Source organism: Mus caroli, unplaced genomic scaffold (assembly GCF_978045245.1).
Source record: "Mus caroli unplaced genomic scaffold, Mus_caroli_1 scaffold_5, whole genome shotgun sequence".
Taxonomy (NCBI): domain Eukaryota; kingdom Metazoa; phylum Chordata; class Mammalia; order Rodentia; family Muridae; genus Mus; species Mus caroli.
In genome coordinates, this window is record NW_028227260.1 from 130889661 (window position 1) to 131033839 (window position 144179).

Consider the following 144179-nt stretch of genomic DNA (forward strand, 5'->3'; position numbering starts at 1 on the left):
CTGTGTTCCTTAGGTCCAGCTCTTCATGAACAGATGCCTGCTTTAGCAGATAGTGTTTCTGCTAGTTATATGCTGTTATCTCTTGTTTTTGCCAAACTCCTGTATCACTTAGGTCACATACAGGAAAATATAACCAATCTTAATCACCTTTTCATGTGTGTCTGCTGTGCTTTATACTGAACACTATGTACTGTACTGCACAACACAAACTCTGAGGTGCTCTGGCCAGAATGTCGATTTATACTGACTTCTGCATCTACTTGACAACTATGCTTTTGTGAATGACACCCATATTTGTGCAGTTCTAACAAGCTATACATGTAGCCTATGTCTGGGTGGCTACCCCTTCTATTTCAAGTAGTCTTGGCTCGATTCCCAAGATACACACTGCCTACCTGCCTATGGGAAAAGTGTGACCTAGGTACAAAAATAGAGTAATATTCAAGGAATCAGTTAAAGGAAGGTTTCCAGTATAAAAGGGATCAATTTTGAAAAGTGAGACTATGTGCATTCATCTGTTGAATATTAATTAAGAAGTATAGACATTAGATTATGATAGGGTATAATCCTAGAAGAGGCTGGTCAGTGGGGCATACTCTTAAAATGCTGATCAAATGAATAGGTTCTGCATTCTGGAATCTTCAGGTTTTCACCAGCTAGTTAGTATTTTATGTTCATCATAATTTGAGAAACTTTCAGACTATTACAAAGATACAAGCATTTTCTTCTTATGGCCCTCTTGAGGTGGCAACTGACTGAACTACTAATGTACAGAAATTGGAATGCTTCTCCTAAATGCTGAGACTGGATGCTTAAGATTAGCTTCCATAACACACAACCCTGTTATCTATACATGTAGATGTCTGATACTGGACCACTGGAGACCTGTGCCTAAGTACAAACGTTCCTAGGGGAGGCCATTCATTAAATACTTCTTGTTTTTTTTCAATTTTTATTAGATATTTTCTTCATTTACATTTCAAATGCTATCTCCTATACCCTCCCCCTGCCCTGCTCCCCTACCCACCCACTCCCACTTCTTGGCCCTGGCTTTCCCCTGTACTGAGGCATATAATCTTCGCAAGACCAACGGGCCTCTCTTCCCATTGATGGCCGACTAGGCCATTTTCTGCTACATATGCAGCTAGAGACACAAGCTCTGGGGGTACTGGTTAGTTCATATCGTTCTTCCATCTGTAGGGTTGCAGACCCCTTTAGCTCCTTCGGTATTTTCTCTAGCTCCTCCATTGGGGGCCCTGTGTTCATTAAATACTTCTGTTCTTTTTTATCTCTTTTTTTTTATTAGAGATTTTCTTCATTTACATTTCAAATGCTATCCTGAAAGTCCCTCTGCCCTGCTCCCCAACCCACCCACTCCTGCTTCCTGGCCCTGGCATTCCCCTGTACTGGAGCATAGAATCTTTGCAAGACCAAGGGCCTCTCCTCCCATTAATGGCCAACTAGTCCATCCTCTGCTACATATGCAGCTAGAGACACAGCTCTGGGGGGGTACTGGTTAGTTCATGTTGTTAATACTTCCCGTTCTTTAGACTGTAATTTTTCTCTTACATTTCAGCTGTCAACAGCTATCTGAAGCCTAGGATCTTATCAGTAAGGGTCTAATAGGGAAGATTCCAGATGTACCTGAGAATGTGGGCCTGGCAAATGGCTACCACGGGGCTAGAGGGCTACAAGCTATTAGGGATGAGTAAGACAGGCCTCAGATGGATGTTGTGGAAAAAAGTAGAAAGTTCCTAAGAAAAACTTGGTTGCTATTTGGCTTTATGTGTCAACTTCATCCCTACGTCTCTATTTCAACAATAGTTGAGAATATCAGCCATGAATTATTACCTATAATCCAACAACATAAAATGAATTCAGAAGAAGCCTCAAACCTCTAATAAATGTTTATATGCCAAATCAGTTTGTGTTGGGTTTGTCATTCACAGAAACACATCCAAGGGCTTAAAAGGTGGCTTGTAAAATGCCAAAGTGAGGATGACATTAGAAATAGTTAAAATAGGACGCAAAAGGTAAAAGAATATGGTAATAGTTTATACCAGAAAGGACCTAATTTCCTCTTTGGCACTTGACATTGTCCTAGACAGGTTAACAATACCAGCCTTTACTACAAACTTTCTTCACCCCAGGCTTCTATCAGCTCAACTATGGGATGGTGAAAAATGCAGAGGCCTTTTGTATTAGATTTTCTGAGACCTTCAGAGATTTGGCAGAATAAAATATTGCCAGATTACATTTGTTTTCTTAATGAACAAAAATGAGAATCATTTTGTTCCTGTGCCATTTGTTGGAGATGAATAGTTCAACATCGTAGAAAACATTTTAATGGGAAAAATCCATGTATTTTATTGTCATGAAAACATTCATTTATGCCCATCCTGATGAAAATGAACCAAACAAACTGGTTTCATGTTATACTGAAAGAGTGTGATAAAAAATGGATAACTGGCAATATATTATCTACCTATTGCCCTTCTGTTGTCTTCTTTTTATTTAATAATATGGCGACAGTAGTGCCGTTTCCTGGAAGTGACTTCAAAGTCCCACCTGTAGGCCTTTCTTTATTGAGTACACATAATCTGCCACTCGTATTGTTCCTCTAATAGAGCCTGGAGCCATCTAGTAATTTCCCTTTTGATCTCACAGTCTATGTGTTGTTTACTGCCCGCATCTCTGTCTTCAAGGATCTGACAATCTGTGAGAAGGCCAGTGTTCTGTGTTTAGTTATTCTGTCATGCTAGTTTAGTCTTTATGGAATTATCTTTTGGCAAACTACTTAAGGGATTTTGAAATAAACTTACTGTGTACATGGAATATAACACTGGGCCAAATCACAAACTTAAATTTTATATTAGAGTTATTGATGTCAAGTTTTGTATACTAGAACATGAGTAGTAACTTTTGACTGAATGTGTGAATATGGATTCATAAAAGAAGACATAACCAAGGAATTTGCAAACTTTATTGAAAGAATAAAAAAAGAAACATAAAAAGTAGCATACTAAAATGAGCTATATAATGAACACTTCTAAACACAAACAGGCATACAACACTGTAACTTGAAAAAGTCCAAACATCTGCAGTTGAGGGAATGAATTACCACATTTGGGAACAAAATATTATGTGAACAGTTTTTACTTGTAAAATATTTTGGTTCTTACTTAAGTTTTTAATTGTGGCACAGGGCAAAGAAATTCTTACATTGCCATCCTCTGCCCAAGACAAATGCTTCCTCTTCCTACAGTCCAGATCATTGTTAGCTGGAGCTATAAGTTATCCTTTTAAAATTACACAAAGGAATAACCTAGCTCACCCTGTTCAAGCAAAAGAAGTCACACCGAGGGAGAATCAAATCATTCAAGGCCATGGAATTTGGACTAGTTTACACAATATAGTGAGACCTCACTTTCTTAAAAATGGACCTCATTTTAATTAGTGTAATTTGGGAGCAAATGGCTCATTTTATAATCGAAGTAACAGCTATGATAATAATAAGAAACTTATTTTGAGAAGGTTATCCCCAGCATCTAACGAAATGATGGTCATATCATCCAATCAACTGCTAGACACAAAAGACACGGCAAGACAACAATTTGGTTTCCATCATTAACAGAGAGCATCTGTATACAGAAATAAAGCTTTGCAACCATGCAGTTCTATGACAGAGTCTTAAGGTTGTACATGTGTGGGAGAAAAAGCTCACTTAATTCTTCTAGGTCTTGCTACAGAGGTATTTTTTTTTTTAAAGTAACACAATGTAAAAGAGGGCTAGTGAGGATTTTTGTAGTATCTATACAGAGCGGCAACTTATTTCAGACCAAAGCACTTTTCATCTTTTAGGTACAGTATGATTGAGGAAGGGTTCTCTATACACATAAATTTTCTTTGGGATAATCTAGATTTTTAATTCCAGTGGGTAATTCACTTATAGGCAAGGCAGAGGGGCTAGAAATGCTAAGTTCGTCAAAGTTAAATCCCAATTTATCTTTTAGCTTGAGTCACATGCACACGTTATAGTTAATTCTCTCCTTTGTTTGAATGATTAAAATACAGTCACTATGTTTAAGCTTCAGCATGGGACCAAGTGGTGGTGGGCATGCACATGTTATAAATTCACTGGCTATCTTTTGTGATGCTTCAAGGCTTATCCCTACTAATTTATGGTTGATAGCTCTGGACTTAAAATCTTATCACTGGCTAGCCAGGCTGTTAGAGCATTTGCATAGCACACAAAGCCCTGGGCTGTATTCCCAGCACCATACACAAAATTTCATCTTTCTATTGTCCTTATGAAGATGCATTCTTATGACTTAGAGATTCACAAGGAAACGTCCACGTAAGGATGCTGGTTAAGTAGTGAAATTATGGGGTTAGTAAGGCTGAAGCGGGCATTCTTAACTATAAAATGAATATATGCTTCCATCTTCTATTGGCTAAAAACAGCTGCTCAGATTGTCAGGGCATTTGTTGTATAGCCATACAACAAACTCAGGAGCTGAGGGGAAAATATAAGTAATTTTTAGCCAACTGGCCCTGAGCTACGGGATACATGTAAGGCTTGGGTTGTTTGTGGCTTTGGTCTGTTTTCCATCTTTCTCTCTTTCTTCCCCCTTTTCCCCTTTGCAGTCCTGGGGATGGAACCCAGGGCCTCGTTCATCCAGGCAAGAGCTGTACTAATGAGCTATGGCTGCAGATCTAGTTATATGCCTCCAAGAGAGTTCGCAGTGTATGAAAAGCAACATTTCACAACTACCCTTAGCCTAGGATGGGGTCCTTAGTGTGAAAGACATCTGTCTCAAGATGGGAAGGATTCAAAGTGCCAGTGATGATCTGTTCCTTAGCCTTTCAAACTCCCAACTTTGCTAAGCCTCAGTGCCTTGGAGAACAACAAGCAAGAAGGGTCCTTGGCTATCTGCAAATGTGGAGTGAGAACTGGCAGAGTAGGCTAAATTGACATCATTTTCCAGGGTCCATCTTCTATAAGATTTGGGCTGCTTCACTTCTGTTTAGTTAAAACATTAACAATTTTTCACTTAAATCCACATTAATTGATTGATATAAGTTTAAACTACGAAGGAGGAGATCTGTTTTAGTTAGACTTGAGAGTAACTAGCTTGTAATGTACAGAGTACTTTCTCTTCTTTCTATAATGGGAAAAAAAAGAAAATCTCTACTGGGAACCTTTCCATTATGTGGTATAAGCATTTGTGTGTGTGTGTGTGTGTGTGTGTGTGTGTGTGTGCGCGCGCGCGCGCGCGCGTGTTTTTACAGTGGGAGTTAATTCAAAAAGCAAATAATTTTTGCTAGTAGCCTTACGAAAAGAAGTGCTTTGTATTCTCACTCAGTGCTGTTAGGGGGATCTGGCATGTGTTAGCAGTCTGAGCTTCTGGTGGGCTGTAGCCAGCTAGCAAGCCCCCTCAACAGTACTGCTACACTATGCTTCCACTAATTCTTAGAGCCTCAAAGAGCACTCTCATTAACGCTCCTCTATTACCACAGACTTCTTACATTGTCAAAAGCTCCAAGGATTGCTTTCATGGACTATGTACATAAGTGCAAAAAAAAAAAAAAAAAAAAAAAAGGTGGGTCTCACACATTCGCACCCTAACTGGGACAGTCGGGGAACTGCAGCATATGTCTCTTAAACACTGTTTAGGGGCTCTTCTATAGTATCTTTATGTGTGGCTTCACAACCATGGGTTAATCTCAACATGTTTACTTATGCTTTAATCCTCACATATAGTTTTTGTGAATAAAGCCAGAAAATATAATCTTTTTATAACTACAGATACTACACGAATAGGTAGTTTTGAATAAAGTTGTGAAAAAAGGCCAGGCAATATCAATGTTGAGCTTGTTCTACTGTAGAATAACCCTATCAACCCAACCAATTCTTTAAACTATAAAGCCCAATTCTAGAATCCATGTGTTATAAACTTCTTTTTCGAATCAAACGTTAACATGAGGACACAAATTCAGCTTTCATATGGAACACAGGGCTTCAAAAACATCATCCGTTTTCTGAGTTTTGAGCTGTATCTTCAATATGTTTGCACTGTCATGAACCACATATAGCTTACACATAAAAATTTTACATGCATAAATGTCTAAAGGTAGCCATGTTGTAGTTTTGTTGCCAAGGCAACAACTAAATATATTTAGCTGACATCTATCATTTGTGTACAACGCTAAATTTGTTCTTGAACTGTGGATTGTAGAGGGTAGTTCTGGACTGTATCTATGCTGAATTATGCTATGGTGTCAGTTTAGAGCCTACAGAGATGGTCTGAATGTAAGTGGTAAAAACTTAAACCTTCTCAAACTCTCCTTCAAAATTAAACTCATTGGATACTTAGATATAAAAATGTAGTACAATTAAAACTTTTAAAAACTAACAATAAGAAAAACGAAAACATGGCACCAAAACATGGTAACTTGGTACTCAGAGCCTGTATTTGTAATCACATTTACAGTTTGATTAGACTATCTGCTAAACTTTCAAAAAAAAAAAAAAAGCTAAACTCTCTTATCTGCTATTTTATTCTACTATCTCTAACAGGCTCCGGTAAAATTAGGCCACTATCTTATTAAATCTACAAATCAAAACTTGGAATCAAATCCATCAAATGAATAAAACCAAATCAGACACCCCCCCCCAATTTTACTCATTTCCATTTCAGTGAAATGTACAAGAGCTTTCTTTTATTTTTAAAGGTGGAGCGAGAACTTTGTTAGTAATCTTTCTGCATGCCACAGCCTATCCCACAGACTGCCAGATCTTCCACAACCTTGGCTGCATTTTGCCTAGGGGCCTCCTTACCAACACTCACCAAAGACAAGGAAGAGAATCACTTGGCATTCCGAGGAGCTCATGAGCACCTCAGCTGCCTCTTTCCCTTCCTACAATGTACTGTAGCTGCTATTCCTTCTCCAAACAGCACTGTCTCACTGCTTATGCTGTTAAAGTGAACCCAAGCACAAAATACTAAGTTCATTTGGTTCCTGCTGAGAGTTGAGAGCAGGAGAGTTGAGGGTCCCATGAGTGGACACAGCCAAGTGGCATAGGACAACACTTATGGCAAGATCACAGTGTTTTAGAATGCTCAGAGATGAACGGTAGAGCAAGACTGATGGAATAGCAGAGCAGACTGCTTTCATGAATAGATGAAAACTGAAGATTTATCTAGAAAAGTCAAATGAAAAGCAATAGCTAGGTGTGGATTCATGCTCCAATTTCAAAAGTAAACACTGTATTTAAATAGCAGTTGTACGAATCCATTCAATTTCATTCAAGTTCCTATTCATTGCGGTCTCATGGTTTTTTTTTTTTTTTTAAACTGAAACTAAGCTCTTCTTAAATGACAAATTTAGATTGCTTATTTGTAGGTTTGACACATTTTATCCAAGTTTCAGTGTTCTTGCAAATTTTGGCAAAAGGCTGAGATGGACAAAGCCAATAATTTTTGAGAAATAAAAATAGAGGCCATGGCAAAACACAAAGACTAAAAAATGCTAACTAGAAATCACATCTGATTAGAATTTGGTTTATTTACAAATAATTGGGTAAATTTTTGTTTAGAGTCACTGATTAGTTGTGACTGGTCTTGTTAACTCAATTTATAGTCAAATGACTTGTCTTTTCTTCAATAAGATCATTAGTCATTGCACAACTAGAGTGCCATCTTAAAGTTTCATTTCCCTCAAAACTCCATCAAATTTGATCAAAATGTTCGAGTTTTGAGCTTGCTTTCTTAAGCTTCACGTACATTGCAACTTTTAAAATGCTAACACTTATATTAAACTCATCGCACCAAAAAGACAACTACCCTGAATGTTCCCCACTGAATCTCCTCCTAAATATAAGTCAACATTAATATCTTCCAGTGCTTAGAGCAACAAGAGAACAACTCTACTCTAAGTTTATCATCTACATATATCTTGATCAAAACTTTAAGAAGTTAAACCAGATAGTATGTTGCACCAAACTGTCAAACTACAAAAAGTTCATTTTGCACAAAATATCTCCATATCCATTAATAACTACATCTAGACTAGCTCAGGTAGATTCTTCCTGGAATTGCGATGTTAGAAAACAGAAATATAGTGGTTCAAAGAGCCCACAGGTAAAAGGACAGACAACTCTCAATCTCTTAACTTCAGGCAATAGTTAACAAAGGGCAGAGGTCCAATATAAAGACAAGAGTATTTAGCAATCACTGGTAACCAGGATTCACCTGGATAATTAAGATCAATGGGATACCATCCACCAGAGGTAGTTTTGCTTTTTTAAAATGCTGAGCCGATCTGATCTGCTTTGAGTAGGAGTCTCAAATGTTCCAAAGAAAGATGTAAAAAGGGAGAGCAATTGGTTCCCACAATGGCTAGGCAGCCAGCCTGAGGCAAGTCACACAGTCTGGCTCTCTGTTTTACCAACTGTAGAAAAGACAATAAAGTCTTTGCCAATGTCACTGATTGGCAAATCAATCCAACTACCTGTCTTATGATATCCTGAACAGTTTCTCTTTCCTCCCGATTTTCACGAAGAAAAACAACTGTTATATGAACAAAAATTTGATTTTATGCTTTCCGGTGGGAGAATATATATTGAGTATAAAATATTCAATTTACTTAGGCTTTTGGAAAATACATTTCCTCCCTCTTATAACAATAGTAGTGCTAAGTAGAAGAAGTACACTATATGTCACAGAAATAGATGGATTACTGTATTTGTAGCTTATTTCCTAAGTATTAGTTAAGAAGAATTCATATCACACCTCCATAGGGCTATTGCTATTCTCTATTAACCAACGGATGTTAAAACTAATTTTGAAACACACACAAAGGCAAGTAAGTTCAGATGTGACAAAAATAGGTTTGGTTCTGAGACAAAACTGAACAAATCATCACACCCCCCGGCCCCCCAGCCAACCCTCTGATGTTATTGGCAGAGAAACCCTTGTCTATACAGTAGCACAAATGCTTGCTACTTCACTGCTGCCTTTACAAAAACTGGAAACTCAGCTAAACTAAACTAGACCGAAAGATAACTTCGGAAACCTTTTCTAGTTCTTTTGCACATTCCCAGTCATTTTAAATGTCTCCCTGCCCCCATTCCTGCCATTTCTCTAAACCTGTACTCAGCCTCCTTCTGTGATCAATAGAAAAGATGGTCCATTTGGGGAGGTAAGGCCTCATTTGGAAACAATTTTCTTTCACCTGGCCTGACTTTTGCCAGACTGCATCTTACTTATTATTCAAAGAATAGTCAAAAGAGCACGAGCCATTTGCATTTGGAAAACAGCATTTGTGCAAAAGGTTACAATGCAAAGGTTTTACACACTTTCTTCCAGTCCATAAAAACTGTCTCCACGCCCACATCTCTCTGCTTGATTTTCAACCTGTGATTAGCATACCTTTAAAGTAGTAGGTACCAGTTTCTGAGCTGAAGATGACAAATGGCTCAAATTTAGACACTCAAGCTGAGAGATAGGATTCCTGTAACACAATAAATGTAATGGCTACTCTCCATAATTTTTATACATGCTAAGAAATTTATTGGAATGTGAACAATTGATTCTCAAATTATTTAAGAAGAATGGTTTGAGGTTAACATTTGAACTTTCCTATCACATGTAGGGAAGTTTTTTCTCTTTTAAAAATTTAGTATATTATTGACTATGCAAGGTCAGATCTACAGGTAAAATTCTATATATGAACAGATTTTGTGCACATTCAGAAGTGAGGCCTTTAAAATGTACGCCTCCAGAAACTTACAGAAATGTTTTAAAGAGGGCATATTACCATGAACCTGTCACATTTTTCAGTCACATATAGTTCTGTTCACCACTTATGACGCTTTAATTGAAATCAAATATCACATATAAACAAGAGAACACTATAGCATGAAAGAGCTAAGCAGAACCCAATTTAATACAATATACCAATGGAGGAAAATGGTGTGGGAAATATCAGTTACATTCTACATCAATCCTATAGACTATCTTGTAAACAAAACAGTAAGGTAACACTTCCAAAACAGAATTTATCCACCAAGAGTATACAGTAAGAGTATACAGTAAGAGTATACAGTAAGCCTGCCTACAGTACACTGTGGAAATTCATTTACCATAAACCATTACTGGAAAGCAGTCACAACATCTTACGGTTATATTCAATATGGTAATTCATATCAGATGGAAAATTCATGTAATATGGATCTGATAATTCATATATATGACAAACTTGTATGGTTGTATTCTGTATGCTAATTCATATACAATGAATCCGTATAAGGTAACACATACTGGTTAATTTTCTATTTGCTTTAACATCCCCACAGATTTTTAAAATTTGAACTTGTCAACAGGTATATGCACTTGAGTATATTGACTGCACCATGCTTATTGTCGTGTTGGTACAAGAAGACATACGAGAATACATATAGAAAGGCCACACGGAGTTTCTTGTTGAGAGATTCGGATACTCTGTAACTCTGCTGCTCAATATTTCAACTGAAATAGAAAACAAAACAAGAGAGTCAGTAAGAAATACTGAAGGGCTATTGACCTGACACAAGTTTTTATTCCACTTCTATACATGAACTAATAAGCCAAGATATTCTTCACTCTGAATTTCAGACCCTCTGTGAGAGTGGGCTAATTAAATCATTAAACAGACACACTGCTGGGATAGTCTATGGGAGGTTCCAATGGTGGGCCATTTTTAAGGTATTATCTATATAATGCCAAAATTTTTGCTCATCACCCAAATATTGGTTCATCTCATTCAAAAGAAATGTGCCTTCAAAATGTACTTAACACCAAACAGTTTGAAAAGGTCCAATAGTAAGCAGGGTTACACTTTTATCAGACGATCTTACACCTTTGTAGAAATATCCTGAGTAAGTCATCCACTATTATACAAAGTGACAGGTTTGATCTTCGAAGAAAATCTCCACAACTGTCACATATGAATATGATTATTCTCTGCCAAACACCTCATTTACCAAAGGAATCAAGTAGAAAAAAAAATCATTCTTCCCAAACCTATTTTATGTAAAGCAATTACGTTCAATTTTCTTTGCCTTGATGTGTAGTTCCCTTTGAGAACTTAGCAAGCACTGGACAAACCTCCATTGTCATGCTTTCCCAAGTTGCTACTATTCCAAATAACACCTGCAAAATTATTCTAACTTCTAGCTCCTTCAGTTTTTCCACCTTGTTGGAAAACATTCCTTATGATTGGGGGAATCTGCTTATCTAGGGTGCAATAGTTGTGGGCTTTGTCTGAAACAGTATCAGGGACCTATTGATGGGAGATGGATAACTAGGGCAGCGGCAAGCCGATCAGCTGCCTCCTCTAACCAAATGCCAGACTGCAGGTGGGAGCCATTCAAGCTTACTTCACTGAGAACGCAGTTCCAAATGGTGCATGTATTTGTTAGCTGTCTAGGGTTCTTACGTATATTCAACAGTGTTCCCCGTGAATAACCCCTTGGATTTACGTGTGTGCTACTAATGGTCCCTGATCTAGGCAAAGTAGAGGTCAGGGATTAAGAGTGGGAAAAGAGGAAAAATAATTATTAGATCATTAAATTATTTTGTATTTCATTCAAACTTCAAACTAGCTGGAGCAATTCTACTTGCTGTACATGCAATGCAGTGCCTTGCAACATACAGAAAGAGCCCACCTTTGCATGCTGACTCAGGGAGAAACATAGTACTCACTGTCTTTAAAATAATCTCATCAGCCAAATTCTAACAAAATTATTTTGTTTTGCTTCAACAAAAAATAAAACTTAAGCTTAAAGAATTGAGCTGGGTGTCCTTGCGCATGCCTTTGACCCCAGTGTTGGGAAGGCAGAGGCAGCCACATCTCTGAGGTTTTATGGCATCCTGGTCTACAGAGTGAGTTCTAGGACTGCCAGCGCTACACAGAGAAACCCTGTCTTGAAAAGAACAAAATGAAATCTAAAAGAATTAAAATTCAAATGTGATTTGTATTTTTGGCAAAAAAAAAAAAAAAACCAAAAACCAAAAACCAAAAAACTTGCCCCTTTGAAAATAAAAAAAAAAATTATTGAGTATATAAAGTCATTAGAAAAATACAGCAACAGCTGTTATCTCCACATCAAAAAATTTATCTCTTCTGCCTCATAATTCAATTTGGAAACTTTTGAATGCACAAACTCAAATTATAAGCCATGTCTTTAAGTGAAAATGTTTACCCAAACCTTAGCAAATACAACTGTGTAAAATAAAAGATATCACCTACGAATAACATTCACTAATACTTAAAAAACTTCCTGTTCTATTGGTAACTTCTACATCTATGAAAACCCCATGCTCTTACTCAGCTCATCTACTGACATTGGAGTATCTACAGTCATGAAAAGGATCATAGATTACAGTGGTGTCTCAGGAGAATCCTGTTTATTTTGTTCATTGCTTGAGCTTCGTGCATCAGTAGCAACAATCAGCTTCACGGAACACTTGAAGTTTACTTTTTCCACTGTGTCCCCTGTGCAGAGCACAGGTTGGAGTGTGGTTTAGTCATGGAACGACTGCTGTGTGCGCCGTGGTTATCATGCTTGAAAGTTAAGCAGCTGACCAGGGGCAAGCCATGACTTTAATGAGGCAGAACCAGCAGCAGCACAGCTCGCTACCAGTAGCTACTAATTACCTCACAACAGCCAGTTTCTCTAAATATGGGGCTCTGCCTGTGACTCTGCCTGAAAATACTACGCCAAATGAAACTCAAACCAACACAAGCACATCCAATGTCTCCATGAGAAGGGATTTCTGATGTAATCACTGGGTGAAAATAAGGATGTGCATTCCTTTGAAAGAAATGTGTTTTGAAAGAAATGCATGCTTTTTTTCCCCCACAGTGGAACTGCAAGTAAAGGCGATATGTTTACTAAATCAAAGTTCAAATACAATAACCCAAAATGAGGAGGGGGTAGTAAAATATGTTTCCCTCTTGATCAGGATGAGAAAGCATTTCTGACATATCCAGTACAGCATATACATTTGAGGACTGGTGTGGGAGCAACAATTTGATATGGAATAACATGAGTAACATCTGCTTACCAATTAACAATGAGTAAACATGCTGCCAATTAACTCTGAGATGAATAGGAAACCACATACAGTACCCAAATTATATATATAAAAAAATAAAAATTCCACACCTAACAACTTATTAAGAAACACATAGCTGGGCGTGGTGGCTCACGCCTTTAATCCCAGCACTTGGGAGGCTGAGGCAGGCAGATTTCTGAGTTTGAGGCCAGCCTGGTCTACAGAGTGAGTTCCAGGACAGCCAGGGCTGTACAGAGAAACCCTGTCTCAAAACAAACAAACAAACAAACAAACAAACAGAAACACATAAGCATATGGACCAATATATCTCACCACTCCAAAAGGCATATACTGTGCCTTCTCAACACCTGTGGCTATCTAGGTCTGAACAGTTGAAATAAATGGCCAAACCTGGTTGCCTGTAGTTGTTGGAACGTAGGGAACGTTGCTGGCAGGTGGTGTTGCTGTAGACACGGTGGAAGGTGTAGCACCGTGCATCATGGGCACTTGCAGTAGGAAATCATGGAAGCGACACATGGAAGGGTGAAGCATTTACATAATCATGACAGAGACGATGGAATGGGGTGTAGTAGATATTCCAGCAACAAGCCATGTGACATCATCATGATGGGTATACACCAGGGTGCAGCATGCAACCAGAGTCAGTGCAAAGCAGCATGGCACGGAATGGAGGAAAATTTCAAAAAGAGAAAAGGGGAAAGCCAATTATAGTCACCGTTAATGAAACAGAGCCACTCTTAACAGTTCGAGCAAAATAACATTGTACTGGATTCAAAGGGCTGAACTTTCAGGAATGAATGAAGGTGTATATATATATATATACACCTTCATTCATATATATACGTATACCTTCATAACAGCATATATATATATATATATATATATATATATATATATATATATTTGCTGTTATCAGGGCTATCTATTAAAGCTAGTTAAAGCAGACAAGTCACTGGGTTGCACAGTGAAAATGAATTACGGAATTGTTGACTGGTGTTTGGGTTCACTGACAAGTTCTGTAACTCAATTTTCTTGTACAAATGCCAGCTTTCTGTGTACTTACCTGGTCTGCATCTAAAAGAACAGTGGTTCTGTTGATAAGTATGTGGTAGAAGAGCAGGTGTGATGAAAGAAAGCAATAGAATATGCATTCAGTTTTGTAAGTTCCTTGGAAATTTTAACTATTTTCAAATATATAAATGCTTTGCAGTAAATCTTGTCTTTGCAGCAAATATTAGACCTACAATGACTAGTGGCTGCAAAATGTCTTTCTGGGTGTTTTTCTTTGCTTTTCTAATTTCATTTACAAAGCCTTTGGATATTTTTCAAATTTCCAGCTTCTTTTGGTGTGTGAACGTGAAGCATACACCTGTGATGACTTGTGGTGTCTACCTCAGTCAAATTCGGAGTTGCTGACAGTGTGCTGACAAAGTGAATTCCCAAAATTTGGGGAACAAAGTGAATGTTCTCTCAATAGTAAGAGAAACTCTTTAGGTGTCCCCTTTACCCATCTCTGGTTACTTATTTCCTACAGCCATCTTTCCTTGTCTTGTATGCTAGTTCTCAAACCACTCATGTTTTTCTCGTTGGATGTACAGCAACTGTGCCGAAAGCTGCAGTGCCAAAGCGTGCAATTGCATTCAGAAGCAGAGCTTTGAAAGGGAAAGGACAAAGAAGCAGCCCCAAGAGACAGGTCACAAAATGTGAAAATAGACACAGTTCTCAAAACTGCAGAAGTCAGGTCTTCCCCTTACATGCACAGAACGTTAGTATCAAGGTGATGTTACTTCCTCTGGGGAACAGCTAATCCTTCAATAACAGGCCTCAACTCTTTGCCAGGGTTTACAGCTTGCTGTGTTTGTGTTACTTCTATGTGGTCATTAGTTTGAACTTTCCTTATTTCGATGACCCCATAATCTTTAGTGCACCAGTGAGATGGAAATCAAGCTGATGTGAATTTTCTAAAATGAGAGGAACTGGGTTCTTAGGAGATGCTAAGATGTGCTATGAATCCTACTTTAAAAAATTAATTTTTCATGATCTATTCCTGGTTCCTAGGAACTATGACCTCCCCAACGGCTTTCTCATTTTCTTTTCTATTAGCAAACTACAAAATGGCTTAGGGGAGGCTACAAACTGTGGGGGTGGCTTACTACAGAATTCCTGTGTAACTGATTTTTCACTTGATGCTAGCCAAAAGGCTGAGAGGATGTGACTGGTAGTTTCAAATGGCACAATGAACCCCAAATCACTTTTGAAATGGTTTGGTTGTGCCAAATTTCTGGGCAGATGATGCTTCATCCTTGAATGCTACAGAATGTGTCACAGAACACTGCAGGATGTTCTAGCTTTGCTCAAGTCGGCCATCCTCAACATCTGTGGAACGAATGCACTGCATTATAAGGATAACTTTGGGAGGAGATTGTTTTATTGTAGTTTATAAATTATACATTAGAAATTTATTTTTAAAATAATAGACAGAAGGCCAAGAAAAATCATCTAGTATCAGTATGGAATATTTTAAAAATATTTTACTTGCTATTTTTAGGAAAGAAGTGAAATGGCAGGATTAGAATTTGGCTACAGTGGCAGCCTGCTAAGCCCTGAGAAATGGGTCTACTTTGATTGCACATGTTAAAGCTTAAGTCCTCAAACACGTCCACGCACTCGCATCATTTTGTCACCCGTGTTTTCATAGTCCGAGCAGAAAGATGGTTTTAGGTTACAGAAAGTGAGATTTTTTTTTTTTTGTACAAAACCTACCAAAAGTTGAAGTAGGAGTCATGCACAGTATTTGCCCTGCACACCATGCAGAAAAGCGTGGAAAGTAAAGAAAAGAGAGATTCATCGTTAAGGCCTTAGAGAGAGAAGTAGATTTTAACTCAAAAGGTAATTTTTTGCAATATCATTTCAACAGCACATGTAAACCAGGAATCGCCCATGCTTATAATTACAGGTTATGTTTAAGACCGCAGACCCAGGTAATATAAGTAATTCGGAGGTGAAAAAAGAACTTCGCTTTTTCTTTAAAGGAATAAAACCTCACTTAAATATTTATTTTAGGCAAATATACTGTCAAAACTTTATTCATAAAAGGAGACTATTTGTTTACTACACACATCCCCTTAAAGGTATGCTCCAGGATCCAAGTCTGTTGCCTTTGTTGTTGTTGTTGCTGCTGTTGTTAGAGAATTGCTCTAGAGTGGGGAAGAGGGAATGTATAGAGCCCACCTCCAGCAGGAAAACAGGACATCAAGTGAGGGATGGGGTTGCCATATCACAGTCACACCTCTGACCCATAATTGTTTCTGTCTGAAAAACCTGCAGGAATGGAAATGGAGAGGAGCCTGAGGAAAAGGTCAAGCGACAGGCCCAAAGTGGGATCCAGCTCAAGGGGAGGTCTTAAGGCCTGACACTATTACTGAGGCTATGGATCGCTCACAAAAAGGGACCTAGCATGACTGCCCTCAGAAAGGCCCAACAAGCAGCTGAAAGAGTCAGATGCAGATATTTGCACCCAACCAATGGACAGAAGCAGCTGACCCCTGTTGTTGAATTAGGGGAGGCTGGAAAAAGCTGAGGAGAAGGGCAATCCTGTAGGAGGACCAGCAGTCTCAATTAATCTGGATCCCTGAAATCTCTGAAACACTGGACCACCAAACAGGCAACATACACCAGCTGATATGAGGCCTCCAACACACATACAGTAGAGGACTTCTGGTCTGCATTCATTCAGAGATGATGCACCTAACCCTGAAGCAACTGGAGGCCCCAGGGAGTTTAGAGGTCAGGTGGGGTGGGGGGTGGGTGCATCCATGTGGAGACCAGGTAGGGTGGGGAGGAGGTGTGGGATGTGGAGCAGTCAGACGGTGGATGGGGGGGAATGGAATATGGAGTGTAAAAAATAAATTAAAAATAAAATTAAATTTAAAAAAAGTAGTTATTGTGCCAAATATAGTGCAAAAGAGAAATTATATTCATCATATAATAAAATGCATTAAGACTATTTCTAAAAAAAAAAATGTGTCCCACACCTCATTGAAACTGAGGAGTAGTCTATTTGACAACTGGCTTTCCGTTAAGGGGGAGTCTCAGCTAAATTAGCTTTAAGGTTTGCTATTAATTCAGGGGAGAGGATTCGGGAGATTTCTTGTACATTTATATACTTTAGTTTTGAGACAGTGAATTTGAGGATGGCCTCACATCTGCTATTTAGCTAGTCCAAGCTGGACCTATACTTAAAAAATTGAGTCAGCTTCTTGAGTGTTGGGATTATGAGCATGTACCACCTTGCCCAATTAAAGCTAGGTTTTATATGTGTCAAATTTGGCAAAACAAATTTCTAACTTCTACATACAGTCACTCTAAACTTGAAAAGAAATCCTGGAATGAACAGTGTAAATTTTTCCACACTCAACCATTCCTGGCCGGGCCTTCTGGGCCACCAAACTTATTCTATAGTTATGAGAAAAACTGAAAAGTAGCCCAAATGAAGTGATGTGATGTAGGTAGAAATTGCTGTGACTGTTACAGAGAGGAAAAGCTACTTCAAAGCATATGTGTTTTCTCTTTTACTTTGTGGCATTATATATTTTTCTTTAGATTTGGGAGAAAAATCTACACCATTAGACATGAATTTCTAAGTGATAGAAATATGTCAAAGAACTCCATTTTTCATCTCCAGAAACTATTATATAAATGTATTGTGTCTGCCTTGTAAATGGTGACCCGATGAGTAACTGTAGTCAATAACTAAACAGTTATTTTTAATGGCTCCCTTCAAAATTAGCTGACTGATCAATTCATTTTTTCCCTATGTCTAAGTATACAATGCTATGTATCAGGCATGTTTATATAATCTACAAGCCTTAAAAGCAAATGGTTTTAAAGCAAATGGTACCTTTATTTATTACAGCTTTTTTTAAAGAGAAAAATCCCACAACTTTCTGTAGTAGTAGAGATTAAATCCAAGACTTTGAGCATGCTAGACAAGTTCTCCATTACTCCACCATCCCCCATTCCTTACTTTCATTTAATAGTAGTTTGCAAGAGTCAGAGGCTGAAACTACCTGTTTTATATATAGACCATAAATTTACTATAAACATGAGGGTTTAAAAATTACTGACTGTTATATCATAGTTATATGGACTACAAAATTTACAATATTGAAGGTGGAAAATTCTTTTGACAGATAATTACTATCTGTGAAATAATCACTGAGAGTCAAGACATTAGCTGACTAGACCAAGTGAATCAACCTTCAGAAGCCCAAAGTAAAAAGCAACGCCAAAAAAGTAAACTATTAACATCTTTCTTCCACTGATTTCAAGCCATTCATCTCCAAAATCATGTTACTCTAGATAATATCAAATCAAATGCTTTACTTTACTTATAGTCAAAATGCATGGTGATAGTCCCCCAACAAAGCCCCTTGGAAGGGGCTTTACGGTATACCCACTCAAACTGTTCAATCCAATATTCACCCAGCTCTGTTCTCACCTGTTGGGATAAAAGCCTGCTGTGGAATCTGCATGTTAGCCAGAGCCTGTTGGCAGTGGAAAACACTGGGGTTAAAGACTGGAGTGGCACCATTGGCCTTGTCAAGGGCTGACCTCTTTGGTATCAGTTGAAGTGCACCATGCGGCAGGGCCTATGGAGAAGGGATAAATTCATTGCTAGTATCAGGGAAGAATTAAAAATGTGCTCAGACCAAGAAAGTGATACAGCCTGGGAAGCCATCGCAAAGGTAGCCATTGACCAAGACTTCCCAGGAGTAGTGGACACTCAGCAGGGCAAACAACAGATTGGCTGTTTCAGAGCAAAATGTGTTAGTACAAAACAGAAATATAAAGAGAAAGGGCCTTTTAAGGTCTCCAATCCATAACCCTTGAGGCAGGGTAGGGCTGTAATCTTTAACAGCAAATTGTCATACATAATTAACTTCTTGGGTATGACGGCCAGAACTGACAGTAGGAGAGGGAAGAGGATTTCTGCCCATCAAAGGGCCAACATGTAGTGAAACACCTGAGGATTTCTAATGCTGACCTCACACTGGATCACACAGCACCACACAATTTTTTTCCTACTTGCTACTTTTTAGTGTTATCAATCGAAACTAACCTTTCTCTATAAATGATTGCTAGGCTAACTCAAAAGGAGAGGCCTTTTTCCCTACTCACATCAAAATCTCCCTGAAGCTATGGCAGCCTTTTGCCTTGATCTTTCACTCTGCCTACACTATGCCACCAGACTGGAAAGGTAGCTCTGACCTTTATCTTTTAAGTCCTGTGATCTCAAAGGAATTAAACTATGAGTGGCGAAGTGCCAGTAAAAGTGACTAATAGAATGCAGGGGCAACTGCCATTTGTGAATATTCAGGATAGTCAGATTGTAAAACACTCGAAATCATTTACTTTTAAAATCATATATTTTTACCATTTTCTAAGATTGTGAGAAAGAGAATAGTGGGTTAACATCATTAATAAAGCTTTTACATAGTTATCATTAGAAAGTCTTAGCAAATAATTAGAATAAATTGGTCCTATCTTTTCTAATGTATAACTTTGGCTATTTGTGTTAAGGTATACTTATGAGTATACAGAATATTAGACAAAGTAGGTTTACATGAGTCATCTACGCCCCCACCCCAAACAGAAAGCCATAGTCCTAACCTGCTCTTACCATTGCGTTGGCAGCAGAATGGTTCATCTGGTGATGAGCTGCCCTGAGTTTGGCCTGCAAGTGGGGAGGAGGATGAAAGTACTTGCATTTCTCCCGGGAGCATCGGCCTTTAATGTAATCCATGCAGATTGTCACAGAATTATCAGTGACTTCAATCATGGAAACATCCGTAGGGTGAGCATAGCGGCACTCGCTCTCCCCACGGGTACAATTTCCACGCTGAAATTCACGGCAAACCTTAAGAAGGGAAAAAAAAAAAAAAACAAAAACAAAACCACATACATTTCCCAATGATGACTGGAAGGTGACTGGCTTTTATTTACCTTCCTAGAACATAGGAGAGTCACATATACATCTTGTCACTTATGTAGCAAGTATCTATGAAAGGTGAACAGTAATATAAAGCAATATTCACCTTAAGATAAAGAACACAGTTTCTACTTTGGGGGAGGGGATCACGTTTTCTACAAAGATAAGAGTGTCTATTTGCCTTACACAAACATAGGACTTAAAGTATTACTGAAAAATGTATTTGAATCCTGAAGTTAACCTATCCATCCTAAGTATAATTATTTCTTTAAGGCCTGGGGTGTTTCTTTGTCACACAGCAATGCACTGGTAGTTTTACACAGCCAACATGGAAAGCACATTAAATCACATGTATATTCAGATTCCATTATAATACATGAGCAGGCATTCAATTGGCTGCCTATGGAGCTGACTTTCTAAGCAATCAACCAGTTATTTATTTTAGTGCACAAAGAATAGAATTAAGGGAAAATCTAAAGGATGTCAATAAATTAAAGGCAGTTTGAAAATTTCTTGAAATTCTTCATGTTTCATGTGCTATTTCTTATGTAGTACATCATTTTTTAACATGGAGAAAATGGATAGACATACAATTCCTTTACAGCCTACATTCATAAAGCTTTACAGTCTACATTCATAAAGCTTTACAGTCTCTAATGTTAGAATGTTAGGTTCATCTTTTTTTTTTTTTCAGTTTATCACTCTAGCTAAGAGTGTCTATTTTAGAAAGTAAAGATTTATGAGCAATCCCAGTAATTCCAGTCTATAACGCTCCAGCATAGGCATAGAGACCATTTTCACTCAGACTTCATTTTTGAACCCTCCTGAAGCATTGTTTGACCTACTGCACAACAAAATTCATTCACTTCAGAACAAGGTTTAATTGAGGTTTAAAAATGGTTAACATTTTTCCTCAGACTCCCTAGGCTCAAAAGGTACTTGGATGCACTTACCTAAAACAAGCAAACTAATTCAACAAAGTAGCTTCTGAAAATGGTTCATCATGCATCTACTTTAACATTCATTTTGCAAGCATTTATATATGTCTTAACAAATACCTCCAGTCTATCTGTACGAATTGGCTTTGGACCAGGAACTCCTGGCAGTGCAAGAGGAGGGTTTCCAGAAATCAGAACCGGACCATTTGGTAAAAGCTCAGCAGGAACCAGGCCCATGCCAGGATGAGTCATGTAAGGATTGAAAGCCATGGCAGGATTAGCTGCAAGTGATGAATTCATAGGAAAAGACGCCTGTGTTCAGAAGAGAGAAAATGAGGTATTATAGCTAAACAGATCTTTCTTATCATTTATTATACTAGGCATTCTTGAAGGAATATAAGCAATACTATAATTGACTGCTATTTCTTTGTTCTTTTATTTTTGAGATTATATAATTATCACTTTATTATATTTATTATGTAATTATACTATTTTTTATATTTATATCATTATATAATTTCTCTAAATCCCTCCCATATGCCCCCTTTTACTTTTATTAAAATATATGGCATCTTTATTTTTATTAATTGTTGTTACCTGAAAAAATATGAAATTATACAATATATATTCCAAATACAATTACTACTGTTTCTTGATTTTTTTTTTTTTTTTTTTTTTGGCTTTTACTAGTTCCTATACAGGTGCTTTTAAAACAACAACTCTCTATAGGCATGAACTTTACTGGTCAGCTGATTTTCAAAAAAGCCCTAATATAACCAATGAATGACAAGACACACACACACACACACACACACACACACACACACACACACACACACATACACTTTCTTGGTTGCCTTACCTTTGCCATGCCTTGAAGTAGGATTTTGGTGTACTCCTGAAAACCCCTTTTCTCATACCTCCTCCTCCCTCTTCACAGCTGTAATTGGATCTAAGGGCTCTAAGGCTGCCTGTCCTGCCAGATGTCCCAATCATCCAATAGTGCCCCACCCTTCTTTCTTTCCTTAGCCCACTGATATTTATGGAAGACTTGGAAGATAAAAGGGTAATTTAGGAAAAGTGAATGCTTTAACAGTTTACTATCTACCTAAAATGATGATATTGCTGTCATTTTATTTTACTATTTTCTTTTTAACTGTAGGACCTTTTTCATAAATGGATGTGACTTGCCCAGCCTTGTCTTTATCTAGGGGCCATATGACAAAAGGCCCTAGAAATGCTACAAGGATTTCTGTTAGGGAGAAAGAGATAAGATAGCAGAATTAGATGGTCCATAATTTAGAGCATAATTAGTAAAGAAAAGCCTTAGAAACGCAGTGGTATTTACTGCTTTGGGTATGTCTCTACTTAAAATTCCTGGATTCAAAAAGATTGGTATGTCTATTGCCTTTAGTCTCAGGAATGGCACATTTTACCACTTTACAGCATTGTTTTCCAGTTCCTGCCACATGTGTGCATCTTTACAATGCGGTCATCATTTCGTTGATAGTTCTCTCTGCCCTAGAGTACTGGCTACTTGCTGAGTGACTTGTAGATACAACTGAAGACACATTTCAAAATAAATTTTGATTTTAATCAATGATTACTATATATTACATATACATTTCTAATAGCAATTTAATATGTTAATAACTGGTGCTGGCTCACTGTGTTTTGACTACGTGCATGTGTTCTTTCTTTCATTCTTTTTATTTCTTTCACTGAAGACATCAAGTTGCACCCACACTTGCCAAATTGCAGTCAGAGATTTCCTCTAACTATGCAGAAAACAGGAATGTGTGGAGTCTGGCAGGGGCAATAAGTTCAATCCCTACCTTATCCTCCATGCTTACTTCAAATTTCCACTAGCACAGCTGCTGGAAGAAACCCTGAAAGGCAAGTTGGCTGACTTGGAAGTGCTCCTGCTTCAGCAGCCCTCCTTAGGCATATTTAGTAAACAAACTGACTACTCTGTTAACAAGAACAGAAAGAATACAGCTCAAACGAACAGGATGCATTAGGGTAAGGGAAAGGCATTTTAAGATGAAGGGACCACACTAGATGCCAAGGAAGATGATGGAGCAGTCTGGGGAGGGGCTCACAGGTTTGAGGACAGATAGCCCTGGGCTGACTAAGCCCAGCTAAGTCATGTGATGGAGCAGTTCTCAGGATCTTGTCAAAGTTCTCACCATCTTCAGGAATTAGGCCTGACAAGTCAGATCTTACTAACTCAGTGATTCATCCTCATGTCAAAATCATCAAGAATCTTTGAAAGTAAAATCTCCTCATATGAACCACACAGTAGGCCTGTTCCCATGTATTTGATTTCTCTCGGACTTTTGAGGTCCTTCTCACTGAAGTCACTTCCAATTCTAAATACATTTTAAAATTAAAAAAATTAAAAATTACAACTAGGACCTATTGAACAAATGCTGAGGGGTGGATGGATTATTTCCAGACTAAAAAAATAACTTCTGTAATTAATTTTCAATTAAAAGCCAAGCTCAATGTTCATACAAGGCACGCTTTCTTTTATGGTTCTAACCTCTCTAGTTTATACTATCTTTTTAAAAACAAACAAACAAACAAACAAACAAACTTCTTTCTTTTTTTTAAAACCATTTAAATCTACTTAGGGTCTGTTATTTCTTCTAATAGCACAAGAAAATCTGTAAATAATCAGCCTATTATAAAGGTAAAACGATTCCTGGAGATGTTTAGTTCTTTTTAAAGATTTAACCACAAACTCTACCAGACTGTCATTAGATTTTAAAATTAGTCTTGTAGTTTTTCTGAGCATTTCCTCTTTGAGTATAAATGCCAGTCGATAACACTTGATTGCGAAGCGAGTTCTTCCAATTGCAGCCCTGGAGCAGAGCAGGAACTCCTGAGCTGCTTATTTCTTTTCAAATAAGCATTTCTATTTTCTCAACACCACCTCTGGCCCAAGCTAACTACGCCATTTTATGAATCTGAACCTTCAATGGCTTAGCTCTGACTAACAGTCATGGGTTAAGTCAAGTAGCCTACAAGCTTGTGCATTCAGTTACAGTAAGGGAAGCAACTTAATCCTGCCTCTATGTATATAACATCCTTCATGCCAATTGAACTAACATGACCCCATCTGTAAGTTATTGCCTATTTTAAAGAAGAAGGTAAGAGGGTTTGTGTGTCTGTATGCTGGGGACAGAACCCATGGCCTTATATTATACAGACTAAACATACTTTACCACTCAACAACATCCCATAACAGGAAAAGGTTCTTTTTTTGTTGTTTTTGTTGTTTGTTTGTTTTTGTTTGTTTGTTTGTTTTGAGACAGGGTTTCTCTGTATAGCCCTGACTGTCCTGGAAATCACTTTATAGACCAGGCTGGCCTCAAACTCAGAAATCCGCCTGCTTCTGCCTCCCAAGAGCTGGGATTAAAGGCTTACGCCACCACCGCCCAGTGAAAAGGTTCGTAATACAGGGAATCTGATTTCTCTATATAGTTTAGAGCAATCTAGACATCTCAGTTGCCTCTGACAGTCAAAGATGGACTTACTCACTTTCTAATATTTGAAACTATGAAAAGATGTTTTATCTTAGAACCAGAGGTGTTGATTTTTTTATCCTTCTAAGTCTGGCAAAGGGGGAAGAATAGTGAAGGTAGTAGAGTTTAAGAAACAAGATTGCTGGACAACTATTGGTCCTCAGCGTTTAGCAGGGATTTCTCCTATCATACACATTTCTAAGACTCTTGGGGCATTTGCACAGAGCCTAGACACTCCTGTGCACTTAAGAAATGCCTCCTAAAAGTTGGATGAACCTCTTCAGAAAAATGGCTCCTAATCTTTTTCTACTGGAATTCTCTGGGTCAGCTAAAAGCTGTAGGAACTGCATACAAAAAAACAAAAAAAACTCATGTATACACAAAAATGTTACCTGGGATATTAGGAAGTTCAAGGGCCCATGACATCTGCCCCTGAAGCAGGTTTCTGGCTCCTCATAGGCCCAGAGATGATATGAAGTTAGAGAGCACCAACACAAAATTCAAAGCTTACATTAGACATTATGAGATTGTTTTGGGATTTTTTAAAAACTAGATTTTTTTTTTTGTTTATTTGTTTGTTTTTTTCGGGACAGGGTTTCTCTGTATAGCCCTGGATGGCCGGGAACTCAGTCTGTACACTAGGCTGGCCTCGAACTCAGAAATCCGCCTGCCTCTGCCTCCCGAGTGCTGAGATTAAAGGTATGCGCCACCATTCCCGGCTAAAAACTAGAGTGTATAGTTTCTTAAAGATGAACTTTGTGAGTGACAATGTCTTGTTGAAATGGCAAAAGGTTGAACAAGACCGGGCATGGTGACGAATGCCTTTAATCCCGGCACCCAGGAGGCAGAGGCAGGCGGATTTCTGAGTTCGAGGCCAGCCTGGTCTACAGAGTGAGTTCCAGGACAGCCAGGGCTATACAGAGAAACCCTTTCTCAAAAAAAAAAAAAAAGGTTGAACAAGCATAGGAGAATAAGAATCCAAATTAAGATGCCTCAGGAAACATAACCTGCCATTATTTATGTGCAATCTCCTTTTTACATTTTAAATGTTTAAAAATATTAAAAGAATAATATTTAGTTACACAGGGAAATTGCTCCTTTTATAAAAAATTATGGACATTTAACTTCTCTCAAATATAAGAATTCACACACACACACACACCTACCCATATATGTTTATAGTTGCTACTTAGTGATTAACTATGGGACAACAATAGTCTTCCAAGGTAAAAATCTTAAAAGCCTAGCAAATACTCTTCTTCAAGGACTCGGAAGCATCTTCTGAATAGTAAAACAATTTAATAAAGATTCTAACTCCTTAGCCAGTTACCTCTTGAAGGCCTTGGTTGATTTCATATCTTAGCTACTGTGAACAGTGGCCAATAACCCTGGAAGGCCAGGTGTCTCTTTCATATAATGATTTGAGTAACTGGAGTAGCTCACATCTTGAGAGTCCGAAGGTTCTCAACACAGGGCTCCACTAACGGGATGAAAATGCTAATTCCACTGATTGGCATTCCACATTCTATGCATCTATAAAATTATTGCAGTATACCTCATAAATATGTGGGTAAATATGTTTCCATTTAAAAATTAAGAAAAAAGCAAAAGTTATCCCTTAAGTACATGTGTCTAGTTTATAAACATTTTAGGGACACTAATACATTGCGTAAAATGAATTATCCATCAAGTAGCATAAATAAATGAAAATTAAATGTTATGCCAAATCCATTGTCTCTCTAACAAAAACGACCTACTTATTCTCAGTAACATCGGTTACAATTATTGATGAACACAAAAGAGTTGAAGTGATGTAAATGATAGCATGACCTAGCGGCCACAGAATAGCTATGGCCTTCCATCTCTGAGCTTCGATCTAGAGGTAGAAGACTACGCATTTGCTTTTACTAAGGGTAAACATTTGTTAGCAATTTGTGGAGTTGATTTTAATACCAGAAAAACAGTGCCCTTAAATTCTACAAGCACTCTTATAATACCATCCTTGTATTGTTCATTTGAAGACACTGAGGTAGTATAAAAGATGTAAGCCTTTTTCATCTTTATTGGGCTTATTACCGTCAGAAAATTATGAACAGCAATGAAATGCACAGTTTTAGTTTCTTTTTTTAATTTTTTTACATATAAAACTATTTTTTTATTACATCTTTTCCTCAATTACATTTCCAATGCTATCCCAAAAGTCCCCCATACCCTCCCCCCTACTTCCCTATCTGACCTTATTTACTGTTCACATAGAGCACAACTGAATAGCCTGTGTTTCCATAGTTTTTAACTTGGTCACCTACTGAGTGATGTTCTTAAGGGACAGAAGTAGTCAAAAGGCATGCTGCAGAAGACCCATATACTCTCCAGACCAGTTAGATGGTACCTCAACAAGTATGAGCTATCTTTATAAACAAATGAAAAATGATAGTAGTGTTTATCTACTCATAATTGTTAAAAATAAGCCACCTTTGGGCTCGAGAGAGCTGAGGGAAAAAGTTGAAGGTTTAAAAGGAAACAACTGTCCTCAACTCCCCCTGGTCTTTTTGTTGACATTAAAATTATAGATGCCTTAGTGAAAAAAGAAACATTAAAGCTAGTCAGGTAGGCAAATGATAAGTAGACTACAGTGACTATAAGGGGCAAATCACAGTTCAGATTGACCATTCTTTGGTGGAAGGAGAAGGTGCACTAGAGGCCTAGGAATTACAACAGAGTACCCAAACGCAGATCAGCATAGGAAAGGAGCAAATGACCGCTTCTGTAGGCAGGCCGCCTGACACCTCCCAAGCAAGGCAATTTGGATTATTCTGAGGAATAAGCAAGAATGGACCTAACAATCAATTGTTGGTGATCACCATATGATAATAATGGCATTCAATGAAACTTAGTATTCCAGTTGGTAAAAGAAAAGGAAAACTATTTTAAGGATACAGTTTTCGGGGTGAATTGTGGTGGCTTTATAGGTATATGCTTATCACTAGGGATACCAAATTGTGTGTATTGTATGCATACATGGTTTTTGTATGTGAATGATATCTGAATAAAATATTTTTAAAAATCAAATTGTTACCTTGTTTTTTAACAGAGTACAAAACAAAATGCAAATTGTTTGCTAGGGGATGGGAAGAGCCAAGATGAGCAAGGATCCCACAAGTATTTATAAAGAGCACTAAGAGTTCCTATCGCATCATCAAGTTTGGGACAAAGTAAAACAACAAAAGCAAAGACAAAGTCTTGCATGCTTATTAGGAAGATAGTGCTACAGGAGAAAAAAAAACTAGCCCAATGTGACAAATGTGGAGGATCTTGTTAGAACAAGAACTATCCATTCAATGGCTAACAGCTGAGGTACAACAGCAAACATTAATAGATACAGATTTCATATCACTAAAACTCTTCATTGTGAAGCTGAGATTATTTTTTAATTTTCACTTTGTTTGAGAGTTTTCTGGTCTGTTTACTTCTACTATGTTCTACAGTGTTCTTTTACCTCTTGACAATGTAAACTGAGTCTGAACATCAGAAACACTGGCTTTTTAAATAAGTCGGGAAAATGCGAACAAGCAAGCCACATTGCTTGTTCTACCTGCTAAATTTTCTTAAGAAAGCCACCTAAAAGCTTTCAAAGGTACATCTTTACAGTAGCAAATGTCAGTGCATACCTGTTACATACAGCGAACAAACCTGCCTACCATAGCAAGCATCCCAGCTAAATTGTCTAGGTGTGGTTTTTACTCATTGTTCAGTGTAACTGAACAGAGTCTGCTCTCTAGCTCTCAGTCTTTGTAGGCTGACATTCCCTTTATCTAGGGGCTTATAATAAGCAAGCTATAGTCAGTTTTCCAAAGGCAGATGCACTCTTCTGGTATCCTAGAAACAAATCAAAGTATGCTTTGTGGAAAGACCTGAAGTTCAAGCTAGTGATACAAACGCTTATTAATGTGTGATCACACAAACACAGGATTGGAAATTTTTAAACAAATTTCTTCTAAGGACAAGCATCAAACTATTAGTAAAGGGGTGATTAAAAGAGATAAAAAGAACTGATTATAGGAGAAATCGGTACCAGAAATTAAGCAAAATTTTACATTCCCGCTGCAATATCAAGATCAGGATTCATATTAAAGAGATTTCTTCCAGATGAGACTAGTATTTCACTTAAAATTGCACACATTAGCTGAATTACAACAGTTCTACAAAGCAACTTCCTAGACCATAGAGGAGCATATGAACCGTTGCAGGATTAGACTTTTGTGTCCATACTAGTGGTAGAAATTAATCCATATTAACTTATTATATCACAGTAGCTATCAGTAAATGAGGTAGAAAAACAATTTCTAATTGTTCCCTGGGGGGTCTTCTATGTATTATTTATCTACTGTAACATGCCATAAAATAAATTGTACTCTCATGAGTCATATTGGTTCTCTTCTTAAGCTTGAGATCTGAAATTACACCCACCAAAGAAAAAAAGGAAATATATATACATATATATAGCCTATTATCAAACTCATGGAGGAGCGAATTAGAAAGCACAATTGAAGAATGTTTAAAACTTAACAAATGTCTTACTCATTTCTTTGAAAACATTTCTCTAAATTGGCCCAGCATGAGCCTCTCTAATCCCTTCTCCACACAGTGAGAGTGGAGACACAGAGGATGTCACAGGCTGAAAAGAAAGAGCATAGTTTTTCTCACCCCTACTTTACCCTATGCCCGAGTCTCTGATTCCCTGAAATGGCATCTGACTCGCACCCTGAGGCTGTGTCTTGACCTTTGAAGAGATCCCTGCTCTGCCTTTATAGGATATATCCTGCTCAAGTGTCAGTAAGACCTTGCTCTATTCCTTGCTTATTCCCATAAGAGCCTGAGGATGGTAATGGTCTTGGTCTAGTCAAACATTGGCCAACATCTCCCTACCCTCACCTAAAGCTTCTAGCAAACATCAACTTATTCTCTGTTCCTATGAGTTCAACATTTTTGAGATTGTACATACAAGTGAAACCATGCAGCACTCGCCATTCTCAATCTGACCTCTTCCACATGGCATAATATCTTTTAGCTTAATCCATGTTGTATCATTTTATAAATGAGGAATATATGTGTTATATGTACAAACCTTTAAACCATCACATTTATACATTAAACGAATACATCTTATCATCATACCACAATAAAGTGGAAAAATTGTTCAAAATTCCTTTGGTTTAATGGACAGAAGCAGCTGACCTTGTTGTTGCTGAATTAGGGAAGGCTGAAAGATGCTGAGGAGAAGGGTGATTCTGTAGGAGGACCAGCAGTCTCAATTAATCTGAACCCCCAAGATCTCTCAAACACCGGACCACCAAGCAGGGAGCATAAACCAGCTGATATGAGGTCCCCAACACACCTACAGTAGAGGACTTCTGGGTCTGTGTTCATTCAGAGATGATGCACCTAACCCTCAAGAGACTGGAGACCCCAGGGAGTTTAGAGGTCAGGTGGGGTGGGGGATGGGGCATCCCCGTGGAGACAGGGTGGGGTCTGGAGGATGTGTGGGATGTGGAACAGACAGAAGGTGTATGGGGAGGGGCAGGGAATGGAATATGTACTGGAAAAAATAATTAAAAATACTTGGCTCATGTAAAGTATTACTGAAGGCCAAATGAGCTCCAAGGAGCTCGTTGGTTTCATAAAGATTAATTGATCAACTTAATTACCAGCACTGAGTTAGAAGGCAAATATATTTGGCCAACTAATAGTGTAGAACATGAACTCTATCTTCCATCAGTCTGTCTAGATATTCTGAAAAGGTATCATGAACAAAACCATCAAGTACTCAATAGCCTCCTGTGGTAACTTACAAGAGATGACATCTGAGCATTCTGCAGCATGAGTTGCATGTGCTGGGCGAACATGGCTGCGGCAGTCTTCTGTTGAATCAGATTGTTTCTCCCATTAACTTCTAGCTGTGACTTTAAGTGGGGTGGAGGGTGGAGGTACTTGCAGTTCTCACGAGTGCACCGACCCTAGTAGCAAAAATTTAGATAAATTTTTGTTTAATAATTCTGGTATGGTTAAAGAAATTATAGAAACTTTCTGTGCTCTTAAGAACCAACAGTCACAAGCACTAGCCACGAAGTCCCCCATTTTCTTTTCCTAACAGCCCTGTAAAATTGACATTCTTACCACCTTTATCTCCCAGCTGAAGAAATTGAGACTAGGAGACATCACGTGACTTGCCCATGGGGACATAACAGCAAAAATCTAGTTGGCCTTAGTTCAGAATGTTCTCAGTTGCTCTGTTTTGCTCTACTTTGATTATGCACCATATTATATTTAGAACATAGAAATATTAGGGAAGGTATGCCATAAAATGTAAGTAGAAATCACAAAGTTAAATAAAAATCTTTTAACAAGAGATGTAAGGATGTAAAATCATCTGTTTAAGACTGGGATCTGGATCCACATGGACAAGTAATTAAAAAATATTTCCGGGAGGATCTTTAAGAATCACATTAAAGTTTATTAATCCTGGATTCTATTACCTGGGACATTCTAGGTCCCAAAGCATTCTTTTTCCTCCACGCTTTATACTAAGGGGGCTTTGATGATCTGAGAATAAATCTGTATGTCTGCTTGCTCATTAGGTTCCAGCAGCAATGTCCTTAGGTCATGTGGATACTAAAGTTTCTCATCATTTTTTAATTCATAGTTTAATCAGTTTCCAGAGAGGATAATATTTAAACTCTATTGAACCATGCATGGTGACTCATGTCTGTAATGCCAGTATTGTGGAGACAGGCAGGAGGAATGCCATGAGTTCAAGGCTGACTTAGGCTACAGAGTGGGGCCTGTTTAAAAAAAAAAAAAGCCCAACCCCACATGCCTTTGATATCCTGTAACCGGTGACTCAGCTGCTGATTATGTGGTAGCAAAGAGTGTCAGTGGACAAGTTGTTTATTGCACTGCCTCAATATGACCTACCACTGCCTTCAACTAGGAACCTTGCACGAAGCAACTAAAGGCTATCCTGTTTGGATTACTAAAGCCACCATAATCCTTTTAAGATAAGCACAACTGCAAGTAAAACCTTTTCCCATCGATGCTGGATTCTTTACCCAGCATGAAGTTATTGGAAGAGGAAGAGGAAGAAGGAAAAAAATACAACCTTTTTCTTTGGCCTCAGAATGCAAGTTGCTACGTTATCTGAATTCCCAGGGGAAAATGAGTCAGTTGATCACGAGTTTTCATTCAACACATCCTAAGCATGGTGCTTATTTGCAATACTCAAATGATACACACATTCACTTATTTATATTTCATTATCTTTCTATGAAGTAATTCCTACAATTTTACTGAGAAACATGATGTGTACTTCAACGTTTGCCGAGCTACATATAATGCAAATTTGAATGTACTGTTGCTGCTTTTTTGAAAAGCCTTCATTAATTTTATAATATATGTATAATATATATTAATTCTATAATATATATAGTTTACTTGCATGATAATTGCATATATTTATGAGGTAGTGTATAACCTAAAACCTAGTGTGAAAAACTGAAAGTACACTTATCATTTGCCGTTCTGTTTCTTCCCCTGGTATATTTATTTTTAATCAAATTAAAATAATTATCAAATCTAATAATAGCCTCACTTCAAATATATCTTTAAATCTTGTTATTAAATTCTGGAAAAAGAAGAAATTATACATATTAAGAATTGGAAATGTTTTTAAGCTGATTCTCCTGAATTCATACAAATAGCTTATAAAAAGCTATATAATTTCAACACATATAAGCACTGTAAGAAAAACTTCCCCCACACTAAAATCACAATCTCAGGGATTTCTTCCCATGAAAACCATAAACATCATTTTACATAAACAATCTCTCTTAAGCGCTAAGACAGGCATGGGAATTACAATATGTAGACCTTTTATCCTCCAGCAACATTACTAAGGTTAAGGTTATTTGGCTCGAATATCCAGTTTATAGGTGGAACAACAATATGAACTAACCAGTACCCCCCAGAGCTCATGTCTCTAGCTGCACATGTAGCAGAAGATGGCCTAGTCGGCCATCAGTGGAAAGAGAGGTCCATTGGTCATGCAAACTTTATATGCCCCAGTACTGGGGAACGCCAGGGCCAAAAAGTGGGAGTGGGTGGGTAGGGGAGTGGGGGGGGAGGCTCTGGGGGACTTTTGGGATAGCATTGGAAATGTAAATGAGGAAAATACCTAATACAAATATTTTAAAAAAAGAAGATACATAGCATTTGGTGACTTCCACCACGGCATGGTAGCTTATGCTTCTATGTCAGCCTTCCTGCTACTCCTTCTGGACCCCAACAGCAAAGATTTCTCCAAGGCCTAGGCCTAAATCTTGTTCTCTTTTACCATCTCATTTCTCCGGAGAAAGGGAATTATTCCAAAGTTGCAGGGAGCCCTGGAATTGTCCAGATCTTAAATCTCTGTCTATCTCTGGCCTCTGGTCTGAATTTCAGGCTTTTTTTTTTTTTTAAATCAGCAGCTGCAGCTGCATTTGGGGCTCTTGCCCTCTAACCAGGTGGGAATACCTTACTCCTGACGTTTGCCTATCTTTCGGCTTGCTGCAGACACACATTCTGGGACATTGCGTCAAGTCTATGGTTTGGGGCAGTTATGTAGCAGCAGTGAGGAAAAGAACTCAGGCAGCTGCTGAGCAGGATTGCCTTGGGCTACAAAGCCTAGATAACTTAAGACAATTGCTGTTAGGTAGCTATGGAATAGTATTTGTAATCCTTCTGCAAAAGAGAAAAAGACACAAAAATACATCTATTATATTCAGAATTCTAAACAATAGAGTGCCTTTACCCCATTAATTAATTAATTAATTAATTTCAATAGAGTGTTTTTTAAAGTGAAAGAAAAGAAACTGATTGGGATTTTAGCATTTACTAAAAATTACAGAATGTTCACATCATTTACACTTACTGTATTAGAAGAAAGGGAAAAGAACAAAGGGACGAAAGAAGCACAATATATCTGGCATATTTCCTGCCAGCCCAGAGAGAAAAAAAGGAATATGTCTTTATGATTTCTTTCTTACTGTCCATTACAAATAGTAACTTTGCTTAAACTTCTTTTTTCAAAAACTAATGAGTTTTTACAAAGCAAAAACAGTACACAGAAATAGAAAAAAAATGGGAAACTAACAGTGTAAAGATTACATCAAGTTGGGCTATAAAACCAAAGCATGATATGAGGCATCATGAAATTAAAAAGAAAAAAGTTATTCGTCTTACTTATGAGATTTTACTTGATTTATAAAGCATCCTTTTTTGAATGACAGAATCCATAATTTAATTCTATAGCAATGCAGATGCATAGCAATACCACCTTACTGGAGACTGCTATTTGTGACACAGAAAGCTTATAAAATACAAAAATCTACATTTTTTATCAAAACAATAGATGAGGAGATCATGTAATTTAATATTCTTGTTAACTGTGAAATACACTGCTACAAAGGAACACTAAGGCTCTCACGTAATTTTTAAAACTCACTTTAGAACTCAAGGCAATGTATCTATATGCAGAACATTTGATGATAATAAACTTCTAGATATGATGCATTTTTTTCAAGAACTCCAAATTCAGTTACAGGCTTTAATATTTTAATTGATATGATGAGGGATATAACTGTAGTTTTTGACATTTGGTAAACCTTGTTTTTCATTCATAGTGGTAAAATGGCTTTGGTAAAACATATATGGATAGAATGAGCTGTGGAGGGGACTGTCCTAAAGACTGCTGCTGTCCTTTGAAAAACAATGACTACAGATTAGAAAGGTTACCACGAACGTCCCTGGGACTACTAAGCAGTGTGAGTGGGCCACAAGACACCCTTTCACAACGAATCTACCATAACCCAGTACCAATCTTAACTCTGAAAAGGCAGCCCCTCATTTTCCACCGCCAACTCAAGGATGTGTCAAGCCGTCTACATTGTTATCTAGACCAAGAGTGTCAGAATTGCCATGTATTACGTAATTATTAGACCAGGTACTGAAGGACTTCATAAATGTTGGGTGACAACATCCTTTGGTCTAAGAGACTATCCTAAAAACAGCAGCTAGGGCTGGCCAAGCCATGTAAATCAATTTTCCTCACCCCTTAACCATGCACAGAGACTTAAAAAGAAAAAATAAAAGAATTAGAGAATGAGCTCATTAAGGCTTGCCTCAATTTCCCTCCTCGTCCTACTTACCTTAAAACCATATGACCCTCACCTGGTCATCATTGTGTTATTAAGTTAAGCAGCTAGCTCATGATTCTAGAAGGAAAATAGTTTTAGCTGAAATAAGTCCTCCCACTCTGCTGCGTCTTCCAGTTCCCTCTTTTCCCACCCACTGTCTGGGAAAATGAGACCAAAAAGCAGCAGGGCGAGGGAGCAGTTGATGACATCTGCGAACCACAGCTGCATCAAAAAGTTGATAACAGATAAAGGAGAAACTTGCAGAGCATTTATAAAACCTCCAAAATTCAATCTATTGCCTTTCCCGTACCTTTTGGCTTTTCACAAGTGAATAGCAAGTCTTTAGCGGAGAAAGAAAAGTAGCATTGTAATGATTCAAATCCTACCTAAGTCTTGGAAGTTAGGAGAGAGTCTGTCAGCTAACAGAATACTATGCACTTGATGGGGGAAAAAAAAAACTATGAAAAGTACTTTTCATGTTCATGAGAGAGCCCTGCCATCTATCAAAATAAGAAAAGGACCCTAGGAAGCTGATAAAACTACCTTCTGTCAGTTACTGTATCTTTAACAAAAACAGCTGTTTGCATAATAACTTGCCTCTTCATATATGTTTGGAGTTAAGGGGAGGGGAGTGGTAGATGAAAATAACCTCTCTTAAATACAAATTTACCCGAGTTACCTTTTCTTTTCTTTTTTCCTTTTTTTAAAATTAGGTATTTATTTCATTTACATTTCCAATGCAATACCCAAAGTCCCCCACACGCTCCCCCCCACTCCTCCAACCACCCACTCCCACACAAAGACACAGCCTTATTGATCTGCACTATCAGCAGCTAAAATGTAAATGTTAAACACACCACACAGACGATTTGTTCAAGAAGAAAAAGAGTTACTCCATTTTAATGATCCTGGGGTAAATGAAGGAAAAAGTCCTGACCTGTGCTCTCCCATTAGAACATATGTGTGCTCCTAGACAAGGCTTCTCTGTTGATGTACAAGTGAGTAAAGCATTTAGACCTGCCAGGTACCAGGCTGTCTAGTTCCTGCAGTATCACAGACCTACTGAAATCTAGGAAAGAGCTGAAAGAGCAAAAGGTGAGCGCATCCACCCATAGTACGTTACCCAGCTATTAGCAGTTACCAGCAAATCTCTACTTTCTTTCACTCAGAGTTCTGTCTTTCAGCTAATAGGGATAATCTACATAATTTTCTCCTCCAAATAGTGTATCATCAACCAGTATTGATGTATTGTACCACGAGTATCCTCAGCATGTTGCTTATCACCACCTTTATCATAAATTTGACATGCTGGTACCCTAATTCACAAGTAGCTTAGTAGGCACAAGAGCCAATTTTCTCATTCTCAGTACCCAAAATGGAATCTGTTCAAATGACTCCGTGTCTGGAAAGACTGTTCCGGAGGCCTTCTCTCCATCCCCGACCCCTTATCTTACCTTTGTGTCTCCAAGTGTATATATTCAGCTCTGCCCTAACACCTATTGGTAAATAACATCAATAAATTGTTTGCATGCCTATCTCGTCTGCCAGACTTTGAGTCTCTCAGAGAACACCTCTCTCTTTCTCATCTTTGAATCCCCCCAGGGATGTATCTGTGCCTGGTGGATAGTGGCCACACAAGTTTGCTAACCTTTGCGGGGATACTTTTCTAGAGGGCTGCATTTAAAACTTCTCCGTGCTCCCCTGTCTATTGCCTTTTGTGAGACCCCTCTTCTTTCTCCAAGTAAGAGAACAATAGTCAACTGGGTTAAATTAACTATTATTTCATTTAAGTCTAGAAAATAGTCTGTAAGTTTTCTGCTACGATTATGAACCCCAAGGAATATATGACCACCCTTCTAGTAATTTCGTATAACTGAACCAGAAGTGACATGAATCCGTAAGGCACACAGACATGACCCCCTAGTTCTAATGCAAAGAGTCTCAAGATCCCCAGAATATAGACTCCCACTGTAGGACAGGAACGATAAAAAACCCAGCCACTGATCCATATCTAATCAGCACCTGGGCCCTCCTAAGGGGAGCTCTGTATTTCTTGGGTCTGTGGTCTGTTTACGACAGACAAAGTGCTTCTCTCGCTGCCCCACCCTTACCCAGAATTTCTCTAAGCATGCTGTAGGTCAAATTCCCCTAAGCTACAAAGGTGAAATACGCAGCTGTAGGAAAATCACAGCAGGCGGAACCTTCTTGTAGCTCTACTGTACCTATCAATTCTTAAGAAATATATTCCACCCAAGCTCAATTTAGTTCCAGTTAAAAACAGATCTTACTTTTCAAGAATCACAGGCTTGAATTTCTTCATGGAGAAGTTTGAAAGAGTAAATAACAGTAAAAGGCTGGCTTGTCCACAGGCAAAGCAAGCTGACCTCACCCGTATCCAGAAGCTACTCCTGCTGCTCCGCTCGCTCCCCACCAACTAAACATCCGGATTTTTCAATCGAATACCTTCAATCATTTTAGATAGAATAGTTACTGGATACGTTGTCAATAACCAACTCCTTGTAAATGAATCATCTCTATTTTAAAAATAACCAGAACCAAACTAAACTCTCAAGATAAAGACACACATTGGTGCCAAGTTATCAAATTCAGAAGTACTTCTGATGGTAAGTATTCATAGAAGCTGGCTTTCAGCGTCTTGTGGCAGTTAACATAAAATACCAATACATAAAACTTAGTGGATTACCTCCCCCCCAAAAAATGCCACCCGATCAAACTGCTACTTACTACATAGACTTCGTTACAAAACAATAGAGTGTCCGTCTCTGCCCAGCAGTAGAATCTACTGTACTACTGCTCCTTTACTTTGTCTGGACACTCCTTTCAGCATCTAACACAGCAATTAGGAAGCCAAGACAAAAAGAACAGCAGCTGCCTGTACCTTTTATTGCTCCACTAAGGCTTATGCTTTGAATCCTACCTAGGGATGCTAAATTTAACAAATAGAACTAAAAGACTCCGAATTTACTTCGATTTTTTAGATAAGCCATCTAAGTATCCGTATGCTACATTCAAAATTTTATCTGGTAACTTTCTCCGCAACTGTTCTCTGCTGTGAACTGAGCTAAATAAAGTCAATCCCTCTCAAACCCATTTTACTCCCTTTACCAAAGGGCCTGAGAAGCTCTGTCTTACGGGACCCATCGGCCCGGGATCAGCACACTACTCACCCAGAAGGAATGCTAAGCTCCAACTTACCTGACTAGCTGCAAGGATCTGAAGGAAGTGGACTGCTGGAGAAGACAATTTGTTCATTCCGTAGCTCCTCCCACCATAAGCATCACACCAATCACTTATCTTGCCAGCCTCTCCACCTTCTAAGGCACAGAGGCAAGACTACCCTTACTTTTTTTTTTTTTTTTTTTTTTTTTTTTGTATGTTTAAGTGACTGTGCTGCCTGTTGGAGCTCCCTCTTTCGGTTAAGTTGAGAAGGAGCATGGGATGTGAGGGCCGATTTATTTATTTATTTTGTGGAGCTGGACTCAGGCCCCAGCAGAGTGCTCTATCTTCAAGCTACACTCCCAGCTGGACTCCAAACATATACAACAAATTTTTGGGCACACAAAATACTGCATGAAAATGAGGCTTTTATATCTTTTAAGGCTTTATAGTCTGTGAGCTAGGGAGAGATTAAACAGGGAGGCCAACTTTCTTTTTTTTCTTCCTTTCTTTTCTTTCTCTCTCTCTTTCTCTCTCTCTCTCTCTCTCTCTTTCTTTCTTTCTTTCTTCCTTCCTTCCTTCCTTCCTCTCTCCCTCTCTCTCTCTCTCTCTCTCTCTCTCTCTTTTTTGTTTTGTTTTGTTTTTCGAGACAAGGTTTCTCTGTATAGCCCTGGCTGTCCTGAAACTCACTCTGTAGACCAGGCTGGCCTCAAACTCATAAATTTGCCTGCCTCTGCCTCCCGAGTGCTGGGATTAGAGGTGTGCACCACCACTGCGTGGCACACCAACTTTCTTTCTTAATCCTGTCTGTGGACTACTCATCCACTAATGTCCAGGGAAATGAGAGATTAATGCACATCTCTATATATACTCACATAAAATTTATCCAAGTACATACTCAAAACACAAAATTGGAATAATGTTTTCTGTCAATGCTTGTTTATTCATATTTAAACAAAGGACAGGGCTGGAGAGATGGCTCAGCAGTTAAGAGCACTGGCTGCTCTTCCAGAGAACCCAGGTTAAATCCCCAGCAACCACGTGGTGGCTCACAATTGTCTGTAACTCCAGTTCTAAGGGATCTGATACCCTCACAGAGACACACAAGCAAGCAGAATAGTAATGTTAAAAATTAAAAGTAATAATTTAAAAAATGAGGTTGGAAGGATGGCTCAGTGGTTAAGAGCCCTGGTTGCTCTTCTAGAGGACACAGGTTCAATTCCTGGGGCCCATAAGGTGAACAACCATTTGTAATCCAGTCTTGGGATCTGGCACCCTTTTCTAGCCTCCACAGACACTGAATGCATTTGATGCACAAACATACATACAACCAAAGCACCCGTGCACATAAAATAAAAATACAATGAAAACAAAGTAAAAGTGAAGGCCATGGCTAATTCTAATGGACAAAATAATAAATTCCAGATAGTGGTTATAATAGGCTCACACTGCTGAATATAAATACATATCATAGAAGTGGCAATCAATTTAGGAATTGTTTGTTAGTCCCAGTCCCGAATTTATTTTTATTCATTAGTAATACAGAGTCTTTGAGTAGAATTTAAAAAGATTCAGATTTAGTAGGTTCCACATGAATGAAATGATACTATTCCGGGGAACTTTATATATCAATGGACATATAACAGAAACATTAAATGATGAAAGTGGAAAGACCCTAGAAAATCATTTAGTTTAGCATTTGTTAGGAGGTGTACTACAGACCATTGTTCCAAAGCTGGACTATCAAAAACAAGGAGTCTTAATCTAAGTAGTTGGAAGAAATGGCATAATATATAGCTTTCTCAAAGAGTGAAAATATACAAGAGTCCCATATGTCTTTCAGCAAAGGAATCTGCTCACTCAGTCTTGTTTCATTAATGAAAAACTACCCCATTACATCAAATGCCCACTAGTATCTCTCTATTGATGGACTGGTGAAAAGACCAATCAAATTCTTCTTCCTCATGCTACAGAAAAACAAACTGAAGAGCAAACAAGAACTCATGGCACGGTGTAGGCCAGGATTGTTTTGTTGTTGTTGTTGTTGTTTCAGTTTTATGTTCATTTTCATTTCCGTCCTAAATCAAAACAGTAATTTTCTATTGCAATATTTTTTGTTGTTGTTTTGTTTTTGCCTAGACGGGGTCTCCTCAAAGTTAACAAGATGGGAGTGTTTTCCTTTGATTGCTAGGAAACAGCATCCCACCAGCATCGTCCCAGGCCCAGGACTTTCCTAGGTTTATCAGGAATTCTGCAGAGCCTGCTGTGGCTTTCTTTTGTGTGAAGGCTTCCTCAGGCCAGAACTGCGAGTCACCTCTGTCAAACTGGCTTTTCTACACTGGGACTTCTTTCCCCTGGAACCAAGCCAGTTACTCCAGGTTTTCCATGACTTAAGGGTCTCAAGTGAGTTTTAACTGTACTAAAACTCAGGAAGTAGGAAGGTATTTGGCAATTCTCTCGATTCCTATGGGGTTTAGTTATGTGCTATGCTTAAACACTGGGGTTTCCATTTAGCAAAATTAAATTTCCTGCCTCAATGTGAAATACAAGTTTCAAACAAGGATTTCATTTAGATAAATATCTTCCAAACATGTAAGAAGACCATAAGATGAGAAAAAAGCTAATTATTGTTCAGCTTTTTAAAAGTTAGTTTTGCGAGACTCGGTGTCAGTAAGTTTGATCATTATGTCACAAAATACAGCCACCTATCTGTCCATGCACACAAAAGTTGTATAATGAGCACTATGATGACTTACTACTGCATTTTAAAATTAGGGACATAAAGATAAAAATCAGGAGCTCTCGTGCTAAAGATAAACCTCCCTTCAGATGCTAAGTCTGTAAGCGTGAGGTCATGTTACAAAGCTCAGAAGGAGACAAATGTATTCACATGACAAGTAGCATTCTCTTCCAATTCGTGACAAAAAATGTAATTTCCAAACAGAAAGTCTTACTTGGTGACACGGGCCACCTCTAAAATCTTTGGCAACATGAACTAAGTCACACTTTCTTTGTCATTTCATACATATTTATCTATAGTCTAAATCCGTTATTTAAGATTTATTTTAAAATGTAACCTCTAGAGTCAAGACAGTTTAGAGTGTCATACAATTTCAAAATAAAACTCCAAACCCCAAGTGTACTATATTTAAATAAACTGTTATTTTCAGCAAAATGTGTCTGAAATTCGTCTAAAACTTAGGTCAGTTATCTTTTATGTTCTGTAGACAAGGAAAGAACTGATTCTGTCTTGCCTTAACACCCACTAACTTTCCACAATTTCTTACGAACTCAGAGATCCATGTTTCAGAGATATAAAGTGAATCAACAAACTGCCATGAGTGAGGCCACTGCCATGACTTTTTGAAGAAGTGTGTTTCAAAATGATCCTCTTCAAGCCTGGTTCAGTAAATACAGCAATCTCATTAAATTCACCTTCTGCTTTCGGTGAGCTTTTAATATTTGTCAGTGATGAAACTGTTCCTGAAGCAGAGCATCTACAAACAATGTAACTAGAACATGGACTAGTCTAAGTAAAATAAAGAGATTCAGGAAGGTTTTATGTTTTAAAATAAATCAACCCTTCAGCCATAAACGAAATGCCTCATGCTCTTACAGAGAAGAAGTTGAAACACCATCATTGCCAAAAGATATGTATCTCCAAATCCCAAACAAGGGGAAAACATAAGCAAAGCCAAGAGCAGAGAGAATTAATTAGCTGTATTTAAAATTTATCAGTTTTACTCCCACAGTAACTTAAAAAGCTGGAAGACTTAGAGAAGGACTGGTATACTTGTAAAGACATGGTACTTTTTACAATGTGAAAACTTTTTATTCAGCACAGAACGGTGTCATGGTGCTACAGTGCAATCTAATCTGTACTTTATTGAGTGGAGTCCTCAAGTTGGGATAGAACAATAAAAATAAAACAAATCTACCCTAGGTATATTGTGTCTTCCTTGTCAACCAGGATAAAGTTTAGAAAATGGGATTTTTGAAAAAAAATTAAATGAGTTCATCTGTTTATACTGTCTCTATAAGGCAAGTCAAATTCCAGTCTAGAAAATATTTCATAAAACCAATAAAGTAAAATAAATCAGGTAGTGTAAGAACATCAATATGCAGGTCTCACTCATGGACTTTTCTACTAAAGGTAATTGGAGCTTTTTTTTTTTTTAATCTTATTCCATGTCATGTTTTGCAGTGAGTTTTTACATACTAGATTCCATAAGGATAAGAGAGGGCTAAAGTATTCACACTGCTCATAAGGATGCTGGAGGGAAGATATACAGTTTTTGCTTAGGTTACTTGCCATGTGACTATTGTTAACATAGGTTTAGGTTTTCTACTAATCCCATCACAACAAAGTCATTTGAAGAACTTATAGGATGGTTTGAAGTGGTTTAATTTTGGGGAGTCAGTGTCTTACCATATAGTCCAGCCTGGCTTCAACTGAAACTCCTGACCTTCCTGCCTCAGCTTGGGAGTATTGGGATTACAGATGTGTGTGCCCCACCTAGTTGGTTTGCATTTCTTCACCGTGTATCCATCTTAATACCGTTGTCTGCCTTCATTGTGTGTTTACCACACTCTGGTTAAAGTGTTATAAACACATCGTTTCATTGACTCTTCCTAGTGGAGAGAATTGAAATATAAAAGGAAGGACGTGCCCAGGCTGACAGAGATAACAAAGGTGTGGACTTCAACCCAGGTGCTTTATCCTAGCTACAGGTCACATTTTAAGGACCAAGGCACCTTACTGCCTTCAAATACTTTGTCCGTACATTTGTTGCTTATAAAATTTTGTATCTGTATTTGGCATGTTTCACAATACTGACAATAGAGCTTTGGAAGTACAGAAACTCACTACCCTTTCTAAAGCATTATAACAGACACATGTCTAAGATCATTTTACTTCATTTCACTTTCACATATTTATTCAGCAATATGCTAATTGCCTATACAATATTCCATGAGAAGTTTCTATATGATCCACAAAATAAAGTTCTGTGATCAAAGAATTTTAAGAGATGTCAGGTTATAAAACACTGGGAAGAACAAGGCACAGTTGTAAAGATTCTGCAGCACTGAAGAGTTATTTTGAATTGTTACATTTCTTTCTCTAAACTAAAGCCTTTCAAATATTCATGTTTATCAGAATCACTAGTTGTGTTTCTTGAAAACAGAAGACCAAGCCTACTCTTTGATTGTCTTCTTCAGCAGGTGTAGGACACAGCAAGAGAACATACACCAAGTGCCCAGATAAAGATAGTCTGCCACCATACTTTTGTGCACCTCTGCTCTCAGGGAATACTGTTCTATTTATCAAACAGATTTAGCTCTTTACCACGCATCTTTTCCTGTTGCTGATAATTCTATTTCTAAAAGGCCACAGTGAAGAGTTGCCCATTTTTCCTCCATGACTCTGACATCAGTAATGGTGCTAGCAGTGATGTACACAAAAGCCAACGTAGATCACTAAAGCGAAAGATGAGGCTTTTCAAAGTTACTAGGAAATGAATTCATTTTCTGATTACAAAAATAGGGCTATTAGTTATAATGGCAAGTAAGTACATGAGAGCTCTGGTTCCATGGTGAGCATATTTGCTCTCCAACCTTTGCCAGAGTGTTTTTCTGAGTGTTTGCTAAGGACTCAAATGGAAGTGAAAAAAAAACCCTCCCCCCAGTTTGCCTTAAATTCATACCTTCACTGGCTGCAGAAGCCCTAGTCATTTGAAAACATTACTCCTCCTCTTCATTCCCTCAGAAACACATATCTGGAAAATATGAGGTAAAAGCATTTTCTTGCTTTTACCTCAAAACAAACAACCCAGTGCTGACTACAGTGTCTCAATATGGATACTCTAAAGCTGAAGATCAGCAGATTCCTAACTTTCAAAGCAAGCGCTGGATACAAAGTTCATCTGTAACCTTGGCGGCATAAAGATCCTGAGAGCTCCCTGGCTGGCCAGTCTAGCTGAAACTGCTAACTTCTGGCTCAAGAAAAGACCCTGTCTCCAGGCGATAAGGCAGAGAGAGCTAGAGAAAGACATCCAAAGTCCTCCTCTGGTCTCTGCATGTGAATACATGGGCTTATTTATATGCATGCAATGCGCACGCGCGCACACACACACACACACCCCATCCCCTCTCCTACATAGTGCTGGTAAAGCCCTAAGAGCCTTAAATATGCTATGGCTGTTGTACATTCTCAGTCACCCTCTTTCACATAATGAAGAAAATACCAACACCCATTCGACAAGTTGCACGTATTTTTCTTTTGCCAAGTTGCACTGACTGCATTTCTTCTTCACTTTTCCTTTAGACTGAAAAATACGTCTACTGAATGTATGCAACACATTATGATGTGACTTGTGTATAAATGAGATTGTATCACTGGATACCGCTTTTTAAACTGAGATCTCTAGTTCTCAATACTGGAATGTTCCCAGAATGGTAGCATGTCTAAATGAAGTTGTCTAGGAACTTAACAAACTGTAAAAAAAGGCAACTGAGACACAAAATCAGATTCTCCCCATGCTGATCTGCTCTGTTTCCACTCAGACATGTGTCTACAGATTTTGAAAAGGACCAAGAACACAGGTATTTTTCCAATAGGATCATTACATTAGTCCTGAAGAGTAAACTTGATGCAGTAGGGATGACAGGATGTTCTTTTAAAATTGGATAAGTATATCAAATATCCAAAATCTAGAGTAAAGTTCATGACTGGGCCCCAAATGTAAGAGCTTTCAGGTAATCGTAAGGAAGTAGGAAAACATACTGAATTGCCTTGCTTTCTCCCTGATCAAGGAAACCATTTAATACTACACTTATCATGGAAGGTCAGCCTCATCTCCAAGTTACAGAGCCTCAGGAGAGGTAGAACGAACACTAGGACTTGAAGCCCATTGAGGACTTGGGAATATAGCAGAGATAGCAAGGGCGACCAGGATGGATAGCTGAGGAGGAAGAACGAGTTTTATGGGGAGACTTGGGATTTCCCTGACGTATCTCTCAAAACACGGAATAGATGTCACATGCCATCAAAACAAGGCAAACAAAATTTGAAGAAAAGAGCCTTGATTCTTTTGACAGGTCAGTTGTCCATTAGCACATTCAAATCACAGTTATGGAAGTCATTGTCAAAGCTGACTTTAGCTGAATGCTACTAAATACTTCAAATACTTCACTTATTTTCTTCTTTGTCAAAACATTTAAAAAAATTTCCAGGAACTTGACTCTGTCTGTCTGTCTGTCTGCCTGCCTGTTCTTCTGTGGTTATTTGTATGTTTTGTGATGGGGTCTCATGTAGCCCAGGCTGGACAGGAACTGATTATATAGCCACAGAAGACTCTGAGATTTTGATGCTTCTCTTTCCAACCACCAAATTCAGGGACCACAGACCCTAGCCACCATGCTCATCTTATCTTTCCTGTTTTTGAAAGAAAGCAGAGTCAGCGGCCTAAACTGGCTCCTATCTGGGTTACTGAGGATTTCATAGGGCTCAGAATATTCTCCTTTGAATACCGGACATTGCTATCCAGGAACGGTCATAAACATGGGGAGAGTGCAAGAGAGTTTACTGACTTAAAAAATTCAAAGCTCTAATTCATATGCCTGCCCAGATACCCTCCATAAAATTATATTTTCAGACTATACTCAGTATTTTTCTATTTGTTTTCAAAGCAGAGTCTTTCTACTAAATTGTAGTTATTAAGGATTTTTTAAAGTGTTTGCATGGCTTCCCTGCATTACAAATTTTCATTGCCTTTATGGTCAGACTCTAAGAAATAAGAATGATCTCATTATCATTAATCCTAATTTTAATAACACCTTGATTGGTGAGCTACCTTGCGCTAAACATTTTAATACAAAGGTATGTTTAAATTTTGCTAGATTATCACACAAGTTTTTTAAAAAAATAATAGTTAACGGTAGCCAGACACAAAAACACTGAAGGTACCAATATAAGGTAAAAGTACACAAAATTCAACATTTATAGAATATCCAACAACATTTGAGTAAAGAACAGGTCTATGATTCTGAGGAATAGAATTCCATTCGCACAAATCTGTAGTTTATTAGCCTTCAAATCTAGGCTAAATGCCATTGAGTAAAGAAAGTTGGTGATAATTTTATAAAAGTTTCATCCATAAGATGTTTGTTTCACTGAACAAGTGCTTTTAGTTTAAAGGCACTATTACGTTCTAGTCACAAAAAGTTATAATAGTAAGATAGCATCTATTACAAAACAAATAAAATAACAGAGAATGGGAGCTCCTTATTAAAGCTTCATTTAAACTTTGTTTTTGACATGGGCTATCAATAGGTACCTTAGGCTGGCCTCAAACTCGTGATCCTTCTTTCTCAAGCTCTCAGTGCTAGGACTGCAAGTGTGTGCCACTACAGCCAGTCTAAAATATGTGGTGTGTGTGTGTGCGCATGTGTGTGTGGTACATGTGTGCACAGGTTTGGAGGGATGCACACATGCATGCAAGTATGTAGAGGGCAGAAGTTGATGCTAAGCGTCCTTCTGTATCATGTGTTTTGTTTTGTTGGTTTTTTTTTTTTAAGGATCCTCACTGAATTTGGAATCCACTAGAGATCACCCATTCTCCACCTGTAGTCCTGGGATTACAAGCATGCACACTTGGCTTTTTATGTGGGAGTTGAGTATCCCAACTAGGGTCTTCATGCTTACAGAGTAAGCACCTTGACAATTCAACCATTCATCTATTTCCCACTCTAATTTTCTTTAATTAAACATTATTTCCTTATTTTTGTGTGTATGGGAGTTTTGTCTGCATGTATGTCTGTGCAACACATTTGTACCTGGTGCTCTACAGAGGACAGATGAGGCTGTCAGATCCCCTGGAACTGGAATTACAAATGCTTGTGGATGCCAGAAATTGAACCCAAGTCTTGTGCAAGACTAGCTAGTAGTCTTATTTACAGAGAAATACTACTAGAGCCTCAGCCTAAAAACTTGCCTAAACGGTTATCACTGAAAACTATGTTAAAATATTAGTGTGATAATCCAATGATATTCAATTAAGTCTTTACTTTTAAAAGATTCAGTAACTGCAAATTCATCCAAGCAATCTAATTTCAAGTTGAATATGTGATTTATGGGGCTACAACAGATTGACAAATATGTACACAAATGGTTTCACCCTTGATGGCATTCTCTTACCACTGCCATGACCTGATTCAAACACACACACACACACACACACACACACACGTCATTTAAAAAGTACCCTAGATTTCTCACAGCTACACAATAAATCCTAGAGTCCTAATTCTGTACTGTCTCCATGTGTGTTGAAGACAGAACTCAGAGCCTTATGCATGCTAGGCAAGCACTCTACCACAGTCACATTCTCTATGTGGCTCACTGAGTTTTAAGACCACTCCCCTCCAATGTAAGCTCCATGCTCCAGCCTGTCCAAACTTAACACTCAGACACACCTGTATCCCCTTTCTGACTTTGCTTAGCTTATCCCTTCTGCCAGAATATCTGTCTATCCCTTCTTCAAAGAATGCATCAAACACCGCTTCTTCCATGTCTGTGTCTTTAACCTCTACAGCTGGACATAATCCCAGTCCTTTCCTTCCTGTGGACTCTTAACTGTGAGATAATAAATGGCGTATGTCACATGACAGAGCTGCCTTATACTAAGACATCAAGTAGGAGTTACATCTTCCATAATTTTGTGTACTGAGCCCAATCAGTGTCTAATTAAGATGTTTCAATAAATGTTTGTTAAACAAATCATGTCTTTGGGAATTGAATTCATATAGAACTTCTAATGGATATAAGAGGACTTTCAGCATTAAATAACCCCTGACATTTATACAAGTTCTGGTAACAAACCACAAATAGTCCTCCAAAGTACCTGCCTGCAGCTCCAGCCCTTTGAAGGGGCTTCCATATAAGGTACCTTCTTGGCTATTAAAAATGAAAAAAACAAGAAGTTGAAAAAACTGCAAACTATGCTATCTGAGAAGCTAGAAAAATGTAAGTTTATGTAAGTGATGAGCATAAACATTCACAAAAAAACCCAACTTCTGCCATTAGGTATTTTGAAATCTTTGAGGCAAGAACACAGTGTTCCTGAAGATGTTAGGAATCCTCAAGTTGGAATGTCAGTGTTCCTATAGTACACAAACAGGCCCAAGGACAAAAGTGAGGACAATATGACAATGTATCTTAAAACAATCTCATCTCTGGGTAAAAGGTTAGGGATAGTACAGTGCTGCCCACACAATGTATTTCAGGGCATAAAACAAAGCTAGATACAGAGTGTGAAGTCCTCTGTTATTTCCAGCACTTGGAAAGGGCAGGAGGGCTTAGACTTAGAGGCCACTCAGGGCAATTCGAGGGTGGGGAGGTGAGAGTGTGTGCGTGGGTGGGTGGGGAAACACCCTCATAGAAGTAGGGAAGGGGGATGGGATACGGGGCTTCAAGGGGGGAGATCGGGAAAGAGGATAATATTTGAAATGTAAATAAAGAAATTATCCAATAAAAAGAAAAGAAAAAGAAAACATGGGCTACAAAAACAGCTCACCAGTAGAGCTGGTAGCTAGCAGACATTCAGCCTTTCAATTCCATTCCCAGCAATGCAAAAAGGCAGCAATACACTCTGTACATGTTTGTATGTACAAGAGTTAGAATATCGCGACTATGTAGTTTGTCAGCAAATTGTGGCTGGCACACAAGATATATCTCGGTTAGGAGAATGTGCTGGATTTAACACAGTTATATTACTATGAGCTCTACACTTTGAAACTTGGGATGATTTTCAGAGTTTGGAAACCACACTCACTGTCTATGCTTAACCAGAAGATTATGGGCAGGTGCAAAGGTTAATTTTTATACCAACTTTTAGTGTGTTGACAATCAATTTCAGCAGGAAAAAATATTCACTTATGATAGAAAACACAGTTGAAGACATATATACATTTAATAAAGTCATAGCTGGAAAACTATTTCTAATGATGTATCCTATAGCCATATGTTCTTTAACCAAGGAACAGATTACTCATGAGAGTAAATAGTACTGCACAGATGTATCATAAAATATGTAAATGATTTAGTCTATTTCTAGTGACCACGTGGTTAATTGCTGATAGGGGAGATCATTTAGAAACTCAAACACTGACCAAAATGCAATATTTACTGACTTTTTAAAGAGAGCAACATCAAGAGAACACAAAGCAGAACTTAAATATATGTATAATTACATCTGCCAGGAAACTTGACCCTGGGTAAAGTAACTGTCAGTGTAGGGATAAAAACACTGAAACACGCCAGGCATGCTGGCCACTCCTTTAATCTCAGCACTCAGGAGGCAGAGACAGTGCATTTCTGTGAGTTCCAGAACAGCCAGGGATACATAGAAAGAAGCTGTCTAAAATTAATTAACTAGCTAATCAAATAAATTAATAATAATAAAAACCCAAACAATGCCATAACATCAAAGAGGATTACAAATCCAGATTATATATCACTAATTGCTAAAACAAATTTTAAAAATCCAAACAGAAACAAAAATTATTTCTATATTGCCCTAACAGGGAAGAGTTTCTTCATAACCAAGGAGCTGACATATAACACAGCATTTAATTTCAGATTTTCAAGTGTCTCCTATCACATGGGAATGGTATAATCAAAATTGCAATTTAGCAAATACATTCTTGGCCGTATCCTGAGTTATATATCACCAGGTGCCCAATTACAATTTGGCTGCAAGGTGGGAGAGAAATGGCTTTGAACTATGGTCCTATAAAACAACATTTTTAGTAAAGTCAACTAGAGTTCCAAGGTTTTTTTTTTTTTTTAATTCATTCTGAGGCTAAAGAGCTACTCTAATATTTCCAGGTGATTGGTGACAGATATCACCAGCTAGCCAGTGCACTTTACTAGTAAGTACACGGCAACATTAGAGAGTATTATGAAAAATCAGCCACCACTCTGGTTAACTAACCCAACACTGCAGGGGTTGGGGAAAAGAATGGACAGAAACAACTCAGTATTTTGGTGCTTGGGAATTGAGAAAACTATCATCATAATGATTAACAATAACCTAAGAGTGTTAAGCATTATTGCTGATATCAGTAATCTTAGCACTTGGGAGACTGAGTCAGAATTGTCAAGAATTAGAGGCTAGTCTTGGCTGCTTCTAAGATCCTGTCTTAACACATAACCCCAGAAAAGGAACTAAGAACTAAGCTTGAACCATAAAATTGACTTTAAATACCCCTTTGATATTTTCTCCATTTTTCTTCTCAGTTGTAATAAAGACTCAAATCATCAAGCTCTTCCGATAACTTTGTAGGGATCTTGGGAAATTAACTTTCTCTTCCTACTTCTTCAGTTTCCTCATATAGAAACGGTAAAGATTTTTAATTGAATAGTCTTTCAGCAGCCAAAATTCCTCATTTCCTAGTTTTGTTTTAAATTCTATGGACACAAAACTTCCTTAAACTAATTATCTGAATTGCTGAGCCTTTGGAGACCAGTTGGAGAAATTGAAGTCAAGTCCTTTCTGTAGGAGCTTTGCTTGGTGCTCATTCTCTGGTTTGGATGATTCTGTCATGAGTGGGCTATAGGCTTCTAACACTTAGGGAATCTGCTGGAGAGTATACAGGGAATGTGTCTATTATTTTTGCAACTTCTCTCTAAATCTAAATTTATTTCAAACAAAGAGTTCAAAGAATCTGAGGATGTTTAGGTGCTAATCAAGAGTCCAGTTTTCATTCAAATGAGATTTTTAAAAATATCCCTCAAAAGACTATATAAATGAAGGCGCATTCCTTTTAAGGGCAATATCCAAGATATTTTTAAGGAAAACTTTATGTTTCATGACTCTCAGAAAGACAGGCTTGATAGTACAAGCAACCCTCTCTGCTGGAGTTCATAAATGGCACTATCTCTTGTGTAATCCTTGGGGCTCTGGTCAGAGTCTGGTGTCTGGCAAGCTGTACCTAAGCAAATGTGCAGGAGCAAATATACAGTCAAAATAGTCTTTATTGTGTGGGGCTGGAGGTCAGACTCAGGGCCTTGACTATGCTGGGCAAATAACCACTGTGCTACAGTCTCAGCTCCCAAAGACTTAAGGTCATTTTAAGCTACTGAGGACTGCTGTGATTAGTGGCTCTAAAATATAGAACATATGAATCCTAGAGCCAATTATTACCTATAAGCATATTGATATTTATATATGATATGTTTTATTTTTCATAGTATCATTGTGCTTAAAGTTGGATGACATTATTTAGAGGTCTTGTATGTACATTACTCTCCCAGTTCCTGTCATTTAAGATTATATATGGATTAGCGTATTTATCCTCTGACTATGACTGCTGTGGCTTAACTAGCATGTAGTTGTTACCAAACTACCCAAAGTATGGATTAGGACAGGTAGATATGACTGCTGTCAATGTGCTATAATGCAATACTTGTTGCATTTATGTATTTGCAGTAGAGCAGGTAGATGATCAAGAATAGAGTGGGAGGTTCAAGATATGCCTGATATTTTTGATGCAGAGTAAGCAGGTGGCTATGAAAACAATCACAAACATATAGTCTTTTGTTAAATCTACAGGGAGTTCATTCAAAATGCCAATCTAAATCAATGCCAGCACATAATACCAAGGAGTCAGTATAGGATGAGTTAATTAATGCCACAGGAAGTTTGAACTAAATGTACTAAGAAGACAAGGCAACTGAGTAAAAAACAGCTGCATAGTAACAAGACAGAAGACTTTTCTGTGTAGCTGAGAATTCATTTACAGGCATCACAAGCTAGATTCTCATTTGAAAATGGTGCAGTGTTCATGTAGTTATTGGTGCAGCCCTTCAGCACAATGCACAACCAATCCATTCTGATCATTCTTCCTATTTTCATGACCTCCCCTCATTACGAGGGGACAATAGGACAGTGTCTATTGTGCCTATAATGTAGGCAAAGAACCATCATCTCTTTGAGCAGCTAGTACTAATGGAACACACTCACACACATGCACACAACACGCATGCATACACATATTCACACTTATGCATGTGTGACTCCAAAAAAAAAAAAAAAAAAACCCAAAGCCTACAAATCAAAGGATTGCTTATTTAACCACTGGGGGGAAAAACAGTACACAGATAAATTCAACGGTGCTTCAATTATACAAATTCAAGAGGAACAACGAATGTGTCAGCAATAATTAAGGCACGTTCTCTGTGTGTTGTGAATATGATAGGAATACAATCAGCATAGGTCAATTACCCTGATCTCAGGATAGCTTTCATGCATATTTTGGATAAGAAGCAATACAAAAAAAAAAAAAAGGAAAGAAATACAAAGCTTTTATGCAGACATGGGACTCTGATGAATGCGCTATCTCAATGGCAAATTAAATAATTATATAAAAGGCTTTGTATATTTGAAATATTTAATTTTCATGAAAAGAAATTAAAACTGTAGGAATTATGTAAATCATTTTATTTAGTCTTACTGATCATCAAGAAATTAACACAATGCCTGAATTTAAGAGCAATGGATCCAAAAGAGAATACAGCATATGAAAATAATTAAGTGATTTACTTATTGTCCTCAAAGTGTTTACTTTATAGTAAGCATTCTTTTGCCTTTAATAGAAACACTGACATGAAGTCTATAGAAAATTTTAGAGGTGTGTATCTCCCTCACTCTATGATGCCTAGAAAGACAGATTCTTTAGACCATGATGAATTCCCTATCACAGAGTAAACCACAGAACACTGATGTATGTAAATTGTAGAACTAAAATCACCCTCACCACAATGGATTTGGGCACATGAGCTTGCAGCATTAAGTAATAAATTCTACCTAAATGGAACTCTTTTGAATAGCTCCTAAAACCAACACTCCATTCTTTGTAAGAAGTTAACCTCATACTTGACTCACTTTGTACCTATACTTTTGTTTCTTGTTTGTGTTGTCTCTTTGGAATCTCTGCAGACATTGTGAAAGCCAAGTAGTGAAGGGATTATGCACTTATTAAAGACTAAGTAACTCAAGGTTTGAGAGACAAAGAAGCTGGAAGATGAGATTAGTAGGACTGGCACTATATTCCAGATCTCCAGAAGAAGGTGAAAAAGGACCTAGTACAATGCCTGGACTTGCATGTGCCCTGGGTGAAAGATGCCATGACTTAACTAGCTCAACAATCCAGTCCTGTCCTAAACTGAAACTAATACACAGAAAACAACTGTAGAAACAGCATGAAGTGAACAATGAAGAAACGTCTTTTCTGAGAGAGGACCTCACTATGCTGCTCACGCTGGCCTGAAACTTGCTATGTAGACTTGAACTCAACATAGAATCACCTGCTTCTGCCCACTGAGTTCTGGGGGGAAAAAGGTGTGTGCCACCAGGCTTAGCCAAAAAAATAACCTTTTTAGTTATTAGATCTGCTTAAAATAAAAGCAGTTCAGAGTTTTTCAATGTTAGTACTACCCTTTGTTTTACCATAATGGGATTCCATAACTGGAATAGTCCATAATAAAAACTAGCAACCAAGAAATTAGCAAAAATACATACTTTTAACTTGAATATCCCTAATTTTAAAAACTAAAAAGCACCAAAATCCAATGTTCTGAACACAAATATAATGTTATTATTGGAAAACACCATACATAACCTCATTCTGCATCAAACAATAGATGAACAACACCGCATGAAAATGACCTATGGGCCCTGTATAATAGATTATATATAAAGTATAAATGAATTCCCTGTTTGAAATTGGGTTCCATCCCAAGATTATCTCATCATGTACATGAAAAGAACCCCAAATATGAAGATGAAAATGGCCCCAAATCTGAAGAACTCTGAAGTGTGAAGCACTTCTGGTCCCAATCATAAGAGCCATGCATAGCAAGCCATTTGAAAATGTATTCTGAGGATAGCAGCATACAAAAGAACGCACCTGTAGTAGCCAATGCAGCAGCAAGCAATGACAATGTTAGTGGGGTAAGTTGATCATTATGACAGTCACATAATATCACAGAATTTCTAAAAATTCTTGCTAAACCTATTTCATTGGCCTGTAATTTCAAAATTCATTTCAAATTCATGAGAGCAAATCTTTTGATAAAACAAGAATCCATTCACATGTTTTGCTTCTCTGGTGTAATTTGGATATTCTTTTCCTTACATTAAATAAAACATGAAAACATTGAATAAAACATGAAAATGAATACATTCGCATGGTACACGATCATTTATGTCCTCCTGTATATAGCACCTGCCCTCATATTTTGCTATACTTAAGCTTGACAAATGTGGCAGTAAGACTTTCTTAATACTTACAAATTAGAACTTTTCAGTTGTGTGTTCAAGGAGAGACATTAGTGAAGTTAGTTTTATAACAACATGCCTAATCTTCATGAACAGTGAGGTTTTAATTTACATGCTCCGTCTGACTGGGTGACTGCTCTTATATGGCATTTATATCTTACTAATATGCAGAATAAGATATATATATATATATATATATATACTTATATATATATGTATATATACATATATGTATAATTAATTCCTAAAAGGGTTTTTTTCTCTGTTGCATGAGAATTTTGATCACTGCACTCAAAACCATAATTCTATGAGCTGGAGAGATGGCTCAGTAATGAAGAACACTTGTTGCTCTTATAGAGGATTTAGGTTTGATTTCAAGAACCTACATGGTGGTTCACAACCACCAATAACTCCAGTTCTGGGGCATCTGATGCCTGCTTCTGACCTCCAGTGGGTAACAAGCATACGCATGTTAGACATATACACAAGCAGGCAAAACATTCATAGTTATCACAAAATGAATAATTCTAATAAATTTTTAAAGTCTAAATTCTAGATAGAAATTAAAATCCTATGAGATGGTAAATTGGCTAGCTTGGTCGTAAGTGCCTGGAAGCCCAGTACTCAGAAGGCAAAGGCATAAGGGTTACTACAAACTCAAGGCTAGCCTGGTCTACATAGTAAGTTACAGACCAGACGGAGATACATAGAGAGAACTTGTTTAAACTTCAGCAAGTTTACAATATCTCAGTCCTACAAAAATTCATGAGTTTTCATTTTACAAGTATATCTATCTTGATAAGTTGACTTTAGTATAATGAGCCTTCAACTGGCTTAGTTCAGCACACACAAAAGGGTATGCCTTGTCTTAAACCAAATAATAATTTTATAATGCTATTATTACTTTTACTCTTTTCTAGCACATCTTCTTTTCAAATGTCTAGAAATCAACACATTGAAGCAATTATGTGCATTCACACGACACTCACCTTTAGTGAATCAAAACAGGCCACCACTCGGCCATTTTCCACATGGCAAACTCTTGGCGGATGGGCAAACCTGCACTCTGCATCAGCTCGAGAGCAAGTTCCTCTCTGAAATTCTCTACAGACTTCTAAAGTCAGCCATTTGGTATCACGGATTAGAGCTACATTGACAGGTGTCATACTGAGAGCAAATTGGCAATCAAGTGCACCCTCTTCAGAGAATAATAGGACTGCAGATGGTTCAAGGAATCTAAAGAAATCAGAACCAAATGAGAAGTGAGAGCAGGTTGTTTGGTGAGTATTGGTTAGTTCTTAGGTTCTCACTAAAGTCAAGCCTGATCTGGTCAAACACTAAAAGCCACATAGGAAGTCAACATTATATCAGAATAACCAAAAAATCAAATTAGAGACCAAGTCCTAAGAAGGCAACTAGAAAGGTTAAGATATTGCATGCTATATTTTGTTCCTTTGCTGAATTTGCTTCAAATAACTGGCAGGCGTTCAAAAGAATCCTATTTTGTCTAGTTGATGGTTTCAATTATTCTTACAAAAAGCATATGTTGCTGGCTGCCCTTCAATTTATGGATGGTCTCCGATTGAGGAGAGAAAAGTCTATCTCCCCAACTCTTTGCTGTGAAGATTAAGTTTGGGAGGATGTTACAACCTAAAAATATAGTTTTTGCAAAATCAAGGGGAGGAAAAAATGACTAAGAAAACTGAGAACGACAGAAATAAACGAGCCAGTTGCTGACAGTGAACTACAAGCAAGGCAGGTTTTGTAGGTTTGGTAGGGGTGGGAAGCGTATGTGGGGAGAGGGCTTGGAAAGAGAGCTCTAGAGTAGAATCCAAGCAGCAGAGTTTTCAGAAAAGGCACTTTTCAGAACCTGCAAGAAAAAAATAAATGAAATTAGCTAAACCACTACAATCCTTCCTTTCACACTCTAGATTCTGAAAGAGATGTAACTACTCTATGTAAAACAGGAAGGAGCTACACAGACACTGCAACTTAGTACAGTCAGCTATAATCAATAAAAGGGCACTTCCCAATGTAGTACAAAACTGGGTAACATCCCAGTCTCTTAAAAATGATCAGTGATTTTTGATACATGCAGGGTATCCTGCATTTTGGTGTCCATTATGCAGAAAATATGACAGCCCCTTACACATTCGATTTACTTGTGTGTGTCTGGTTTTTGGAGGCACCAAGAATCCGTCGTTAAACTAATCTTATCATGGCCAATTGCAGCCTCTATTATTTGTCCTCAAACCAGAACACAGGAATGCATGTACGCATGGAAAACATATATGAAACACTTATGACACAACCCACTGGAGACTCACTTCCTAGGAAGTGAAATGAGGGGTGGAAGTAGAAAATGTGCTTTCAATTTAAGAAAATTCCTTGAGCAGTTAGGACTCCTGTTCCTGGGTGTATTTCCCGGGCTATTTATTAGTTTTTATGAAAGGAAGATTTCAACACACACACACAGGTAGGTGAGACAGAAAATGCTGTTGAAGCAATATGTTAGGTATTATGCAGCCTGAAGATTTGCAATTAGCCCAGTGTCAACCAGCGACAGTGGCAAGCAACTCAGCCGAAAAGATACATGCAAAGTTAATTTGCCAGTGATATGCCATGTGCGCAACCGGAAGTAACAGCGAAACAGAAGTCAGCTCGAAGCGGTCAATAAAGCAACTACCTTGTTAACAGCATCCAAGGGGAACTTCACACTCTTGGATATCCTTCACTTATTCTCTTTTACACAATCAACCCCTTATTGTTTGTCTTTTCCATAGTCCAGAGGAGTTTCAACATCACTGGACTGTTGAGTTACCATTGGGAATTTAAATGCCTCATCAATACAATTAAGCTTATCTAGTCAATGGCAAACCATGGTTTTTCCCCTCTGACTTCCTTCAGAGAAAGTTTTCTAAAATGTGTTGTAAATGACTTCGTTTTCTTACAGCTTACTGAACTAAGTTGTCATTTGGCTAAAGATCTGGGATTCACTGATGTCTTAGGAAGTATTACATTTTTCTCTCAGGAACAAACTAGTCTTAATTTTACAACTGCCATAGTGAATTTTCAAGTCCCCCTCTGGAAAACTTAATAGCTAACTGGGAATGTGGAATTACAATTAATTATGCAACAATGGGTCTAGGGGGGCACAGTGTGGGCTTTCAACAGAAGCTCCAGGACTACTCTCACTGCTCTGGGGTCCTCTTCACATCGTGTTACACGTACACCATGTTCTCAAGGTTTAAAGCTGTCAGGCAAATGGAAGAAATATGGTACAGTGGTTATGACAAACTTATGATTAGTTCCACAACATGTTAGTGTTATAGAACCTAGCAATTGAATGCTTCCCGTATATTATTACAAAAAAGTTTGAAATCTGGCAATGTTTACAGAAATATTATTTACAAATTCTGGAACTCTATGTCAACCATGCTGGCTCTAAAATCACAAAGATCTGCCTGCCCGTGCCTCCAAAATGCTGGGATAGGACTGTGTTACCACACCTGACAAATTGTGCGCTTATAAATGAATAAATTGGACAGTATGTGAAATATTGCCTAATAAGGCCATAGCTTATTTTTTCTTTAATTTTTTAAGTGTAAAGAGGCACAGTAACTGCAGCAACAACAAAAATATATAAAGGAAAAAACAAGCAACTCTCCCGAGTAATGGGGTCAGCTGCTCCAAGTTTTATTATATTCACCTTGGACATTACATCTCAGCACTGTTGGTTAACTAAGGAAATTTCCAAGAGCAAATCCAGCTCACATATTCTAAGTGGCTTAGTATATTATGGAAAGTACACTGTACGAGTGTGCTCTGGAGTGTGTGAGTTTACATTCACCTTTAATCTTGCAACTAAATCACATATGTAAAAGAAAAACAACCACCAAAAATGAAGAATATTTATAAGGGTCAAGGATTTGCTCTGAACATAAACAGCAAAGATCTGGAGAAAGACTTTTCTACAAAGGCCTATCATATAGAAACACAGATATGAATTATAATTTTTAATTTTGAACTTACACAAAAAATGCAACAGGAACTGGCCTCTAGGTATGCATTCTATGTAACATCAGGAGCGAGTGGGAGAACAGGGATTTTTTTTTTCCTATGACCTTGGATGGGACCCTGGCCAATTCCTTGATACGGTTCTAGCCAATACATGTCTTCCTTCCTTCAGGGTAAAAACATTTGGGGAGCTGGCTCAGAAGAAATGAGGTACAACAACCATAGGACCTGGTGAGAGTTTGATGCTCTCTCGTGCGGCTGGACTTGAAAGACTATGCACCGAAGACCGGCTTTGCTCACGTTCTTAAGATCACCTAGCTTGGGTGGCAGGCAGACTTTAGCCTTACTGCTTTATATTCGAGCAACAGGAAGACTTGGGCCTTTTCTGATTTAGAGTCCTCCACTGCAGAGCATGAAATTAGTGTGTTTGTTTGTTCTTTTCTGTAGTACAGTTTCCACATGCTAGGACTGCACTGATCTTTGGAGCTCTCGAAAAGACTGCAGTTTTTAGTTGTTGGATTTGTTTGGAAGTGCTGAGAATGGAACCCTAGGACTTTCTCATGTTATCTCAAAATCCTCTAAACCATGAGTGAGAACTGAAACATTCTGATGAAAGAAATGAAAGTCGTAAGGTTAAAACCTCTTGCTTGACATTACTAAGCTGTGAGTGGTAAAGCCATGACTTAAGGCAGTATCTTCCTTCTGCACACATCTCCACAGAAGACGTTTATCTCCCCTGGGAATCTCAAGAGAGGAAAGCTAGTCATTCTGTGGTATGGCTATGCTTCATTCACAGCATTCCATTCTTGCCTGGTGTGTATCATCCCTTTCATAATATCCCCAAATTGTGCTGACCCAACATGTACCAGTGTCTGCGATGTGCCAGGCACAGTCGACGATACTGATAAGATCTCTGGCTTTGTGGAATTTCTTATGTTCATTTAGATAAAGAACTAATTTAAGATCCAGAGAACTGGAAAGATTATATTAGAGAGTTGGCGAAGGGCTGGGAGTAGACATTAAGTGTTGTGAATTCAACACAAGTTTCTAATTCACCATGAATGGAACACAAGGTACTATGATTTAATTAATGCGCTTAAATCCACACTTAAACACTTGTACAGAAGTGAGTCATGAAGAGAAATACTGAGGAATTGTTCACACTAAGATTTATTGCTGCCTAGATTCCTCCTGGAGAGGATTCTATTGCTCTCATCTTACAGATGGGAAAATGGAGGCAAGGAAGGTGACTTGCACAACTTCACATAGCTAAGTAGTTTATAGAGCTGAGGTCCAAGCCAGGCAGTCTGACTCCATAGCCAGCCCTTTAAACCATATCAAAGCACTCGGTCATTCGTATGGCAAAGATCACATTTTTTAAGTTATTCTAGCTGTCTGCATGATATAGCATTGCTCTGTCCAACTCCCCGATAGTAACGAATATGGCTTTTCTGTTTTGTGCCTCTTATTTTGTCATCAGAATCTCAAGTACTGTTGTGCTTCAAGGACTCCTAGTTTGAAGGAGACTAAGGTGGCACAGTAATTTAACATTAGTCTATCATCTGTATCTTGCTAGGAAGGAACTTCATCACTACCTTGTGAGAATCAGAGTTCTGCCTACCTCTTTAGGTTTTGAAGCACTAGAACAATGAATTTGAGTATTTTCTCACAACTATAAACTTCAAAATAATGCTCATCTATAAGACCATGAGATAAAATATAAGGAGAGTATAAAAAAAAAAGATAAGGAGTGTATAAAAACTTACTGCACATACAATAAACTCACCAGGAAGTTCATCTTTGGAAACAAATACAGTTTTTAAAAGGATTCCTTTTATTTTTCATAAAAAATTCTCTCTCCCTCGTCCCTCGCACCCTACCCCCCAAGTAGGAAGAAGTACGTCCTGCTGATCTGATAGAAACAGGAAGGTATTCCAAAGGAGTCCAAGCTCATTGCCGACAGGTATTGTCTCATTTGCCCACATGCTTCTAACCTATTCTTTTACTACACTCCGTCTCTCCAAGTCAGTACACAGAGGAGAAGCATGACCAAAGCCTAGTATTTTCAATGCCCACAAAGATGCAATGGCTGAGGAAGCACTCCTTAAATTACTTTTACAGGGCTCCAGAAAGAACAATGAATACAATGTTTGACTTCTTTCCATTTTAAGCTTCCCTTAACATCTGTATTACCTCTGAATTTCTTGTGGCCATTTATTTTGCCTTTACAAATCTCCAACACACCTGCCATACCCTGCTTGAATTGGCAGGCTGACAAGATTGAAAAAAAAAAAAAAGCCTTCACAGTTTCAAATTTGCTTCAAGTCCTTTGTTTTGGTTAATGGCTTAATAGTGCACCCTTTAGGGTGTATGGGAAATGCCTAGCACGGCAGATGGAGACCTCGATTTCACAAGTATCCTAGAGAACACTCAAGTCTTCTGTTCAGAGAAAGGAGACCATAAAAGGAAATACTTCACCCATGTGAAGAACATTTTCAAAGATTTTTTTCAACCTCTGTTGACATTTTCCACAGTAGCCTTAGGTTACATAAATCACATACCCCTTTCCCCCTAAAGAGCTGTTAAGTCTAGTTACTGTTTCACAAACCCATTAAACGGCCTACCTCAGTTTATATCTATAGTCATGGAAGAAAAAAAAATAGTTGCAATAATTTCTTTTGATCATTACAGTTATAAGAGGTGACCCTCATTTTGTCACATTGGCTTATCTTTTTATGAAATTTTTATATTTTAAAAGATTTATTCATTCATTAGTGTCTGCACACATGCATGTATATGTGCTATAACCCACATGTGGATGTCAGAAGACAAGTTTTGATAGCTGATCACTATCAGAGTATCAAACTTACATGGCAAGTGGTTTAAAACCACTGAGTTATCTCACTAATACTTAATTTTAAAAATAATTTTCCCTGGCATTTTTCCTATAAGCCCTGCATTCAAAATAATAATAAAAACTATTAAATAATGTTTATTTTTCCCTTAAAGATTTATAAACAGCCTAAGTACTTAGTTACTTCTGTTTTGTTTTGGAGTACTAAGGCCTAAACTCAGGTCCTCTAAGATGCTGTTATGTGTGCTACCATGAACCACATTATCTCTGCTCAAAACTGTGAGTGTCCTAAGAGTGATAATGTGTCGGCAAGATAAACTGAGGCAGCATATAGTGATTCAGCAGCATAAAGAGATCCATCACTACACTTAGGAAGCATCCAGTAAGGCCCTCCCTACCAGAATACATCACAGTCTTACAGCAAATGAAGGTAGTCTCTCAGTCTCAATAGTTAGCATCCCTTCTTTATTGGTAGCAGTTATAAAACAAACAAACAAAAAAACCAGCCAAACAACGGAAAACATACTGTGGCTAAAATTATTGGTAGAGTCGCTTATTTTAAAAATGTACCCTCATTTCAAAGGCCAGAGCTGAACTTTGTAGCAGGCTATGGAATGGAGAATGCTATGGAAATGAATTCTGTGGAAATGTCTATACAAGAGCGCTGACCCTTGTGTCTGAAGTTACTACTTCAAGAGGCTTCATATCACACACCTGATGAGAAGATGTGCCTACAAATCAGTCGTTTAGGATTCATGTTGAGGGCAACAATGGCTGCTGTAGGAAAGCATGGAGCGTGAAGCACAGGGAGCACACATTGAACGCATTATTAAGTTCTCTATCTCGCTGTCTTCATCCAAGCTTAAGGCTGTCTTCCTCCCAAGGCTCCGAAAATAGGAAATTGATATGTTTTTCCTATCCCAGAGTGATTTATACTAGATTGGCAAAACCAATTCTTCATCGAAAATTTCTTCATGGAGAAATTTAGAACTTTAAATATTCTGACTTTTAAACACTTTAATTAAATGTTACATAATTAGTCAAGGAACTTGCGAATGCTAAACAAAGCTGCGTGACTACAATACACTCACAAGAAAATCGGTCAGCCTAGATAGGCCAAGTTGCTGTCTAACTCCCAAGGTCAATCGGAACAAGCCCCAAAGGGAAGATTTAAAGACCTCCACAGCACAGGAAAGCTAATAAGTAAAATAGGGTTCAAGATTTGATCTTTATTATGGGGGTGGGGGTCTGCATGTGAATGCAGTGGCCTCAGAAGCCAGAAGAGGGAGTCCGAGGCCAGAAGCGGGAGGCGGATCCCCTGGAGCTCTCTTTCAAGGGCAGGATAGGGGAAAATCCTCATCCTCCATATAAGTATGTGTTCTTAATGGCTAAACCACCTCCACTGTCCCCCAAAGGGTTGGAAAGCAACCTCTGAACTCTGTAATTTAAATTGTCTTTCAAGGAAAAACAGTTTTCTAGGTCTGGGTATGTGTCTCAGTGATAGAGTACTTTGCCAGGCATGTGTAAGGACCTGGGCTCATCTCCAGGATTATAAGATAAGGAAAGGCAGGAGGAGAAAAGAGAAAACGAATAGGTAAACAACAACAAAACGGTTCTATGAACTTTATTATTTTCAGCTCCCATTTGCCTCAGTAATTTGGGAAAGAACTTTTGTGCCTATATTTGTAAGGCATGATAATTAAACTCAGACTTCTGGTTTAAACAGGGGATGTGGGAAATGAAGTACATGTCAAATATTCAAAATACTCCTAAGAACTGTAAATGGGCACCCAGTAGCTATCAGGGCCACGGAGAGATAAAGTAGCCTATTAATCACTACAACCTTGAACAGAGACTCAAAAAGGTTCAGGCTGAGATACCTGAAGCTTTGGATGTACAAATGAGGAACTGACAGCTTAATTTCATCATGCCTTGGCAGTTTGTGTTCCAAATAGGTGGGTGAACTCGATGGTCTTGGTTTATTTGGTTTCTTTCACTAACAAATGTGATCTGTGTTGGAGCTTAATGCCTGTCTGTGGAGCAATTTCCACCTAGTGCTGACAACAAAAACAACGACGACGACAACAACAACAACATCATCATCAACAACAACAACAACAAAATGGATCCACAGCAGCTTTGAATTACCACAGGAAAGGCAAACCCTTCCTTCTAAGTTATAAGCACGTACTGACACAATCGGTAGGTCTATGTCTTCCACTAATGTCAGTGCAATTTCACTGACCCCTTCTTACATTTCATACTATACTCACCCCAAATCTGAAAATCCGGCATATTTCATATTTCCACTGTATTCTTACTTGTAAGATTCACTTTTTCCTACTACATTCTGGTCAGGATCATAAAACGTTTCTATACTAATTTTTCATCAAGTAGGATACTGGAAATTGTATTGAATAAAAACTTCAAAAGTGAGTTTAGATTTCTCAAAATGGTCAATAAAACCTGAGGATTATTTTGCCTAGCATTCTACCACACATTTAAAAACTGGTATCTTAAAGAGTTCTCATTTGTAGTTAATAATAATAGTTAACACTGAGGAAATGGCTCAGTGGGTAAAGTGCCTGCCTTGTAACATGAGGGCCATATTTATGACCCTTACCCACACAAAGTTGAAGATGTAGATGTGTAGCCCCAGTACTGGAGGGAAATGGGTCTGAGACAGAGGGGTCTCTAGAGTTAGTCGGCCAGTCAGCAGAGCCGACTAGTCAGCTCCAGATTCAGTAAGAGTCTGTGTTATAAAAATATGGTAAGAAGTGATCAGGAAAGATACCAGTTCTCAAGCTCCACCTCCACATGCATGTATACATGCACATATCCACACAAACAATGCACTGCAAGTACACAGTATGCCATAAAACAAGAATAGTTCACATTTATAAACCTCTTATCTTGTGCCAGACAGGATGCTATCATTAATGTATAGTCACTAGCTTGATCAATTATCTCCAATACTTTCTAAGAGGTGTACTGTTGAGAAATAATGTTAAAGTTTAATTTAAAACCACAATCTCTCAGAAACTTAATTTCTAGACTTTGCACTAAATCGTTTCATTGAATTTTCCAACATTTAAATTTCTCAGAAACCACGAGATTGTCAGGAACACCCAAAATAACCTCCAAGTTTTCAATTGTCTTCTCAGCTCCTGTAATCACAGTATGAAAGCATATTAGTCACTGGAATCCAGAGGGTTCTAAGTGCTTGTAGTTTGGAGGGCCTATCTTCTCATGCATAGCTAGCGAATATGTTTGAAAATGCGTCACACAATGGGCTTTAAAATCACAATCAAGAGAACATGTGGTCTAGAAATCTGGTACCCAGCTGGAGGAGCAGAAGCATAATAGCCTTTGGGCCTAGTAAATCTCTTTCTCAGGAACAAAATTTATTGACCTCAAAATAGCTATCCAAACCAAACTGAACACTTTGAACCAAACTTTAGGAATTATGAAAAAAACTATAAAGTTATAATATTACAACAAGGTTGTCAGTACCTTCAAACACTCAACTCGTTTTGTTGCTAACCACTTAACTTTCTATATTAAAACCTGGAATATGTAGATCATTCAGAGAGAGAAAAATAAGAAAAAAAATATTCTGACACTTGTTGAGAAAATCTAAGTCAGAATCTTTGAAGAAAGCAGGTATTTGAAATCAAAGCTCAAGGTGCTGCTGGAAGGACAGATCAGTGGTCAAGAGTATACTGGCTTCTTTCCAGAGGACCCAGCACCTATGTGGCAACTCAAAATCATCTATAAGGCCAGTCCCAGGGGATCCAGTGACATCTCTGGACTCCACAGGCATCACACACACACATGTGGTGCACAGACATGCTTGTAGACAAAACACCCATACACATTAAATGAATAAAAAAATGTAAAATACTTACAAAGAAAATAAAGCTCAAAAGAAATGTTGAAATTGAACCAATTAGAGAGTCTGTACACCAAGTGTCAATGAGTAAGAACAGGCATATAGATTACAAAGTATCTTAAAAATTTATGTATATAAAAGATATGAATGTGGGAAAAAGCATTTGTATGGAGAAACCAGTCTGACAGTGAGAGTAGTTAAAAAGTATTTAAACATGAATAAAATGCCAAAAAATATTTTAAAAAAACACAAATAAACTTCCATAAATAAAATCAAAATAAGTGGTGAGGACAAAAGGTGTGAAGAGGGTCTTAAATAAAATACTGAATTAAATGGAGTATTTATATTTATGTGGAGGTGAGAGAAATATCTAATGAAGCAGATAAAAACTCATGTATAAAGCTACCATGCTTCATGCTTTTAATGATTTTACAATAGTCTATATAGGGGATATAGGGTGATAAGGAAATTAAGGTTAACATTACATAGCATCTACATTACTAAGTACTAAATGAGCTAAGTGATTAAATTTGAGAGCTATGCAATATATACATGAACAAAAATGCCTAGATTCTATTTAATGGAACAGTATAGTCCCAGAAAAGGTCAAAAAGGGCCGAGCATGATAACACATAGTTTTATTCTAGCACTCTGGAAGTAGAGGCAGGTTGATTCTGTGAGTTCAAGGTGATCTTGGTCTACATAAGTGTCTTCCAGGTCAGCTAAGGTTATATAGTGAGACCTTGTTTCAAATAAAAGAAAAGAAAAGAAAAGAAAAGAAAAGAAAAGAAAAGAAAAAGAAAAAAGAAAACAACAAAGGTTCATGGTAAACACAAACTTCAATTTACATTAAGAAAACTTTGGATTGAGTCCCCTAAAGTCCTAATGTGGATGTTATTATTATATATACTACCAAATATTTGTAGCATTAAAAATAATAAAAAATAATAAAACAATTTCCGGAGGGAATCACTATCCCTGATTTCAAACTTAACTCCGGAGCAATTATGATAAAAAAAAATGCAACAGGGACAGACAAGTTAATCAACAGAATAGAATTGAAGACCCAGAAATAAAACCACACACTTACAGACACTAGATCTTTGACAAAAAAAGACAAAAATATACAATGAAAAAGAGAAAGCATCTTCAATAAACGGTGCTGGTTAAAAAAAAAGAAATCAATATCAAAATCAAAAAGGTATCAGAATACACTTGCAAATGAACACACATATCTCTGTGTGATGCTGGTCCTAAAAAAAAAATTACACCAACTGCGTTCCTATCTCTTCTGATCTCTAATAATGAGTTTTATTAATTTTTTCTAAGTCTAGAAAAAATGTTATAAGCAACATAGCAGCATCACTTAATAGTGGGCTGGAACATGACTTTCTGTTATGAGTTTTAAAAAAACATCAGCAAGACCCTTATTTGTAGTGTTAGATGGACTAGTGAAAATGAACTTCCATTCAAATGTATAATCTCTTCTTTAATATACTCAAATCTGATCATGAAGAGTTTTAATAATTACATAAATGTTATTTTTAAATCCTCAATAAAACACAAATTCCATATGAAAATCATTAATCTTTAGTTGACTATTCACATGTGTGAGTGTGTGTGAGTGTGTGTGTGTTTCTGCGTGTGTGTTATCCTGTTTGTTAATAGTCAAATAAGACTCATTTGGTAGGAATGAGGACTTGAATAATAATAATAATAATTCTAGTATTTAAGCAATCCTCAAAGACCAGTTCTAGTTTATAGACTGAAGAGCTCATTAAGTCATTTGGACGAGATGACTAGTAGCCAACCACTGAATTCACCTTAAGAGTAGTTAGTAATAATTAATTTTTCATTTTAGTCTCTAAACAAACATTTAGAAAGGACTAACTCAGCAACACATGCTGCATGTACAAACCTTGAAAAAACACAGTCCCTCATTCATCCCATTTTTTCAATATTTTAAACACATTTTAAGATAAAACCTTAGTGAGTAAAAGCCATAAGTCTAAGAGCTCCAAAGCCATAATTTTAAGAACTTCAACTTTTCTTTCTAAAAAGAATATGTTTAAACCTAAAAGCTTGCTAATGATTAGGCACAACCACACTATTTTAGGAACCAGCTCATTATTTGACCCACACATTGAATCACTGTCTCCTAAGCTGCAGTTCTGTCTCTGCATTAAACATCCCTGGGATTTCCTTGTGCATCCTCCCTCAAAGGAATGCTTCCAAAGCCTTCCTTGCTAGAATGCTTCCAAAGCCTTCCTTGCTAGAATGCTTTCCACCTGCTACACCTTCTTCCCCAAATGCTCCTGCATACACTACAATGTGGCTTCAAACTGCTCAGATTCAGTAACTGCAGCTAAGAGTGACACTAATTTCATTTCCATTTTGCTAAGGTTAGAAATGTATATAGAATATACAATTACTATAACATCTTCCAGCACAGTACCTGGCACGATTAAATTATTCAGAAATACTAAGTCAAATGGTTCCTAAATAATAAAGATTATATATATATATATATATATACATATACATACATATACATACATATATATACACATATATACATATATGTATGCATATATATATATATATCCTGTTGATTACATGGCAAAATAAGGTCTAATAATTCCAGTTGTGTTTAGGTAAGTGGCTATTCATAACAACTAGTTTCCTGTATCCGTTTTCTATATACTAAGTACTACATACACGTTTATATTTTAAGGGCAGCTAGAATTACAGAATATACTTCCTAAGCAAGGAAGAAATTTCACTAATTCCTCTAAAGTCAGATTTCACAAGTCTTGCAAGCAAAAGAAATGAAAACATGCACAAAACACTGTCCAAATAGACCTCTCCACTGAGTTCATTGTATCATAATTGTTGCTCTATTTCCATGACCCCTTCAGAGCAGGATCTAGTCTCTTGCCAGACACTTAGGAAATTCTCAATCCACCTTTTCACCCTGTTCATAAGTGAGGAGACAAAGTCCCCCAAAAGGGAAGAAAGTCCGTTATTGTGTGTTACATATAACAAACTTTAGAATAATATGGCTTGGATTTAAACATAGGTCAATGTATTTTGATAAGAATCTTAGCAGAAAGAAAAACATATGACAGATATGAGAATCTATGGAATAAGGCAAGTGCTCAATAAATCCAACCTTCCAGTTAGTGGCATCAAACTGGCATTAAACTGGGTTATCAGAAACTTAGAGGAAATGAACACGTGGTCAAATCATAGTATCTATCTGAGAGTAAGCGCAACGGACCTAGATGGAAAAAAGTAAACCGTTACCTTTGGGACACAGCACAGAGCTGATGTAACAGCATCCTTGGAGACACAAGAAAAAGCTTCCCCAGATCTTAGCGATGTCAGTTAATTAAATCCGCTGGAGTTTTATATATTCAAAATATATGTATAATGCTTCAAGGGGCATAAAGTGAAAAAAGAAAGGTATAACCTTTGCCTGGCTTTTAGAGTGTCTTTTACAGATTCTTAAAACTGGAAGACTAATTTTAAAATATAAATAAAGTCTAAAAATGAATACTTTATGTATCTGAGTACTTGTTAATTAGAACAAAAGAAAAAACTTAAATGTCCCTGATTTTTTGAAACACATCAACATAGCATACTAGTTAAAAATAGGGTTTAAGAAACAGAAGCCTCGTTCATAGTACCAACTCTTTCTTACTAATTGAAAGACCCAAGTTAAAAAACAATCTATGTTTTGGTTTGCTCATCCATAATGTAGTATCCATAGTAGTATCTATCTCACAAGGCTGTTCCATAGGTTTGTGTGTTAACATTATAATGCATTTACAGCAGTGTCTGATGAAATATAAAGATGAAGTACTTTTTAAAAGGTTTATTAATTTTATTATAAAAACTTACAAAGAAAAAAATCACACACCAAAATTAAGCAGCCCCAAATTCTCTACAAATCGATGAACTTCCTTCCTTCCATAAGTGGTGTAAAGAGCCATCGTTGAGGCTGGGAAGCATCCCACTGCCTTGTACACTTTCACTTGCTTTTGAATATAGTTTTATGCACTTATCCACCACCAAAACAAACAAATCCATACCTGACCTAGGACTAGAAAAACAATTAGCTTTATAGCTTGTTTTATTACTGGATTCCATTACCCACTGTCAGTGCTTTCTCACTCCTCCCTAATATTTAGACTTTCTTATTCTCTTTTCTCTGTGTTATATGAACCTGCATGCAGTGCTCTTTACATACATACATACATACATACATACGTATGAAGAAAACATGCAGTTTTTTTCTGAGATTGTGTAACCTCACTTAATATTATACATCCCATGTTCATTCATTTTCCTGAAAATTTTTGTGATGGCATTTTTCTTTAGAGCTGAATAATATTCACATTTACATACACATACATTCCAAATTTTCATTATCTATTAATCTGTTGGTTGACAATTAGGTTGATTCTAATTATTTTGTTATAATGAATAAAACAGGAATAACCATTGCAGTGCAAATATCTCTGACAGGTTGTGGAGTTTTACTGGTACGGGCACAAAAAGGACATCGTATGATAGTTCTAAGTTGTCATTGAGAACTATCAAAGCTGAGGCTGTATTAATTTGTACTCCCATCAACAGTGAAGAAAAGCTCTGTTATCCCCCATACTCTCTAATATTTACTGTCATATATTGATGATAGCCATTCTGACTGTAGAGAAGTAGTATCTCAAAGTTATAATTTGAATTTCCCTGATGGCTAAGGATATTGAACACCTTTTAAAACAGTATTGGTCATTTGTGTTCTTTTTCATGGAAATTCTATTATTTCATTTGCCCATTTATAGATTGGCATTTTTATTTTTATTTATTTATTTATTTATTTATTGGCATTTAGTTTCTGCAATTCTCTGTACATTCTGTTAGTCTCTTCTTTGAAACGTAGCTGCTTTTCTCCTATTCTGTGGCCTGTTGAACTATTTCGTTAGGCACTCCCCCAACCTCCCACACTAGAATTTTCCTACTTTAAATGAGAAGAAACATGAAAATCATCATGCAAAAGCAGAATGCCAGGTGTCGATGATCAATTTCTTTTGTTCATTTCTTTGGGCAATGCTTTGAGATGCAATGTGAGGCCTTATACATACTACACAAGTCCTCTATTGCTAAACCATATCTCCAGACCTGTAATTTTTATTAGAGTATCAGACAGGAAAAATTTTAACTCATGTACTATTTCCATAGTAAATTTTGTTGTTTTTTTTTTTATTTCTTCCTTTTAGGGTAACAAAAGGCTAAACAGCCATACAAAACAGCCTCCTTCCTTAATGAGTTATAATCTACTCAGGAAATGATAAACACTTAGAAATTTATAGAGATGACAGATAATTCCGCTCTACTTTACAAACCACAAACCTCTAGAAATATAAAATAACAAGCTAGGTCTTATTTGAATACTCTCTTCTCTAAAGGTAATAGTCCTTGTAAGTTGCAATGGCGGCATCGGTGCTAACAAAAGAAATGCTCCCTGCAGGGTTCTTGTTTACTTTAACATGAATGGGAAAGTTGGATCTATGAACGTCTCCCAAATGCAAAGCACTCCACTGAGAGCAGCAAGTCCAGAAAGTGCATAAATGAAAACGAGAAAGAATAGACCTACCCATTGCCCTTGTATATAAGCATCACTGCTTCTTCTTGGAAGGTGACACAGGCATGAACACAAGACCAGAAGTGCAGGTGCATTTTCCTAGATTTTGGGCTTTCCTTGAAAGCCCAGGTCACTGACTCGCAGAGACAGGACTACAGAGGATATGACTCTAATAGTAATACAAAATGAATGAGTGACAGAGTCAGCTCGAGTTCCATTCGGACAGTTCAAGATATGCACTCTTTTTGAACCTTGAAGAAAGTTTTAAATGCAACTTTACCCCCTTTCCTAGGATGTTGCTCCTGCCCTTGTCTTCTACCTTTGTTGCACAAACTCAGTTTTTCTGGCATGACATTACATGTGAACGTAGAGCTAAAACCACAATTTTGACTTAAAAATCACTTTATTTACTTCAATGGGATGCTGACAAATACTTTCAATTTGTCAGATTTAGAGTAGTGGCCTCCTTTTTCAAAGAAAACTACAACTACAGGGAACCTGCTAGGGAAGTTTAAAAAGGTAGGGGAGTGGTTCACAAATAATATTTGTTGGTGTAAATTACTTTTGATACTAACCCAAGCATCCAAGTCCAAAAAAAAGCCAGAGATAGAACAGGGGATGGAAGTTAGAGTAGCTAGCCAGAAAAGAGACCACAGACACAGCAGGATTTCCAGAGAACAAGGAAAGATCATGACGTAGATCCATATGCGTATATTATAGTACTAAAATTCAGCATGGGAGAGCATACTTGGTGACTGCCTTGATGAGTATGAGTGACTCTCCTTGTGTGTGTGAGCATGTACATGTGTGTAGAGGTGGTGGTGAAGGTAGAGGATAAGGAATGGCTGGAATAGTAAAGTCTGTTGGCAGAATAAGAAGGAAGTCTACTAAGATATTATACTAAATACATGACACAGTTATTTCCTATATAAAGTATGTCATAAACTAACACTTCATCTATAATTGTGTGTCCATCACTAGATTGGAACAATTGGAATAATTGGGACAATTAGAATCAAAAGGAGACTAATTCATTAGGATAGGACTAGTAAGCAGGTATAAACTAAAAGTGTCCAGGAAATTAAATGTAGGCATATTGTTGAGAAATGTTGTTTTCTTCTGGTTTGGTCCAGGTTTGTTAGCTTGGGCCTTGTGCATGCAAGGCAAGTACTACACCACTGAGCCGCAGCCCCAGCTCCAGCTCCAGGGCTTACACAGAGCAGTTTAGGTGAAAGGAAAGCAAACATCTACTGAATGGGGAAAAAAAGCAAAGACAGGACATAAGATACAAGAAAGGTATTCATATTATGCGCCTCATCGATTTAAATGATTATATACAATATGCCATTGTAAAATGATAAATAATTTTTCATAATACACCAATCTATTTCTTACCTGATTATATATGTGTGCCAGACACTTAAATAGCCATTCAATTTTCACAGAAAGAATAAATCTGAATCACTTGTATGCTTTAAATCTATTCTCACTTTTTTTACCATAGGGGCAGGGCAAGTGGTTAGAATTCACAACTGGCACTGCCCAACGGGATAGAATATAATTGTAAGCATAGAGGCTCATCAAAGTAAGCAGCCCACTTAAGGCTCCTGCAAACACAATGTAGTAACAACTATGAGCATGGACTGGCTAGTAGTTCAGAGCTTATTTAGCAGATATAGAGTTTCTTTAAAAACAAAGTTAAAATAGACCTAGCATATTACACAGCCATATAGCTCCTAGATATATACTCAAATGACTCCACGTAATTGAGCCACAGAGATCCTTGCATATCAGTATTTATTTCAGCACTACTCACAATAGCTATATTATTGTCATGAGGACCCTACCTAAGTGTCCTCAAGAGAAGAATGGATAAAGAAAATAGGATTTATATACACAATAAAATCCCTTCAGCAATAAAGAAGAATGAAGTTATGCCATTTGCAGAGAAATGGATGCAAACTACAGACAATATTAAGTGACTCAAGCTGGACCCTGGGAAGAAAAATGTGGCATGTTTTCTCTCATTTCTGGGTCTTATATTTTATAGATTCATAAAAGCATATATGTACAGATATGAAGTCAAGGTAAAATCATCTACAGAAACAAAGGGAACCAATGGGAGGGAAAGGGCTAGAAAGTTAAGACCAGCAGGGCTTGGGGAGAAGCCCTCTAAGCATGATATATATGGCCTTAGAAAACCTATGTATAATAAAAATGTTAAATCTAAAAGAAAACAGCTAAGGAACTAAAATAATTCATTCAAATGATTTTTTCACTTCGTGGTACTTCAAATATATACAGACCACAACAATTTGAGTCATTTGCATAGAAATTTCTACCAATTTCTCCCTTATATTCAAGCATGTTCTGCATGGATCTCGAAAGTAATGTATTATTTTGCCTTGAAAATACTGACTGAAAAATGTTAACGCGTAAGAGAATAATGTGGCATGGAAATATGAATACCAAAATATCCAGGAGCGGCGACAAGAACCTGTAAATCCTAGCACTAGAAGGCAGAAGCCCGAGAGTTTTGAGGTTGAGATCATTCTGGGCTTCAGAGCAAAGCTGGTGTCACCTTTAGCTACACAATAAGCTCAAGACAGTACAGTGTGATCCTATCTAAAAACAAAAAAGTTATAGGGATGTAGCTCAGTGATGGAGCCCAAGCCTAGCAGCCCCAAAGTAAGACATTTTATGAGTTTTGTATGTGTGTGTGAGACATGAGAAATTGATTCAATCAACAAAAACACTGTATGGAATTTTAAAACATTGTGCTTAGTAGAAACCACTTTTGATAGAAGTCTTTTCAAAATATCAATTGTCTTTTTTTTTTTTTTTACCTTGGTAAACACTCTTCAGAAAATCAAATTAGATTTTCACCCATTTCTACATAATACGATCAATGTTTTTCATTCTTTCACCCCACAAACTCTACAAGTTAAGTATTTTCACAGAAAGCCAGTATGGGTTGAGCATCTAAAGACTCAAAATCTGAAATAGTCTGACTACTATCAAGATGCTACAAGTGGAAAATTCCATGTAATCAAAATATGTTTCATGTACAAATTCATTTAAATAATGTGTAAAATTACCTTCAACCTATACATATAGGTTACTTATGAAATATAAACTTACATACTTATACTTGCTTTCCACCCCTCAATATTACACACATTTCCTTGTATGTAAATAATCTCAAACAGATACATTTTCTAATCCTTCAAGCACCTTAAAGAAGTCACTTCAACCAGTACCACTCTTGGTCTCAAAGTAATTTTCTCAACACCTAAATAGCTATGACAAATAATTTCATTATTTCCAGTCCCTCAGAAACTACAAAACTACATAAGGTCATTATTACAGTAACTTCTGATTTCTGAAAAATTATCAGACAATGTGGGTATGAATAAACCTTTGAAAAGCCAACCCCTCATACATTAGTATTTTCCCCTTTATCAGTGTGAAGAGAAATATTTCTGAAAAACTTTGTAAAATTTGTTTTTGCTTTCTATTACAGGATAGTGTTGGAAACTTCTGCTTTTCCTGGTAACCTAAACCATTGTCAGGAAGAAACAGTTTACCTTGAAGGACATGTTGAACATGCGGTGAGATCATCTCCAAAGGCTCTAAATTTGGAGTCTTCAAATCTACTTTTTCCAATTAAGTTTTCTTTACTGTCTTTGAACTTTCTGGTAGAAGTCTGGGGGTTACACCCTATCTCTTTATGGAATATAGCTATTCTCAGAGAATTTTAGCTGAATTTTGGAAGCCAAACAGGAAAAAAAATCCAGAAGAAAAATCTCTGAAGGTTCCAAAGATCCAATGGCATGATATTGGGACAAGCACTTGATATCTCTACAGGGATGTTATTCAAATTATTTAATATTTATAGCATCAGGATTAGCCAATCAGAACTGATGCCTTTTTATGAAGTCATGTTTGCTGTTGAATTGTGGGACTGTCCAGAAGGCAAACAAGAGAAAAGGTCCTCTGGTTCTTATGTAGCCCATCAGAAAGTAGCCCAATACCATCTCCATATTACATAGTCATACTAAAGCATGCTCCTAGAAAAATAGAACTATTATTCTGTGTTAGGTACTTGGTAATGGATACCACACATTCAATCCCTTTACATATTTGCTATATGTGCAATATGAAGGGATATGCAAGAATTTAGCTGCATTCAAATCAATGAGCAAATTGAAGATGAGACTTTTTTTTCCAGAAAGTGAACCAGGAAAAGTATAAGGTGATGAAAATGAAAAGAGACAGAGGCAGAAACACACAGAAAAACAAAGCCTCTTGTCCTAGGCAAACACACTCCTACTGAGCTGCACTTCACCTACTAGTTAGGAAGAATTTAAGGGAATAAACATTATTTTTAATGTTTAATTAATGCACATATGAAGTATAATTAATTCAGTAATGTATTGATACCTAATACATCTGCTGAGTGTGCACAAAATGAAAATACCTGCATTTAATGATAAAAATAACTCTGATTTAAAGATTATGAAGATATTATTAACTACTTGGTTCATAGTAGTTAAAATCTCAAAGTAGATCGATCTACCAGGGACCCTTGACTGTGCTCCATTTAATGCAACATCATGGCCCAGGAGGTCTTCACTGTCAGTGACAGTCTTCTTTCCTCCTTGTTTCACTGTTCTTACCAGTGCTTAAATCTCAATGACTACCTCATTGCTGGTCTAGAAGTGATAACTGCCGAACAGTATATAAGCATGAAAGGGTAACTCAGCATCAGTTCATCACTGTGTGCTTAGAAAAACTCCTAAACATTGAAAGAACAAAAGGCCACAGTTTCTCTGCAATACATGTCTGAAGTTCACTATAGAAATTTAGCTCGTAGACAGCATGGGAACAATGACACCATTGGTTGGGGACAAAAAAGGCCATAGTTAAGTCATAATCCTTACAAACTAGGTGGCATAAATCTAGTCCAAAAGTATAAATACCATTGTTGTGTGCTTTGATTCTTGTAGATTTTAAACTATGCACCGATGCTCTGGCATATGTGTTATTTTAACGATCGCACTGACAAGAGATAGGCATGCAACTTCTAACTCTCTGTGGCCATGGAAAATGAATAAATAGGAAGGAACGTCATGCTGCCCTCCCATTTCCACACACAGTTACATAAGAACTTAGGTGGTTTGCTTAGAGAAAACTACTCATCAGTATTCAATCTTTTGTATGTCATGTAAAGGTGAGTCTGCAATAATTTTGAAAAATTGGCTAATAAAGCACAAAATTTCAATTAAACAACAACAAAAGCAACAGCAAATGGGCACATAATTTGTATTATATGGGTACTGTTTTAAACATACATACAGATATACTAATTTACTCATTGCTCAAAACAATCCTGTAAGACAGGTTCCCTTACTTCATCATTTAACAAATGAGGAAATTCACACACAGAGAGATTAAGTAAGTTGGCTCAAAGTTCTGCAGAAGAAAAGTTACAATCAAATTCGGACATGTTCTAGAATGTTTGCTGTCAGTGACTAATCTGTACTGCCTCTCTTGGGTGCAAAATGCTTAATATCTGGGTCTAACACACATAAGGAACTAAAATACTTTCTATAAATATATAGAGATTATTCAAAGCTCCATCAAGCTATAAAAGGATGTCTAGAGGTGGCAAGCCATGTTAATAATAGCTCTGCTTAAGTTCTACTTACAAATAAAACATATAATTTCATTGATGGTAGAATGCCTGGGTCTTTAATATGCTGGAAAAATAAAGTTATCTTCACTATCCTAGTAGAATGTTCAATGTCTTGTTATTGGATGGGTTCAAATGTAGGGAAGAATGCCCCATATCCAATGTTCATGCTAGCCATTTGAAAGGACCAGATACAGACAGGCCCACCCTCCAAGTTCCAGCTTCTCTAGAATACAGGTCAGTCCACTCCATTGTCAGCACTTACTGCCCTATTAAAATGATGCTCAACTGTAAGCCTGACCATGAAATCCTTGAGATGAATAAAATACACTTATTCATTTCAGTGTCTGCCTCAATAAATCCTATTAGTAAATTCTCAAGAAACCTGGTAAAAGAATAAAAGTAATGAACACACGCACTGTGGAAGACACTGTGATTCATAGTGAAAACATTGAGTTTGGATGCACATATAAAGATATGGAGCAAAAATACCTGCTGCATCAGAGTACTCCTAAAAAAAGAAGATGGCCAAATGAGGACTTCAGTTAAGAATTCAACTTTCTCACCAAGGTCAACAGGATTCCAAATGTTTGCCTTTCTTTAAAAATAGATCAACTCTATTGGTGTAACTCATGCAGTTCTCAAAATGAAAATGCTATAAGCTTACACATATATTATAGTAAAGTATGTAATGTTAGCTTGATTGAGATGTAATACATCTCACATCACATAATATGCCTTGTGCAAAATTACAATTGTAATTGTCAATGCTGTCAACTTTATAGTTTTTAATTCTACTTAAAAAGGAGCCTCATGCAACTCAGATGTGACCCCATCCCTCCATCTCCATACATATACAATTACTAGTAGATGTCCTCTATGAATTTGCCTTTTCTGGACATTCCATATGAATCAAAATATATAGTACGTGGCTTTGTGAGATTAGGTAATGTTTTTATGACTCACTCACATTAAGTAGCAGTGTGCTCTTCTGGCTTTTTCATAGTTAAAGGTTTAAGATTATTTTATTATTTTATGCACCTTAGGCGGATTTGAACTCACACCTCAGCTTCCTGAGTGCTGTAGCTATAAATCAATCACTACATCAGGCTAAACCATGATTGAAAATGTGCTGTGGATCAGCTCTATACATTTACCACTGTACATTAAGATATCCTAAACAACACATACTTACGAAAATATTAGTCATAGCCAGGTATGGCCTTTTACTCTGGTATTCAAGAGAATGTCCAGAATAGGCAAGTTTATAGTCAGAGGAAGCCAGTTTGTAATTGAGTAGGAATGGGGGAATTGAGGACATAACAAAGCTGTATAGAGCTTCTTTGAAAGGCCATGAAAACTGTAAAGCTGACACAAGCCTATTTCTAATGAGTTCAAGGCCAGCATGATCATTCAACTAGTTCCAGGCCAGCCAAGGCTATATAGTAAAACCCCATCTCAAAACAAAATACCAGTTGGCTTGAGAGATGCTCAATAGTAAAGATCATTGGTTACTCTTCCAGAGGACCCTGGTTTAATTCCCAACACCCATATATCAGCTCATAACCATCTGTATCTCCAATTCCAGGGTATCTTATGCCTTCTTTTGACCTCCAAGAGCACCAAGCGCACATGTGGTACACATACATGCATGCAATAAAAATAACAATACACATAAAATAAGAAATTTAAAAACTAGAAAAACAAATCAGGTACTGCCATAGAAAAGCACACATTGTGAAAGTCAGGAACATTAAGGGATGCTGTTACTGAGAGTATTGTCCCGAGCAGACTCGTCCTCAACAACCTCATTGTCTTTTCATGGTGCTTCTCACCCTACCCCTTCTAACCATATAAATTCTATAACTTGCAAACAAGTTGGAAATGCTATGTGATTCCTATTTTTATGCAATACTGTTTAAAATTTTTTATTAGATATTTTATTTACATTTCAAATGTTATCCCCTTTCCTATTGCAATTCTTTTTTTTGGGGGGGGGGTTGTTGTTGTTGTTTTTTGGTTTTTCGAGACAGGGTTTCTTTGTGTAGCCCTGGCTGTCCTGGAACTCACTTTGTAGACCAGGCTGGCCTCGAACTCAGAAATCAGCCTGCCTCTGCCTCCCGAGTCCTGGGATTAAAGGTGTGAGCCACCACGCCCGGCCCCTATTGCAATTCTTAATCGTAGTTGACCAACATGACTAAACTCAGGTAGCATACTCAAGTTCCCAAACCAGTTTTATACTTCTCTAATGCAAATGTGAGGATTATACAAATAGATAGCCTCTGGAGTTAGGGCATTAAATTTAGGTAGCAATGTTTCTATTTATTAGCATAATGTCTCCAGGCATGTTCCTCAGAGCTGAGGAGTCTCCATCTGTAATAAAAACAAGAAGAACACCTAGCTCATGGAGTTGCTCTGAACATTAGAGGAGGTAGTGTCTGTAAATTGCTTAACCAAGAATCGTGCATAGAATGAGTGGCCATTACTACAGGCTGAACATCCCTAATCTGATAAGTGAAATCCAAAACGCTTGGACCATGGTACTGAAAACCAAGACCTTTTAAAAAACACTGACAATAGTGCCTTAAGCAGAAAATTCCACACCATAAAACATTCCTTTGTGCACCAACTTATATGAATATATAAAATTTCTTACAAGGTATATATGAAACATACATGAAGTTAAGGTTTAGGCTTCGGTCTAACTCCAAAGATAGTTCACTGTACATATTCAAATAATCCAAAATTTAAAAAAAATAATCTTAAATCTGAATCACTTCTGGTCTCAAGCATTTCAGATACAGAATAAAATAGCATTATATCATTTCTTCCTGCCACTTCCTAACATGACCTCAATGTTCCTTTCATTCTATGTTACTTCCTAGTTGATGGCTCTGGAGTTAGCGCTACTCTGAAATTAAAAACTGGTTATCATCTAACATACTTCAGTAAATTCATATGATTAAGTATTTCATTTTAGGCCAGTTATTGCATGGGGAGAATCAATTCGAACAGATTCATAGCTACCACACACAAAAATATACACATAATAAAGCAAGATACTTTAGAACTCTTGCTGAAGTATGAGTTAAGACTCTCCCAGTGAATATGTGCACCTGTTCCTGTTGCAGGAGGGAGAGCAAAGTCCTTTGCAGTTAGACTGTACATGTTTTTTAAACAAGAAAACACAGTGATTAATATACTTATGGCTAAGGAAATCCTAAAGTTATATATCCTAAATTTATATCCTAAATCCTAAATCCTAAAGTTATATATCCTAACGTTATAGATTTAGTGAGTTTCTCAGGCACACATTGTTTGAGAAGGATGCCAGGGTTGGTGTGTTACAAAACGTTGATTGCAAAAGTCAAACGGGAATACGTGCTTACCTTTTCTTCCTGGATTCTGCAGAGTTGGCTTTTTTTGTTTCACATGAAGTTGTGCTTCATCCTGCCTGAAGTCACACAAATTACCACCTCTGTTGTATGAACTGTTCATAGTACACTTAGAAAGGGTAGAATTTTCAGTTTAATTGTTGCAAGAGTCAAACCCTTGGTTGGGTGTAGAGGATATGCTGGGACTTATATCTGCCCTTTGTCCACACAGGTACTTAGAGGTGTACTAAGAGGCAATGTTAGAAAAACAAGCATAAGGTGAAGTTTGCATTGTGAGGCAAGAAGGAGTTCTGAGGGTGAACTAACACAAGAAAAAATGAACAGAATTTGCTTAGAAGTGAATAGGCCTTAGGACTCCACAAAACCAGACTTCCCTGCTTTTGAGAAAGACAAGACACTTGGCATTGTAAAGTAAAGGCTCCTCTGAATGCAATGCAGATGGCCAGAGGTGGAGGCAATGGTCTTTACTGAAAGGCCATTTTAACAGGCCTATGTTTGGAAATGCTCTCTCATCACTCACCTTTGTCTTCCTTGCTGGAATTTTTCCACCTTAAGCTCAACAAACAAGTCGTCATTTCTTTGGTATTTATTACAATATTAATCACACACACACACACATGCATGCACATACATGACCCTCAAAGAAAAGCACAGACTTATGGGGAAATACACTTTTCTGTTGGTTTTTCAAGTCTAATTCTTTTAATTTCAATGTGTGAACCCTTATAAATATATAATTTTACTGGACAATAGTATACTGAGAACATATGCTGCTAATATTCCTCAAAACTCAGAAGCATCTACCTACCAATTCCATTTCTTTGCTGAATCTAGTAAACAATCATAAGAAGAAGAAATTTAAGACCAAACCCTTGCAAGAGGACAGATGTTCCTATGAGTGGGACTTCTTTGGTAATGTAGAACAAAGCTTTTGAAGCAATATCAGAAAAAAATAATTAAGGATGTAAGGATGTCTAGAATCCATAACTTGGTTACCAAATTGATTTTCTCAAAATGATAGTCTTTAAAATGTGATATGAAGTTGCTGTTTTTTACAACCCTACCAATTAAACAAACAGTTGCAAATCCATGGTCACAGACTTAATAATGTCATCCACACTTTATGTAATAGCTACTACCTGGCTTGTCGTTTCAATTGAACAAAGAAAAAGGACAGTCACAGAATCAACTTGTAAAACCATTTAAGCTGTTAACTCTACTTGGAGCTGTATAAAAATCTATTTTCTCCAGAGTAAAATGGTAAAGAAGAAATACAAACCATATAGAGGAGTTGCTTAGTAGAGTAAGGCCCTGGGTTTGATCTTTAGCAGAGAAAAGAAAAAAGGGAGGAAGGAGATGTAAATGGGATGAATATGGGAAGGATAAATTTAAATCAGAAAGTATGAACATGGAGTTAAAAAGTAAAACCTTTATTGCCATTTCAGAATGTATTTTCACGTATTTTTCCAATCTTCTAAGTTTCTGTTGATATTGTTTAGTGTGCACTCTGAAAATATTATTAAAGTATTTTGACAGAGTATTCTTAACTTATTATCAATAAGTGATATTTGCATAGTAGCTTAAAGAGAGGCATAGAAAGCCAAATGCTTATATTTAGAAGGGGACATATATCATATATCACCTTAATGCAATTTAATCCTTGGAATGTGGTATTTATTTCAATTTATTTCAGCCATGAATTCATAGGCATTACATCTAAGAAAGCGTCTTTCAAAACGAAATCATGAAATTTTCAGGTAAATTAATGGAAGGGTAAAGATTATACTGAGGGAGGCAACTCACACCCAGAAAAACAAATGTTGAATGTTCATTCTCATCTGTGCCTCCAAACTCCAAATCTTCAGATGTGAGTTTATGACTTGGAGTAACCACAGAATCAGGAAAGTAAAAAGGGACCGGAGAAGGTAGCCCTAGAGATGAGAATATCAGGATACAAGTGATTTGAAGGGAGAACTGGAAACATTAGAAGGAGGGCTTTAATTTGGGAAGGGGAGGAGGAGAACTCTGAAGGAAAAGGGGGACGAGAGTAAAATAATGGTAAGGGTGTCTTAAAGGAATAGTCTAAAGTTACATACAATATACAGTCTATGTGTATACATATATAGTGTTCATGACATTTTCCTACCTGTACTAACAGTGGGCTCTTCCGTAGCCATACTATGCATATACACTTTGGCAGTAACCAACAATTCTGTATTTGGACTAAGGCCTACTCAATAAGGAGGAAATGATGTTTGTTACATAGATAATGACCTTTGGGTAGTGAGGTCATGGTTCTTAGAGAAGAACCTACAACCAGCACTGTACTAAACCAGCATAATTCCTCCCTACATTCTATACCCAGCAACCAGGCCTCATCAAAGGGACAGACTTCACTTTGCAGCAGACAAAGGCTTTTATAGAAAAGGACAAGCGACCAAAATGCAGACAGCATTGATTAATAAATCTACAACATGACTCCCAAGGGTCGGGGACATCGTGGAGAGGGACGGAAAGACCATAGAGGCCAGAGGAATGGCACGGCTTCTGTAAGACTGCATCTTCTAGAAATGACATGGGGCTGACCCCCAGGAAGTCTCAACAATATGACAACAAGAAGCAATCATCCTTGCAAGCATCCACATAAAAGTGACTATATACACTGTGCTGATTGCATGTATGTACGTGTTTAGGAAGGATGGTATATGCTAACAGTTGGAGGGAGAAAGGGCAAAGAGGAAAATAAAGTAATTACATTTTAATTAAATTTTTTAAGAAAAAAATTTTCCCTGGAGCTTGTGGTAAAATAAACTTATTGAGAAATGTTAGTTTTGATCATTGGTACCTGTACAATAACCTCAAAGAGTCTCCTCTTTTGTGAGGGGCATGGGCTATGGTTTGGGATGGTTGTAGCGATTCACACCTATAATGCCAGCACCTGAAAGGTAAAGGCAGACAGGTAAGGAGCTGGTCCCCAAACCATCAAGAGAATATGAGATGAGTACGAATGTATGGCTTGCATGGGAGATATATGTAAATGGCATACAAAGAGAGTACAGTTTTTAGCAGGGTATGTAAGAGACACCAAAGAGAATATGTGATTGGCTACAAAAATTATATTTCATACTAAGAAATTTTTGTCAAAACAAAATTAAAGTACCTAGCAGACCATCTGGCACACAGTAATTGTTCAATAAATGTCAGTTGACTCTGAATAAACACCTCTTATAGGACATTTTTATTGGGTGTGAAAATGGGGGTTCAAATTTTATTCCTATATATAAACTCCTGCCTACAGATATTAAGATTGATTTAAAAGTCGAATCCATTTCTGGAGGTGCAGGTAGCTGTAAAGTCAGCTTCTCCTGCCACCCAAGTGTTCCAATATCAGCAAGCCTGTGTCAGGGGAAGTCTCGGCTCCTACCATCTAGATTCCTGTGCTTACAGTCTATACACGTCTGCATGCCAAACAAGTCAGGAAACAATCTGTAGCAGCTCAGAAGCAATGGTTGTAATTTGATTTGTCTGACTTCCTATCCTAAACGTGTTCTGTTCTAGACAGGGAAAGGAAATCTCTAAACTCTAGAAACATGCTTAGTAAGGATTCCTATATAGGGATCTGGGAAAAGCCAACTGGAAAAAGAAAATCTGCCACTTTGAGAGAGGTTTTCATTCTGTTTTGTTCTGTTTTTTTTCTTGTTTCATTTATTGAAGATGAGGGATGACGTGAACAGGGCATCCCACTAGGAGCTGACATGCAGGCTATTCTTTTCCTCATGCCCAATCACTGCTGTTTGAAATTCTTGGAACCAAAGGATAACCTCAAAAAATGTCTATCAACAGCAATACCAACACCACAACATCCCTTTGACCAGAACAGTTCATGAAAAATGAGGAATGCCAGCTAAAGAACAACCCAATCAAAAGTAGCAAAGCTTGCATCCTCTCCCCCTTTCCTCTTTTCTCTCCATTCTAGAAGACAATTAATCCTTAGGTTAGTCACCACTCACAACAAACACATTCACCTGCCAGAGGCCTGAAGTTCTGTATAGCAACCTTAAAAATAGTTCAAATGTAATTTGTAAGGAATGTTTCACAACATATCACAATACCATTTTTAAACAGATCAAGAAAAAAAACCCTAGAATGTTACATTTACATGAATGACAGCTGTGATTTCAATGGCTTTTGGTATAATTTGTCAAAACTTTTGCTTCTCACTATTAATTTGCCAGACAGTTCATAACATCCACCTCCCCCCCCCCCCCGCCCCACGCAGGAAGCTAAAAAAATGTAGTTGACACTCAAAACAATGGCTAATCTTTTCTGCCTAAAATATATAACAAACTACATACATGCTTGCAGGAACTGAAAACTCTGACTAACTAACACTTAACTTACATGTATACAACCTACTCTGTAAATGTTGCTGGTGGTAAAAGAGATAACGGTAGGCAAAGGTGGCCTCTGGTCCCAAACATGTAAATTTGCTTCCTAATTTTAACAAATTTAATAAGAAGAAATACCACTCTTAGGGTCTGACAAACAAACTCACTCACCATCATATTTTAATTGTTTATTGTGAATAAAGTAACATATTCAATGCTTTGATGTTTGTTCTGACAGCTTGTCTATTATCTTTGTTGGTCTCGTTACATCTCACTTCATAAACTGATTGGAAATTACACATGATTAGATGTATTTCTTTTCCTATTCTTAGGCTTTACATGTATTTCTGAGGAGGGAGTCACAAACTCATGGAATTTAGATGCTAAGTCCTCAATAGTGAGAGTTTATTTTTAGGACAATAATGAGTTCAACAATTATATGTTGGTGATGAAAGGTATTTCAAGTCTTCAGAACTGAGAAATCAGTACTGCTTTAAGGCTCCAAAGGATACCCTCAGGAAGAAGCCTGTGCAGATAAATTCACTACATCCAGGACAGAAAACAATTTGATAGCACTGGGAAGGAACATGGCCACAGATGTAGGAGGGTGAAGACAAGATACTTATGATCTTACCACAGAAGTAACAGTACCCTAGACAACAACATTTTCCTCCCACCAATGATTTGATTCGATGAAGTATACACAGAATGTGAAAACTTTATAAGGATGATTCAAATCTCCTGATGGATTGCATTCAGTGCTTAATATCATATCTGGTCAGTGGAGCAAATCTTTTATTTCTATTTTTTTTATTTTCTATTCCTGGATTTAATTACTGGAAAGACGATATGGGTATTGTCTTTGCTTTTTTCCTGTTGAGTGATCATTCCCATGAATATCTTAGATATTTGGAAACAGGCACTTCACCAAGATCACTTAGTATTTTGGCACCAAAGGCTCCAGGATCCCTGGATCACTGTCTTCTCAAATATTCAAAAAAGAAAAAAAATATTCTGACCTAGTTAGAATTACCATATCCTAAAACACCGACTTGTAAACTTTTTGTTGATAGCAACAGATAGTAATAAATGCACATTATATTCTAACTTAATACACATGTGCATGAATTTCAAGTAAGCCTCACCCCAAATGGCTTATGTGATTAGATAGTATGTTCTGATACTTTCTTATCCTCCATTATATGCAGTTTTGTTCTGAAGAGATGCTAACTGCATCTGACTACCTACATCTCATTGCATGCTGCTCAGTCATTTCCTGACACATGAAAACTACACAGATAAAACAAATAGGCAAATAGAAGAAGAAAATATTACTACACCCATATACAGCAGAGAATACCCATATTCACCTTTTGACACCAGTGATTCAGACTGGAATATTCAAACCTTAAAATATTATACTTTTAGATTAACTGTATAGCAGGAGTTTGCTAAGCAAAATAATAATGTCAAAAAAATGAAAGGCATAATTAAGTTTGTGGAGCAAGCTGCCTCTAAGGTTTTGGGATTGTTGTTTAAATGCAGCCATGTTGTTAATTATGCCTGAATATAATTGAGAAAACTTTGTTGGCTCTTAGCCCAAAACAGTTTGTAAGTAAGAATACTGTCATTAATCCAATCCAGTAAAACTTTAGTGATTTATAACATTTAAATTCAAGTTTTTAAACAAAAATCATGTTTTGACCTCTTTTTATTTCATCATTCACTTTTCTGTTGAAAAATCTGCTGAAGGGACCGTTTACTAATAACAACTATAATGGGTATACAGTTTATTTGTAAAGCATTCAAAACTTCAAAACCCTTTTCATTTTGTGAACTGGTAATGACCAGCAATCCCCAGATTACTGAATATTTTAAAAGTATATGACATTTGCCAGACTCAAAACTGAAACTTAATATTTGGTTTGCTCTGCATGTGACAGATTACTCAATCCAGTGAAGAAATCCAGGTGTCTGGCTTTCAGTGATTGCCTGTATTTAAAAACTCCAGCTCAGTCCTTCTACCCCCTGCCAAGCTTGGAAGATAGAAAAGAACTTTAATTTCAAGTAAAGGAGCAAGGGAAGTTGTGTGTCACACAACTGCTTTCATATGGATGTACCTACTAAAAGAACCTTGAACAGATGTTTATCTTTTACGAACAGTGAACTAGTTGGCAAATTGTAGGCTTAACAAGCTAAGGGGAGTGAAGGACAAGCCGGGAAGTCAGGGATTCCTAGATGTGAACCCACCCTTGATCTTAATTCTGTTTTTGTTCTAAATCAATGCCAAGTTCTTCACACTTCAGCTGATTTACAGCAGGCAAGAAGTACAGAAGACCAAAACTGTTTCCCAGAGATGTTATGGGTTAAATGGTTACTATTCCAGCCCCCCCCCCCAAGGTACTTCTACAAATGTTAAGGTGGGCTTTATTAATAGTATTTCCCTCTCTTATATCAGGAGTTAACCACAAAGAGTGTGTACCTACTGGTACCTTTCAAGTGTGACCTTGAATGCAGCCATTCTTGAGATCCCTTTCTAAGTTGTTTCTTGTCTACTTTAGTCATAATCAGTTATTCAACCAATTAAGAAACTCAATTGTGCGGTGGTTCTGGTTTTTAAAGGCGCTGTAGCACCTCCTATGTGAGCATTTTCAGGCAGTTAATTAATTAATGGTCAGTTAGCAGCCCACAACTTTACTGAATCCCTATGCACTGACAACCTAAAGGAAATACCCTCCTGGCCCAAGAGCAACCTAAGGCATGTTCCTGTCAGGAAAAGAAGCCCTATTCTTCATGCCACGAGGCCCTACCTCCATAGCTAGCTCTGCTGTCCATGTTCTGGGCAATTCAAAAGGTAGAATGCAGTTTCGCTTTCTCTCAACCAGTTGGTGAAAAAGGAGGTCAGGCTCCTTCTTGGCATGTAATGAATGGACCTCTCCCCCTGGATTTGGACTGTTGGGCCTTCCAGCCAGTCATTAACTAGCAGGAAATGCCCTCCTCAGCAATCACTATTGTGTAAATAAAGTCATAAAACATTGGAGACCAGTGCAATCCCAGACCCCAAAGCTGCACATGTCAGGGTTAAAAAAAAATCTTGATTGTAAAAGCACTGCCTTCCAAATTAAACTCAAACCACATGATTCAGTCCATAAAATATACAAAATATGCAGTCCAGTGACAGATTTATTGTGGCCTTACAGAATAAAGAAAAAAATCTCTATATGGAAAACACAGCTACTTTTGACCCAAGCAGCCCTCAAACAGGAAGTTTAAAGCCAGCTGGGGCCTCGCTTAGTTATGAAGGAGAGGAGGGTAACCAGCATTTCCTGTCATTGCTGGTCACTACTTTAAGCACTTTTATTTGAATTGTTTTCTTAGATAGCTAAAAATGTTACTGAGATTTCTTTGGAGAGTGACACAAGACCATAAGAAGGGCCATTGTATGGTCTATGAGCGAAAGGACAAATGTAACTTACCAAGTACCATGCACTTAGCAGAGGTCACACAGCCTGGCATTTGGGCATTTTGCTGCATTTGAATGAATTCTAGACTAGTAAACAAAATTAGGAAAACAATTTAGGGTCAAATACTAGAATTATTGATACAGCCTCTTCTTTCCTGTTAGTTCAGGATCAACGTTATGACGCATGGTTGTCATACACCTGATCAGTATGTATTGGAACTCGCAGACTATAGAATCACAGGAAGTAGCTTCTTAGAGCTTCTCTTGAGTATCATCACCATCATCGCCTTCATCATTATCACTGTTATCACCCTACAAAATGATTTGTGCACATTTAGTGTTAGGTGCGATATATGAGAGTTACCTAACTGACCCTTCTTCAGATTAGGAAAATCACTCTTCACAAAATACACAGGTATTATTACTTTTTCCCCAGCACGGTAATATACAAAGCACTATGGTAAATTTTGCCAGCTGTTCAAGTTCTCAATCACAAGAATTTTGTGTGTGTGTGTGTGGGGGGGGGGTGTCATTTAAGTAATAAAGGGCAACCAGTGTTCAGAAGTTTTGCTAAACAGGGCAGTGGTGGAGCACATCTTTAATCGCAGCACTCAGAAGGCAGAGGCAGGTGGACCTCTGTGAGTTTGAGGCCAGTCCGGTATACAGGACAGCCAGGGTTACACAGTGAAATCCTGTTTTGAAACTCACCCCCCCCCAAAAAAAGTCCAAAAAGCCTCTCCTTATCATCTATGTAAATCTGAATCCAGCCATTCATAGAACAGATCAAATCACACAGGTTCAGCACCCAAGTAGCGCCCCCAAACACTTTTTGTTTTCATGTATTTGAAACTTGCAGACATAAAAGACAGATATGTATGGTGCACTATGTTTCAGTCTATACTTCTGGATGAACTAACAAGGTTTATTTTATGCTATCCAAGTACTTAGGTAGGAGGCTGGTGGTATGTTGCCATAAATGAGTTGAGAGTTTAAGTTATCAAAATTGTTGCTGAGAAGAAATAGTTCCCCCACCTTCTTTGGAATTCTCATCAATTACAGACAGCAAGAATTTTCAAAGCATCACTGTGCCCTTTAGTAACAGTATGTATATTCATCCCACTGGCTGAGCAAGCACAAAGATGTAAGCACATAGGTACAAGCACAAAGGCAAACCCTTGATACTAGTACTGAGGTGAGATATGAGCTTCATGCGTGGATCCTGTGGACTATATCTCTACATAATTTAAACAGAACTCAGAAGAACACCTTTGTGATATACAAGTCTAATATTTTTGTCTTCTTTTAAAAACACCTCAATAGAGCATATTAATTACACAAAACAATATATTTCATTATTACACTTCTATACACGCATAAAATGTCATGTACATTCCCTATTACCATTCTCTTTCTCATATTGGCCCTCTCCATCTCCTTTCACCTTTCCTAATTAGTTCCCCAAGTACTTCTATACTTTTTTCTAGATCACAAATCTAAGCTATTTTACAACTTGTTTTTATTCTTTTTAATTATGGATACACATAACTATAGGTGGACGTGTGTCCAAGAGTGCAGGAGCCTGAGTTGGCCAGGCGTGGCTGTGAGCTACCTGATGTGGGTTCTGGGAACCAAGCATATGCCCTCTCTAAGCAGGCTATGGGCGCTGCTCCACTGAGCCATCTCTCCAGCAGCACTACACAAGCTTAACCTTAATAAAGCAACGGATTTATTATGTCCATTTGTAAAGGAAAACAATTGAGGAATTCTATTTTACACACACACATGAAAATACCACATGTGACACTTTTGTTCTGCTTTTTTTTTCCTGTTGTTTTGTTCATAAAGGTCGCAGTCTAAAAACCAAAAGCTGAAATTGAAGCTTTTCTTTGTTTTCCAACAAGGAATCCCTCCCACTCTGCTCCCCAATGCACTCTGTTGCATAATTTCTTTTATATTGCCACATGAGGAGAAACTGCAAGAGCTCTATCAAAAACAACAATAGTCCTCTGGGCACAAAAGATGATTGTAGAGCTTCAGAAATGGCAGCTCCTGTCCTTCCTGATAGGGCTTTGCTTTCTAGGTACAGTAAAAAGAGACACCATTCACACCCACACCTTGGTAAAATAGAAACCCACCCAAAACCGACCTGGAAATGGACAGTGTCTGAAAAAGAGACAATGTCCAGTATCCTTTTCATATTTCACCTGTGTCTCTATCACTTTCTAAGACACACATGTCAGGATGTACCTGAATAGCATTTCTTCTTGTGTCTATTCTTTTTTAATCTGTGGAGGCTGTTAAAAAGAACTGTATCGACATAACTTCATGGTGAAGATGATTTGCCTGGGATGAGAGGCTGTACATTAAATGTAATTTCTGGTGATAGAAAAGTAGCAGTTAGCTTTCAGGTCACTCTTTGAAGTCTTATCCTAAAAGCTGTCATTGAATGTATATCCCTGGTCTCATTTTGAGTCACCACTATGGCCCTCAGCACGACATTCAACCAAATACAACTTATTCCTTACTTCTAGTTAATAAAAACAAACATTACTTAAAATCACAGGCAAAGTATGGATAAAATGCAATAGCAAATTAAAAATAGCAATCTATTATATAATTGACTAAAACTTTTACCTAGAAGAGAAGGCATTGATGATATAAGGTAAAGAGATCCATGGGTCTACCTGCCAAGGGTATGCTGCTACCCTTAAGGACGGACCCCTAAATGAGCCTAAAGAAATCTTTCCCAAATTTCCACACAAATGTAGGTAGCCAAGAAGCTCAGGATTCTCACTATCAGGCAGGGACACATAAAAACCAATTTGAAGAACCTAATGCAGCTTACCACCAGCTAGGATGCTCCCATGACTTGAGGAGATCAAACAGCTTGGCAGAATTCGCCAGCGCTAGCCCCCTGCATTTCTATCTAGACTGCCCTTTCTCAATTGTGGCATTCTCTTTCTAGCGACACACAAGTGCACTCACAATACAGGTAATAAAAAAAAAAAAACCCTGCCCCAAATTATAAACAAATCACTTCTACTTGTCAGCCAACTTAATTCTGCTGCAAGGGACTTGAGAGTGGACATGTATTTTAACAAGCATGACTAATTGAGTCTTAAATTTCTAATCGGGATCCTCTTCCCCTTAACTTTTCTTGTCATGGTTGTTATACAGAGTTGGGAGAAGCTGGCCTTGGTGCTGCATGGCTGTAGTTCCAGCTACTTAGGAGGTTGAAGGAATAGAATCACTTAAGCCTGGGAGTTGAAAATTAGTCTTGGGAAATCAGTGAGGCCGGTGTCAAGTACATTTTATAAAATGAGTTCTGGGTTTACAATGATCCTAACTCATGTAAAATATATGTAAAAAATAAAAAAAATATACATACACACTCAAATCAAGTTTCTTTTGATTGTTGCTTCCTTAGTTCTAAGAAATGTACCCTTTTTCTTAAAGTGAACTGCCTAGATGTAAACATTTCTAAGCAACAGAGACAGACCAATTGTATAAGAATATGTGTTATAATTTCTTTTCAACCTGATTTTCTTTTATTTATTCCTGAAAAAAAATACTGTAAAATGGCCAGTTTTCTGTATTTCAGGGAGAAATCAATATGTGACTACATATATTATTCTTAGTTGACCACAAATTTGTAGTCAAAGTTATACTTGTATCTGTATTCCCAGACACTGTGGAATACTTTTATTTCTGAAACAAAAATAAGGTCCCATCCTGAGCTGTATTATGGTCCCATCAATCTTTTAAAAGCAATATCACTCAATTGAATGTCTACTAGAAAATAATAATGGCTTTATACTATGCCTATTAAAAATGACTATAAGAATGTTTTCAAAGTAATCGATACCTTACATGTCCAATTCTCAAAGTTGCCTTTGCAGCATGGTCCCCTGGTTGTCCTGAGGCCAGATATAAGAATACCTATAGAGCTGAAAGTCTGCATTACTACAGATCCAACTCCTTCTACCTGCTCATAATTCATGGGGTTTGCTGGTTATTTAACAGTGAAACTGCTTGCATCCAGACAGTTTGTTATCTTACAAGGAAAAGATCCACCTCATTTTCTATGAAACTCAGCTTTCCATTTTTGAAGTATCATATCATAACCAAGGGAGATGCAGAGAAATATCACAGAGGGATATTATTTCTGATTTCTACTTCCTTAATACCACATTTATAATGGTCTCAATCCATCTGTTAAATCATTATCATAATTCAACACTCTGGTACATACCTGTAACCCCAGCTGAGCATTACAAACAGGAGTTCAAGGCAAGCCTGAGCTACATAGTGAGAGCCTGTCTCAAAATAACAAGAACAACACAAATCAAGTAAAGGTGATCGCAACCTATATCACTTTCAGACTCTTGAGCATTTCAACATGGCCGTGGCCATTATTTTATTTTAACAACAGGACAGGATCAAGATATTTGTCTAATAGGCACTGAAACTTATTCTTCACATTTCCCCAGTCCCCGTTTGTAATCTAGCAGACAGCACCTTCTATTTCAAAAGAAAAAGTCTGCCACCTTCTTGATTGTTTTTCACTAGAAGCAGAGTACGTGTAAAATTTTATGAATGAATAGCTTCATCACAGTGCGGCTTTTCACTCCCTTTCTTCCCACCCCTCCTTCCAAGATGCAAAGACAGCTGAATGGAGTACAGAACTGTACTGCCTATTAACTGTACTGCCTATATTGTCAACATCTGCACAACATCCAAGAGCCTGTCAGCATTCCAGCAAATGTGTAGAACTGTGCAGCCACTCAAAAGACAAAACTTTTTTTTTTTTTAATTTCCAAACTGCTTTTTACTTCATCGTGTAAAGTTGGACAGACAAGAACACACCTACTGGCTAAAAGGGTAAGTTTCACAACTTCCTGGAAGTCCAGTGAGAGGCAAGAGAACCCATTTTAGGCAAGCAGAATGCAATGAGGAGAATGCACATTGTAATCTACTTTGTATTTTAGGTTCTTGCAATTGTACAAAAAGGCTTTCTGTTTAAATTGAAAGCCGAGCACAAAATCTGTCCCGTCATGAACTATAGACTGCCTATTTTCCTGTATAGTTCAACACTTATTAAACAGTGGTGTATGCAAAAAAATATTTAACTATAAATTAGGTACAAATACACTCACAGGGTGCTTTGGCTACCAGCAAATAGGTTTTATCCTCCTTAAAGAGAAGCTGGTATGAGATGCTATTTCAAGTTGAGAAAAAGCTATTTTATAACAGTCCTGGGACTCATTATGCATTCTTAAAGCAGGAACGGAAATCAGAGAGATGGAGTGGTTCTTACACGCAGAGCAAAGCAGAAAGTCACTGCCCAGCACTGTACCAATTCTCTCTCACATTTTCATAGGAAGCCTCTGGTCTCATCCCTATATAAGGCAGCAGGACAGTAACTGGGAAATGTTCTTACACCTATAGTGCTGTGGCCCCAAGGTTTAATACTTTCACTTTTTATAATGATGTCTCTGGCCCAAAATCATTCAGCCACACAGTTTATAGAACTGAAGACTAGGTTTGGAATCATTAAAAAATGAGAACTTGATGGTTGTCATCCTTCCTCTGCAGATATCTATTGCTCTCCCTCTAGCACCTCCTTTCTCAAATGTGATGGCTTCCCGTGGGTCTCTGCGAACAGTGTGGAATTATTAGACAGTAAATTCCATTGTTAGCAGCATGGGTCTTTGTTTCTAGGTAGACTGTAGAAAACCTGCACTAGACTTTAGTAGGTGCAAAACTTTTCCCTCCTTTCCAGCTTCTATTGCTTGGAAGAAGTGAAAAGCACACAGGAGTACAATAGTATCAGCTGGGTCATAGACAGATGTCTATTTCGGCTATGCTTAGAGAAGTGTTTCTAAATATTTGGGGAAAGCATTTCCCCAAAGCATTACAAATTAAAAAAATAAATTGCTTTAGTATTTAATGTCTAATGGTCTAAATTTTGCAGTCAAAGAGAAAATGTGCCTATGATTCAGAAAAAGCCAAAGTCTCTGGTAAGGCTCCTTGTCAATATGCCTTTCTTCAGAAGGAGGAAATATCTGGATCAATTGTATTAAGTGTTGGTGTCCAGTCATTGGTTCGGGTACATCAGCCGTCTGTTTTTCAGTAATCACCCAAAGCCTTGCTAATTAAACCAAGATGTCTGCACTGTGATCAGTCACCAATCATTTCAAAATTCAATCTTGCAGCAGCTTTATTTTAATTGATGCTTTCCCATGAACTTTACATGCACGTATGGAAAGGCTGTGGGGGTCAAAGGCCAGTTTATAAAGAGCAATTAAGAACATCTAGACGAAAAGAACTCCCTAAAACCAATGGAACAAAATATTCACATCTATGTGTGTGTGTTGTGTGTACATACTTATCAATAAACAGTGTCACATAATCTATGTGTGCCGAAACCAACAGCACAACTAATGGCCTACGGTTAAACTTCAGTAGAACCCGTGTTTTAATGTCATTTTCTTATCACAGAAGCTTTTTTTTCTAGTGCTAAAAACTACAGCTGCCTTTACAATCCTTCCCTAGAATGTAGAGCCATCATGCCATTCAGCTCCAGGTGGTAAAAGCAAGCTGCCCAAATGTGTTCACTCAGGGAGGGAAGAGATGCTGTGCAGTTCTTCTGCGGCCCTGCTAAGGGCATCCCATGGAAATGGGAAAGTTAGTTAGAGAAAGCGTTTGCTAATGACAAGCCATGCAGGAAGTTCCTTTATGTTTAAAAAAAAAAAAAAAAAAAAAGGAAAGGTGGGGGTGAGAGGAAGGAAAGAGTAAACGAGGAAAATCAAAGGAAAAAAGAAAAGAAAACGAACAGGGAAAAAAATAAACCCACGCAACAAGTTGCAGTCAGTGTTAAATTGCCTTGTTTGCTATTGCGCGGGAGTAGAAAAAAAGTTTTAAAAGCAGCGCATTTCATCGGTGTCCTAGCACCGGCAGCCAGTTTCCTAAACCCAAACTCATCTGCAGCCTTACCTTCCGTCGCTAGCTCAAACCCAGAGGCTAAGGGGCCCTGCTCTCAGTGGCAGCAGTAGGGGCAGAGGCAGCAACAGCCGCACATGCCATCTGTTAGCGGGAGAAGCAAAAAAAAAAAAAAAAAAAAAAAGCAGCGCAGCGCTGCGCTAGGTGGCCCCGGTGCCGGGCGAGCCTTTAGCAGGGGTGTATAGTGGATGCCGCCATTTTAAAGCGAGGTTCCTGAAATCCTTAGATATAGGCAAATTAAAGCTCGCCCCACCTCCAGAACTTCAGGGCTGGGACGTGCTACCGGGCCCCGAGTCAGCCGCAGCGGGGTGTACGGTGTCAAGTCCAGCAACACGCGCTGCGAACTCCGGGGACCAAGACCACGAGCCCTGAGGTGCCATCCACCTCCGCCCCCACCCCACCCCCGTCCCCAGACCCCCACGCTTTTGCCTCGGGCCTGAGGAGACCCTAGTTTGTGGGGTGCCCTCGGTAATGGGGGAGTCCCCCCAACTCGGCCGGCTTGCTAGGGGAGGGGCCCGGGAGCACGCCCTCCCCACCCCCCGCGGTCGCCACCGCTTGGTTCAGTCCACTCGGAGCACACCTCCGAGCGCCCCAGCTCCCCAAGCCGCCGCGGCGCGCGCGGGCGGGCGGGCGGGCCGGCGAGCGGGCAAGCGGGAGGGCCGGCCGGGGCAGGCACCGGGCTCCCGCCGCCGAGGATCGTGGTTGCTGTGACAACCGGCCTTCATCCCACCCCCACCTCATCTCCCCCAAAGTCGGGCCCCTAGTTAAAGGCGTGCCCTAAGTTCTCCCCGGCACCCCTTCACCGTGCACCCCCACAACACACACACAAAAGTCCCGCACCCCCCCTCACACTCCCCCGGGCCGACCCCGCTGGCTCTCACTTTAGCGCTTGGCCATTCGGGAGAGACAATTCGGATTTTAGGCGCCCGCAAGGCAACTCACGCCAAACTCCTGGAGTCGCCGGCAACCGCCGCCCTCAGCCGCCCCGGACCGGCCCCGCCCCGCCTGGCCAGGTAGCGCCACTCACCCCGCCTAGCCGTCGCCCCTCGCCGCTACTGCCACCGCCACCGCCCCGCCACCGTCCAGCCTCACCTCGCCGAGTGAGTGACTCCAGCGGCGTCTCGCTGCGAGGACGCCACGCGCAGGAACTCCCCCGTGCGGCGCTCGCTGCCCCGATTCCCGCGCCCCGGCCCGGGACCGTCTTCCGCCTCCTTGCGGCTTGCTCGCAAAGAGCGCCAAAAAGTCGCGCTCCTGCTCGCGCTCCGACTGGGGGCACTTTCTTCCTGTAGGACGCACTTGCGTCGTGAAATCTCGTCTTTGTGAGAGTCGTACCTTCGCGCTTGCTTTTCCCGAGACTGCTGGCGTGGGTTTTATTCTCAGGGGGTGTGGCGCCTCCCCCCACCCCACCCCCAAGCCCCCAGCTTGCACAAGCCCTCGCCGAGAGTGGCTTTTGTCATTGCGTTATTAAGTATGTGTGTGGGAGGGGGGATGGGGGCAAATCATAATGTTCAGGATGTTCAGAAGCAAAGCCGGCGGGAAGCATGCACACGCCACCCGGGTCGGGAGTGCGAGCCAGCTCTAAAGTTTCTAGAGCTTCAGTGACTGCAGTGCCAACTAGACAGGCAATTGTAATGCGAAGCTATAGGTTTCTAGACACTCCCGAGACAGGTGAGGTGTACTAGAAAATTTCCAAAGTGACTTAGATCAATATGTATTTCAACTCATGGAGGGTGAAATACTTACCGTTTGCCTTCCGGGGTCTCCTCCCTTCCATAAAACCCCAGATCTTTTATTTCGCTCCAAAAACTTGAGAGCAGAAAACTGTTGATCAGAGGAAATGCTTCCCCTACTGCAAGGGAGTTTACCGGGTAGGAGGAGCCCTGAAGTACGGTTCCAGATACTTCTGAATGGAAAATGGACAAAGCAAACGCAGTTTTATACTTGGGTTTTAAAGTGTGCATCTGGACATCTAAATTACAAGTTTCAATTTAATGCGAGCGTAATAAGAGCACCAGCTGTCTCTTAATTGGAGCCCCACAATAATAAATGCGTGCTTTTATTTAATTTTATGAGGACAATTGTAGATGATAACACACACACATGCAGGATCGTCAACGAGGATCTCGTAGCAATTCATGGCTGCTTTCCTGCATGCAATCAACTGCTTCAGCCTAGAACTCAGCTCTATAAGCTCCGCACAAAGTGCAGAAGCATTGCAGGGCATATTTAAATGGCAGTTAGGTTGTGGAGTGAAGTGAATTCTCGGGCTAATTATACTTTTTAATTCTGCCGAACTGATCCAAATAGAATTCAGCTCATTTTAGGCAAGAAATCAATCTCTGTGTGTTAAATGCAAAATAATCAGAGTACGACAGCAATGGTTAGAAGACTGGGCACAAACTGCCCCTCACATAATTAAAATCTGCAATGGTATTTGGCAAGAACTGGGAAAGTCACCAGGACAATGTACAGGGATCATGTCAAACACTTGCAAGTATGGCCAGGATCCTAACAGAAGTCAAAGTAAGGACTTCCTGGTTACCTCATGAACTCCTAACTACTTCTCCCACGCCTTCTTTCATACTTGCCAAAGTCCCTGCACTATTGTAAAAAAAAAAAAAAAAAAAAAAAAGTCAAACTTGTCTGGCATATAGGAAGTGGTTTTGCCAGTCCACGAGCCACCACAGAACACTAAAGAGGTGTTGGTTACTTCGAGAGACTGGAAGACAGGCAAGGTTGAATTATATAACTTTATGCCCAGTGACCCAACAAATGAGGAGCTGTCATGTCAGTGACTCAACAAAAGGAGTCTTTATACTAAACTTGGGCAACACCAGTCCCTCACCTCTGTCCACCACTGCAATCCAAGACTCCTGCGGGGCCCACAGGTTTTCCTAATAACCACCCACACAGACAGGCCCACTTTCACTGTTGTGGAGTTGCTAGAACAATTATTTCCTTAGGAATGTACTGTACACTTTGAGGAATGTTACCCATTTAGGGGACAGCATGGTTTCAACATTGTCTCTTGCTTGAAAGTGCTGGCCAGTGAAAACTGCAAATGAGATTTTACTGTTTTCTGGAGAGAAGAGTAACCTTATAAACAAATTTTAGCCAGTCAATAGTCTCTTTGGCTCTTCTCAGACATGGTTAGAGGAACATCGCCAAAGAAAAATAGGGCCGTGGCCTCACAATACTCTAGATGCTTTCTTACCATAAATGTTTGTACATTCAAGTCTCATAGCACTTCCATCTGCTCCTCATTTGTATTTGGGATCTTCTCGGCATCATTACCCTGATGGATCTTCAAAGGTTACTGTTTGATTCAAAATTGTCATGCCTGGCCCTTTGCCCCACCAACGAGTCAAATGGGGCGTGTGAGCAATTCTTTACACATACCTTGGGAACATTCTTTCGACGCTTTTGCTGCATTTTAAAACTACATAAGGTGAAAACTGGATAGAATTGGGAACAAAACACCCAGGGAAGGAGTTACAGAGACAAAGTTCGTAGCGGTGATGAAAGGATGGACCATTTAGAGACTGCCGTATCCAGGGATCCATCCCATAATCAACTTCTAAACGCTGACACCATTGCATACACTAGCAAGATTTTGCTGAAAGGACCCAAATATAGCTGTCTCTTGTGAGACGATGCTGGGGCCTAGCAAACACAGGAGTGGATGTTCACAGTCAGCTATTGGATGTATCACAGGGCTCCCAATGGAGAAGCTAGAGAAAGTACCCAAGGAGCTAAAGGGATATGCAACCCTATTGTTGGAACAACATGATGTACTAACTAGAACCCCGGAGCTCTTGTCTCTAGCTGCATATGTATCGAAAGATGGCCTAGTCAGCCATCAATGGAAAGAGAGGCCCATTGGACTTGCAAACTTTATATGCCCCAATATAGGGGAATGCCAGGGCCAAAAGAATGGGAATGGGTGGGTAGGGAAGTGGGGGGCGCTATGGGGGACTTTTGGGATAGCATTGGAAACGTAATTGAGGAAAATATGTAATAAAAATATTAAAAAAATAAAAAAAAATAATAATCATCCAAAAAAAAAAAAAAAAAGAAAACTGGAGCAGCCTCAAGTAGCGTCTTCTTCCAGGAAAATATATTTAACTTTGACTAATGTAACAGGAAAAATTCTAAAACTCATATAATAATTTCATATTAGAAGGATTACAATGGTCCACAAACAAATATAGCCCTATTTTTTTTAAATGCTGGATAGGCAAACAGTTAAAAATCTGTATTGTGTGTGTCATGGTTTTAAGTTTTTTTTTTCAAGTTATTATATTGTATTCGATTTTCTGCCCCCTCCCCTCAGCTAGGCAGCATAATTGATTTATTATTCTCTTTAGAAGACAATTAACCTGTGCAATTGGACATAAAAGCAAGGCCATACTATGACAAAGAATAAAAAGCATCTCCCTCCTGTTTTGAATCTGTGGCACTCTTCTCACCCGCCCTATATTATCAGCAACAGTAGCACTTGTTAATTCTTGCTGTGTTCTAGAAATGCTCACAGGCAGCAGCTTCATGGAAGCTCTTGTCTTCTTGCTGAAGGGTGGCTCAAGAGCTATTGGCATTATTCACTCTTCATTCACCCATTCCTGAAAAGCCCTTTCCATTCAGAGTTGGGGATTTGGAGTTTGTGGTTCACACAAAGCTTCTAAATAAAGAAACAGGGAGGGAAAAAAGCAGAATCTAGTTTACAAAAAGTTTAGACAGCCAATAAATGTTATCATCCAAGGTAATGCTTTTATAAAATAAGTTTTATAAAACTGCATTTCTTAGACAAGAAATGATAAAATGATCCAGTATGTACCGAAATGCTAAAATAATTGTACGCACAGAAAGAAATTGATCAGTAATTCTTAGGATGCAAAGACACTTTAAAAAATTTGGGGCTTTTTTTTTCTGTTACATAAATTTGTCAGTCACCTGGACACAGTCTGGTAAATGCAGAATTGAAGACGAATGTGGAAGAATTATATCTTCTGAAGCACACTGGGACCAGATTAACTTACAAGACAATTTTTCTCCAGGCCTTTGAAGAATATATAGTATAAATTATCCTTGATAATTATATATTATATTTTAAAAATATATCTTCAGAAGGAAATATGCTAAGAATAACACATAAAATGGTACACACACCCCCAAACAAAGACAAAACAAAATGGTAGGAATGTTATTTTTAAAATCTATCTATCTAGCCGGGTGTGGTGGCGCACGCCTTTAATCCCAGCACTCGGGAGGCAGAGGCAGGCAGATTTCTGAGTTCGAGGCCAGCCTGGTCTACAAAGTGAGTTCCAGGACAGCCAGGACTATACAGAGAAACCCTGTCTCGAAAAAAAAAACCAAAAAAAAAAATCTATCTATCTATCTATCTATCTATCTATCTATCTATCTATCTATTTTTGGTTTTTTGAGACAGTTTCTGTGTAACAGCCCTGGCTGTCTTAGAACTCAACTATAGCTTAGGCTGGCCTGGAACTCAGAGATCTACCTGCTTCTGCCTTCTGAGATTAAAGGTGTGTGCCAGACCTCTTTTAGCTCATTTAATTCTCATAACAATCACTTTAAGGTGAGGATGATGATGATAATTTTCTCAAAAAAAAAAACAAAAAAAAAAACAAAAAAAAAAAACAAACAAACCAGATACAACGAGGGTTTTCACCAGTAAAATCTATCCAAGCAGTAGAACAAGGATTCCAAATCAGGATGGCAGGCTGCATACTTTAATACAATAATGAATAAAGGTATAGGGTCTTATTAATTTGGACTTAGACGTGTGTTCTACCTTACACATGTAATACATAGATATAAGAGCTATGACCAAACAGATAAAATGCCGATGCTTACTAAAAATAGCTGATTGTTTATTAAATACATCTAGAAGGTATTTAGTAAAACCAAGTTTCATATATGATTAACATCACCTGTGAGTAGTGACCATGTCCCTCTCTGCATGGTTTTCTTTTGTTTTAAGACAGGGTCTTGTTTTCTAATTCCCCATTGGACTGGAATGCTAGATCCTTCTGCCTCAATCTCTCAAGTGTTGGGCTTATAATGTGTATGCTACCACCCCCAGCTTTGAACTGTGTTTCTAATATGACAGGGCCTGTATATTGAAAAATTAAATTATCTTTTTTTTTGGGGGGGGTGTCAAGATAGGCTTTTTCAGTGTAGCCCTGGCTGTCCTGGAACTCACTCTGTAGACCAGGCTGGCCTCAAACTCAGAAATCTGCCTGCCTCTGCCTCCCAAGTGCTGGGATTTCAATTATCTTTAAAAACATCATTTCCTTTAAAAACTGGGTCAAAACAAAAATAGTTTTATTCATTTGTAAGTCTAGTGCTACTGAGAAATTTCTGTTTTGTCCCATTATGATAATCAACCAGTAGCAAAAGGAAAAAAATTGAAAATAAAGATTTTTTTTAATTCGGGGTTTTATTTCATAGCAGGTTAGGCCCAAATCGAAGTTAAGAGACATTTTTGGCCAGAGTGATACATTACCGCCATGAAACGTTTCCTTGACACATCAAAATCATTCTGTCCAGAGTTTATTGTATGTAAATTGGGTATGGTTTACTATAGGGTAATTTGAGAAACTAACAGCCTATGTGGCTTTAACTTAACAAAACTATTACTTAGGGACGATGAGGCAGAGATATAGCATAACAATGTAAAACTAGTATTAAAACAGATATTAAAATCATTACATCTGAGTTCAGAACATGAAATCTGCATAAGAAATATTACAAAAATGTAAGATTTTTTTAGATACCAAATGGACAAAATTATACACATATAAACTAAGAGATAGCATTTGATACTAACTCAGCTGGCAAAAGTAACAACCCACAGAACCCAACAGTATCTGGGACCTGAAGTGACAGGCAAGTTTCCAGTACGTTAGGCATTGTGAACAGAACTGAGAGTTATAAAATATGACCATAGCTTCAGAACAGAAATGTGATCCTGGAAATAACCCTGAAGCAACAATCTGAAAGAAGAAAATAAGCAACTTTAGTCTTAATATTAAAAAGATATCTTAAAATAATCTAAAGGCACACAGTTACAGAAAATCTTACTTTGTCAATTTTTAACTTGTCAAATATCTACCTTTAACCACACTGAAGCATGTTCCAGCCACCAGGAAACATGCTGATGCACTAATGGCGCCATTGTAGGTTGTGTTCATGCTACTGAACATGTAGTATCAATCTGCATGGGTGTCGTTACTGGGACACTGGAATGAAACTAAATGCTAATGTACAAATGCAAAGAATGGACAAATGGCTAATAAACAGCCATTCGTATTTCAGTGACTTTTGGAAACCTCTTTCTCTTTTTCTGTTTCATCAGAAATAAAATAAAAACCATACTCGGTGTTTTGCTCAAAGTGTATAGTGTGAGGTGACAGAAGGGGGACGCTTGCTAGAAGGGTTGTTATTGATAATGGAGGTGGATTTTACTTAAAGCAGTAGCAGTATTTGACAGGAAGTAAGAGTTCTACTAGTGAGAGAAGGAAGATGCATGGCAGATACAGAAGCACAGGCAGCAGATTGCTCTGAAAGCAAACATTGTTTGACTACATCACATTGAAGAGTTAATTGGGCAAAACTTCTTTTTACTTAAAAAAATGCATTTATCTTATTTTATCAGTATGAGTGTTTTACCTGCATGCATGAGTATACCCTTTGTGTGCCTGGTGCTAGCAGAATCGAGGAGGCAATCAGATCCCATAAAATTAGAGTTAGAGACAATTGTGGGCCACCATGTGAGTGCTGGGAACTGAACAGAAGTCCTGTGTAAGAGCAAGTGTTCTTAACCACGGAGCCCCAGGCTTTACTTTTGATTATATTAGTCACACTTTAGCTTTTCCTTAGCAACCTTTAGAGCAATGATTGGATCTAGGCATTCTCTTTACCTCTTTTTCTTTGAGATGGATCCTCAATTTACATAGTAAATGTATGGCTGGCCTAAAACTCACTATGTAGAGCAGGTTGGCCTCAGTCACAACAGATCTGCCTGTATCTACCTCCAGAGGACTGGTATTAAATGCATGCACTCTGACATCTGACTCTTGTTTCCCTTGTGAAATGGAGTGATATGAGAAAATAAGAGTGCTAGGGTTCTTGGGAAAACCTGCTGTAACACAAAAGGGAAGAGGGTGGCACCAGTCCTAGACTATTCTTACAAGCAGAGTAGGCTCTCATGAGCTCTCTAGTGACCTGTCTCTGTGCTGCCTACCATAGAGCAGCACTATATTCTGGATATAGGATGAAAAAAAAAAGCGCCTTGCTCGGGAGGGCAGTGTCTATGAGCCAAATGCCTTCTGCTCCCCAAATGCTGTTATATGTGATTAAAAGTCATGCTTAGCAGCAGTATAACCTTATACAAGTAAGTTCTCTATATAACTTGGTCTTTGTTTGAAAAGTGGGCTAATGACAGTGTCTGCATCCCAAGGTTGCTGGTAAGAATGAAATAAAAACATCTTATAAAAGGTGCTTGGAATGTTGCCTACCAGGTACTGAGCTCTGTCAGATTTTATCCAGGTGCAGAACAGCAGCTGTGATCAAGAGGTTTTTTTATTTTTTTTTTCCTGGCTCCAAAGAAGACACATTCCAAAACCAAGACAGGAGTACTGTAAAGTACTGTACTTTACTTCATTTAATCAACCTTGAGTGTCCTTGAGTGCGGCATACTAAAAGCCACAAGGCAGTGTGGCACTTTGGGCCCCAGGAAAACTTCCCAATAGGCCGTCATCCAAAGTAGGCAGATGCTAATTTTGAAAACCCAGGTCTTGTCCAAGCAGACATTTCTACTCTAGACTGCACTGAGACCTGAAGTTTCCTGCCCTCACACCTCAATGTCTTCCAAATTCCCCCCTTTGAAATGACCACATGACTCAGAAGGAGTATTACCCATTAACCCGTTATCTGGATAGACACTTTGACTGAGATTACTTTCATCATGTCACTTAGTTTCTGGGAGTTGGACCCTGCAGCCTGCAGATGAAGGATGAGTAAATGATTCTGTGAAGTACTAAGAGGGGAAGGAGCATATGGAGACAGTGTTTGGTTGGCGGAGATGAAAGCTAGGCAAAGTGAAGCTCTGCAGTCTCCAGGATAGAATGCAGAGTTCTTATGACCTTGCTGGCTTAGTATTCTACAGCTATGAAGAGCCACCATGATCATGAAAAGTCTTATAGGTGGAAGTATTTAATTCAGGAATTGCTTAAATTTTCTTTTTTCTTTTCTTTTCTTTTCTTTTCTTTTCTTTCTTTTTATTAAAAAATACACAAAGAATTTTATTAACATTTTCCAAACTTTATTCCTAACCTTCTTCAGTTTAATTTGCCGCAAAGAATGAATTAGGTATAAGTGAAAACTGAAAAGCACGGCAGTGTCTGGGGGGCTTGGGCTTAAAAATATTATAGAGCTAGATTTTATCAGATCCACAATAAACAAAAAAATTAAAAAGCAGTCATGATATAAAATAGCAGCTCCTGTAACTTCTGCAAGTGTCGCCTTCTTCAGAAGTTGCTTCAGTTCAGTTTGCCTCGTTCTTAGAAGTCTCATCCAAATTCTCCACCAGATCTGGAACGCCATCCTCCTACTCCTCTCCTGGAGCAAGTGGTGCTTTTCATCCACAGACTGGGCAGAGCTTCAGCCAGGCTCCTTAAACAAGTCAGACTGTCTGCAGCCAGCTGGCTTAGAATGCTGGGAAGCATTGCTGTCCGCTGCTTCGTCTCAGTGTGACCTGTCATGGGGAAGGTGTTTGCTGCCAGGGATGTGTGAACTTTAGGGTTGTTAAAATGGATCACAGTTCCTTGGTTTGTAAACATGTTCACCTCTTCAATACCAGAGATATTGTTTACCTCTAACTTCTCTAAGGAGAACTGCAGTTTGTTATCATCTGCTGTGGCTGTTCTGTGAACCACCTTCTTTCTGCGAGCTGTTCCTTTCCCACAAATGCGCACTTGTGCCTGCAGTTTGGCGAATTTTTCCTGGTTCATGATCGTTCCTTTCATCTTGTCAGAGTGGATATGGGGGACTAAGGTTTACGCTCAGGGGTCTCGGGCAGACAAGTTGAGATAAGGCGCACACACGCGGGCACACAAGATGGCAGCTCTTGCTTACATTTTCAGAGACTTATAATTATGGCAGAGAACGTGGCAGCATTCATGGCAGGCGTGATACAGGAGAAGTCATTGAAAGCAGGCAGAGAGTGAAGAACTGAGAGCCCGAGCTTGGCACGGACTTTGAAACCTCAAATCCACCCCCTCACCCCCGCCCAACTCCCAGTGACACATATCCTTCAAAAAGGCCATACCTACTCCAGAAGGACATACATACCTCTTAATTGACTACCCTTTCTTCTTCTTTTTTTGATATTTTTCTTTCTTTTTTTATTATTAGATATTTTCTTCATTTACATTTCAAATGCTATCCCCAAAGTCCCCTATACCCTCACCCTCGCTCTGCTCCCCAACCCACTCACTCCCCTGTACTGGGGCATATGATCTTAGCAAGGGCCTCTCCTCCCATTGAATGTGACTTCTAATATGTGTTTGAGCTAGACTCTGGAGGCTGATCTGCTCCATAGGGTGAAGGAGATGCTGGGAGCCCGAACATCACATGCACTAGAATAATAATGACAAAACACCTAGGGTATAATGAGAGAGAATGCTAGGAAGAAGCAAATTTAGAAGATCCAAGAAATGAGGCAGCATATATTTATGAACTTACCTAGACGCTATTGATTCCAAAGACCCAGGAGAAACTGTAATTTTCAGGAGGGAGTAATGTATCATTTTTTTAAAATGCTTTATAGTGAGTCTTTCTTTGTGCCAGGTATTTTTACTGACCCCTTAAAGTATTTATTCCTCACCATAGGACCAAAAAGATTTGAGAAATGAATCATCAGAAAAGCCGAGGTGTAGCAGTGAAGTGCATAGACAAGAATTTGAACCGCACCTGAACTGGCTTCCCAAACCCGCCACTTATTAATTGGATAGCTTTAGACAGGCTATTTCACCTCTCGGTGCCTCAGTTTCTTCTTTGGTACGATTGAGGATGGTAGCAAGAGGTACTAGTCAGGAGTTTGGTATGGGGCAACTGGAACTCTGTCATCAGACAAAATCTCGGAAGGTTGAGCAGATTTCAGAAACCCAGGCAATTTTCATATCTGAGAACCATAGGCATTTCATCTACTCCTGACCTGGCTCCCGGCCTGGAGCACATGACCGTGACACTCCACATGAGGATAATGACAAGCACAGAGGTCTCCATGCTAATTAGGTTTCTAGGTGGGCCCTGAGGGTTTAGCAAATATGCTTTCCTTGTCAGACATTCCCTCTTACAAAAGGAATTCTATCTCTGGTCCACCCTGAATAAGTTGTATGCATCTATTCTTCACTATGAATAAACAGTTTAGACAACCAAGAACTGCCACTCTCATCAAGTACCTCCTTGGAGGGGAAGCCTTTGTCATACAGAGCAGAGCCCAGCAGAGCTGTGCCACCTGTCTCCCTCAGAAAGGCCCCTCAGTGCTCTGGACACTCACCTCTGAGCTAAGCTGGATTCCACCTCCCCCACCCAGGGCTCAGCTCCTGGTTGTCCTGGGCTTAGGGAACCCCAGCTTTGGCCCCAGCCTGTGTTGTTTCTCACCCGGTGCTGAGACTCCCATCTTAGGCTGTGTTCTGCCACTCTGGAGTGTGTGTTGAGCAAGCCCTGTGGAGAGGATGGAGTGTAGCCTAGAGCCTCTCTGTTTAGTCTGCCTAAGCAGCATCCACACACCCCAGCAGGAAAGCAGAACGCAGACCTACACTTTGGCACTTGCCTGACATGTTCAAATCTTTGAGTTCCATTGCCAATACCACAGAAAGTAAAATAAAATTTAAAAATAATGAAGCTCATAATAATATCTGCTTGATAAAATTATAAGGTTTCATGAGTTAATATTCACAAAGCACTTCGAATGTTGTACATATTTTGCCTACATAGACAAACAATTGTTCCCAAGACTAAGCAGTTGGTATTAGAAAGAAGCAGCATTTGAACTCAGGTCCAAATTCTTGAGTCTCTGCACAATTACTATTTCTTCCATGGATCCCAAACCTGGGTCTCTCAGGAAATAGCCCTGATTGTGTTCTCCTTTAGCTCTCCTCTGTCACAGACTAGCTGGTTTGATTTCTGCTTCAACATTCTCCTGGATACCAAACTACTTAGTGAACGTTTTGAGTTCAGGGGCTTTTCATCTTTCCAGAAGACCTAGATTTTCCTTTGGTATTTAGAAGTTGAAAATTTTCCCACAAGCCACCAGTGGAATGAGCGGTCTTACAATGTTCTGAGTGGCAGAAGCATACAGCAGAACACAGTGGCCCATAATCGCTTGGTGGTTTCTAGCCCTTGCTTTTATGTATATGTCCTGCCGTTCTCACAGGGCCAGAGGACACAACACTCTGGCTTGTAACTTGTGCTATATAAGGTTTTGGCTCTCTCTTTTTCTCTTAGATTTTTTTTTACAGATAATTATTTCAAGTTTCACCAGTTAAAGCATTTTCTGAAGCATAAAGAAAGGCAGAGAATCAATATGATGCCATCAAAGTTTCCATCAAAATGTAATTTTTCACTATAGCTTCCCAGGCTTATGGCAGTATCCTAAGAAATAATAGTAATGAAAAATGGCCAAAAGCACTCTGGTGTACTTGAGCTTGGTACAAAAGGAAATTGGGAGTTATTTTAAAGACACAGTCTATTTCTAAAGTGCCTTCTGAGTCTTGAATATACAGTACAATCATATCTCCAAAGAGAAAGCATTGTACACGAGTTCTAAAAACACTTGCTGAGACAGTAAATGAGTGCACTTGATTTCCTCTATCAGAGTCCTTCATTCCAATTTGATGCAAGCTGTAAATGAAATGACTTGGCTGATTCTAACTCAGTCCCCCATGGACATTTGTTTACATCTCAAAACCACTATGCATAATTGCTGCCTCTGCTCAGGGGAGGTCCTGCTGGGATTACAAGAAGTGTTGCAAGGTTCTAGTCAGGTGTGATCACCAGTTACAGCATGAGCCTGGCACTGCATGGCCACACTCTGTCTACCTTGACAATGGGATCCATCAGTCTTCCTCCTTCGTGTAACTGAGAGCTGCCAAAAGGACAGCAGAAGTCTTAGAAAAGATAACACAGAGCTGTAGAGAACACTCAGATATGGGATGCTGTGATCTAAGGACCTCAAGTGTGCTCCTGAGTCACATTCTGTGATTAAACAGTCATCACTGTGTTCGTCTCAACAGCCAATGGTAGTATAGTTTCACTGGGGTAGGAAAGGGAGAATGATAGGTAAGTCAGGACCCAAGGCCAGTCATCGATTTCGTTGAAAATGAATTTGCCTTAATCACTTCCAGTGCAAGGGGGAAAATGAGCCTGTTCAGAGTGAATGATGGGGAAACTGCATTCACCTTTGTTCTCGGTTTTAAACAAATTTGAATTTAAAGTAAATCTGTTGAATCTTTTACAATTGAGGCTATTAATAGTATCCATCTGTTTGCTATAAAGAAAAATGCCCCCTACAGGCTCATTAATTGAACATAGTCCATAGCTGGAGGTAGTGTTTGGGAAAGTTAGAGAATGTGTGGGGAGTGGAGTCTTGCTCAAGGAGGTACATCACTGGAGGCAGGCTATGAGACTTCATAGCCTGCTCTCTTTTCTCCCTGCCTCCTGCTTGGAGTTGAAAATGTGATCTCTCAATTTACTTTTCCAGCCCCACCTGCTGTGCCTCTGTCACCATTATGGACTCTTCCTCTGGAACCATAAAGCCAAAATAAACTCTTGATTCCATAAGTCACTTTAGCCATGATGTTTATTACAGCAACAGAAAAAAAATAATGTACTACATCATGAAACTTATGAAGATTATAAATTTCAGAACAAAGTAAAGATACAAAAAGCCCTATTAAATTCTCTGATATAAATAAATAAATAAATCCGAGTAGGAATTAATATTATAATCTTCCATTTGATGCAGCTAACATTAGTGAAACAAAAGTAAACAAAGCTGATTTTTTTTGGCTTGATGTACTTCTGCATATTTTACACACACACATTTTCTCTATAACTAACTGTACTACTTGAATGACAGTATGCAAAAGTGATTTTTGTGACTCTACATCTATTTTTGCATATTTGACACCACCCATATATTTACTTTACAGTTGCAATGTGACCCAAGAGAAACTGAATACTATTTGGAGAGTCATTCCCTCCAATACCACTGACTCACTGTATGTTCTTAGATAACTCATTTCTCAACTCTGCTCTTATCTATAAAGGTATATAAGCCTATCTCACAAATATGATCAAAACATTTAAGAGGTCACCTAAATCCTTACCACTGTCTTTACTGCTAAGAAATTGTAGCAAAGCCGATGACGAGATTGTGTCAGATATTGCTCTTATTTTCCTCTATGTTCAAACTTAATCCAATCAAACCTGATAAATATGAACAAGGCCTGGAGTTGGCCTTGTAAGGAACTCCAGTAAGTTTTTAGCAGGTAGCAGGGTGAGGAATGAGACTCAGACCACTGGGGACCAGGGAAGAGTCTACATTTAAGCAATAGACCTGTTTCCTAAAAGGCTGGGCTCCCCTTATACCTGGGTAAGGACAGTACATGTATGAGTTGGTCCAAGTTGTCCTTAATGGGAGTTTCAGCACACAGCATTTTACCAACTGCAAGAATACACTGCCAGAACAAAACCTTCAGCTGTGGTGATGAACCACTTTCAAAGGACCTTATAAAACCCCAAAGTACTGGCTGCATTGTGTGATTCTCACTTAGCAGAATAAGCTCAGAAAGAAAGAGCCATGAATCTCTCTCTGATCATTCTGATTAATGTCCACACCACAGGAGAAGATAGTCTTATTTGTTTGCAATAATTTTGTGTGTGTGGTGCTGGCCATGGAACCCAGTGCCTCATGTATGCCAGGCAAGTGTCTTATTTCTTTCTAGTTTTATCTATTGAGTTCCTTAAATAAATGGCTTAAGTATCATTAAGTATGGGCGGGGGGGGGGGGGGGGCTGGAGAACATCCTTTTGTTCGTGCACTGAGGTAGGTACCAAAAGGTCTTGGTGGAGATGTGACAAAAATGCTGTCCAATTCAGTTCTTATTTTAATTTTACTTTTTTTTCCCAGTTACTGCAGCCCTTTTATTTTTCTTTATACAGTGACATGTTGCTGGGGCCTAATGTTCTCACTGAATAGTAGCAAAACAAAATTTGTCATTTCTTAAAGAATCTAGTACAAAAAAAAACTTACATAAATTAAAAAGATGAATACATTTACAGGTGTGGATGCAAATGTTCCCAACTCAAGGCAACTAACAACCCATGGTGGTCAGGAGGAAAAAAAAAACAGAACCGGAAACTGGGTCCTAAAGCTCGGACTTTCCCACCTTGTTGACTGGCAACTGGTTCAGGAGCCCTTGCCAGCTTCGGGAAACCTGGAAGTCTGCTGTCTGTTAATACCCTGCACAGATCACTACGTGGAGCTCACAGAGATCCACCAGGCGATGGATTTCTCTTTCACAGCATGCTCTCCCCAGCCACCAAGTGACCAAGCCACACGAACTAAGGACTAAATCAAGATATGCACCGGGTACTAAACATATACCAAGGGAAGAGTTAACTTGAATACAAGGTCAAAAATCAGCAACAAGTTCTATGATCCAGTGCTGATACCAGATACAAGTTTCAAGGACAAATTTCTTTTTTCTTTTTTTATTAGATATTTTCTTCATTTACATTTCAAATGCTATCCCGAAAGTACCCTACACCCTCCCCCGACCCTGCTCCCCAACCACCCGCTTCTTCCACCCACTCCCACTTCCGGGCCCTGGCATTCCCCTGTACTGGGGCATATAATCTTCGCAAGACCAAGGGTCTCTCCTCCCAACGATGACCGACTAGGCCATCTCTGCTACAAATTTCTTTTCAGAGGCTTATTCCAGTTTCATGAGGCTAGCATGAAGTGTGGCAAATCGATACTTCAGAACCAGCTCCTGCAGCAGATGCCTGGCACCTGCTCAGTCCATCTAGAAGCATTTTCAGTGGACGATGGAGGGGTCCAATTCATGGTACTCCTGCTTGCTGATCCACATCTGCTGGAAGGTGGACAGTGAAGCCAGGATGGAGCCACCAATCCAGACTGAGTACTTGTGCTCAAGGGGAGCAATGATCTTAATCTTCATTGTGCTGGCTGTTAGAGCTGTGATCTCCTTATGCATCCAGTCAGCCATGTCTGGGTACATGGTGGTACCACCAGACAGCACTGTATTGGCATACATGTCCTTGCGATGTCCACATCATACTTCATGATGGAGTTGAAGGTGGTCTCATGGATGCCACAGGACTCCATGCCCAGGAAGGAAGGCTGGAAAAGTGCCTCCGGACACCGGAACCGCTCATTGCAGATGGTAATCACCTGCCCATCGGGCAGCTCATAACTCTTCTCCAACGAGGACGGTGATGCAGCACTAGCTATTTCTTGCTCAAAATCCAGGACAACATAGCACAGCTTCTCCTTTATGTTACGAACAATTTAATTTCCCTCTCAGCAGTGGTGGTAAAGCTGTAGCCCTGTTCAGTCAAGATTTTCATGAGGTAGTCTATCAGGTCTGGGCCAGCCAGGTCCAGACACAAGATGGCGTGGGGAAGGGCATAGCCCTCATAGATGGGCACTGTGTGTGTGACCCCGTCACCAGAGTCCATGACAATGCCAGTGGTGCGCCCAGATGCATACAAGGACAGCACCACCTGAATGGCCACGTAATGGCTGGGGGATTGAAGGTTTCAAACATTATCTGTGTTATCTTCTCTCTGTTAGCTTTGTGGTTCTGGGAGGCCTCAGTCAGAAGCACCAGGTGCTCTTCAGGGTCCACACGAAGCTCATTGTAGAAGGTGTGGTGCCAGATTTTCTCCATGTCATCCCAGTTGCTGACAATGCAGTGCCCAATAGGATACTTCAGGGTCAGGATACCCCTCTTGCTCTGGGCCTTGTCATCCAGGTAGGAGTCTTTCTGGTCCATGCCCACCATGACGCCCTGGTGTTGGGGGTGCCCTACGATGGATGGGAACACGGCCCTGGGAGCATCGTAGCCAGCAAAGCCAGCTTTGCACACCCCGGAGCCATTGTCAACGATGAGTGTGGAGATTTCTTCTTCCATTATGATCAGCTAAGAACCGGCAACGGAGCAGCGGAAAGAAGCGAAGCTCAGTGTAAGCTGGCGGCAGAGTGTGAGACCCAATTCAGGTTTTAAATTCTCCTTTTTTTGCCCTCACTGTGTGATGTAATTCAATCCTTTTGCTTTTCATTTTGTCTTATCAGGACCCAAGAACTAGAATTATATCTAAGTTTCTATTTCTATTATTATCACTGTCAAGGCAGCTAGGACTCAAAAGCTGTTTCGTGAATAAACTAATGGCAGAAACTATAAATAAGTACACAGTTGCAAAGTCCCCCTGTACAGGGACAAAAATCCACCCCCCTCAACCCTCTGAGAGCGCTCAACGATGTTAAGTCAATACGTTCCAGACTCAATTAAATCCAAATCTGGGGATCTAGGAGTTAGGCAGAACATGTGCTAAATATGCATGAGCCCTGGGTTCCATCCCCAACACTGTAAAACTGAAGGGATGAACCAATGCAAAACTGCAGGCCTTAAGTGTCTTCTATTTTTATACTGTTTAAGATTTCAACCATCGTTGATTTCTTCATTCCATTTCCTGGAACTTCCTTTGCCGTTTTTACTTTTGCTTTTAATTTGTGTGTGTGTGTGTGTGTGTGTGTGTGTGTGTGTGTGTGTGATGTGTCTATTTGACTACTTGGGACCAAGGTTCCCACAGTGTGTGTCATCTAGAGGCCAAAGGACAATTTCATGGAGTGGGCAGGTTCTTTCCTTCCACTCCCTGTGGATTTGAGGGATTGAGTTTAGGTCAGATTTGCACAGCAAGTGACTTTGTCCAACGAGCCATCTCACTAGGCTCATTTCTCCTGTTTTATAAGGCAAAGAGAAAAATATGATATTTGTGTTTCTCTGTTTATTCCGAAAACTGCTTTCGTGCTTATTAAATGCAGCTCACATATGACACAATATTCCCTTGATTAGTACAACCAATGTTCAACTAAACTAAACCATCTTCTTAGATACACAAAACCGTGTACCACAGCTGATCTAGCCAAGCCACAGAATTTTTCTTTTCCCCAGTCATTGATGGCCACAATATGCTATGTAATTCAGCTATTAGTCACTTCAGCTCCTGTCTTCTTGTGTCTGAAGGTATAAGCACCTGGCTTTGGAAGGCAGATCCTCTGGGCATTGTGAATGCTTTAATCACTTTCTGTTGCTGTGACAAAATACCCAAAGTAAGCAAATTCAAAAAGGATTGGTGCGCTTTGGCTCAGAGTTTAGGATGTGTCCATCCGTGGGTACCAGGCTGCATTGTATTGGTCCAGTGATGAGGCAAAGCTGTAGTCACGGGGATGTGTTATAGGACAAAGCTGCTCATCTCGTGCAGCCAGGGGACAGAGGGAGCACCATAAAAGGGCCAAGGACAGGAATATCTAAGGAAAATCTGTCATTAGAGACATCCAAGTAGATTGCCATCTCCTAACTGCTTACTCAGCTATGAACTCATTAATGAGAAGAAAAGTCTATCCAACTGATGTGAGAATAAACTTAGGATTTATTCTATAAGAATCATTGTCTGCCGAAAATGCCACAAAATAATGATGTGTTGTCTTAACACAAGGCAAAGCTCAACAACAGCAAAGCCAAAACACTCAGGTAAACGTCTTTTCTCTCTCAAAAGTAGGTTCTTTACTGCCAGTTAAACATTTTTAAACTCCTTTGTGGATATCTAGAGACAATATGTGAGTCATGCAAGAGAAGCATTTTCATTCCTTGAAAGCCACACTTACTTTATGAAAAAATATTTTCCAACTTGCTTCCTACTCCTCACCCCAATGCTTGTCAGACTCAGCCTACCTAAGCTTCTTACAAATTAAGTCCACACCCAGAAGACCAAATATTGTCACTCTGATTCATAAGAGTGGGTTCTGAACGTAATTGGTAGTGAGGAAGGGCTCCCCTGAAATAACCATATCACTCCCAAAGGGATGGCATCTAGTTTTAGTTAAAGTATGTAAGTTATTTAAATAATGTGGGGCAGAGAGGTAGCTTAAAGTAGATGCTTGAAAAATCTAGCCACCTTTGTTTCTAAAAGTAGCAGCAAAGATAAAACATCTTGAGCCTGTTATAAATAAGTGCTTGGGGGTCTAGCTAGGCAGGAGAATACTTGAGCAACATGCACAAGGCTCCGCGTTCTGTCCCCAGAACGACACAAAAAGGCAATTGTAATAAGTAAATGGCCCATGTGTCTACATTTTATGGATCCCCAAATGAATGTTCAACAGCAAAGGCATAGAGCTCTGTGTGCTCGCACATGCCTAAAATCACAGCCATCAGAAGGAATAGGTGAAAATGAGAGTTTGAATTCAGTCGGCATACATAGAAAGGTCCTGTCTGGGAGGGGAAAGGGGAGAAGGTGTTTGTGTGTGTAAGCACATGTGAGTATTTATGTATATTTACTAATTGAAACTGGTGCTTTTTATTCCTTTTAATGCTAAGTATATAATGCAAATGGAGCGGAGATAGAAAGAGGATAGAGAGAAAGAGTCATTCTGCTTGGACTGGATTTAAGTATGGATTTACAAATGACGTGGATGCCTTTGCTTTACTACAGAGTTCACCGTCTTCATGTTACAGGGGGTTATTATGAACACATTAAAACCCATCATAATAAGACTTCATTTAAACTCAACAAAAAGGCAATTCAGTATCTGATAATCATGCTAACATACATAAGTTTTTTTTTCTATTTCCTATTCTTCTTTGGTATTTGAACATCAAAAACATTCAGTCAATGGAAGCTAAATTAATGAACTGAAAACTTTAATTTTAGTTCACTTGAGCATTTTACTGCTTGAATTGCTTTTTTAGGAATATAATAGAACATAATACCTGATCTCACTAAAGATCCTTCAAGTGTCATATACATTACTCCGCATGGACCCTTACTTAAGTGATTAAATAAGACGTTTTTCTCTTCTTTTCATAATTACATACTCAGAGGATTACGATACCATTAGTTTAATTGAAGACAAGTTTCAGTGTTTGGTAGGAGACAAACCTCAATCAGAACACAACAAGCAGAGCTAGGAAGCTGCTGACATTTCTTTCATTTAGAAAGAAGCAATAAAAATAAAGCAAGTGAATGTCAGCCAATATAACCAAGAACTATCGAATTTTCTGGAAGAGAAAGAGAAATTAACTTCCTCCTTCGGAACAGTTTCTGTAAACTCCTTAAGATAACTATAGATGGGAGCAGAGAAGGATATCCAGCGTATGAAGTGCCTCCTGTATGCTCATCCCTTTGGGCTCTGGCCTGAGCTAATCTTTTTTACTTGTTGTTTCAATGATTTATGTCCCAACTATTCTAGACAGTTTCTATGTTGTTTAAAAATGTTGACAACCATGTAAGAGTTTCAATATGTTTTAGCTTTGCATACAACAAAACTGCAGTTAGCTTGACCCAGAACATGAAATTAACTCACTTACCCAAGGTTGCATAGCAACAGTATGTTTGGTATATCTTACCAACACTCACATTCAAATGATAGCCTTTCAGCATTACAAAATCTCCAGCTAATACGTGTAAATGTTCAATTTCACTCATTAGTGTATATCCTGACTGGCCCATGAAAGTTTATTTTTCTTTTGTGTAAGACATGTGCTACCCAATTAGTAAAATCAAAGTAGTATTTTATTTAAAATTCACTTAGCAGTGGTTTCTTCTCATTTTAAAATTCCAAGTTTAAAGAGAAGGTTGCATTGATTAACAAAAGCAAGTTATGTATACAGCATATGTTCTTAGGTCACAGTGAAATCGTGCCAAAAATCAATCGCAAATGTCTTTCAATGCTTGATACTTAGAAAAATTCTAAAATGTCCTTAATGAATCAATCAACAAAAAAACATATAAGCACAAATGACCATGAGACCTCTGAAACTTCTTTCTACATGTTTTAAGACAACTGTATATTTTCAGTCTAATATTTGTATTCGTTTGTTGAGAATATTAAACCATTTATTTTTATTACATTTGCCTCTATGTTCCCTAATACCTCCCAGATGCACACATCATTCCCTGCCACCTTCAGACTTCATGTCCTTTTGTTTTTTTAGATTTTAGATAATACTCTGTTTCCCATTTGTGTTGACCATATATTCCTAGGTGTTGAGGCGATCGCCGAATGCCGATTGACTCACTATAAACCATACTCATAAAGAAAGCCGACTCTCCTTCCTCCAAAAAGCATCAATTGCCACTGTCACTGCTCATAGTGCCCTTCCCACTCCACTCTGAAATGTTAACTGGCTTGGTCTTGGGCAAGCAACCACCACTGCCTTGAGTTTATGAGAGCAGAGCTTTTATTCTGTCTAGAAGACATGGCTTTACACCAGTCCTCGCTTACCTATGGCACTTAAAATTATTCTGCTCCTTCTTCCACAGTGGTCTCTAAGCCTTGGTAAGGATAAGCAATATATTTTTTTATAATCAACATTTTCAGAACTCTAGGTTGCAACAAGCCTTTGGTTATTTTTCGTAGCTCTGAAAAACACTATGCGATGTGAATAACACAAACATGCTCAAATGGCTATAGTAATGTGATAAAATGAACTTTCAGACATAAATTTTACTGAATCGAGTAAGAGGTCCATTTTTTTATTATAAATGTGTCAATTTCTTCAAGAAAATATGACGGATGAATATATATATATATTACCTAGTAACAGAGTTTCAAACTGTGTAAAACTGACAGGATTGACAGTAAAACTACTTCGACAATAATAGTCTGAGTTTTCAATGTGTACCGCACATGAAATACTGCATACAACAACTAGCAAGATCAAGAAAACAATAATGAATAGATTCAAAGTGAACCAAATGACTTGAGTAAGTAAGTCACCACCAACAGACTCCTTTAGAACATGCCACCCGCCAAAGAACACACATTCTTCTCAAGAGCACTTCAAGACTGAGGAAGAAACCAGAAATGGAATTTTTAAATGAGTCCTGATAAAGCCGAATGGGCTAAAAAAATGTGCAAAGTATGTCTCCTCACCCAGGTTCTAGTAAGGAGTGACAGAAAAAAACTACAAATGGATAAAGAGCTAAATTAAAAAAAAGGGGGGGTTAAGGAAGAAATTATGAAAAGGTACTGAGATGAATGTAAATGGAAGCCCAGCAAAGAACAATGGAATGCCATGAAAACTGTGCTTAGAGGAACATGTAGAAGTGCGTGTAATTTTTAGTTAAAATCTGAGAGAAGTGGGCTACAGAGATGGTTCAGTGGTGCCTTGTCTGTCTTCAGTGGCAGAGGAAGCACCTAGCCTAGCAGAGACTTGGAGAGATACCCAGGGGGGAGATGGTTAGGACTGTGGGATGGGGTGACCAGGAGGGGGACAGTGAGCAGAATTAAAGTGATTAAGTTAAAAAAAAAGCACGTGCTGCTCTTGCAGTGAACCCAGATTCAGTTCCCAACACTCACATGGCGGCTCACAACTGTCTGTAACTCTAGTTCCAGGGGAACTAATTTACTTTTCTGACCTCAGCAGGCAGCAAGCATAAATAGGTACATATGTATACATGTAGGACAATACTCATATGCATATAATTAAAAAATATCTTGAAAGAAACAAAAAACATAGTCAGGCAGTGGTAATAATCACCGTACTTGGGAGGCAGAGGCAGGCAGATCTCTGAATTAGAGGCCAGCCTGGTCTACAGAGTGAGTTCTAAGACAGCAACAGCTATACAGAAAAACCCTGTCTTGAAACAAATAAACAAGTAAGCAAAACAAAAAAAGACACATAACTAACCTAACTTTAACTTAAGAACAATAAATGAAAATAATAATAATAATGATAATAATAATAAACTGAACCTAAAATAGAAGGAAGGAATGGAATATTAGAAGAGATATTAATGAACTAAAGAACTAAAGAAAAGTAATTGATAAATCAAATAAAACTAAATATTAGTTTCTTACAACACCACCAACAAAACTTGGCAAACCTTCAGAGTGTTCAAGAGGAAGGTAAGATTTATATTATTAAGACCAGCATTAAATGAGGGATACATGGACTAGACTTTGGCCATTATAGAGGGATTATCTAAGATAAGTAAAGCCACTGGCTCCAATCTCAATCACTGTAAAAACAAAACAAAACAAAACAAAACAAAAAGAGGAAAACAACAAAAAAGCAAAATTTAAAAAAGGATATTACTAAAAAGGGATATTTGAGACAGGGTTTCTCTGTGTATCCCTGGCTGTCCTGGAAATCACTCTGTAGACCAGGCTGCCTCAAACTCAGAGATCTGCCTGCCCTTACCTCCTGAGTGCTGTTATTAAAGGCATGCTCCATCACTTAATAATTATAATTATTTTAGCATTGTTATTTTTGAAAGAAAACAAGACTTAAAGGAAATATGAGAAAATAATAAACTCCTAATAAGCTACATGAGAGATGATATTATTTTTGATATCTTTAGGATATTTAAAATCTTTAAATATTTTTAAAACCTTTAAAATATTTTTTATATTCTACAAACCCAATAAAAGTGAAAATCCAATTAATCACAAAGTACATTTCTCAAATTTCAGGTAAGTCAATATTTTAATTCAAAAAGTTAAGATTTAATCCCTTGATGATTAAGCTTCACAGTTAGTAGGAAATGTTATTGACGTCAACAGGGATTACCATTCTATTGCCATTGTCACACACTAGCATAGGTATACGTGCCTCAAATGAAAACCTCATTGTCACCCAGTTCTAGATGTCAGAAACCTGAGATGAAATAAAAGTGCCGGCAGGACAGGTTCCTTCTGTGTGCTCTAAGGGCAAAAGAATTCTGCTTCCTGCCTTGGCCAGCTTCATCTGTCTGCCTGCATCTTCCTTCATATTAAAAATCAGCAAGGTCACTTCACATTGTTCCCTATCCCCATTCCCACACACACACATGCCAGTCCCCTTGCTTTCCGTCTGTTTCATAAGGATCCTTGTGATTTTGTGAGTTCTCTCTGTACAACCCAGGAAAAAATTTTTGTCTCTATAGCATGCCTTAGTCATGTACCATTTTTAACTGAGTCCCTGAGAAATATCCACAAATTCTGAAGCTTAAGTTGGGGAGATATTTGGAGATAGTACTTGTTGTAACTACTAGTAAGTTTGTTTTAATCTTAAACAAAAACAATTAATAATGAATAACAATATACAAAAAGTGATTGAACTGTTTTGAGGGCCTGGGAAGATGGCTCATAGTGTATGAGAGACAGAGAGAGACAGAGAGAGAGAGACAGAGACAGATGGAGATAGACAGAGAAAAACGGAAACAGACAGAGACATAGACAGAAACAGAGATACAGAGAGAAACAAACACACACACACACACACACACACACACACACACACACACACACACACACACACACACAGAGCGCGCAATGAGAGCAACTTTGGAACACATAGCTCTAAACGGAATGTCTCCATCAAATGTCTACCACAAATTTCATGGAACCCAGAGGAAGTGGAAAGAGTGTGAGAGCCAGAGGGGTGGAGTACCAAGTAAACAAGGCTCTCTAAATCAACTGAGCAAGGCTCATATGAACTCACAGAAACTGATAGAGCAAACACAAGGTCTGCACAGGTCTGCACCAGGTCCCCTGTGTATCTATTATAGCTTTCAGTTTAGTGTTTTTATGAAATTCTTGAGTGTGTTTATGAGTGGGTCACTGACTCTTGTGTCTTTCCTGGGCTTTTTTCCTCCTATTGATTTGCCTTGTGTAACTTCAATGTGATGGGTTTTATTTTATCTCACTGTTTTAGTTATATTTTGTTGTTAGAGACTGCTCCTCCTCCTCCTCCTCTTCCTCCTCCTCTTTGCCCTCCTCATCCTTCTCCTTCCTCTTCTTCTAATTCTTTTAGGGGTTCTCTGTGTATCTCAGCCTGTTCTGGACTTGCTTTGTAGACCAGGCTAGCCTTGAACTCACAGAGATCCACCTTTAAAGGCCTGTTTGTTTCTAATGAGACACAGAATGACAGAATGGAAGTGATCCAAATGGGAGGGGAGGTGGAGAAAAACTCGGAGTAGTACAGGAAGGGAATTGTAATCAGGCTACATTTTATGAGAAAATAATCTATTTTCAATAAAATTGAGGGAAAAGTAAGACAGGAATAAAACAACTATAGCTGTGATTCCAAATTACCTTTTGGTATACTTGGACATTAAAAAAAAATGTTTCCCACAACCTATGAAATAAGTGTCTACTTAACATGTAAGACAGTTGAAGCCACCCCTAATTCCAATTCTATGTATTTTTCTTTTGTTCTTTTGACAAAACCATACACTCAGCAAATTACTTCACCATTTTGTTTATGTACATTGTAGTGGCAGGGGTCCTCAGTGGAATTTACAAGGTAACTTTTGTGAGTCGTTTCCTTCCTTCTACCATGTGGGGCTTGGAGATTGGGTTTGGATTCACGATTAAGAACTGTTTGCAGTCAAAGTCGCCTCATCTGCCTACTTTTAATTTTTAAATAAAGGAGTTCTCAGCTAACAAATGTGACAGGGAACACTGTTTTCCTCTAAAAGCTTCGGTTCATAAAAACTATGAAGTATGTCCTATTAATCAGACTTGGCTTCTTTCTCCCACGCTTTAAAGAGAGGTTGGATTCTCCACTTTAGCCCTTTGTTGTTTGTGATTCAGTGGTTAAGGAAGGTTTGCCTCTTGGCCTGTTTGCCCTTTGTTCTCCTTTCTGGTTTCTACATCTCTCCCCCACCAAGCCCCCAGGGTTTATTCTTTCCTCCTGCCATTTTGGCTTTTCAGCCTTCCAGGCATAGGTTTGGCTGCAAGTGTCCCAGCCCACTTCTCAGGTTCATCTAACACGGAGAGAGTTTACAAAGCTGGACTGCTGGGTTACTGCTGCTGTTCCCACCATTAAGTAACCTTTGGAGATACTATTTGGACAGTATGACCCTGGGGTACAGAGGAAAGAACTCTAAAATAATATTGAATTTTAGTTGGTGGAGTTCTTTTTCTCAGAGGAGTGGGATAGTAATACTGATATTGCTTTCTGTGTGTTCTAGGACTGAACAAATAAGTAAATATAACATGGATCAAGAAAGGTAGATTTCTCATTGTCAGAGAAGACACCTACAAATATGAGAAATGGGAAAAGACCAGATTCAAATAAATCTATTTGTGCTGGTTGGATTCTGTTTGAACCAGTTGTGAGGTAAGAACAGGAGGATCAAGAGTTAAGGCCATTCTTAGCTACATAGCCGAGATGACTTGCAGTACATGAGACCTGTTCTCAATAAATCAATCAATCACACACACACACACACACACACACACACACACACACACACACAGCTTCTCTAGCTATTTTGGCTAAGAGGACCTAGAAGCAATGGGTATTCCTAAGGCTCTGCTCTTGGTTTCTAAATACAGAAAAGAATCTTGGCTCTATGAAGAAATGTCTAATTCAAGGCTAGGACAAACAAAAAGGGGAAAGATGAATCTGGAATGTCCTGGTGTACAAGAAAGTAAGACACTGTTCAAACGTGATAGAGATATGCCAAAAGAAAACAGGAGTCGTCATTCCAGTGTTTCCATTTGACCAAATTAGGGACAGTTTGAGCTTCTAAGTATATGACAGTTAACTTTACAGTTTAGTAAATGAAATTGGAGTCAAAAAGTTCACGCTAATAGAATTAAAAACCAACCAAGGATATTATTCTTACAGCTCCTATTTCCCAGCTGGTTCATTCTGCATCTTCTGCTTCTGTAGTTTCAGCTGCCTTCTCTAACAATAAGAAATCTAGCTTTCTCAATCCTAATTATATTTACTTATTTGTTCAGTCATAGAATACAAAGAAAGTAATTTGAATACCAACCAAGAAACGCAGAGCAATGATGGAATTGGAAACGCCGCTATGTGGCACCTATTAAAGTGGTAATTACTGTAGACAAAATTCAAATAAATCTATTTGTGCTGGTTGGATTTTGTCAACTTGACACAAACCTGGACATATGTGGGAAGAGGGACTCTTACTTGAAAAAAAAAATACCTCCATCATGTTGGGCTGTAAGCAACTCTGTGGGCTTATTTTCTTGATTGATTACGGGGATGGCAGGAACCAGCCTGTGTGGGTGGTGCCACTCCTGGTCCTGGATGGTATAAGAAAGCAGGCTGAGCAAGCCATGAGGACAAACCAGTAATCAGCTTCCCCTCCATGGCCTCTGTATCAGCTCCTGCCTCCAGGATCCTGCTGTGACTTCCTGCTCTGACTTCCTTGGATGATAGATTTATAAGCTGTGTGAAAAAGTAGACCCTTTCCTCCCCAAGCTACTTTTGGTCATGTGGTTTCAGCACAGCAGTAGAAACTCAACTGAGACAGTGCTGTATAACATTTGTGGAGTAGCAGGATATTCAACAGTTTTAAAATACTTTTCCATGACAAGCATATTCACTGGAAAGAGAACAGACAGCTGTTTTAAAATAAGAAAAATCCGATGGCTATCACCTTAACCAAAGAGTTTGAAGGATTATATTATGCTAAAAAAGTGATACATGAGGCATATCACTGAAAACTCATGTCATCATTATTTAAATTATTTTTAATTAAAACACTACCTCTCTCTTTCTCTCTCTCTCCCCCTCCCTCTCCTCTCCTTTCTCCCTCTCTCCCTCTCCCTCTCCCTCTCCCTCTCCCTCTCTCTCTCTCTCTCTCTCTCTCTCTCTCTCTCTCTCTCTCTCTCTCTCTCTATGTGTGTGTGTATTTGTATTTGTATGTTTCTATGTGGAAGTCAGAGGACAACTTGTCAGAGTCAGGTCTTTCACTTCACTCCTGGGATTGAACTCAGGTCATCAGGCTTGACAGTAAGTGCCTTTATTCTCTAAGCCATCTTCTTGCTAACCTCCACTGTTTGAAACCAGGTTTTGCTGTGTAATCCTATCTAGCTGGCCTGGAGCCTGATTTGTAGATCATGCTGGCCTTGACATCACAGAGATCTACCTGTCTCTGCATTGTGAGTCCTGGGAACAAAGGAGTGTGCCTCCATATCCAGCTACAATTATTTTTTATTTATTCTTTTTTTTTTTTTACAGTCCAGACTTTATCCCCCTCCCAGTCCACCCTCTGACTGTTCCACATCCCACACCTCCTCCCATGTCTCCAAGAGGATGTCCCCACTGTCCTACCCCCACCCCACCAGACCTCCCCACTCCCTGGGGTCTCAAGTTGCTTGGGGGTTAGGTGCATCTTCTCTCAATGAGTCCAGCCCGGCAGTCCTCTGTTGTATGTGTGCTGGGGGGGGACAGTGATGGGGGATTGGAGCAACTCATGAATGCTGCCTGGTTAGTGGCTCAGTGTTTGAGAGATCTCAGGGGTCCATCTTAGTTGTGACTGCTGGTCTTCCTATAGGGTTGCCCTCCTCCTCAGCTTCTTCCAGCTTTCCCCTAATTCAAACATAGGGCTTCAAGTGGAGGGATGGAGTTGCCATCCTACAGTCAAAAACTCTAACCCAGAATTGTTCCTGTCTGAAAGAACTGCAGGGACAAAAATGGAGAAGAGCCTGAAGAAAAGGAGGTACAGTGACAAGCCCAAAGTGGGATCCAGTTCAAGGGGAGGTTCCAAGGCCTGACACTATTACTGAGGCTATGGTGTGCTTACAAACAGAGGCCTGTCATGACTGCCCCCTGAAAGGCCCAGTTGAAAGAGTCAGATACAGGTATTTATTTTTAATTTTTATAAGTATTTCCATAGGTCTTGATGTGTAGTAGCATCATTAACTAATTTAATTTCTTTAAACATTTTCAATGTAATATTTTTATTCATTTTTGAGAATTTCATGCATGTATACACTATATTGTGATCATATACCCCCTGACAAATTGCCCCTATATTCTCCTGGGCATATGTGTCATACCCCCAAACTTCATACCCTCTACTTTTTAATAACCCATAGAATGAAATCTGTGATGACCATGTATTCATGGGTGTAGTGCTCCACCATAGTGTGGTCAAACTGCCAGGGGCAGACTCCCTCTCCATCTCCCAGATGCTATCAACTGTCTGTCAGTCATGCTCCTCTGCTAGGGGTGGATGACTTTTGAGTCACTTCTGCCTCGCTGGAATGTTGGCTGACTAGATCTTGTGTAAGTCATCTAACTAACCTCCAGAGCTGCAGCTCTGGGATAAGTTACTTTCTGGGTCAAAATGCCTGAGGGAAGATCTAAGGATGAAAGGACCGTTTGGGGTCATGATTTCAGATGGCTTGGTCATGTTTAGTCATCCGCAGTGCATATGAGCATGTGGCTGTGTATTTTTCACTTCCTGGCTTAGAAGAGGTTGAGAGAAGAATGCAGGAAGAGACTAGGGTATGTAGTCAAACCCATGGATACACTACCTCTGGTCTACTTGCTCCAAGTAGGTCTTCCAGCATTCACCATTTCCCAAAAATGACATCAAACCAGACCCCGTCAAGGGATTAATCTGTTTTTTCATTCAGCCTGAGCCATCCTGATTAAATGGTGTAGGAATACCCTTACACATACACCCAGAAGTAGGCTTTGTTAAACTTCTGGGCTTAACAAAATCCCAGAAGTTCAAATCTCTTTTGTCTTCTTTTGTCTTGTTTTTCAGAAGGAGGTTCAAAGACAGTTTTATTAGAGTTTAAAAGAAGGGCCCCAGGGCAGGCAAGCTGTAAATCTTGGCAGCTGTGCAGAAGAGGACAATGGAAGGAGGAAGCAAGGGAACCTCACTGTTCATAATAAGCCTTGTGGCAGCAAGGAGGAAGGGTGGAGCTTCAGAGTCCAAGAGGAAAAGGGCCCAGTGTCCTGGACAGCATTCCAAGACCTGAAAGTCAAAATGGGAAGAAGAAAAGGGGAACATGACAGTTTTCTGAGTCACAAAGGCAAGTAAGCTTTAGCACTGCTGCCTGGCAGTGGTTCCCTAAGTGGCTGTCTCCTGGGCAGTTCTCTCATTTTAGTGATTGGAATAGTACTCTTTAATTAATTTATTCATTCATTCATTCACACCACAAATGCACATTTCAGGTCTCTTCCTCATACGGTCCCTCTGCCTATCCTCTTTACCTGCTCTTCTGAGAGGGTAGCTCCCATCCCCAGTGTGCCCCACCCTGGAACAGCAAATCTCTGGCAGATTAGGTAGGCACTTCCTCTCCCACTGAGACCAGACAAGGTAGCCATGAAGACTGAGCTGCCTGTCTGCTACATATGTGCTGGAGGTGGTGTGTGTGTGTGTGTGTGTGTGTGTGTGTGTGTGTGTGTATGTGTATGTGTGTGCTCATTCCAACTCCTATATGTTCTTTAGTTGTTGGCTCAGTCTTTGAGAGCTCCCAGGGGTCCAGGTTTGTTGACTGTGTTGGTCTTCCTGTGGGGTTTCATTAACCATAAGGTACAGAATACCCATGAAACATGCCACAGACCCAAAGAAATTAAACAAGAAGGAAGGACTAAGCAAGGATGTTTGAATGACACTTAGAAGAGAAAATAAAATAGTTATAGGGAGGGAACTGAGTGGGAGAGGAAAAGGGGAGGGGAATGGGAAAGCCTTATCAGGAGCAAGGAGAGACTGGAAATAGGCCCAGGATGCCAGAAGAATGAATGGAAATCTGCTGTTGGAGGTGGGTGGCATCTCTAAGAAGTCCCAGAGACTTGGGATAGGGGAGGCTCCCAGGAGTCCATGTGAGTGACCTAAGCCCAGATGCCCAACAATGAGGACATGGAACCTGAAGAGGCCACTTTCTGTAGCTACACAGGTCTCCCGGGGAAGGGATAAGGGTACCAACCAACTTGAAACTTTCCACCCAAAATTTGTCCTGTCTAAAAGACATACAGGGATGAAGCAGAGACCAAAGGGAAGACCATATAATCATATAACCATAATACACTAGTTATAACCAATAACTAGCCCAACTTGAAACCCATGGACAAGCACTAATCCATGTCAATATTAATGATACTCAGTTATGCTTACAGACAGGAGCCTCGCATAACTGTCTTCCAAGAGGCTCTACCCAGCAGTGGATTGAAACAGACGCAGATACCCACAGTCAAACATTAGACGGAGGTTGGGGACACTTATGGAAGAGTTGGGGGAAGCATTGAAGGTCCTGATCAGTTCTTAACCAGTTGATTGGAACATCAGGATGAATTTTATAACCACAGCACTAGGGAAGCCAAGTGAGGAAGAATGTGAGTTTGAGGCCAAGCAGGACTATACATTGAGACCCTGGCTCAACTCACTACCTCTCCCCTACCCAAAAGTTACTGCAGTATTAGCAGCCCTTGTTTCATAGGTAAGGAAACTGAAGGTGTCTCAAGTCATACAGCCAATAAGTAAATGGTAGGCTCAGACCGCGTAGGCAGTCTATACTTAAAAAAAAAAAAAAAAAAAAAACTAGGCTAATTGATAATTTCTTCTGCTACTTCTAACAGTTACTTCTTCATATTTCAAGGCTTCTTAGACAACTAGTACCCTCTATACTACTTAACAGCAGTATCATCCTTGGCCTTTTATCATTTTCTTTAAAAACAGTTTTTGCCTTTTTTATGTTTTCCATATAATACATTTTAATTTTATTATTGTCCCTCCCCCAACTTCTCTGAGATCTTCCCCACCTCTCTACCTATCCAACACTACTTTCTCTCTCTCTTAAACATACTCTCTCTCTCACCTTGGCTGGCCTAGAACTCACTGTGCAGACCAGGCTGGCCTTGAACTCAGAGAAACCCAAAGGCCTCTGCCTCTCAAGTGCTGGGGTTAGAAATGTGCATCATCATGCTTGGCTCTTTTAAAACATGTAATTTGTTTATTCACTCACTAATTTTTATTTACTATGTGTATAGCGGGGGTGGGGCACACATCTGTTAAGACTCAAGTGTAGAAGTCAGAGGACAGTGTGACAATTTTCTTAAGTCTGGTCTCTTCTTCCACCATGCAGAGACAAGTTCTACCTAAGTTGTACGTGTAATCCTCCTGTCTCAGCTTCCCCATGACAATTCTCTGCTTTATGTCCTTAGGACAGTAACCAGAGGCTTTGAAATATGTTATAAAATTTTCAGTATTCTTGTGTTGCTGGGGAGAGGATCTGCTGATGCTGATCTGGGACTGGAACTGACACCCATATGTTTGCCCATTCCTCCGTTGTCTCAAGTATTTTAAGTAAAATAGTGAGTGGGTTATATTTCTTTTTACATCATAACTGAGCAGATGTGACCTGGACAAATGGTTAAGAGTTGGAAACTGTAAGTAACCCAAGCTTACTGAGGCAGTGCTGCCAAGTAAGTTTACTGTGTCCCCGACTCCTGTTCTGTGCTTCACTGACCCTCCCTTCCACACACCTTGGGCAGTGGTAAAAATTCCAGGACAATTATTATCCTAAGAGGATACACCAAATTTTTTTCCAGTGAGTATTAGTATATCAATTTTGTTTACTAAGGAGCTGATACACAGACTATGTCAAACCCAAATTAAAACCATGGCTTTGGACACTTATAGGGCACTTTGAATAATCATTTTGAACCTCAGCATTTGAGTCTGCAAAATAGGAATAACAAAATATAGACTACTCTGAGGAAAGCATCTCTAGGTGTAAATAGAAAGTGGCCCAGAATGAGGATTGGTTTGTAGCTACTTCTTTCCATCTCAGCATCCTGTTATTAAAGAGAAGGTGCTTGCTGGCTACTCATTGCTTCCCTCTGCAGACTGTTGCTTAGTTTCTTGTTCCCTGATGATATCTCTTAGATGTTATGTTGTACAACTGACGCACATCCTTAATGCTTTACATAATATTGTGCTTCAACTAATATTAAATTTAGTACTTTACATAATAATGCAGGGGCTGAACTTCTTTGCAGACCGATACAGTCCAGATAGGGGGTCATTTTGATCTGTTTTTTTTTAATTTGGGGTTCCTAATTCTATCACTTCTTGCCTGTTTATGTGTCTGTCCCATTAACCTCTGTTATCAGGGCATCTAGAAATAGTGAAGTAATTTACTAAATTAGTACCCTGAAGTTCAGAGGGCAATTGTTTTATGTAACTGTTTTAAAAGATTCATATCCTCCCCAACGTAAGCAGTCCTGTAAATCTGTCCAACTTAAGTGTGTTATGATTGGGATAGATTAACCTTCTTCCATTAAAAGAGAAACAGAGAACTTTGTGTTGCAACCAAGGTGAACTGCTTTGTGTCTTTGAGAGATCCACAGAGTAGCTGTGTAATTATAAGCTAACACTTCATTTTTCAGCCTCATGAAACTGATACAAATATTGAGTCTTGTGTTTTGTGTTTTGTGTGTGTGTGTGTGTGTGTGTGTGTGTGTGTGTGTGTACATACATGTGTTCATGGAGGAGGATATCGAACATGGTCTTGAATGTTCATGGAGATATAGGGACAAGTCACCAAAGGTGACTCTAATAAGAAATTGCACTTATGCAGGAATCTATTCTAAGTACTTTATGTGTTAATTTATTTGATGCTCACAACAACAACCCCAAGAAACCTATGATTATTGGGAATACTGAGGCACAGAAAAGTTAAATGGCTTTCCCATGGTCAAATAATTGGCTCACAAAAGAAGACTCTGCCAGTGACAGTGTCACTTGTTATGGTTGGAATTAGTAGTATCTCCCACAGTCTCATATTTTGTTCTTAGGTTTTGAAAGTCATTGAACTTTGTTTTATAATGGAAACCTTTATTGATAGTTTAAGATTGCAACAGAGAGTTCCACAAAAACAAACAAATCCCAAGACAATGATGTAGAAAGCTGTAGTACATGGGTCACCGTTCATTAATATTAGTGTTAACAACTTAAATACTTAGTATAAAACACTAAATAACCCTTCAGGCTAGATTATTCCTGGAGACTGAAAATGAATAAAAATAACTACAATTGGGTATGGGATTCTTGCCTGTAATCATAACATTCATCAAGCTATGACAGGAGGATCAAATGCAAGGCCTACCTGGCCCACATAGGGAGACTCCAGTAATCACCAATTTTTTTTTAACTGTAACCTGAAATTAAACAATTTTGAGTAAAGAGCTCTTCTCCCAGTAAAGCTAATATAAAGAGATCTACTTGTTAAATCTTAGACACTGCTCTACAGACTGGCTTAGCAACCTGCTGAGGTGTCTCTCCCTTGTCAGGCCTGAGGCAACCAGAGGTCCAGTCTTAGCAATTAGTGGTCCCCTGGTAGAGAGCAACAGAAATTTAAATTCAAGGCCTCAAGGCCATAAGATCTGCTTAGCCTAAGTTAAGCTTTTGTAACTACCTAGTAGCGTCACAAAACTACCTGCTAAAAACATAGACCTTTCTCATCTAAATTCTGTAAATGAAGGCATTTCCCTTGCTCTGTGGGTTGCTGTGGAATCTATCCCAGAGTCCTACTGTGGATCATAAGTGACCAAAAGAATGTTTTCACGTGAATTCTCTTATAGAACATTTCTATCCAAACTGGAAACACCATTATTTAAAACACTACTGCTTATATTTTTTTGCCTTTCCAAACGCTTAAAAAGGAGTGAGTTGGGTTTATTAAAGTTGTTATTTAAAGACATACAAGTAATGATGGGTGATGGTGGCACACGCCTTTAAACTCAACACTCTGGAGGCAGAGACAGGGTTCCAGGACAACCAGGGTTACATATGGAAACCCTGTCTTGAAAAACCAAAACCAAAACCAAAACAAAAAAAAACAAAAACAAAAAAACAAAAAACAAAAATAGTTCCTTCAAGAACTTACAGAGGTCTCAACACCATGTTTTCCTCTCATCTTTTCTCCCCATGTTTTCTGTCTGCCTGGCAAGTCTGTCTGCCTCCAAGGACTCTGCCAGTATCTTCCTGGCTTTCTTTACCTTCCAGGTCTGTCTCCGGATATCTGCAATAGTTCTTTTTTTTTTTTTTTCTTCTTTTCTTTTTTTTTTTTTTTTTTTTTTTTTTTTTTTTTGGTTTTTCGAGACAGGGTTTCTTTGTGTAGCCCTGGCTGTCCTGGAACTCACTCTGTAGACCAGGCTGTCCTCGAACTCATAAATCTGCCTGCCTCTGCCTCCCGAGTGCTGGGATTAAAGGCGTGCGCCACCACACCCGGCTTGCAATAGTTCTTCTTGTATGCAGTAAGATGGTGACAGATGAAGAGGCACTGGCATTGTTACCCCTGGACTGGAGAAAGAAGGCGACAGATGAAGAGACACTTGCTCAGTCTTTCCCAAGCATCGGGGTTGGGCAGAGGTGACTTCTCCAGGCGTGAGCTGATGATCCTCAGTACTACTTTGCTCATTGGCTTCATCCTGCATTCCCAATGTAATTCCTTCTGCAGGCTTTGTGAGCTTCAGTGGACATGGTAGGCTCCCTTTACTCTCTCCAACTTGATGGTTCTGTAGTCTCTTCAATGCACAAAGCTGCCAGGGATTCTTCAGCTGTGCTTCCTCTCTCCTAGACCTGGTTTCATTCTCAGTGTACAAAGTTATTGTGGTCACAGGCTATGGAAGATGTAACCAACTGCTCAACAACACAGGATTTCTGGAAGTAACACCAGGTCGGTGTTTGGCCTCTGTCTTCCTCTGGGCAACCTTGATCTCTCTTCTCTTCTGTAATTTGTTGGGTGTCATACTTCTTGTGAACCTTCCTATCAAAGGCTGGCTTGAAACTGAGTTTCTTTCCTGAAGACCCCTCCATGGTTGTAGAATTTGTCCTAAAGGCTCCATTGCAGAGATGCAGACAAGGCTTGAGTTGCTGGAAATGGCCAAGTCATTGAACTTTTAAGTGGGACAAAAGTGGGATGACAAAAGAAGGTCCCTTGGGAAGACCTTTTAGGGTAATACCTGCTTCTTATTCTAGCCATTGTCTCTGTTTCCTGGCCTATGACTACAGTGTGAATACATGCTCTTGCCACTAGGGATAGAGACACTTCCACCATCATGACAAGACCATTGGAATAAACTGAACTCTCTTTCTCTCTCTCTGAAACCATGAGTCAGTTTTTTGTTTGTTTGGTTTGGTTTTTTGTTTTGATTTTTGTTGTTGTTGTTGTTGTTGTTTTTTGTCAAGTCTTTGGCCATATGGTCTCTAAGGAACTTAAACTCTCTTGTTTGCATATGATGCTCAAATGCTATTTCACTATTCTTCACCCTAGAAGTATGAACAAAGCCTTCCTCGTGTGAAAAAAAAAAAAAACCCAGTGTCTGCTGCTCTTCTGGCACCGCACCACTGTCAGCAGCAGTGTGGTTCAATGGAGTCACCTCTATCCATCCTGACAGAAGTCTACTCTTCGGCCACTAGAATACGTGTGACTCCAGAGTTTCATGCCATCAGCCCCTGAGAGCTGAGTTGAGGCTGTTAGCCAACTAGTGGCTACATACATTTCCTGACTCATTGGGTCTAGGGAGCTTCTGCATTGACTTCTTAACCCGAAGGGCAACACACAGGCTGCTGGCTTTAGAAGCAAGAGCAACTTTGGAGTTACATTTGTGAGAAAGAGCTCCCAGAAAAATGCCATCAGGCATCAAGCCCTAGGATTCTTTAAGGCCAGGGTCAGTTTATGTCCTTAAACATAGGAAATAGGACTGCTAGCCCATGCTAGACTCCTGTCTATGTTGGGTTCTATTTGTCTTATTAAATGATTCTGTGAGCACTGGATACATTCTGTTTAAGTCACATTCTGAGTCATACTGCCAATGGCGCACTTGGTTTTCATTCAGTGGTATAGTACTTGCCTAGCATTCATGAAGCCCTGGGTCAAATACACAGCACTGGAAAAAATTGTTTGATGTGATATTGCTTCTGGAGAGACTAGCTAAAATATCATCAGCAATAAAATTCAGCTTCAGCTCAAGTACATCTTGTTAGTTTGCTGACCATCAATGAGGAATGTTTGCTGACATTTGTCCTGTTTTAGGGGGGTTGAAAAAAGAATAAGGAAGCTCAGAGAATGAAAGGAAATATGCAGTGTCTAGGGGTGGGAGGCAGAGTGACTCTCTATATAAAGTACCAGAAACCTGGGATGTGATAGATTCAGGACTCAATGTGTGGGTGACCTTAGCCAAAATGCCCAACAGTGGGGGGAGAGAACGCCAGGAGTCCATCTCTGGTAAATAGACAGGGCCTCAAGTGAAGGAACAGGGTTACCAACCCACAGTCAAAATTTCTGATCCAGAATTGTTCCTGTCTAAAAGAACTGCGGGGACAAAAATGGAGAAAAGACTGAAGGAAAGTCGGTCCAATGGCCTGCCCAACTTGGGATCCATCCCATAAGGGGGCACCAAGGCCTGACACTATTACTGACGCTATGGTGTGCTTACAGACACAAGTCTAGCATGGCTGTCTCTGAGAAGCCTTACCAGCAGCTGACTGCAACAGATGCAGGTACACCCAACCATTGGACTGATGTTGGGGACCCCTATGGTTGAGTGAGGAGAAGAATTGAAGAAGCTCAAGGGGAAGGTGATTCCATAGGAATACCAGCAGTCTTAACAAACCCAAACCCTGGGCCCTTCCAGAGACTGAGCCACCAACCAAGCAGCATACACCAGCTGGTCTGAGCTCCCCCCGCCCTACCTGCCCCCAGCACATAGGTAGCAGAGGACTGCCTGGTCTGACCGTAGTGGGAAAGGATACCTGTAATCCTTGAGAGACTTGAGGTTCCAGGAAAGGAAGGTGTGCCTGGTGGAGAGAAGGAGAAGCACCCTCTCAGAGGCAAGAGGGAGGAAGAATGGGATGAGGAACTGTGGGAAGGGATACTGGGAGGGGGCAATGGCTGGAATGTAAGTAAATGAAATAACTACAAAAAAAAGAACCATTGTAATTCAACCATCAATAATTTTGATCAAATTTCATTTCTTTCTTTTTCTATACCTACCTTAGTTATGGTTGCTGTTGCTGTGGTGAAACACCATGACCAAAAGCATCTTGGGAAGGACAAGTTTTATTTCACTCACAGTTCCACATAGCAGTTCATCATCAAAAGCAGTGAAGGCAGGAATTCAAAGCAGGAACCTGGAGGCAGGAGCTAATGCAGAGGCCATGGAGGGGTGATGCTTACTGGCTTGTTCCCCAGAGTTAATTCAGCTTCCTTTTGTTGTTGTTGTTGTTTTTTGTTTGTTTGTTTGTTTTTGTTTGTTTGTTTTTGTTTTTCGAGACAGGGTTTCTCTGTATAGCTCTGGCTGTCCTGGAACTCACTTTGTAGACCAGGCTGGCCTCGAACTTATAAATGCACCTGCCTCTGCCTCCTGAGTGCTGGGATTAAAGGCGTGTACTACCACACCCGACTCAGCTTCATTTTTAATAGAACCCAGGACCACCAGTCCAGGGTTGGCACCACCCACAATGACTAGACACTCCCACATCAAGCACTAGTTAAGAAAATGCCTAATAGGCTCGCCTATAGCCTGATCTTATGGAGGCATTATTTTTTAATTTTTAAAATTTAAATATGAGGGTCTCTCATATGGCTAGAACTTGTGGCTGGTAGACATAAACTAGCCAGCTCACACACCATTGGAGATCTTCATTCCTTTTGATTCTCCTTTAGAAATATCTTGCCACTCCCAGGCAATGAGCAAAGAGACACCTTGTTGGTGGTATTGTTCTTATATCAACCAAGAACAGAGCAGATGACTGTCCTTTGTTCATCCTAGCTTGGTCCTGGCTTGGTGGCCAAAGCTGTCTTATGCCTAGGACCCATCAAATCAAATCTAATCAAATCCAGGCAGTGCAAGTACAGAAGAAGGAAGACAGAGACTGTGGACTGCAATGCCACCCACAGACCTGCCCCTCCAGTGTATGGCATAGGCATGTCATAGACACCTACACACCACACATGTGGATGAAAGATGTCACCCAGGGGCCTGCCAGCCACATGGCCAGCCTGGAACTGGAAGTAACATTAGAGAATGTAGTGGTCAGATGGGAGAGAAAACAGTGGAATGGCTTGAGCATTATGAAGAAGGACTGGAGACTGGAGGGTGGAGAGGAGTAGCCTATTTTTTTTTTTGAGTATCCAGTCCTGCCACCTGGGGCCATGGGGGGGACCCAGTCTGAGCTCCTGATGAGGGCCATGTCTGAGTCCATGACTATCAGTGGCAGGGGTTGATGTCGATGTCCCTGGTTCATATTACCACCAGAGAACATGGGGATGTCCCTGGTTGGGGTAGTAGTTCTGGACCTCCTGGATGTTCAGGAGCTATATAGAACTGGCCCTGCTCCACACTGGATATGAGGCTCTGGGGAGCTGGCCCCATCTCTCACCTGGCAGCACTCTGGAGAGTGGGCCCTGTGCCTCATCCAGGCAGAACAGTGGAGCTGGCCCCAAGGGCATTCATCTGCTGAGCTGCAGAGGTGATGCCCCTCCCCTTCATTTAGCAGTTGGGAAAGATGCCTACAGGGCCAGGAGCTCAGGAAAGCTAGCTCTGTCCCTTACTAGCTGCAGCACTCAAGAGACCTGGGCTAAAGCCTCTCCTGGACAGCACAGCAGACCTGAATGTAGTGTTGGGGGAACAGGTGAGCCAGCCCAAAGGGCAAGAGCACAGGATATCTGGCCCTACCACTCCTCCTTGCCTCTTGCCACATATGAGTCAGGAGATCTGGTCTTGGGGTCATGAAGTCAGGAGAGCCTGTCTTGCGCTTTGCCTGTTGCAACACTCTAGAAAGCAGGCCCTGCATCTCTCCAGGGCAGCATAGTAGTGATAGCCCTGGTTGAGATAATGCAGGTGAGCCAGCCCTGAGGATGAAAGCTAGGGAAAACTGGCTCCACCACTAGTATGCCTTAAGGTAATGTAGGTATGGGGGTGGTGCCTTCTCCCCCTTCTCCCTCACCACCTGTTGTAGTTGGGAGAGCTGGCCCTGGAGGGCATGAGAGTTGGAGAGCTAGCCCTACCACATTACTGGGTGTTGCAATCTGGAGAACCAATCTGGAGAACCGGCCCTGCATCTCACCTGGCCAACACAATAAAGCTGGCCCTGATGGTGAAGGCATGAGTGAGCCAGCCCTGAGGGCATGAGAGCAAGAAAGCTGACCCTGCCTCCTGAAGAGGTCAGCATTGGGTGGCCTAGCTAGAGCAGTGATGGAGAGCTCACCCCATGGTGCTGATAAGGGAGAGCCTACAGGCTGACCAGCTCATCTATCATCCAAGCCCAGATCCAGGGTTCTGGAATGACCCATCCCTAAATCTATTTCATCTACGAATGGTGCTGTGGAGGGGGCTAGTCTTGCTGTTTGAAACTTGCAGGATCTCCATGACACAGGGCAATGACAGGATAACCAGGAGGAGTTCCAATGAGGATCCAATATTAATGGTGTCACAGAAGCCAGAGATCTCAAACCAGACCAATGACCCATTACAGTAAACATTTGCAAGTGAAGATTTGTGGACAGAGGGATAAACTGCGGAACACACTGTGACTGTGACTTCCTACAGATTCCAGAATGAGAGGTTTTTATGCTTTGTGGTTGTTTGTTTGTGTGTTGTTGTGTTTGTTGTTTTTTGAGGGAGGTTGCAAGAGTGAGAGTCAGATATGAAGGAAAGGAGTGACAAGCAGGACTGAGGTACTTTATATGAAACTCACAAAGAGTCAATTAAAAGTTCAAAAGAAAGAAATATCTAGGGGAATGCCAGGTCAGGGAAGTAGGAGTGGGTGGGTTGGTGAGCAGTGGAGCAGGGAGGGGATACGGGGATTTTCAGAGGGGAAACGAGGAAAGGGGATAACATTTGAAATGCAAATAAAAAATATATCTAATAAAAGAAGAAATAGGGAGGAAAGTTTTGGTAAACAAGAGTTACATCTATGAACTAAAAAGTCATTCTCCTTTGTTAATTCTAGCATGGTGTTAGCTAGCCACGTGTCCAATCAAATAAAGGCATTTGATACATTGTCTACTTAAAATTATTTCCTCTTATGAACAAGCACAAATGACTGATTAACCAGCATTCACTAATATCACTCCCTAGAGGATTTTTAGGTTGTTTTGCTTTTAGTCAGGATCTCCCAGTACAGATCAAACTAGCCTGGAACTCATTCTATGGCTCACAGTGGTGTTCAGCTCATGCCCATCTTTCTGCCCCCGCCTCCTAAATGCTGAGATTATAAGCAGGAGTTACCTCACTCCTTCAAGGCTGCTAGTTCTTGAATACCCGGGTGCTGAAAATGTGAACAGGGATTTTGGCCCCTTGTGTTGTTTTGGAATCCCAGCAGAGAGACCAGGAGGCTAAGGAGCTGGTAGAAGAGAACAGACACAAACTTCTCTTGCTTCTGTTGCCAGGCTATTTGTCCCACTTACCTCTTAAAGTTTTTCTGTGCTTCTGACTTCTCCTTTCTTTCCATTTCCTACACCATCCATTTCTATGCTTTTGATTTTCATTTTCTTTTTCTTTTCATTTTCCAATATGGTTGTGGTGGAGTTTAATTAGCATTTCCTTCAGGAGTATAAGTGTTACATATGCTTTTATGATGGACTTGGTGCTTGTATATTGGGATTGGGATGTTTCTCATCTTTTGGTAGGACTTGAAGACTATAGCCGGACATACAGATAGATAGAGGCAGACAGGCACAGATATTCCAAAAATGAGCTCTTAGGAAAGTTTAATTTTTAAGAATTTCCTTCTGTTCACTGGTTCCTCATGCCTCTCATTCTTTTAGCAGTTACTTTGGAGGGCCACAAATCTTCTTTTTTCCAATTTATTTTTTATTTTTTATTTACTTATTTATGTATTTACTTTACACCCCAATCACAGCCCCCCTCCTGCACTGTCCCACCATCCCACCCAGAGAAGGGATGCCACCTACTGGATGCCAACCCACCCTGGCACATCAAATCTCAACAAGACTAAACACATCCTCTCCCATTGAGGCCAAACAAGACAGCCCAGCTAGGGGAAAAGGATCTAAAGACAGGCAACAGCCTGAGTTACAGAGAGCCCCCACAATTGTTAGGGGACATACATAAAGACCAAACTGCACATCTGCTAAATATGTGTAGGGGGCCCAGGTCCAACCCCTGCCTACTCTTTGGTTGGTGGCTCAGTCTCTGTGAGCCCCCGTGGGCTCAGGTTAGTTGGCTCTGTGGCTCTTCTTGTCGGGTCTTTGACTCCTCTGGTTACCTCAGTCCTTCCCTGGATTCTTTCATAACCCTCTCTGAGTTATGCTTTAAGTTTGGCTGTAGGTCTCTGCATCTGTTTCCATCTGCTGCTGGATGAAGCCTCACGGGAGACAGTTATGCTAGGCTTCTGTCTGCAAGCATAGCAGACTATCATTAACAGTGTCAGGGATTGGCTCGCTCCCATGGGATGGGTCTCAAGTCGGGGCGCCATTGGTTGGACATTCCCTCAATCTCTGTTCCATCCTTATCCCTGCACATTTCGTAGGCAGGGCCGATTTGGGGTCAAAGGTTTTGTGGGTAGGTTGGTGCCTCTTGCCTCCACTAGAAGTCCTTCCTGGCTATAGGAGACGAACATCTAAGGCTCCATAACTTCTGCAGCTAGGACTCTTACCTAGGGTCACCCCCATATCTTCCCAGGAACCTCTTCTATCCCAGCTTGTTTCAGAGATGCCTCCCAACTGATTTCCCTTCTTTCTTCCAACCCTCTCAATTCCCACCCTCGCTCTCCCCATACCTGATCCTCACCTCTGTTCCCCTTCCCATCCCTCTCTCACCCACTTCCCTCTCCATCCACTTCTAATGGATGTCTATTTTATTTACCCTTCTGAGTGAAATTCAAGCATTCTCTCTTGGGCCCTCTTTTTTACTTAGCTTCTTTGGGTCTGTGGATTGTAGCATGGATATCCTGTACGTTATGGTAATGTCCACTTATAAGGGAGTGCATAGCAGGCTTTTCTTTCTGGGTCTGTGGTACCTCACTCAGGATGATATTTTTTTAGTTTCATCCACTTGACTTCAAATTTCACGATGTCCTCATTTTTAAATGGCTGAATAGTATTCCATTGTGTAAATGAACCACATTTTCTGCATCTGTTCTTCGGTTGAGGGACATCTGGGTTGTTTCCAATTTCTGGCTATTACAAATAAAGCTGCTATGAACACAGTTGAGCAAATGTCCTTGTGGTAGGGTAGAACATCTTTTGGGTATATTCCCAGGAGTGGTATAGCTGGATCTTGAGGTAGAACTATTTCCAGTTTTCTGAGAAACTGTCACTAAGATCGACAAATAATAAATGTGACTACATAAAACTGCAAAGCTTCTGTAAGGCAAAGGACACTGTCAATAGGACAAAATGGCACCTTACAGAATGGGAAAGGATCTTTATCAACCCTATATCCAATAGAGGGCTAATATCCAAAATATATAAAGAACTCAAAAAATTAAATACAAGTAACTCAATTTTTTAAAATGTGGTACATGAAACAGTTGCAGAGACCAAACTTTAGACCAAGCTCAGGAAGTCATGTGGAAGAGCTGTGGGAAGGATTAAGGAGGGGAGGGGATAGGAACTCCATAGGAAGACCAAAAGAATCAACTAACATGGACCCTTGGGGGCTCACAGAGAATGAACCACCAAACAAACAGTATAGATAGGCTGGACCTAGTCCTGCCCACCTCCAGGATGTATGTAGCAGATGTACAATTTAGTCTTTGTGTGGGTTCCCCAACAACTATAGGGGCTGTTAGCATTCCTTCTAGGCTCCACCCCACAGTTACTTGGCAACAGCTAGCTATTCCTGACTCACTATTTGCTATTTGCCCCCTCCTCTCTCTCTTACCCTCTTATTCTCTATCCCTCTCTGTCCCTTCTCTCCCCCTCCCCACCCCCTTTCTCTCTAGGTGTTCCTTATCAGTCTCTCTCTCTCTCTCTCTCTCTCTCTCTCTCTCTCTCTCTCTCTCTCTCTCTCTCCTCCCTCCTCCCTCCTCCCCTCCCCTCCCCATGCCCTAAATAAACTCTATTCCATACTATACCCATTGTATGGTTGGTACTTCAAGGGGAAGGGATGCCTCAGCATGGGCCTGCAGAGACATCTCCTTACACCTCACCATACTGCACCTCTACCAAACATATCCTGGTTCTTCCTTTTTTATAAAACACAACAGCAGGGGCTTACCTGATTCTGTTGTATGCCTATGGATCCTGTTCCCCTAACTGGACTGCTTTATTCTGGCCTCAGTGGGAGAGGATGTACCTAGTCCTGTGGGTGATTTGAGGTGCCAGAGTGGTTTGGTACCGGGAGTGGGGTAACAATCCCTTCTCAGAGGTGAAAGGGAAGGGTAGTAAGGGGAGGTACAATGTAAGGGAAGACTGGGAGGAGGGAGGCTGTGATTAGGATGTAAGGTGAATAAATAAATAAATAAATAAATAAATAAATAAGTAAATAAATAAGTAAATAAATAAGTAAATAAATAAATAAATATAGCTGGAAAAATGGGGTACAGGGCAAAACAGAGACTTCTCAACTGGGAAATCTGAAGTAGCCGAGAAGCACTTAAAGAAATGTTCAGATTCATTAGTCATCAGGAAAATGCAAATCAAAACAACTCCGAGATTACATCTTACACTGGTCAGAATGACTAAGATCAAAAAACTCAAGGGATAGCACATGCTGATGAGGATGTGGAGCAAAGGGAACATTCCTCCCTTGCTGGTGGGAGTGCAAACTTGAACAACCACTGTGTAAATCTTACTTTTTAAAATGATGGTTGTTTTACCTCTGTTTTATTTTTTTTAAATTTGTGCCCCCTTGCTATTATTAAGGGTTTCTTTGACACAGGGTCTCAACAAACTTTACAAGCTAGCTTCAAATGTGATTCTTCACAGTGAGGGTAAGATGAAATCTCAAGTAGTTTTAATCTGCCTTGCTCTTATAGCTAAGGATATGGAACACTTTTACAAATCTTAGTAGCCATTTGTTTTCTTTTTCTTCTTCTTTTGAGAGCTGTCTGATCTAAGGGTATTGCTGATCTTGTTGAGTAATTTGAAAATTGCTTTCAATTTCAAGGTCGTATAAAAGTTTATATAAATTTGGTGTATTCCCTGCTAGTATCTTCAGTAAACTACTAATGACACCATCTAGGCCTAGAGTTCTCCTCATGGAGAATTTCCAAACTGAGTTCAATTTACTTAATAGACAGCTATTAAGGTCATGATTTACTTTTGAGTGCTTTTTTATGGTTTGTGGTTTTTAAGCAATTTGTTCATTTACATCAAGAGCTCTAGGTCTATGAAACAAATTAATAGTTTGTATTTTCTAAATCTGCTCATGTTTCCCTTATTTCTCCGTCTTATATGTGTTATATCTATAGTGATTTTATATTTCATCTTTTTAATATTACTATTTTTAGGTCCCTCATATATGCTAGGTAAGCACACTCCATGTGCGCTACATGCCAGCCTGTGATACTAATAAGTTTTGCCTTCTTTAATAGGTCTGGCTAAAGATTTTCCAGTTTTTTTTCCTAAAGAACCAGGTTTAAAATAAATAAAATAGCTAATAAAAAAAGAACCAGGTTTTATTGCATTCTTTTGTCCTATTTTTTTTGTTTTGTTTTTTTTTCACTATTTCGTATGTACTTATCTATAATATCCTTTTCTTTATGTTATTTTTCTCTTTATAGTTTCTTAAGGCAGAATCCTTAAGGTAGACACTCCTTTGAAGCCCTTTCATCTTTCCATCTCTCCCTCCCTCCCTCCTTTTCTTTCTTTCTTCCTAGTTTCTATCAAATTCATGCTATCTAGCCCAGACAGGTTTCAACCTTGTGATCACCAATATTACAGGTGTGTGTTGCCATACCTAGATTCTACCCTTGTTTATTAATGGAAGCATTTGTTGTAGTAGATATCCTGCTTTATATTCATTTAGTGGCATTCTGACAATTTTTGATGTTATATTATTATTTATATTCAGTTAAAATATTTCATAATTCTTATTTAATTCAAGAACTATTTTTTATAAAAACCTTCATTTAAGCCTAGTTGGCTTGCTATTATAAAAATACAACAGACTTGACAGCTTATAAAAAGCAGAAGTCTATTTCTCATTGTTCTCATAGTTCTGAAAGATATGAAGTTAAAGATAAAGGGACAAACAGAACAAATGTCTGCTGAAGTCTTCATTCTTAGTTTTAGATGCCATTTTCTTTTCTGTGTCTCCTGGCAGGAGAGGGGCAAGAAAGCCTTTCACAGTCTCTTTTTGCAGGGCACTTTCTCATTCACCAAGACTCTGACTTTATGATGTAATCACCTCCCCATCAAAGGCTCCTCCTGAATAAATACCCTCCTAATGGACATTGGGTTTCAGCACACTCTGAAAATCAGTCTGGCGGTTCCACAGAAAATTGGACATAGTACTACCAGAGGATCCCGCAATACCTCTTCTGGGCATATATCCAGAAGATGTTCCAACTGGTAAGAAGGACACATGCTCCACTATGTTCATAGCAGCCTTATTTATAATAGCCAGAAGCTGGAAAGAACCCAGATGCCCCTCAACAGAGGAATGGATAAAAAAAAATGTGGTACATTTACACAATTCAGTACTACTCAGCTATTAAAAAGAATGAATTTATGAAATTCCTAGGCAAATGGTTGGACCTGGAGGGCATCATCCTGAGTGAGGTAACACAATCACAAAAGAACTCACATGATATGTACTCACTGATAAGTAGATATTAGCCCAGAAACTTAGTATACCCGAGATATAAGATACAATTTGCAAAACACATGAAACGGAAGAAGAATGAAGACCAAAGTGTGGACACTTTGTCCCTTCTTAGAATTGGGAACAATCACCCATGGAAGGAGTTACAGAGACAAAGTTTGGAGCTGTGATGAAAGGATGGACCATCTAGAGACTGCCATATCCAGGAATCCATCCCATAATCAGCCTCCAAATGATGACACCATTGCATACACTAGCAAGAGTTTGCTGAAAGGACCCTGATATAGCTGTCTCTTGTGAGACTATGCCGGGGCCTAGCAAACACAGAAATGGATGCTCACAGTCAGCTATTGGATGGATCACAGGACCCCTAATGGAGGAGCTAGAGAAAGGACCCAAGGAGCTAAAGAGATCTGCAACACTGTAGGTGCAACAACATTATGAACTTACCAGTACCCCAGAGCTCTTGACTCTAGCTGCCTATGTATCAAAAGATGGCCTAGTCTGCCATCACTGGAAAGAGAGGCCCATTGGACATGCAAACTTTATATGCCCCAGTACAGGGGAACGCCAGGGCCAAAAAGTGGAATGGGTGGGTAGGGGAGTGGGGTGGTATGGGGGACTTTTGGGATAGCATTGGAAATGTAATTGAGGAAAATACGTAATAAAAATATATTTTAAAAAAAAGATGTCAGGTCAGGAGTGTAGATTTATTTACATCATCTCCTTGTTCAAAAAGCTACTGGAATACCTTTGAAATAAAGCTCATATACTTTTACTTCAGGAATTTGAAGCCCTTGTGATCTGGTACTAGTTTAGTTTTCTAGCCTTACTTCCTACAACTAATGGTCACTTGACCATTTGCCAAGTACTTCTTTCCATGTATACTAGAATGTTTCATGTTCCTTTCATCACTTTTTTTCTCTCTAAATGGAAACATAAACACCAACCCAGCCACAAAACCTTTGACCTACAATCTGTCTTGTCTGAAACATACGCTAGGGTAATGGTGGTACAGAACTTGTAGAAGTAGTCAACCAATGTCTTATTTGACTTAAGGCCTACTCTATGAGCGGGAATCCACACCTGACACTGCTTGGGTGACCAAGAACTAAATAGCCCAGTGACCTAGGCTAAAACCAAAGAGTACTGGTCTTTTAAAATATAGTGGAAAAATGACTCCTAATGATACCCTAATATACTTATGGATCAGTGCCTTGCTCAGCCATCATCAGAGACGTTTCCTCCTGCAGCTGATGGCAGGAAATATAGAGACGCACAGACACTCATTACACAAAAAGTGAGATACCTTGGAACACAGAGCTCTAAATGGGATGTGCCATCAAATCCTTCTCATCAGGACTCAGGGAACCCCATAGAAGAGGTGGCAAAAAGAGTGTAAGAGCCAAAGGAAATGGGGGATACCAGGACAACAACTACAATAGGTTAAAAAGCAGAGTTGGGGGAGGGGAAACCTTTTGCCTTCCATAAAATTCCACCCAAACCTCATCTTTCATGGGCCATTCCAACTATTTATACACAACTTTACTTCCTTTCTCAACCGTAAAGTATATGTTGCAGATAGTTCTGAGTGGTCACAAACCTGAGTGTATCTAGTGATGATGAGTTGACAAAGTAGCAACTGAAGCAGATGATTTGGTTTTCTGTCAGTTCCCAATTTATTGTTTCTGATGGTGTCAACTGAAGTCAATCTTCCTGAATGCATCTCATGGATGCAACTGTGTGTGTGTGTGTGTGTGTGTGTGTGTGTGTACACAATTGTTCTATATTCTGAAATCTATTCCACTTGTTTATAGCTTTTATAAAACTGTATTAACAAGTACTTCTAAATCATGTCCAAAAGTAAACAAATAGTGAGAATGTATTTAAGAACATGACTTTGACATGAAAGTACCTATTAGTATACAGTTTCAACTTTCACATGAGAGATGGAATTTTTATTCTTTTAAGATATTTGAATCTGTAATCTGAGTATGAAAATACATGAGGAAGAAAATGGGTGGTCCAGGAGAGTATGTGACAGGAAATAATATGAAATTGTCCAAATGTGGTTTCTAAATACACTCAATAAAATAAAACCACAGTACATTCATATACATTTTAGTCCTTAATAAAAATGAAGTAAATCTCCATGGACTGGAATAAAAAAATTATCAGATTTGTGGTGATTTGAATATGCTTGGCCCAAGAAGTGGTACTTTTAGGAGGTATCGCCTTGATGGAGTAGGTGTGGCCTTCTTGGAGTAGGTCTGGCCTTGGTGGAGTACTTGTGGCCTTGTTGGCAAAAGTGTGTAATTAAATAATCATTGAAATTAAGTTTGGCTCACATGAAGAATTTACCCAGTATCATCTCTACCTTGAAAGAGGTGAATTTTGTTCATATAAATTATTCCTTAGTAGAGTGGAATCTTTAAGATATATAAAGCTCCCTTATCAAAGAAGTCTCTCTTTACAGCAAATGGAAGCTATCACAGAAAACCACAAGCAGACAATGCAGATATCAATAGTTTATGGTGAGCCTGTCTGAGATGGATATAGTTACAACACAACTCCTACACCTAAGGCTCATGGAACATCACAGAAGAGAGGCCAGGAAGATTGTAAGAGTCAAAGGATGAGGAAATGTACTATGAGGAACG

The 144179-nt window shown here is 39.1% G+C and overlaps 1 protein-coding gene, 1 non-coding gene and 3 pseudogenes across 4 annotated transcripts; 1 reads left to right on the plus strand and 4 right to left on the minus strand.

Moving 5' to 3' along the window:
- Nucleotides 1-2966: 2966 nt before the first annotated feature.
- Nucleotides 2967-96039, minus strand: Mbnl3 (muscleblind like splicing regulator 3). 3 transcript variants are annotated; one of them, XM_029473570.2, is made up of 7 exons: nt 94674-94965; nt 55316-55562; nt 30433-30597; nt 21174-21365; nt 19807-20043; nt 18625-18775; nt 2967-10532 (listed from the first exon to the last, which is right to left on the minus strand). In XM_029473570.2, exons 2-7 carry the CDS (start codon nt 55490-55492, stop codon nt 10381-10383), a joined length of 1074 nt encoding a protein of 357 aa, XP_029329430.2. In that variant the 5' UTR covers nt 55493-55562; nt 94674-94965; the 3' UTR covers nt 2967-10380. The 3 variants fall into 3 exon arrangements, with proteins under 3 accessions (XP_029329430.2, XP_085694348.1, XP_085694347.1); XM_085838221.1 differs by lacking the exon at nt 2967-10532 and adding an exon at nt 13369-13609; XM_085838222.1 differs by lacking the exons at nt 55316-55562; nt 94674-94965 and adding an exon at nt 95772-96039.
- An 8208-nt stretch (nt 96040-104247) lies between these two features.
- On the minus strand, nt 104248-104728 carry LOC110287323 (transcription factor BTF3 pseudogene; annotated as a pseudogene).
- A 6068-nt stretch (nt 104729-110796) lies between these two features.
- LOC110287521 (actin, cytoplasmic 2 pseudogene) lies at nt 110797-111927 on the minus strand (annotated as a pseudogene).
- A 17745-nt stretch (nt 111928-129672) lies between these two features.
- On the minus strand, nt 129673-130626 carry LOC110287153 (methyl-CpG-binding domain protein 3-like 5; annotated as a pseudogene).
- Nucleotides 130627-133466: 2840 nt separating this feature from the next.
- On the plus strand, nt 133467-133603 carry LOC115030173 (small nucleolar RNA SNORA48). Its single transcript, XR_003835794.1, has one exon. It is a non-coding gene; the product is annotated as a small nucleolar RNA SNORA48 (small nucleolar RNA).
- The last annotated feature ends 10576 nt before the right edge of the window (nt 133604-144179 follow it).

Coding starts and splice junctions, on each gene's coding strand:
- Mbnl3 (XM_029473570.2), bottom strand. CDS start 55,492: ATGACACCTGTCAATGTAGCTCTAATCCGTGATACCAAATGGCTGACT. Junction 18,776..19,806: donor ATTCTGCTGCCAACGCAATG/GTAAGAGCAGGT, acceptor CCTTCTCCATAG/GCCCTGCCGCATGGTGCACT. Junction 10,533..18,624: donor GCAGGCTTTTATCCCAACAG/GTGAGAACAGAG, acceptor TTTCTATTTCAG/TTGAAATATTGAGCAGCAGA.